This window comes from Acanthochromis polyacanthus, chromosome 11, assembly GCF_021347895.1.
Source record: "Acanthochromis polyacanthus isolate Apoly-LR-REF ecotype Palm Island chromosome 11, KAUST_Apoly_ChrSc, whole genome shotgun sequence".
Classification (NCBI taxonomy): domain Eukaryota; kingdom Metazoa; phylum Chordata; class Actinopteri; family Pomacentridae; genus Acanthochromis; species Acanthochromis polyacanthus.
The window spans coordinates 27,589,630-27,713,919 of record NC_067123.1 but is presented as its reverse complement, the minus strand read 5'-3'; the positions used below and the strand labels follow the sequence as shown (position 1 = coordinate 27,713,919).

Below are 124,290 nucleotides of genomic sequence, written 5' to 3'. Positions count from 1 at the left end.
TGTAATAATAGAGGCTTGTGAAATCGATGTCAAGGTGCACTGGAGCTGTTTTGGCCACATGTGGTGATCCAACATCTCACTAAATCACTTTATGTTGGCTTTTTCTTCAGTTTGTCACCTGTTTATATGCATATGACTGATAATAGTTCCATCTTGCAACACACAATAACACACATATTGACCTTGACTGTCAGTGACATACAGTTTGTTATTGACAGGTTTAGAGATAGATGCAAAATCATTTGATTGCATCATCCTGATGCACGTTACAATGAATCAAGCTATTGGTGAAGGTACTTTTTGCAATTTGCACTGGAACAGTGAGACAGTCCCTTCAGGGACATCCCTAGGCAAACAGGCCAATGCACTGCCTTTCTAAAATTCAATAAAGTCAATGATTTTACAGGAGAATTCAAGGGCAAAATATTGTGACGCATCGCTCAGGGATAAATGCCAAGATGGCATCCTCAAGAGTAAATGCCAAATAAAATGAGTAAGTTCACAGTTACTGGAACTTCACACACTTTGCAGCATTAAAAGCACACAGAGAGGAAGGTGTTTCCAGGTTATATAGATAGACTAGTGTCCACAGTCCCTTGGCTGCAGTGGTAATGTGACTGTGCAGGACAAACAACATGCTCTTTTGACTGTTGACTCACTAACGCTTTCACAACTCAAGGTCAGTGCAACATTCACTGACACAAAACCAATGTGTTGTGTGACTCATGTAATGAAACTTTTCTCCATTTTCAGTGTAACTGCCCCATTATAAAACACAGTATCATACAGAGTTAATCATTTAGGGGGAAGCTTATCTGAAGAGGCAGGAGAGTGTTCCATTTCATTATCACCTAGGCATTAACATAATGTAATGACTGCAATAAAAGCTGTACACCAGGGTGCCGTTGCTCAGAAAACTGTAGCAGAGTTTCTGCAACGCAAGGGTGGGTAAATAAAGGTGTCACACTCTCATTGAGCACCGGAGGAGACGTCTGTGTTTTGACAGGTCAGTTTGGCTATTGCCATTAAACTGATGTGATCTTATTGTTATCCAGGGAGCTCTCCTGGAGGATATTTACAATTAGTTAAAGGAGCCCTGCGGGGACGAGATAGAAGCTCCAACATAGCTGGTGTTTTCTTTGCAAGGGCTACAAGCAACAGTCATTCAGGGAACAGGAAAAAGCAGCAGTTAGAGTCAAAATGAACTCCAAGTTTGCGTCAGGTGAGTTGCAGAAAACGTGCAAGCATGGGTCAGACTCCAGCTGAACAAATATCACCACTTAAGCTAGATGCATTTGACACAGGAACTTCCATCAGCTGCATTTTATAAAATATCGATTTAAAGTTGCAATATTTTACGCCCTGTGGTCCAAGGTGGGTAATGGTGCAGCAGCTGAATTCAGATGTCAAATGAATTATGCCCAAACCCACAACTGCTGACTACAGAGAACATCAAGCAAAGCTGACAGCCAGGCAGCGCCACTCACCAGCCATCTGAGCTGAAGTTATTGGGTTGAGAGTGTGAAATTATACCATGAGGATTTTAAACCATGCACAAAGGTTTGGGCATTCATGAAAACACTCAGTGGTGATTTGCAGCATCCTGTGTTATAATATACGGCCAGTATGCCAAGAACAACATTAATCCTACACTGAATCTCTGCATTTCATAATTAAGCTATGAATCTGCTTGTCAGGACAGAAAATCATTGACATACTCCTGGCCAGAACTCTATCAAGCATGCTGAGGCAGGTATTTGGCATCATTCTGTACCCAAGTAGAGATGGATGATCTGTTATTATGCCCACATAATCTTTTTTACCTTGTGTTTCATTCAACTTTCTGACTTTAAACTGGACAGAAATATTTCCTATGGTTCTTTTTAAAATGACACACAAGGTTTAGCTGCACCAAAATATGTGATGAATACATATTTATGTTGTGTAATGCAGGAGTATATCATGTAGTGTGCACAGACGGTCAACATTCTGGATCCCAGCAACTGAAAAAGATTGAGTCCAGGTGAATACTGGTTTGCCTTTGCTGCCATCTAGTGTCTAACGTCAGCATATTGCTTTCAGCTAAAGTCCACAGTCCTGTTACGAATACTCCTAAAAGCATGATGCTCAACCTTGTGATGTTATCTATTGAAAATGGCCAAATAGACAGTAGAGTGCACTTAACTGTTGAAAAACAAACATGAACTGGATGTTTAACTGAGGTTCACAAACTGAACATCAATCAAAGAGCAGCTCTAAATGCCAATAACACCGATCTGTTGTTGTGACACTATGCTGTCTTTATTATCAGATAGTAAACCTTAAACCACCACAAAATCTGAAAAAATAGAGGCATATAGAAAATAAAAGTCTGAAGTGCATCACAGTGCCAATATATATAACTATCAGCTGATATCAGCAGATAATCAATATAACATTTTTCTCCTTAGTGGATCGGTGTTTTGAATTAACCTCTACTAGATAGTAAATATTGACAATGAGCATGGGAGTGAATTTAGTTAATCAAGTGAATTTTACATGGATTTCAGGTTGCTAAATCCTGCTAAATATGCTCAACTATTTTGATTAGGATTCCAGAATCTATAACAAAACCCAGATTAGAGCCTGGTGTATGTGACACCAAGTTTTTTCTGCCTCAATATCTTAATTTAAAAAATCTATATATTTATATATAAACATTTTTTTCTTTAAGTACTGTATGTTTCTTTGGCTTTTGCAGCAGCTGAGTAGATCAATAGCAGTAATTTAAAAATTGTTCATTCTTAGTCATCCAGCTGGCAGAGGCATGCCACTCCACGGTTAATCCAGTGTTTCTGTGATTTGTCAGAGGGCAACTCGATGGACAGGACATAGTTATTAGAGTGTCCAGTGGTGGACAAGGTGCCTCGACAGGTGCTGGTTTTGTAAACGGAACAAACGTAGATGTTGTCATGTTGAAACTTCGCCATTTCTCTTGGTTTGAGCTTGATGACGGGTAAAGAGTCAAAGAGAATCTTAGGGTAAGACTCTCCAATGACCATGTTCTGTCTGTCCCAGCGGGCCCCCTCCATAAAATGACCCTGAACATAAGCGCCATCATCTGGCTTTTCCTCCATGTCTGTCTCCTCTTTGGTTACAGGAACACAACAGAGAGTATGAGTCAAAGATATCTCTAAAATTATTATGACTGACGAGTGCCAAAAAATCCTGAAGATGGTTAGAAATACCTCAAATTCAAAACCAATGTAGTCGATGGGGATAGTGTTCTTCCTGGCATAATTCTGAGACACTCCTGCGAGAAATGACTGAATGAAGTAAAAGCCAGAGCCAGAAGACTGTAGGTGGGCGGTTATCTATCCAATCCTGTCAGGAGCGACATCAAAGACTATGAAGAGGTATTAGTATATTGAAATACAATAAAACAATTCTACAATTCTACAATTTCATTTAGCAGACGCTTTTGTCCAAAGCGACGTACAACACAAGCAAGAATTCAGACATAAGGAAAAACCTGTAGTAAGTGCAAAAGTGCTTCAAGTGCGATTGGTCAAAGGTGTTGCCATCAAGTTGCAGAAGAATTGCCCCCCCACCCCCTCCTTTCAGGTAAGTAATAACTCATTCTGATGTCAGTGTTGTCCATTTTTTGCCAATAAATACAGAACGTAATATTCATTTAGTTTGTTTGGAATATTCCAATAGTAACTCAAGCAAACTATACATAGAGTATATGCTACTTTCACCTTGGCAGTCACATTGCAAATACGCTCAAGGTCTATGTGACCCAAGGCAGTCATAATTCTTACTTGTAGGAACTGCAGTCTGGCTAATAGATCAGTCACGTAGCTCCCCATTGGCTTAAGAGAGGGGTAGGACTTGGCTGCCCACACAGCGGGTACCTTGCCAACCAGCATACTGTTAAAGACGTTCTCAAGTTCAGAAGACATAACAATCTGTCCCTTCAAAGCTTTGCGGATTTTCACCAAATCTGACATAAAGAAAACGAGAAATTTAATATCAAGGGTTTCTTAAGTGCACAAACAAATCAGCAACTCATTTGTTGTCTCATCTTACTTGATGCAACTGCATGGCTTTGCAGATTATTACCTGTTAAAGCAGATGATTTCCTGCCTCAAAACAGTATTCATAGACTCTTCATACATGACTGGGTATTTATCCATCACCATTTGTATGTCAAAGTCTGCTGGCAGCTTCGACAAGATGTCCTCTGTGAGCTCGTCTACTACTTCCTACAAAGCAAACATTGATGGGAGATGGAAAACAGCAGGTTTACATATGCTGCTTATTCAGTAATGTAAGCATAGGTCAAAAATGTCAAATGAAAATCTGAGCGTTTCAGAAAATAGGCCATGCAGACCTGAGGAGACTTAGCTCCGCCGCCTGACTGCCTGGGCAGAGTCAGCAGCACTCCATCCAGGAGCTGATTGGTCTCTTGATTGTCCTTGGTAATGTCAGCATTGCTATGAAGTCCGAATACACAAGGATCGGCACAAATTGGCAGGCTTCGAACGTAGCTAACATATGTCTGGAAAAAAAATTCATTCCTTATCAGACAAGACGATAACATTTATAACAACGCTCTTCAGCATTGTGCCCTCAAGGCTTGAGATGGTCTAGATTTAATCCCAGACAAATATTACACACTGTGATTAAAACAATTCATCCTCCACTGGGTACACAGTGAAATCAGCTGCTGTTGTGTCCTTTTGTATTAATCCATCCCTGTATTTACTTTGGATAATGGCCAAAGAAGACAGCTGCTTCATGTAATATCATTACTGAAAATGATTGATGTGGCAGTCTTTCAGTATAGCGTTAATTAGTAATTGACCAGAACTCTGCCCGTACCTGATAGGGGCCATGAGCGGGAACATAATACAGGTCTCCCTCACACAGGTGGTAGCATTCCTGTTCTATCAGCTCCCAACTATATAAGATGGATAGGAGTGACAACAGCAGACGTCTGTCTTTGTCGTCTGTCACCCTGCCACCATAGTTACATTCACCTGAAAAAATGAAAATCCAAGGACATGTTCGTTGAAAGGTTCTGTCAAGGTCAGGGGATGCTATTACATATTGTATACACATTGCTAACATATAGAAAGAAAGAGGGGGAAATGAGCATTGCTTTTTAGCTCATTTGACAGGTATAAATTGATGCTGTGCTCAGTGAACAGTTATGAAACTCTCACCTGTAAGGTAGGTGAGGGCCTCCAGTGGAACCTCATCATGCTCATCAAGAAACATCTGGATCTGTCTAATACTGATTCTCAGGTCTGACTCATTAAACTCATAGGGAATATTCCAACCTGAAGAAAGACGGCAGAAATGAGAGCAGCAATTTGCCACAATTGTAAAATAATCTAGACAATCGTAAAAATCTGTTTGCTTGCACAAGGATAAAATATAGTGTTTTTGTCACCTGGAGGTCCAAAGTTTCTCCTCTCCTGTACCAGAGCATGAAAGAAGGTGAGGCCGAACAGAAACTTCTGCCAGATGACCTGTTTCTTGGAGCTGTCAAAGAAGTCAGGGTCAGAGATGGGGTGACTCAGGTAGGAGCGCAGCAAGTTTGCTCTAATTCCTTTAGGAGGCTCATTGGTCATCTTCAGCCCATTCTGCAGAATACTTACTGGGAACTTGTCAGATGGATAACTGGTTAACCACAACCTGAGGAGAACAGCACAAATATGCATCGTGTTAGAGATGCAAAACACCCCTTTTAGATAAAATAACTGTGTAGAATAGGTTACCTAAAACTAGGGTGTGTGTTGTCTGAAGTGATGGTTTCCTCACAGATCTTCTCCAAAGTGGGCATCCAGCTGGTGGCCAGGTGCCAGTTCTGCAGCACCACCCATGTGCTCTCCTTGATGGCTGTGTCAATCATCTGAGCCGCTATAGGTCCCTGTCCTTGACCAAGTGAAATGGTTTGGGTCTTACTGCCCCCCATTTTTAGGTCATTAGCAAACTTCAGCAGACCTGAAGGAGCAATGCCAGACTTTATTTTGAAATTCATCTTACAAAATAAAAATCAAGAGCCATTTCTCTGGTTTCAAGACACCAAGCAGCCGCACTAGAAACTTTGCAGTCTCAAAGAAGTGATGACATAGCAGGCCTGTTGCCTCAGTGCACAGGTCAACTGCAGCATCATCATCCTCTGTCATCTCAGATAGGTTAACGAGAATTTGGTCTTGATTTTCAACAATGCACCTTGTCACCTCATAGTGGCTTGTCCATCAGATTTCAAGCAGCCTTTTAAGATTTGGTGCATCATATTTCTCAGACAGCATTGACTTTCTGTTTGTGAGCTGCAGGAAGCTGGAGTGGAAAATAAGTAAGCTTGCTTTGTAAAAAACCGCTGTGATTAAATGAAACAAAGCAGTGCAGACCTGCAGCCTGGGGCGGGGCTTCACGTAGGGGTCTGTCAGACACCGGTCATTTGTCTTCAAGTACCCCTGACTGCAGCCCGCAGATCGGGGCGTGCCTCAACGTGGGCGGAGTTAAACGTTGAGCTCCGCCCACCTTGAACTAAACGTGGGCGGAGTTAAACGTTTAACTCCGCCCTGACTGCAGCCCGCAGATCGGGGCGTGCCTCAACGTGGGCGGAGGTAAACGTTGAGCTCCGCCCACCTTGAACTAAACGTGGGCGGAGTTAAACGTTTAACTCCGCCCGAATAGCGCAGTTGAACCGTTGAAGAAGAAGAAGTTTCCAAAATGGAGGTAAGCACGTTTATCTTTTGTTTAAACGTTGCTGTTTTGCTATTTTGTGACAGACAAGGAAGGAAGTGATATTATTTTATCTCCAGTTGCATTATCTCCTTGCATTAGTTTCAGACTTACGTCAGACTTATTTATTTTGTCACGTGCTAAGTAGCAAGCCCATTAGAAAAGTGACGTTTAACAAAACATTTAAACGATGCCATTCCTTTTAGAATTAGACTGATTCCAAATATTCAGAATAATCTACTGGAATTGGAGGAGAAGCGAGAGGTGTAGAGGTTTGCCCTGGAAAGGAGAGGAATGAAGGTTAGCCGCAGCAAGACGGAGTATCTGTGTGTGAATGAGAGGGACCCAAGTGGAAGAGTGAGGTTACAGGGAGAAGAGATCAAGAAGGTGGAGGATTTTCAGTACTTAGGGTCAACAGTCCAGAGCAATGGAGAGTGTGGTAAAGAGGTGAAGAAGCGTGTACAGGCAGGCTGGAACGGCTGGAGAAAAGTGTCGGGTGTGATGTGTGATAGAAGAGTTTCAGCTAAAATGAAAGGTTTACAAAACTATTAATTCAAATGGATTGGATAGTATAGTTCAATTATCTATCTCTGTTACAGAGAATAGAGCACGTGTTTGCTGCAAACAGCCACGTCATTGCCACATGGTTTCCACCATCATCCACAAACCCCATGGATCACCTGCTGGTAATTTGTTAAAAAGTTTTGCTTTTGTAGTGGAGTTTGAGCATTTCATATTCAGTTATTGATATCTTTTTACAGGACAATGCAGCCAGTCTCCAGTGGGTTCTGCTTCCAGTATTTGTACCTGGACACTGGATACTCTGTAAATACATTTATATCTTCCTCTATTATGACCTTACACAACAAAGTTCATTGCTGATTTAAATTTTTTGGTATATTAAATGCATGGCAGCTTTGTTAGTATTTCTGTAACATTCCATAACTTTATGTGTTTGGTTATATTTGAACACATTTAACAGATACTGCGGCCACAGGCTAGGGAGATTTTCTTTCTCGATCCCCTCTGTGGCAGCGGCTGGAGAGATGAGAGTAGAGTCCATCTAGTCAGGTTTTTAGGACACCTTCCAAGATCCTTCCTGGACAGTGGTAGTTCTGTTTTAAACCACTTGTCCTTTGTTTGTTTAATAAATGCTTCTGTTTTTATTTGAATGCATTAAGATGTTCCAAACAAACAAAAACAAACAACAAAAGTGAGTGTTTGCGAGGGATAGAAGTAATTGTTACGTTATTCTTATTTATTTTTACATTATTCTATGCAGATGGAAACAGAACCATATGTTTTGTTTGTTTAAGTCCATTACAAAAACATTTGATTTGAAGTTCCAGCCTCTTCCAACTTTGTTCCAAGTGTTGCTTTAAAATGGTTTATTGTACTTTTATTTACTCTTTGACCAGGCACATCTCCTGGCCCTTGGAGGCAGCTTGGTGTGAATGATGTTCAGGTGAGACATTACTACATTGCATTTGCTAACATTTGCTATTTCCTTGCCATTCTTTTATTAAAACACTCCAAAGATGCTCCACCAACTGTGGCGTGTTTGTTTTGATGGTAAGAACTACTCAGTATGTTATATCGATGACCTCTATAAAATGTTTTTTCTGCATTTAAAACACACTCTTTGTATTGAAAAACTGTATCCTGACAGAATGTGCATGATATTATAGTAACCAGTATCTCTGTACATTGTAATGGGGGCCAGTTGTGATTTCAGTGAGGTTTTGTGCAAATTGTGACATGTTATGCTTGACTGTAGCGATGAAGGTATTATTTTTGGAAACATATTTTAATCTTCTGCATTTCCTTCTTCACAGGAAAACATGCTGCAGATTAGAAGATGGTGGTGTCTTGTTCTCCTGCAGAACTTCCCCATGCTGTAAGCGCCCTCAGTATCACACTTTTAAACCAGATTCTTTTAAATCACGTTTTACTGTATTCACTGTCATCTGACCTGCATGAATGTTTTCATTGTGAATGTTTGTTGTCATTAAATCACCAAGATCTGAAGAAGAGAGATTGCAGCAAAGAAAAAGGCAACGAGAGCAGAAAAATTACAGGTGAGAGGTCATGTGATAAATTGGTATATAGTGAAACTATTGCTCAAAGACTGATCCCCGCCACTTATTTCAGGATGTGGCTGAAGTCCCCCTGAAAATGTTTAGGCTTTCAGAATCTGCCACTGAAGCATCAGGTATTGTTCCAGCCAGCATTGTCTCACACATATCCATCAAGGTTGTTGAGGTTCCATGTCACAGAGCAGTCATTATTTCTCTGTGTACTTAAAATCAACCACTTAAATCTTGCATTTTCATTGTGCCTGTATACACCACAATCTGTTTCCTTTCTAGATGAGGCTGAGAACAGGACTGGGAACAGGAAACGGGGTATATTGCCTGAGATGGGTAGTCTCATTTCAGTGTTTTCTGCAATCTCCGAGCCTTTACTTAAATAACTGTTTTCTTTATTTTTGTTTAGGAGAATCCTTTGGTCAGGGATGCAATGGCAGCAGCCCGGTGGTGTGGGACCAGAACTTTCAAGGGAAAAATTTCCCTTCCCCAAGTTGTCACCATGGCCAAGGAGCAACGCATGAGGGCAGTGGAACTCCTGTGTGACTGTGATGGCCAGGAAGAAGAGGAGACCGCTGATCTCAGAGAACCGTTCCTTTTTCTTTTTAGTCTGCAGGAAGACTATGAGACATTCTGTCAAGAAATCATTGACAGGAGAAACATGAAGGTGTTTTGTGCTTTTGACAGAAAAGAATAAAGTTGTGTTCAACGGTGCTGAAGCTTCATTCATTACATCTGACCCCTACAAATGTACATGGTTCGTGAGTTGTACAGACTCTGATATATTATGTCTGGCATAATCATATACAGAAAGTCTCTATACAGAGATCAGAGATGATGTTTTTGTTTCAGTTATGTAGAATGAAGGCCAAGCTAAGAGCCCTCTTTGATTTGAGGAAAGACATGTAGCATTGACTGTCAGTTCAGTCTTCTATCCTTGAGTGGATTAGTGACACTTTAAGAAAGTCGTTAGTGCAAAGTTTAGGAAATCTGTGTTATCAACCAGGAATAACCATGCATGGTCAGGTATCAGTGGCAGAGACATTGCTGCTGTCTCTGATCTCCTTAATGTAGCTGATATAATTCAGTGTACAAAAAAATCCAAATGTGTCTATGTATGCTGTATATCACAAATTTCACTTCACTGTTTCAGTCCAGCTAGCCCTAGTTAGACAGGGTTTGAGTTAGGTGAAAGTTGAACCCAAGTAAAAAGTTGTGTCGGCTGTAGTATTACAACTCCTGGCAGAAATGATGGAATCACCAGTCTGGGAGGACGCTCGTTCAGTTGTTTTAATTTGTAGTAAAAAAGCAGATCACAAACATGACAAAAAACTAAAGTCATTTTATTTTGCAACTTTCTGGCTGTAAGAAACACTAAAAGATATCAAGAGGAAAAGTTGTAGTAGTCAGTAACAATTACTTTTTTAGACCAAGCACAGGGATAAAATTATGGAATCAATTCTGAGGAAAAAATGATGGAATCACCCCATAAATTCTCATTCCCAAAACTAGCTCCCATATCAGATTAAATCTGCTCGTTAGTCTGCAGTTTAAAAGGAGTGATCACACCTTGGAGAGATGTTGCACCAAGTGGATTGACATTAATCATGACTCCAACATGAGAGATGTCAGCCGAAACAAAGGGGAGGATTATCGGACTTTTCAAAGAGGGTCAATCATCACAAATTGTTGGAGATATCCCAGATTGGTTCTGCAAATGATCATCAAACTGACGTGGGACGAGAAAAATTGCAGCAGCAGCATCAAAACCAAGTTTATTTGGCCCAGCAGCAACAACCAAATCCACAGTCTGCATGAGCAACAAGCTGGTTTGGTTGGAAATCAGCAAACTGGTGTGCGGCAGCAACAACTTCCAGTCACTCTTGGTCTAAAAAAGTGATTGTTACTGACTACCACAATTTTTCCTCTTGATATCTTTTAGTGTTTCTTACAGCCAGAAAGTTGCAAATTAAAATGACTTTAGTTTTTTGTCATGTTTGTTATCTGCTTTTTTTCTAAAAAAAAAATTAAACAACTGAACGAAAGTCCTCCCAGACTGGTGATTCCATAATTTTTGCCAGGGGTTGTATATGTTGTATTTGTGGGATTTGATACTACAAGAAAAATGTTTTCCCAAAGAACTACTTTTTGGCTCTAGACCTGATCCTGATATAAATAGTAATGCTGATATAAAATTAATCATGACAGTAAATCACATAAGATGCTCGGTTTCTAGGCCAGCATTTAGAAGCTGTATTGACGTTTGTGAATGTGCTATTTAGTCTCCGCCACCAGATGGTGACAATAAATGAGTCAAGCTCAATGTGGGCGGAGCTCAACGTTTAACTCCGCCCACGTTTAGCTCAAGGTGGGCGGAGCTCAACGTTTAACTCCGCCCACGTTGAGCCACGCCCCGATCTGCGGGCTGCAGTCAGGGGCTTCTCTTTGTCTTCAGTCTGTCACATGCAGCGGACGTGAACTAATTTCTCCAGTAGGGGCAGGACCGATTTGTGGCACTGGCAGCTAGCAATGACACTTTTTGGGAAACCGCCGCGGTGCCACGGTTAATGCCACTGTGAGAAAGAAATTATTCTATTTCTGCACGAACCAACAACTTAATATCTACTTCTCAGAAAGTAAAGTATGTGATAATATTTCCTTGAAACTCTATGCTCTGTGTTGCTTGAAACTTATACAGAGATCTGTACATTGTCATATTCATTATTTTATGTTCTTATAATGGCATAACATTGCAGCTGAATAAAAACCTGGGAGATGAAGTTTGTCAGTGTTCTGCTGCTTGTCTGTAAACAGATTTGTAAACAGACACAGACATCCTTCACCTAAGCAACACCATTCTGCTTCTCCTAAGGGATCCTGTAAATACATTTTAAAAAACAGAAAATACAAAAACTTTAACATTAACCTAATTAATCCCATAAAGTTTTTCACATTCGATATATGTTGCATAATAATGAAATACAGCAATACTTAACTACGTGGCATGAGGCAGATTTTATTTGCTGCCAGTATGCATTAACTGGGACAAATATAATAGACAGTTTTAATATGTACCAAGTGTGATCTCTTTAAGAGTGTATAGTAAATACTCTGTAACTTTAAAAACTAGTTGTGAATGATGTATATGCAAAATATCTTGATGAGGTTTTTCTCTTTACTGCAGGGAACAGTGGTTCTCATGCATGCCATAGCTGCTGCTGACTGGTGCAAAAATTCCAAATTTGGGAGAGCCTTCAAGCGGCCAGTTGTCATTTCAATGGACAAAGGGGAACAATGGAAGTCCTCAAAGAACTGCAGAGCTGGGAGGGTGAATTTGATGAGTCCTCTCCAATGGAAATGATGTCATTTGTTTTTGAAAAACATGATGACTATGAGAACTTCATTAAAGAAATAGTCAACAAAAAAACCCTGAAAATATTTGCCAGGTTTGAAGAGGTTATGTACCTGAGTAAATAAATTAATCCAGGAAAACACCCCCCCCCCACACACACACACACACACACACACAGACACACACACACACACAGACACACACACACACACACACACACCATATATGTTGCATTTACTATTTTAATTTGTATTCTGTATTGTATTTATAGTGTATTAAAATGGTTGAGTTGTTCGAGACAAAGATGCACACACCTCATATTTTGTATTTTATTACTGTATTTACTAATCTACTTTTTTGTATTGTGTATTGTATTTAAATTTTGATAGTAACTAATATTTACTTTCAATTTAATCAGTTTAAATTTCATCTGCTTTTAATTGCACAACTTTATTTCTGTGCGAGGCTCTGATGAGAATTCTTCAAAACAGCATGGAGACGAGGGAGGGGGCTAAACGCTGATTGCCATTCATAACAGAGTTGCTGGAGTGCTGGTAAAAAATAAAAATAAAAAATAAAAACTTTAAGATCCCAATGCACCGTGGCATGAACCGTGGCATCCAGGGGTGAAAGTAGTTTTAAATTCTTGTCGGAACTATTAGTAACAGTTCCGGACCGTTCCGGCTTACTTTCACCCCATTCCGTCGATGCTAACCATTGTAAATCCTGTTGAAAGCTTTTCAGTCAATCACAAGAACGTGTGGAATTTCACGTGTAATTTATTGCTCGTCCCAGTGCAATAAATCAAGCGCACCTATTTGCTATTGGCTGCTAGTCAAGAATTTTAAATCTGCCTCTCATCTCTTGTCTAATGTTTCAAGCTGCTGGAAGTTTACTTTTGTCTTGTCAAAGCTTTAACTAAGGAAAAATCATCACGTTGCCGTGAACTGAAACACTGTTGATGTCATCCAGGAGCGTCACCATGGTAACAGCAACTAGGAACTATTAGTTTTCTGAACAGACAAAAAACAGATCAATCACATATACAAACAATCTTAATATAGTCTTCCCTAAAAATGATTGTGATACCACTCTGACATTATTTACCTGCTTTGTGTTCTGAATTACACCAATCCAGCAGTTTTTACTGCTCAAGGACCACTTCAAAACAGAATTTACAGTTTTAAAAAGTGACTGCAGCTCACATTGTCACTGAAATGTTATCAAAGCATAAAAATGACGACTTCATTCATTATAGTCCAAAGAATAATAGAAAAGAGATCATTTCTTTATTCTGTGAAAAAAAATCAGCTGTAAATCATATTAATTACAGCACAAAAATAAGATATTAGACATACCAAACACACACTGCAGTGTAAACATTGGAAAATTATATTACAGAATTGCCTGTAATCATTTTAAACTGCAATCACTATTTGATATTCAGGTATTTGATTACCGGGCTTTGCAAAAGTTCTATTACACTCGGTTTCATGATCTTTAGAGACGCTTGCATGTCAGAGTGAAAAATTCCATTAAATAAACTGAAAGTTCTATCTTATAGGCATCTGTCCTTAATACAAATTTTTTTCTCCGGTGAAGTTGTATCAAGATGGAAGTCAAAAGAGTTGAGATATCTGCTCTCCTTTGTGCTGAACATCAGCCTGATGACCGTCCACAGAGTCGCGGAGAAGCTAAAGAATGGTGAAGATCTTTCAGGTCTTCACCATTCTTGAAAGATCACTGAAAGATCTTCACCATTCTTGAGCCTCTCCGCGACTCTGTGGACGGTCATCCGGCTGATGTTCAGCTGCTTGGCTCTGTCAGACTTGTTGTAGCCAGCATGAAGGAGAGCAGATATCTCAACTTGGTCGGCTGTTTACTTGATTTGTTTGTTTGATTGGTGTGTTGTTTGGTTGATTGTTTGCTCAACCATTTGATATACTGTGCTGAAACTTTACGCTAAAGAACCAGTGGATGTGGATTTAAATGAAGCAACCACAGGAAAAAAACAGGAAAAAAAACAGAAATGTAGAAATTTTTGCAAATTTATTAAAAAAGAAAAACTGAAATATCATATGGTCATAAGTATTCAGACCCTTTGCAGCGACATTCATATTTAACTCACATGCTGTCCATTTCTTCTGATCCTCCTCGAGATGGTTCTGCTTCTTTATTGGAGTCCAGTTGTGTTTAATTAAACTGATTGGACTTGATTTGGAAAGGCACACACCTGTCTATATAAGACCTTACAGCTCACAGTGCATGTCAGAGCAAATGAGAATCATGAGGTCGAAGGAACTGCCCAAGGAGCTCAGAGACACAATTGTGGCAAGGCACAGATCTGGCCAAGGTTACAAAAGAATTTCTGCAGCACTCAAGGTTCCTCAGAGCACAGTGGCCTCCCTAATCCTTAAATGGAAGTTTGGGACAACCACAACTCTTCCTAGACCTGGCCGTCCAGCCAAACTGAGCAATGGTGGGAGAAGAGCCTTGGTGAGAGAGGTAAAGAAGAACCCAAAGATCACTGTGGCTGAACTCCAGAGATGTAGTCGGGAGATAGGAGAAAGTTCCACAAAGTCAACTATCACTGCAGCCCTCCACCAGTCGCGGCTTTATGGCAGAGTGGCCCGACGGAAGCCTCTCCTCAGTGCAAGACACATGAAAGCCCGCACAGAGTTTGCCAAAAAACACATGAAGGACTCCCAGACTATGAGAAATAAGATTCTCTGGTCTGATAAGACCAAGATTGAAATTTCTGGTGTTAATTCTAAGCGGTATGTGTGGAGAAAAGCAGGCACTGCTCATCACCTGCCCAATACAATCCCTACAGTGAAACATGGTGGTGGGAGCATCATGTTGTGGGGGTGTTTTTCAGCTGCAGGGACAGGACGACTGGATGCAATTGAAGGAAGGATGAATGTGGCCAAGTACAGAGATATCCTGGAGGAAAACCTCTTCCAGAGTGCTCAGGACCTCAGACTGGGCCGAAGGTTCACTTTTCAACAGGACAATGACCCTAAGCACACATGCTAAAATAACAAAGGAGTGGCTTCAGAACAACTCTGTGACCGTTCTTGACTGGCCCAGCCAGAGCCCTGACCTAAACCCAATTGAGCATCTCTGGAGAGACCTCAAAATGGCTGTCCACCAATGTTCACCATCCAACCTGACAGAACTGGAGAGGATCCCCAAATCCAGGTGTGAATAACTTGTTGCACCATTCCCAAGAAGACTCATGGCTGTACGAGCTGAAAAGGGTGCTTCTACTCAATACTGAGCACAGGGTCTGAATACTTATGACCATGTGATATTTCAGTTTTTCTTTTTTAATAAATTTGCAAAAATTTCTACATTTCTGTTTTTTTCTGTCAAGATGGGGTGCTGAGCGTACATTGATGAGAAATAAAATGAACTTTTTTGATTTTGGCAAATGGCTGCAATGACACAGAGAGTGAAAAATGTCAAGGGGTCTGAATACTTTCCGTACCCACTGTAAAACAATCAAACAAGACAGCACTTTACAGTGCATAAGCTAGAATTTGATTTTTTAAAAAACAAAGCAAGTTCATGGTGTTGAAGCTCAAACCAGAATTTTCAGCCTGCTCCCTACAGCAGTGCATCAAAGTATAAAGAGAAAGTCAAACCAAAGAACCTTCTTCAGCTGACTTCAGAGTCTCACACGTCTCTCTTCACGTCTTCTGCTGCATGCTCATCCAGATATAATAAGAACTTTTCTCGACAGAGTCTTTCTCTTTGTCTCCCATAAAGCTTTGACTGGTGAAAAACAATTTTTGTATGAACAGTCTCTCCGATCTCAGCTGGTAAAGCTTGGAATTCCTTCAGAGGAGTATTAGGCGTCTTGGTGACTTTTCTCATGTCTGTCGTCCTTGGTCACTCATTCTTTACTGGATTAAAAGCAATAACAGGAAAAACTTCTAAGTGGGGTGAGTACTCTTTGCAGGCATTGTACTTGCTGATTCTTTGTTCTTACTTTGCAGTAGAAATTACGGAAACCTCATCAGAAAATAGAAGTAGAGAGATGATTAAAACACTATCAATCTAGTGCAACATTAACAAAGACACTAAACAAGAGATTACACCTGAATTCTGTGGAGCCTGATCTCAAGGACTTTAAGTTTGTGGACAACTTCAGGAACTTGTGCTGAACCCGGCATAGGGCCCTCTTCTTTGCAGGCGTTCCGTTTGTGGCCAGTGTGCACATCTGTGCCGATCTGCTTGGAAAAAAAAAAACACAAACACAGTGTAAGTCAAGGTGTCCTGCAGCATTGAAGAACTGATGCCTTTCCTGAAATACAGAGCACCACTACTGACATCTGAAGACACTCTGACCTGTTGTAATTTAACATTCAGTTGTCTGAGCTTCCACAAAGATTAACAATCATATAAAAAGAAAATGGCTGCAGGGGTTTGAACTAGGGACACCTCGATAAAGCACTTTTGGCTCACGATCCAAGGTGAGTCATTAAATACTTAGCATCTGCTGATAACATATCCCTCCATAATACACACATCAGCTATTGTAGATGAGCCGTAGGACCTAGTTGCACTACAGGGTGGAGCTTCTTGACAGACCCTCAAGACTGTTCTGTGTTGGAAAGCACAGTGCATTGTGGAACCTTAGCTAATAAAGGAGCGCTGTGACAGACTCACATGAGGCTCACTGATATGAGGCAAGCAAACAACTGATGAGTTAAGCTGGGTTCATATTCGCTAAATAACCAACATTCCAGTAGAGTATTTAACAGTGATGTGATGTCTTTTCAACATTATGTGGTGAGAACGAGTTTGTGTTGATGCTGATCACATCAGAATTTCCAATCTTACCTACATTTCCAGATTAACCTGGACCAGATTTCTGTGTCTAGACTAGCCACAGTTGTTCAAAACTGTATCACACTAAATTTCACAACAATATCCAAAATATCCTATGCAGAATAGTGTGTACACTGTTGCTGAGACAACCTTTACATACCTTACTATGACGTTGATGGAATGCCTTCTTTCTGGTGTGGATCTGCTGGTGTTGTTTTAGGGAACCCAAAGTTCTAAAAGTCTTATTACACTTGTCACATCTGTAGGGTCTTTCCCCAGCATGGTCACGTTGGTGAGCGACTCCAGTGTTGTTGAAGCCTTTCCCATACTGGTCACGGCGGTACGGTTTAACCCTGGTGTGAGTAACTGCATGAGCTTCTAAGTGTGAGAACTTTACAAATAATTTGCCACAGTGATCACATACGTACACATCATGTCCAGTGTGGAGGCGTTGGTGACGTTTTAGGCTCTCTTGGCGCTTGAAAGTTTTTTCACAGTCGTCACAGTGGTACAGCTGTCTACCAGAATGGGGGCATTGATGGATCAACAACTGTTCATGTCCAGTAGTGGTTTTCACACACTGATCACAGTTGAAGGGTTCACCTCCGCTGTGGACGACTTGGTGTCTTCTTAAACGAACCTTAGTAGTAAATTTCTTTGCACACTGATCACAGCTGAATGGTCTAACTCCACTGTGAATGAGTTGATGGGTTCTTAGGCCAGCCATCCGAGTAAAAGACATCCCACACTGATCACAGCTGAATGCTCTAACTCCACTGTGAACGAGTTGATGGGTTCTTAGGTCAGCCATCCGGGTAAAAGCCGTCCCACACTGATCACAAGTGAATGCTCTAACTCCACTGTGAATGAGTTGATGGCTTTTTAAATTACTCTTGGAAGTAAAAGTCTTCCCACATTGATCACAGCTGAATGCTCTAACTCCACTGTGAATGAGTTGATGGGTTCTTAGGGTAGACATCTGGGTAAAAGTCTTCGCACACTGATCACAGCTGAATGCTCTAACTCCACTGTGAGTGAGTTGATGGGTTCTTAGCGTGGACATGTGAATAAAAGCCTTCCCACACTGATCACAGCTGAATGCTCTAACTCCACTGTGAATGAGTTGATGGTTTGTTAAATTACTCTTGGAAGTAAAAGTCTTTCCACACTGATCACAGCTGAATGCTCTAACTCCACTGTGAATGAGTTGATGTCTTGTTAAATTACTCTTGGAAGTAAAAGTCTTCCCACACTGATCACAGCTGAATGCTTTAACTCCACTGTGAATGAGTTGATGGGTTCTTAGGGTAGACATCTGAGCAAAAGTCTTCCCACACTGATCACAGCTGAATGCTCTAACTCCACTGTGAGTGCGTTGATGGGTTCTCAGGGTGGACATCTGAATAAAAGCCTTCCCACACTGATCACAGCTGAATGGTTTAACTCCACTGTGAATGAGTTGATGGGTTCTTAGGTTGGTCAGCTGAGTAAAAGCCAACCCACACTGATCACAGCTGAATGCTCTAACTCCACTGTGAATGAGTTGATGGGTTCTTAGGTTAGACATCTGAGTAAAAGTCTTCCCACACTGATCACAGCTGAATGGTCTAACTCCACTGTGAATGAATTGATGGCTTGTTAAACGACCCTTGGAAATAAATGTCTTCCCACACAGATCACAGCTGAATGGTCTAACTTCACTGTGAATGAGTTGATGTCTTGTTAGATCACTCTTGGAAATAAAAGTCGTCCCACATTGATCACAGCTGAATGCTCTAACTCCACTGTGAATGAGTTGATGGGTTCTTAGGTTAGACATCTGAGTAAAAGTCTTCCCACACTGATCACAGCTGAATGGTCTAACTCCACTGTGAATGAGTTGATGGTTTGTTAAATGACCCTTGGAAATAAATGTCTTCCCACACTGATCACAGCTGAATGGTCTCACTCCACCGTGAATGAGTTGATGTCTTATCAGATCGCTCTTGACAGTAAAAGTCATCCTACACTTGTTACAGCTGAACTGTTTGTCCACAGTGTGAATACACTGGTGAATTTTTAGCTTTGTTGCTGTGCTAAAAGTCTTGCCGCATTGCTCACAACGGAGTGATTCATCTGTGTTTGTTGTTGTTGGGAAACCGCTGGTTTCCTCCGCAGATTTCTGATGTCTCACTCCATTGCTGTTTTCACATTGCTGTAGCAACAGACAAAGACACAAACAGACGCAGTGATTTAAATGTAATTATGAAACAAGAAAAGCACTCAGAGCGCAGTACTTCGACAAGGCTGCTCAGTCATTCAATCATTTCCGACAGATGACATTTTTAATAAAAATTTACCTTGGGCTCAGCACAGGTGTGTATTGTGCATGTGTACATTATGTACAGATACCAAATTGCGTGACATAAATTTAAATGTAGCGGACGGCAGGAATTGATGGGACTCTGACACCCTCAGAATTAAATCAACTGTTCTTTGGATGGTTTCCAAGGGATAATTCCCAATAAGTCTGCAGCGGTTGATTTTTAGAAGGATCGCATTACTCTCTTTTGTTATTCTGGTATTTAGCAAATAGAATAGAACTTTATTTGTCATTGCAACAAGTACAACGAAATTACAAATTACTGATGGCGGGAGCTGCCATGCAAGGCACTAACCACACCCCATCAGGAGCAATTACGGGTTAGGGGTCTTGCTCAGGGACACCTCGACATGAGCACAAAGGGCCGGGGATCGAACCGCAACCCTCCGGTTGCGAGACGACCACTCTACCCACTGAGCTATGGGTATATAGATATAGAAGTAGAGATAGAGAGATAATTTTGGCAATCTTAAATGACCTAAAACAGGAGAAGCGCGTTTGATTTAATGTCAGACATTGCTGAAAAAAAAGGCTATGTGTCATTTTATACAGTGTAAGTAAACTTCTGGTTTCAACTGTCTGAATTTCTTGAGAAGGAAAAAGGCCTGCAAACTTACAATGCCTAAAAGTATTATTCTCTACCAAAGAAAACACTGATCCTTTTCTTCCTGAACACCTGGCTTGAAAAACAAGAATTTTCATGCGTTACTCATCTACGTCACCATGAAACACATTTGCGGAATGTTTTACTAGCAGTTAGTTTGACCTTAAACAAAAAAAACACCACTTCCTAGCTGTCTACCATTTTATCCTCAATTGAGCTGCCTCTGCAGAGCTACATCTCTCCAGCCAACGTTACCTGGCTTTGGTTGGATCATCAATCCAACTGGAGGAACTTTACACATTCCAAATCATAAATTAACGATGATCATACTACAGTGACATGTTTCTCACGTTTTGTGAAGAATCCATTTGTCCTCCGTTGTTGACCACAGACAAAATGGCTGACAATGTTCCTCTGCTCCTTCGTCAGACTCTCCTCCTCCTGCCAATCACCTGTGACATCAAATACATCTTCATTAGGATACCACTCTATACGCAAGTGTCACAGTGTCCTATATGTTCATCAGCCAACACAGAGGACAAATTTCAACTCAATAGTTGACTTTTAGCTCTTTTCAATTTCACCTAAAACTGATACAAATGAACTTGCACAGAAAACAGACATGGAAAAAAAGAATAAAGAGAATATAAAAATTCTACTGCAGGTGATTCAAGACAGTAATGCTGCTAGAAAACTGGTAATGCTGGAAGTTAATGTATGTACTTTCCTGCTCAGTGACCCTCAATAAAGCCACTTATTTCTAATGTGACTGCTGTACATCAGAGCTCTGAAACTTTAAACTTCATTTATATACATGTGATATTGAAGAACTGCAATGAAGGAGACATGGAAATCTCTAATCTTTCTTGGGACGACTAAGTGGAAATAATGTTACTGACTAAATATTCTCTGAGATAAATACCAACAGAATAATCCATTTTCTAATTTGTGTCCTATCAACTGCAGTACAAGCAGTGTGAACAGACTGGGAAGCAAATCAGGAACAAGGATAAAAACATACTGATGGTTTCTCTGCATCACCAACTGAATGCAGGTAGGTTCCGATGGCTTCGGAACTCGGACAGTGTATGACACGGTAACTGCGCGGCTTCAATCAGTGGGATAACTAACATACAGCTCACAGTGATCTAGCTGCGCACCATCTGTTACCATGGTGATCTACCAACCTTCAGGACGCTCCAAATTCTCCATTCCAGATCAACATACCTGCTCACACATTAGTCTGTTTCCTCGTTCTGCTGTCAGAGCAGCAGAAGACGCATTACCAGCTTCCAGAGGTGGGCAGAGTAGCCAAAAAATGGTACTCAAGTAAGAGTAACGTTACTTCAAAATAATATCACTCAAGTAGAAGTCAAAAGTAGTCATCCAAAAAATTACTCAAGTAAGAGTAAAAAAGTGTTTGGTGAAAAGACTACTCAAGTAGCAATAACGGTTTGATTGTAATGTCCGATTCAATTTTTAGAAATTATGTGATCAGAGACAAAAATGTAAAATAATGTGCAAATTCTGCTATTCCCAAATAATAAAATAAAAAATAGCAAAAATAAATAACATCTAAAAAATGACAAGTTAAGACACAAGAAACACAACATAAAGCTTTTGAAACAAACTACTTCCCAGCACCATCACGCTGACCTACCAAGCCTGACGTCCTCGCCGTGTTAGTAGACAGAAAACAAAAGCCGAAGACGGAGATATCAATGCTAATGCTATGCTAATGTTGTCGGACTCCGAAGCAAGATAACATTTCTCGAAAATGCCCCCGTTTATTTCCATTTCTTGTCCGCTACGTGTGCAGAGTTTACGCCACCATGCCTCCACAGTTTGTATGTGGTCATGTGACTGCAGGGCTACGTCTGGTGAAACGGAGTCACGTGATGATTGTTGTTTCGTCTGATTGGTGAAACACAGTCATGTGGCAGATCCACTGGGGGCATCTCTCAGGCAAAATAAAGCATATCTAATGTGGTAAATGAAAACGTATCGAGTCGAATGTAGCCCAGTGTAACGGCCTACACCTCTGACTGCTTCCTATAAACACTATAAAAACACTTTGATGATAATGTTGATGTTCAAATAGACTAAAAAAAACACACTAAACTTTTGTAGGTAAATTACGAGCACCATCTCAGTTCACTCAGAAAATTCTCATTTTAGATTAAATCTCAAAAAGGCTTTAATGTAAATGAAGCTGATCAGTCTGTGAGCTGAAAGTCTTTAGTTGTGATTGAACTGACCTTAGCTCCCACACAAAGAAAGACACCAAACCGTGAATTGGTTGAAGAGATTCACGAAGCGGTGGGTGAAAATGTAGAGAGGTCGTGAGCGTGAACCTACCAGAAGATGTGCGAGAAGCTCTTGTCCCTCCACATGCCGGAGAAGACCTCGAAGCGGACGGATTGTGTTCGTTGGAATCATAGATATACATAGAGAGGCAAGATAGCTTACAGACGCTGTGAGGGCTGACGTCGCTACGCGGTGGCCATCTTACCTAGGGGCTGCTGGCTCACTGATAACATTAATGCCTATGGAGCATGTACTATTTAATTAACCATAGCTTGCTCAATTTTCAACCGATTTTTAAACGGTTTGATTTGTTATAAAAGCCAGAGATATAGTTATGTTATTGCATATTTACGGATAATTATAACCATAGACTTTCATATTAAATTAAAAAGTAGATAGTAGAGCATTACCTGCCACAGCTGCACACACACACACACAGTGAAATTAAATCGTCAGTGTTTATGTTAAACATTTAATAGTTTGATATTTTATATTTCTAATTAATACATATATTAAATATAAAGGGGTAAGTTGACCCACATAATATTTTGAACTTAAACTGAACAAATAATGTATGTACGTTATATGAATTGTGATTCATATTGGTTCAATTTACCCCAAGGCTTTTGGTTCATCTTGCCCCATGGCCATCGTTTTGATAAAACCTAATTAATTTAATGATTCAGAATGATCTTTTGCTAAATGATTCACATAGTTCTATACACTGAATATCACTAACATGCATCATGTATAAGTTTAGACCTGGGTCCATTTGCTTTAGCATAAAAATAATTATACCACAAAAGTCAAAGAATTCCACAGCCAGTTGGAAATGATGTTTGTGTTCTTATTTTAGGGTCTCGCGACAACTCGTGTATAGTTTTAAAGATCAAGGGGATGGTTCGTTCATCTTACCTGTTCTCCCCTACATATATTATATATTTTTAAATAAACACATTCAGTAACATGACATCAAGGCTTCTTTTATTAACAGGTGCGCACAGTTACAAAACAATTCAAGATTCACTCCAAACCAACAGTAACACTGAAACATGCAACATTCACTCCAAATAAACAGTCAAAACCGTCCCTTCTTAGAGCAAGTTCCCATTGCCTCCTCTTCTCTGCATTTTGGGGAAACCTTAAAAACATAAGATACCAAGATATATGAGTTATTGACAACATTTTACACCCTTCTTACCTTTAACATGAATGGTAAGGACAGAAATACTGAGCTAAATTATAATATTGTTGGGGTAATTCATGTAGCCTACGCTTGAATGCCATTATGAAAACCTAAATAACAGTAACATGTTAAAAGAAATATTCAATGATTATTATGTAAACAAATGGTAGAAACATTTCTAAAATGTCAGGGTCAAAATAACTTGTATTACACAAGTACAAATCCACCAAGTCAGTAACAATTATCCTAAATATGTCCCTCAAGTAATTTCTTACAAGTGAAAGGTGATTCCATGGGCTCTTGTTTTGAAGGAACGTTCATTTGAGCATCCATATGCTGCACAAAAGTGTGGCATCTTGCACTGTAGGGGGGTATTTTTGCAAACACAAAGCCAGCCAGTTACTGTATCACAATGAATCTAAATCTAGGATATATTTCACTAATGAAACAGCTTGGAAATCATGTTAAAACGAAGGAGTAATTATGCCTTTCCCACCTGTATAGAATTAAGTTCAGGTTACTTTGTAATAGTCTAAGTGGCTCACATGTCTCATTCACAACCTCTTGTTTCTTTGCTAGCTAATACCCAACTGCATCCACACAAATTGTCATTTCGACAAAATATGTTGTTGTCACAAAATTATTATTGGTCTCACGGAAACCTATATAATAATTGAAACTCCCAGATTGCAGCCTTGCAAATGGCTGTAACAAACACACAATTATGTAGCAATTTTCGAAAAGAAAAACTGCAATTTTAACAGGTCTGCGCGGACTGAATCATAGCTATGTTAATAAGGTTTTTAATAAACCAAACCGTTTGTAAATCTGTCAAGAATTCAGCAAGTTAAGTGTATTTTTGTTTGTGTAGGTCGCTCACCTTCCATCCACTACTATAAAGCGCTCCGGAAAAGTCCCCCTAGGTAAGATGGCGGACCGGTGACGACGCCTTGTGCAACATTAACAAAGACACTAAACAAGAGATTACACCTGAATTCTGTGGAGCCTGATCTCAAGGACTTTAAGTTTGTGGACGACTTCAGGAACTTGTGCTGAACCCGGCATAGGGCCCTCTTCTTTGCAGGCGTTCAGTTTGTGGCCAGTGTGCACATCTGTGCCGATCTGCTTGGAAAAAAAAAAACAAAACACAAACACAGTGTAAGTCAAGGTGTCTTGCAGCATTGAAAAACTGATGCCTTTCCTGAAATACAGAGCACCACTACTGACATCTGAAGACACTTTGACCTGTTGTAATTTAACATTCAGTTGTCCGAGCTTCCAGAAAGTCTAACAATCATATAAAAAGAAAATGGCTGCAGGGGTTTAAACTAGGGACGCCTCGATAAAGCACTTTTGGCTCATGATCCAATGTGAGTCATTAAATACTTAGCATCTGCTGATAACATATCCCTCCATAATACACACATCAGCTATTGTAGATGAGTCGTAGGACCTAGTTGCACTACAGGGTGGAGCTTCTTGACAGACCCTCAAGACTGTTCTGTGTTGGAAAGCACAGTGCATTGTGGAACCTTAGCTAATAAAGGAGCGCTGTGACAGACTCATATGAGGCTCACTGATATGAGGCAAGCAAGCAACTGATGAGTTAAGCTGGGTTCATATTTGCTCAATATCCAACATTCCAGTAGAGTTTTTAACAGTGATGTGATGTCTTTTCAACATTATGTGGTGAGAACGAGTTTGTGTTGATGCTGATCACATCAGAATTTCCAATCTTACCTACATTCCCAGATTAACCTGGACCAGATTTCTGTGTCTAGACTAGCCACAGTTGTTCAAAACTGTATCACACTAAATTTCACAACAATATCCAAAATATCCTATGCAGAATAGTGTGCACACTGTTGCTGAGACAACCTTTACATACCTTACTATGACGTTGATGGAATGCCTTCTTTCTGTTGTGTATCTGCTGGTGTTGTTTTAGGAAACCCAAAGTTCTAAAAGTCTTATTACACTTGTCACATCTGTAGGGTCTTTCCCCAGCATGGTCACGTTGGTGAGCGACTCCAGTGTTGTTGAAGCCTTTCCCATACTGGTCACGGCGGTACGGTTTAACCCTGGTGTGGGTAACTGCATGAGCTTCTAAGTGTGAGAACTTAACAAATAGTTTGCTACAGTGATCACATACGTACACATCATGTCCAGTGTGGATGCGTTGGTGACGTTTTAGGCTCTCTTGGCGCTTGAAAGTTTTTTCACAGTCGTCACAGTGGTACAGCTGTCTACCAGAATGGGGGCATTGATGGATCAACAACTGTTCATGTCCAGTAGTGGTTTTGACACAGTGATCACAGTTGAAGGGTTCACCTCCGCTGTGGACGACTTGGTGTCTTCTTAAACGAACCTTAGTAGTGAATTTCTTTGCACACTGATCACAGCTGAATGGTCTAACTCCACTGTGAATGAGTTGATGGGTTCTTAGGCCAGCCATCCGAGTAAAAGACATCGCACACTGATCACAGCTGAATGCTCTAACTCCACTGTGAATGAGTTGATGGGTTCTTAGGTCAGTCATCCGAGTAAAAGCCGTCCCACACTGATCACAGGTGAATGCTCTAACTCCACTGTGAATGAGTTGATGGCTTTTTAAATTACTCTTGGAAGTAAAAGTCTTCCCACATTGATCACAGCTGAATGCCCTAACTCCACTGTGAATGAGTTGATGGGTTCTTAGGGTAGACATCTGGGTAAAAGTCTTCCCACACTGATCACAGCTGAATGCTCTAACTCCACTATGAATGAGTTGATGGGTTCTTAGGGTGGACATGTGAATAAAAGCCTTCCCACACTGATCACAGCTGAATGCTCTAACTCCACTGTGAATGAGTTGATGGTTTGTTAAATTACTCTTGGAAGTAAAAGTCTTTCCACACTGATCACAGCTGAATGCTCTAACTCCACTGTGAATGAGTTGATGGTTTGTTAAATTACTCTTGGAGGTAAAAGTCTTCCCACACTGATCACAGCTGAATGCTCTAACTCCACTGTGAATGAGTTGATGGGTTCTTAGGTTGGTCATCTGAGTAAAAGCCAACCCACACTGATCACAGCTGAATGCTCTAACTCCACTGTGAATGAGTTGATGGGTTCTTAGGTTGGACATCTGAGTAAAAGTCTTCCCACATTGATCACAACTGAATGGTCTAACTTCACTGTGAATGAGTTGATGTCTTGTTAGATCACTCTTGGAAATAAAAGTCTTCCCACACTGATCACAGCTGAATGCTCTAACTCCACTGTGAATGAGTTGATGGGTTCTTAGGTTGGACATCTGAGTAAAAGTCTTCCCACACTGATCACAGCTGAATGGTCTAACTCCACTGTGAATGAGTTGATGGTTTGTTAAATGACCCTTGGAAATAAATGTCTTCCCACACTGATCACAGCTGAATGGTCTCACTCCACCGTGAATGAGTTGATGTCTTGTTAGAGCGCTCTTGACAGTAAAAGTCATCCTACACTTGTTACAGCTGAACTGTTTGTCCACAGTGTGAATACACTGGTGAATTCCTAGCTTTGTTGCTGTGCTAAAAGTCTTGCCGCATTGCTCACAACGGAGTGATTCATCTGTGTTTGTTGTTGTTGGGGAACCGCTGGTTTCATCCGCAGATTTCTGATGTCTCACTCCATTGCTGTTTTCACATTTCTGTAGCAACAGACAAAGACACAAACAGACGCAGTGATTTAAATGCAATTATGAAACAAGAAAAGCACTCAGAGCGCAGTACTTCGACAAGGCTGCTCAGTCATTCAATCATTTCCGACAGATGACATTTTTAATAAAAATTTACCTTGGGCTCAGCACAGGTGTGTGCTGTGCATGTGTACATTATGTACAGATACCAAATTGCGTGACGTAAATTTAAATGTAGCGGACGGCAGGAATTGACGGGACTCTGACACCCTCAGAATTAAATCAACTGTTCTTTGGATGGTTTCCAAGGGATAATTCCCAATAAGTCTGCAGCGGTTGATTTTTAGAAGGATCGCATTACTCTCTTTTGTTATTCTGGCATTTAGCAAATAGAGATAATTTTGGCAATCCTAAATGACCTAAAATAGGAGACACGCCATTTGATTTAATGTCCGATATTGCTGGAAAAAAAAGGTTATGTGTCATTTTATACAGTGTAAGTAAACTTCTGGTTTCAACTGTCTGAATTTCTTGAGAAGGAAAAAGGCCTGCAAACTTACAATGCCTAAAAGTATTATTCTCTACCAAAGAAAACGCTGATCCTTTTCTTCCTGAACACCTGGCTTGAAAAACAAGAATTTTCGTGCGTTACTTATCTATGTCACCTTGAAACACATTTGCGGAATGTTTTACTAGCAGTTAGTTTGGCCTTAAACAAAAAAATAAACCGCTTCCTAGCTGTCTACCAATTTAACCTCAATTGAGCTGCCTCTGCAGAGCTACATCTCTTCAGCCAATGTTACCTGGCTTTGGTTGGATCATCAATCCAACTGGAGGAACTTTACACATTCCAAATCATAAATTAATGATGATCATACTACAGTGACATGTTTCTCACGTTTTGTGAAGAATCCATTTTTCCTCCGTTGTTGAGCACAGACAAAATGGCTGACAATGTTCCTCTGCTCCTCCGTCAGACTCTCCTCCTCCTGCCAATCACCTGTGACATCAAATACATCTTAATTAGGATACCATTCTATACGCAAGTGTCACAGTGTCCTATATGTTCATCAGCCAACAAAGAGGACAAATTTCAACTCAATAGTTGACTTTTAGCTCTATTCAATTTCACCTAAAACTGATACAAATGAGCTTGCACAGAAAACAGACATGGAAAAAAAGAATAAAGAGAATATAAAAATTCTACTGCAGGTACTTGAAACAAAAAGAGGAGACTCCAAGGCACTCTCTAAAAAATATTAAGATTTAAAAAGCCTTTATTTAAACGGCATGGCCATATAGACCTACATTACTTCTACGCGTTTCGGCATCAAGCCTTCATCAGGAAGTCATGCAAACAGGTGTCAGGCTGCAATAGGCCCTTTTAAAGGGATGCTCAACCAATTAGAACCTGCCACATGGACTTAGAGGCAAAGTCTGCAGGTAGTGTTAACCAGCAGACTCACCAGCAGATGGTGTTGTTCAGACCACTAGGCTTCAAAAAAGTTTCCATCCCCAAAAGACCTGCATAGTATCACATAAAACAAGTAAAATTAATTTAAAACACATCAGAATTCTGGTTAACAACATTTTCACAATGTGGTCTGTACGTTAGGAGACTTTAACTCAGTGTTTAGACAACAACTTCCTCTACAAGAACACAGTATAATCTTGTTCTTCATTTAGTCCAGGAAATGTGGTGGCTTGTAGTTTGTCAATCCAGAATGTCTCCTTTTGGTTAAGTTTTCTTTGTCTGTCACCTCTTCTGATGGTCAGTGAGATGTTGTCGATGCCTGTAATTTGTAATGAAGATGAGTTGCTGTTATGAAATTCCAGGTAGTGTTTGGCCATGGGGTAGTTGATGTTTCCAGTTCTTATTGCATATTTGTGTTCTGCAAGTCTGTCCTGTAGCCGTCTTTTTGTTCTGCCAATATAAAAAACTTTGCAAATAGAGCATTCCAGCATGTATATAACAAAAGTGGTCTTGCAGTTGATCAAGTAATTGATTTTGTATGTACAATTGAGAGATGGCGACCATCTCTCAATTGTACATAGTCCTTCAAAAAAATCCTGGATCCAGATGGTGATCCGGATCACCTCCAAAATCTAATCGATTGTTACTTTTGCTCTTCCGGACATCCTGTAAAATTTTGGTGAAAATCCGTCTATGACTTTTTGAGTTATGCTGTTGACAGACAGACAGACAGACAGACAGACGGACAGACGGACAGACGGACAGACGGACAGACGGACGCGCTCTCCAAGTGCTTTTCTAGTTCATTGATTTTTTCAAAGCTTTTGATACTGCTGAACATGAGTTTATGTTTACAGTGCTCAAAAATTTGGATTTGGAGAAAGATTCTGCAAGGTCAGTAAAATGTTATACAGCGATATTTATAGCTACATCTCCCTCAACCCTAGCCTAGACAATAGGGTGACCATACGTCCTCTTTTGCCAGGACATGTCCTCTTTTCAGAGGCTGTCCGGCCTGTGTTTATAAAGTCCTTCAAATGTCCGGGTTTTTGATCCCCTAAATTCCACATAACGTGAAACCGCCGCGCCGCACAGCGCCGCACAGCGCCGCACAGCGCCGCACAGCGCCGCACAGCGCCGCACAGCGCCGCGCTCTTGAATCGTACTGCGCAGCACTTAGAACCCATTCTCTTCTATCAGAAAATTTCCGCTGCACACGCTGCGGAGCGCCAGCGCCGCGTCTCTGAAGCGCCGGTGCGCGCCACGGCGCTGGAGATTCGCTTCCTCGCAGGCTGACAGGCAGGTAGGCACACTGCAAGAGAGCACTCGAACCGAAAGAAAACGCCGAAACGCAAATGTCATTTCACTGATGAAATGCGAAAAAAAGTACCCCTGTTTTCATCCGGGTCGTGTCAAATGGGAGGCAGAATGTACAGTCTGCAAAGCTGGGACTTATGTCTCTGTAGCTAATAAGAGAAGGAAAATGAAGGAAAAAATGACTGTTGACTTGAGGCATTATTTCTATATTTTTTTCATTTGCCATTAGACACATTATTTTGAAGAATGGGCTAACTGAACATTGAAGAATAGGCTACCTCTCTTTTTTCTTTTGTTTAATATTTTGAGGCATTATTTCTATTTTTACATAATTGATAATTGGGAGGTTATTTTGAAGAATGGTACTCTACCTCACTTTTCCTAACTAAGGTGTAAGTGTCAGACTTAAGAGAGATGATTATTTCTTATTTTGTTAAACATCTGAATACATGTGTTCCTACACAACTTGAGTCAATAACTATTAAAGACTAGAGCATGCCATATTTGTATGTGACTGATTATATTGTTTAGGAGAATTGCTTTAATTTAATAAATATACTATTTATAAAGCAACTGTTTGTGAGTGTTTTGGGCTATTTTTTGTATATCCAGGTAAAGTGTTATTTTCTGGGGAATTCAGAATATCTGTTTAACTGAGTTTGAAGCACAGAAAGCCCCCTGACCCATGGAAAACCCCTAAAAATGGGGGGGGGACTGAAAATTTTTCGCGCGAGCTGGAAGTGTCCTCTTTTCAGAGAAACAGAATATGGTCACCCTACTAGACAACCCACGGCAACGGATTTAATTCTCTGCCAGGGTGGGTCTAGTTACCCTCCATAAGGCTCAAGGTTGGATGCTCCTAAAACTGGCCGGACCAATCACCATGAAGTGTAGAGTCAGAAGGCGGGCGTAACTAAGTGACGACAGAGGCGCGACGATTCTGACAGAAACAACCAGAAACAACTAGCCTAGCAGCGCTAGACAACCCACGGCAACAAATTTAATTCTCTACCAGGGTCGACAACAAAAACGACAACAGTCGTTGAGCTCCATTAGCACCGACTCTGAATAATCTTTCTGTTAACATGTCTGTAATATACTTGAGCTTCACTCATTGACTGTATAAATAAGGCTTCACCGAACTACCGCATCCTCCGATTTCCAGCGCTCTAGGAGCCTATTCGTTGCGCTGATTGGTTGTATACCTACCCAATTACTGCAGAGTGATTTGATAGACAACCTTTAAGCGTGCCTCGACCCTTGTGTCTTCACAGCATGGGTCTATCACGGCTCGGCTACCTCAACCCTGGAATGACACCCCGAATTAAGATCTTACGTGGAAACAGGCAGGGTTGCCCTATTTCGCCCAAATTGTTTATTTTATGTACACATGCTTGCTTATCTAATTGTAAGTCACTCTCAAATTAAATGAATAACCATTTTTGACTATGAATATTGGATAAGTCAATTTGCAGACGACACGGTAATCTTTCTAAATGATAAATCTTAATTAAGAAAGCCCTGGATATAATATCGATTTTCTGTAGAGCATCAGGTTTATGCTTAAACTTGGAAAAATGTGAAATATTATCCCTTCACCCTTGCGCTGAGACAAATATAAGCTCTATTTCTGTTAAAACTGAATTAAAATACCTTGGTTTAACAATATCTCAAGATAGAAATAAGAGACAGCAACTAAACATAGAAGGGAAAGTAGACAATATGGGAAAAACTCTTAACCTTTGGCTTATGAGAGATCTGTCTATTTTTAGTAGAATCTTGCTGACAAAAGCCGAAGGCTTATCAAAACTAGTGTGTCCTTGTCAAGCCCTTTATGTTCCTCCTAAAAAGGTAAACTCCGTCATTTTTAAGTTCATTTGGAAAAATAAGACCCATTATCTTAAAAAGTCTGTGATGTTTAAAGAATATGGTAATGGTGGATTGAAAGCCCCTGATTTTGAATCCATGATTGGTGTATTTCGGGTGAACTGGATTAAAGCATATTTGACAAATGCCGATTCTATATGGTTCCATATACCAAAATGTCTTTTCCAAAATGTGGGTGGATTAGAATTTTTGTTAAGATGCGATTTTGAGGTATTTAAACTGCCAATCACATTATCCGACTTCCACAGACAAATATTGTTCTACTGGAAAATGATGTTCACACACAACTTCACATCCCACAGCTCCATCTTGTGGAACAACAGAACCATCACTAGTAACAGGAAAACCTTATTTAAACAAGAATGGTATGATAAAATATATATATATATTTGTTACTGACTTAATGGATATAAATGGCAGTCTATTGCAAATGAATTCTTCTGTAGAAAAATATAATTTGAAATGTTCGTATAGAGAATTTAATCGAATCTATAGAGCAATTCCATTCCCCCTAATACACATGATTAAAATATCCTTACACAAGCAAATGTATCTGTCAAAATGCCTGACCTTAAAATAGGTGAAGTGAAGTTTGATGAGAAAAGATGTAACAACAAAGCAATTGGAAGTGTGTTAAAAGAGAAGCTATTTCATGATATCAATAAATCAACCAAAATAAAGATAGCAGGTAACAAAACTGCATTGATGAAAACATATTGTAGCTATCTTAAGTGGCCAATTTTACCTAAAGTTAAAGAAATTCAGTTTAAAATAATAAATAATATTTATCCTGCTGCTGAAACTCTAAGAAAAAGGTTTAATTTCAAAGTTAATCCTTGTGTGTTCTGTATGATGGAACATGAAACAACTGAAAACTTGTTCTTTTCTTGTTCGATAACACAGCTTTTCTGGAAAGATGTTTATAGCTGGCTGAATATTGATATAAACAGTTCTTTGTTTAATAAGCTTCAGGTGATGGTTTATATGGATGGTCTGCCAAAGAACATTTCTAAAATGGTGAACATTATTTTCATTATGGGGAAGTATCATATACATCAATGTAAATGGAAAAACTGCAAACCCTCTATAATCTGCTTTAAAAATGAAATAAATAATTATCTATTATCCTTAAAGATATTGTCAGTAGTGAATCAGTCTTTATGCGATTTATATGAAACCTTGCTAAAGTCTCTTGTTTTCTAAGTTATAATCCTGTGTGATGTAACCACGCTTAATCCCTTTGATTAAGTCATTAACCTCTACTATTGTATTTATTTTGTATTAATATTATTATTTTATTTTACTTATTTTTTTAAGTTAAAATGTATTTTGTACATGTAAAGGAATGTATACCTGTTATCATATTCAGAAAGCTTGCTATGTTCAGATGCAAGCCAAGATTTTGTAAATGGAAATGTGAGTTTCTTTTCTTCTTTTTATTTTTGTTAATTAAATTGTGGAATAAAGACCTTGAAAAAAGACACATCTGACTGCTTCCTATAAACACTATATAAAACACTTTGATGATAATGTTGATGTTCAAATAGACTAAAAAAAAATCACACTAAACTTTTGTAGGTAAATTACGATCACCATCTCAGTTCACTATGAAAATGATCATTTAGATTAAATCTCAAAAAGGCTTTAATGTAAATGAAGCTGATCAGTCTGTGAGCTGAAAGTCTTTTGTTGTGATTGAACTGACCTTAGCTCCTACACAAAGACAGACACCAAACCGTGAATTGGTTGAAGAGATTCACGACGCTGTGAGTGAAAATGTAGAGAGGTTGTCAGTGTGAACCTACCAGAAGATGTGTGAGAAGCTCCTGTCCCTCCAGATGTCGGAGAAGACCTCGAAGCGGACGGACTGTTTGTTGGAAGCGGCTCGGCAGCAGCTCGCAGTCCGTCTTCTTCCGTTTCCGGTGTCATGCCGAGTTGTGCCTGTGGGCCGGGATCTGCATGCAGGTTGCGGGAGCGCGCCCGCTCCGCTAAAACGGAAACTATGAGACGCCAAACTCTTTTGTACGGCACCGTAAGCTTGGATTTCTTCGCATGACAGTTTTTTGTATATGTTGAATCATTTGATTCAGGCATATCCAGAAATAAAGTTAGAGGAGCAGGTTAGAAATTCACAATGTAATGCCGAAATGTTGAAAAATATGCCCGAAGCTCATTCATTTACAGTAAAGAGGGGGATACTTGATTCGGCAGGACACATTCTGGATTTGCCGAGATTTGCATCCGATATTTTTTGGGCCAAATAAGTTCAACGTGTATGTAATTCATATGGTTTGATTTAAAGACACCTATCTCTAACATAGACATCATCGTTTAAAGTGCTTGTAGGGGTCTATGTTGTGCTTGCATAGGAACGACAGACTATATAGCAGACAGCTTAAAATATACATAAATATATAACGTTACTACTCAGGCTTCTCAAAGTTTTTTCATGAAAAAAAATATAATTTCGATTATAATACATCTTTTTTAATTGTTATTATTTTTTGCATTTGGGGGTAACTTTAAGGTATGCGACGTGAATCCTGCTAAGGGCTTTATTCTGTTGTGTATTATTGTGTCATAATGGGTTTTTTTAAGTTCTATTGGTGTTTTTTTGTTGTTCTTACTTGCCTTTGTTTATTTTTTACAGGTGTTCTTTAACCCTATGTTTTTTTAAATTATTTTATTATTATTACATTGTATATAGTTTAAACAAATTTTCACTACCAATAAGTTATTGATATATCATACAGGTGCTGGCCATATAATTAGAATATCATGAAAAAGTGGATTTATTTCAGTAACTGTATATTATATTCATTCATTACACACAGACTGATATATTTCAAATGTTTATTTCTCTTAATTTTGATGATAATATTATTGAAAAACCCAAATTTGGAATATTGTGGAAAGGTTCAATATTGAAGACACCTGGTGCCACACCCTAATCAGCTAATTCACTCAAAACACCTGCAAAGGCCTTTAAATGGTCTCTCAGTCTAGTTCTGTAGGCTACACAATCATGGGGAAGACTGCTGACCTGACAGCTGTCCAAAAGACGACCATTGACACCTTGCATAAGGAGGGCAAGATGCAAAGGTCATTTCTAAAGAGGCTGGCTGTTCACAAAGCTCTGTGTCCAAGCACATCAATAGAGAGGCGAAGGGAAGGAAAAGATATGGTAGAAAAAGTGTATGAGCAATAGGGATAACCTCACTCTGGAGAGGATTGTGAAACGAAACCCATTCAAAATGTGAGGGAGATCCACAAAGAGTGGACTGCAGCTGGAGTCAGTGCTTCAAGAAACACCACGCACAGATGTATGCAAGACATGGGTTTCAGCTGTCGCATTCCTTGTGTCAAGCCACTCCTGAACCAGAGACAGCATCAGAAGCGTCTTGCCTGGGCTAAAGACAAAAAGGACTGGACTGCTGCTGAATGGTCCAAAGTTCTATTCTAATATAAATAATATTTTTTGCTAATTTACATTTTAAAAGCAAATATAAAGAGCTATAAAGACTCAGACAAAAATACATATTTTTAGTAGTGAAAGGACTTAAAATACAACATTGAAAGATAAATGATATTCTATATTTAAATTCATACCTGTTCTCGTCTTTATGTCGCGGACTGTATTTTGTATAGTATTAAGCTTTGCTTGTTCCATATTAAATGTTGAAGCAAAATTTGCTTGGGTCCATATGAAAAGGTTCGTTGTTATATTTGCATGAAGATATTTTTCAATAAATATCAATGTTGACCTGCGACGTTGTCCAAGTTTTAAATTTTGGCCCACACCCCTGAACTAGACCGCCAGTACATGAATTTCCTCTTCCGTCCAGCAGGTGGCAGAAATTCATCACCAACTTCCGCAAAACTTCCCCAGACGCTCCAGACTGCACACATGCGCAACACCACTTAATGTGGTCAGGCAGAATCAGGTCGGCGGTTCGCCTTTGAACGTGTGTGTCTGGCAAAGTTTTAATTATTTTAGATATGGTAAGTTTTACTTCCAGCTTTGTATGCGTAACAGTGAGTTGTAAAAATCGTAGCCATACAGTTGCTGCTTTAATTGAGGACGTCGATTTGTTAATCCGTATGCTAGGACGATCGTGCTTACGGTGTCGTTAGCAAGTAGCAGTCGATATTTGACCTTCGACCGGAGAAAAGAAAAAGGCGCACTAGTAGCTTGTAGCTGAAGTTAGCATGACTAATAGCACGATTTAGCTGTGTTAAACATTAAATGATAACAGTTAATGGTAACATTACTCAGCCTCTCACTGCTGACTTGATTTCGAGGCTGTTGTCTTCATTCGTAGCTGCTCATTTCTTTGCCATGTTAAGATTTGCTTGCAGAAATCAGTCTTTGTAAAAGTAGCTAACATGTAGCCTTGTGAACGAACCACTAACCTTGCAGAAGCATTGAGGATCAGTGATGACGTTCGCCGCCCAATAAACAAGATAAAAAAGACGATAATTTCAAGCTTCAAAATAAGGCTTTAGTAGATTTGGTACGTGTGGTGTTACACCAGCAGATAAGATACAAAAGTTCACTTGCTTTTAGCTACATTTTTGGACCAGATTCAATGATTATTTTCATTGGCTCAACATCCTTCACGTGATTGCAGCACCCTATAGCTTCATAAGTCAAGATCATTACATGCACAAGTAAGGCAGATTTTTGTCCATGGAGAATTGTTATCGTTTTTTTTTATTATGCAAGTTAAGAATTTAAATATTTGCTATTGTAAGGATATCAACAAGCCCAGAAGCACCAGCCAGACTTTACCGTCCTTGAAGTTGTCAAATGGATTCATCCTACCTGAGGGCAAACTGACTCCCAACGCCCTCTTTGTTGGTGGGATCGACATGAAGGTAAGATGGGATGTGTTTAATCTACTTTGAATCTGCCTGTTTAAAATGTAGAAGTACATGTGGCAGATGTCAAAAATATGACACTATATGAGGGTAAAATTATAAATTCAATTTAATCTGGAAACAGTCGTGTTAAAGTAACTCAGAGGCATCAGGGAACTAAATGCACACATTCTAATTTGCTTACCTGCATACTAATGCACAAACTGCACAAGAAATATCAGTCTGCATAGTTTTGGGTGTGAAGCAATGATTCTGAAATGGCCTGTTTAAAGATACACCGATCGGCCACAACATTATCACCACTGACAGGTAAATAACATCGATCAGCTTGCTATAATGCAATGTTCTGCTGGGAAACGTTGAGTCCTGACATTCGTTTGGATGTTTGACATGTACCACCTACCTAAACATTGCAGGTCAAGCAACCCCCCATGCCCCCACCCCCCCTTAGCAACAACAGTCCTTGATGCCACTTGCCACCCTCAGCAGCATAATGCATCCTGACACACCACAAAAACTGCTCAGGAGTGGCTCAAGGAACAGGACAGAGCTAAGGTGTTCACCCGAGTTCCACACTCCCCAGATCCAAATCTTATTGAGCATCCGTGGGATGTGCCGGAAAGGCCTGATGTCGGTTGGTCCCACCCTGCAACCCACAGAACCCACACGATTCACTTCCACCATCCTGGTGCCACAGGACGTCCCCAGAGGTCCTGTGTCCATGCCCCACTGTGTCACAGGAGTTTTAGCAGCATAAAGACGCCCAACACAGTATTAGGCAGGTGGTCAAAATGTTATGTCTGATCATTAATGGGCAAAAATCTCTGTATCCCTGCATCATGTTTTCCGGTCTAAATGTGATCTGTGCATTATCAAAAATAGCTTTTCCTCCTGCTTGCTGCCAACACATGTACAAATGCATTATATTATTTCTGAAAGATTAATTAAAAAGTTTCACATCTTTAAAGGTCACAGCTCTTAACTCCAGCAGATGCATGCTTTCAGTTGGATTTTAAATTACAGACGGATAGTCTTGGCAGTCAACCTATGCACCTTTTGATAGTTTTTGTATAAATTCAGCACATTAGATGCGCTTCAAAGATTTGACCTGCTGCTTGAAAACAACTGAAAATCACCATTTTAGCGTACCTGAACTGCACATTGTGCTCCACGTTGCTTTTCCGATACAGTATATAATGGAGTGACAATGAAGTTTCAACCAAAGCAACTCATTTCTCTCGGCATTCATTTTCGCCTTCAGGTTGATGAAAATGAAATGCGTGACTTCTTTGGAAGATATGGTGCTGTTAAGGAAGTGAAAATTATCACTTACCGTGGAGGGATCTGCAAAGGGTGAGTTGTTTTGTTTGGAGATGCTGAAGTGTAGGCGCCTTGTTTTGAATACTTGACAATAATCACTGTCTTTGTTGTGTTTCGGATGCGACTGTTTTAGTGTCAGATGTCTTTTTTTTTTTATTAGGTTAGAAAAGATGATAAAACAAGTAGCAGTTACATTCATCAAGCATGAGTACAGTAATTGTTGCTAAAAAGTAAAGACTGTTTTCTGCATTTTCTCAGTTAAATTGTGTGAAACTGTGGGAGTGTAAGTGCAGGGAGCGTTTTTTTAATATTTGTTGTTCTTCAAAATAATTTAGCTTGATATCTAATACGTTTACATTGTATGTTGGCATTTGATTCAGTTTGTTTAGTTCTAAGTTATGTTGTGTCTTCATAGGTATGGGTTTGTATACTTCAATGAAGATGTCAACATTCAGTCAATCATTGAGGTGGGTGGATTTCTTATTGTGAAGCTGTTATTCTCTTCTATCTTAAAGTAAGAGTAATATTTTCTCTGAAAATGTATCTTGTTACAGCAACAGATCAGTTTTAAAGGCCGTAAACTCAAGCTGGGCCCTGCCATCATGAAAGAAAGAAGCTCTCGTACGTATTCGGTTTCTCCTAAAGAGAACATTACGTATTTTTTTGACAGTGCAAATAGAACACCAAATACGTTTCATATTGCTGTGTGCTTTTCTTCCTTTACAAAGGGTCTTTCCCATCCCGTCTGGTTGGCCCAAGTCCTTGGATGAGTCCCACACAGTACATCTACTGTGCCTGCTGCTCACCCATAGGAGGAGGGATGGCACAACCCATGCCCGTCCTCAATGGAGGCAGCCAATACAGTCAGGTGTGAAATACAAACACACACACGTGCAAACAAGCTGTATGTGGAATTTTATCTCTGTTGGAAGGCAGACTGAATTAGAAAAAACAAGTCATCAAAACAAACAAACACATTGTGTGACATTGGCAGTGCTGGTGCGCACTTTTCTATTCCACTGTGAAAAATAAAACAAACCTTATTTTCTCTGAGGGGGTTGGCTGCTGCTCATTATCAGAGCCACGGATAGAGTTACAGGCTGCAGAATATTTTTTCCGATTTCCTTTTTAATTTCCAAGATGGACAAAAAATACAATAAAGGTGACTATTTTACAATTAGTGTCATTTGCTAATAAAAACCAAGTTGGTGAATTCTTCAGACAATGCCTGCTGTCAGAAACATCAGCGGTGACAGCAGGACATTAAAATGTGAGAAACAAAGTTACTAATTGCCATTCCTTTCGTCTGTTTCAAGATTCTCAGTATGCATTTGAACATCTGCTTGGCACTCTTAGTGTGGTTTAATGGACCCTCACTGGCTTCATTTTGCAGCCGTACAGCTACACCAACTTTGGAGGGGTCGTGGTCCCACAGATGCCGATGAACTACCCACAGAATGCCTACGCCTACCAGGTACGTGCGCACAAACGCTCATGCAAATACCTATTCATTAAGCTGTATCCCACGCAGGGTCTCCCAGGCTCCTGCACATATGCTCCTGCATATGAAATCAAGGCTTCAGCCTGGTTTCAGGCCACCTGTCCCTGCCCACCCTTCCAATCCACACCCTCCACCCCTCCTGTAGAAGCCAGTCTGGGTTGTTCTGTCGCCCTCTGTTTGACCGTTGACCCCTCTCCCCTCACACGCAGTACACCCCACCTCCCTGGACGCCGGACCAGAGGACGCGGCCTGTCAATCAGGTGACTCTGCCTTTAAAGGGAATAAGGGTAGATGTCAGTGAAGTTCAGTTTCATGCAGCACATATCATTTATCATCTGAGAAACATGTGAACTGAAACATTTTTTTTGTGTGTGAAGAAAGCTTTTATTTCTACCCCTAAATTGTCCTTGAACTGCAGTGCTCATGCGTACCACTAGATGGCGTTGTGTGGCCTGTGTTGAGTTCCTGAAGAACAGACTGCATGAATCAACAATGAATTCTTATGTTTCCCGGCTGCACAAAGTTGATTTTGTGTACTTACGACTCGTGACACATGCAGTGCTCTTTATAGGAGCTTGTTTATGACAGCTGCTCAAGTCTTTGAAGCATATCTGTGGGTTAGTCTCACCACGCTTGTTTTGTAATGTTGTTCCCTGTTTGCAGAGCTTTGTGGACTGTGGAGTCCAGACTATGCTGACCGTGCTGTAATCTCCAGCTACTGAGCTCCCTGCCAGGTAACGCACCACCGCAAATGGTCGCTTTCCCCCCCCCCCAAGGCCAGCCGTTACTCAGCTACACTGCCCTTCCTTCACGGACATAATTAGTCCACTCATTTTCTGTCCTCACCTTCCCCTCTTATCAGTCTTCACTATGGTTACAAAAAAACACAAGGCAAATCTCACGCGTCCAGTTGTTCGTTTTGACATGACACGCTTTTGAAATGACTGCAATCCTAATTAGGTGTGTAGCTGACGGTTCTTTTCTTGTAAAATTATATTGTCCTCCTCTCCGTCAACTACAGGCTGCAGCGACTTCAGCGAGTCAAAATGCCGACAAGATGACATTTTGATGTTCCAGACAGCTCTTTGGGCTGTTTTCTTTCCTCCACGATGCCGATTTCGCCTCTCCTCGCTCGCCTCACTTTTCAAGAGCCATTTTAACACCAGTCCTTCCACTTTAACTGCGCTAATTTGATCCCAGCCACTTTGACCACGACCGGTAGGGTTGACCTGTTTGTACGCTGCTTTTAACCCACATGGATCACAGTGACAGTCGCACGGGAAGAGCAGAGCACCCTCACCATGCAGCTCATATATGGGATCACAGCCTTCCTTCCTTCTTTCTTTTTCTTTGGTAATTATCCCAAACAAAAGATGCAAAGACTTTTATGCTCACTTTTTGTGCTTATTTATATTTTATTTAATTTTGGAATTCTTTTAAATGTTTGTTTTGTTGTTTTTTTTTTTTTTAACCTCGCTAAGGGCTCTCTGTGCATTAAAAAGTATGTTTATATGTGTATATATGTACCAATGTCTGGGCTGCAATCTGGTTGTTTCAGCGTTGGAGTATTCTTCTTTCACTCCAGTTCAGGTCTAATGTTTCTCCAATTAAGACTCGTCATTAATTTGTTGACTACAGCATTGGGACACTCGGTCGTTCTATTAATTTCTGGCACTTAAAGTTAATTCTGCGCTCCGTTTTATTTCACCGGGTGTCGATTTGGGGTCGTTTTGCCACAGTACAGCGCCTCCTAAGTATTATTCTTTTCCTTATCTTGGTCAATAGTCTGATGTTCCACTGGTTCAAACTCTATTAAAATCACGGCATCAATTTTATTTCCCTTAACTCGGTAATCAAGGGTGGAAAATGAAGGACTTGATTTAAAGTGAGGCGCTGCTCCATCTGTTTGGGGAAATGTTCACCGTTTGTGGTTCACTCCTGTTTTCAGCAGTTTGGGTTTTAATGTAGTTGCAGGGAATCTGACACAAAGCATTTTATAGACTCGTCGTGTTTTTTGCACTTTCCTTTTCAGCGAGTGCATTGAATATGTCTTAATTTTAACTTCAGGCACAGGTTTGTATGATTGGAAATGCACATTGGTGTGTGGTGCACATGGCAGATTTTCTTTTTGTGTGACCCACTTCTGTGTTTCAGACGGAGACGGACCTGGAGGTCTGCTGCAGATGTGATTGTGTTCCTAGAATAGTTTTGTTCAGAGAGCCTGGCCACTGCACTGTTAGCGTTTGGTTAGTGTTCACATTTTGAAGGGTTTTGATATATTTGTTGAAAAAATAAAAGTTGGAATATGTTATAAATCAAAGCCTGTTTTGGTGTTTGTTTTTGCATCCCTTTCAACACTAATTGTGTGTGTGTTTGTTGCAATTTCAATGTTATTTTCATACTTTACCAGTGATGAGCTGCAGGCAGAAGCTGCTGCTGCACACAGACTCCATCAGCCTGACAGCGGCTGCTGGTTTTCAGTCAGGGTTGTCTTCCCTGGCAACAAGCCCATCATGTCTTGGTCACAGAGCGTTTTGTTTTTGTCACAGTCTGGTGGTGTGACTGGGCTCCCCAGGGTGCCCCATCCAAGCCCTTGACCACCCACCAGCCCCACCCACCTACCCCCAAGTCAGACGTTTCTGAATTATGGATAAGTCTGGATAGCTTCTTATGAAATATGAATTTTCCAAAGGAGCCCCGTGAAAGACGCGAACACCTCACAATCCTCTGAACCTTGTAGTAAAGTCAAATCTGTGGGTGTGACCTAAAAGCTACCGGGCCAAAAACATCTGGAAACAAGTGTAAGTTTCTTCTCTCCATTGTGCTTTACGCTCATGCATGACTGCGTCTCCACTTGGCTGTCTGGATATCACGAGGGCATTTTTAGTTTGGGGTCCAAATTATTCTCCAAAGTGTTGATCCAAACCAGAGCACCGAGTGAAGGAACAACAGGGAGGAGAGAGGGTGAGGTAAACCGCCCTCTCCTCCCCTCTCCTCCTCACACGCTGCCGAGAGACGCAGAGGTAGACGGAGTGTTTATCATGAGCTTGCAGCCAGAGGTAGATTCTAAATGACGGATTCATGTGTTCATCTCATTGGATCGCAGCTGTCAGAGCCTCTGTACGTCTCTTTCCAGCAGCCGTGACGGGGACAGACAGTAAAGACGGGAGAGAGAAAGAGGAGGGACGCGCGTCGACTAACTCAAGGAAGCTTTCACTCCAGATTCCACTTTACGCACAACCGGGAACGACTTGATAGGTGAGTTCAACTCTTTTTTTTGGCTGTTTGTTAATTCTCCGCAACAAAAAAATGCACAGCAATGTATTAACAGCCTGTTGATATTTGAGTAATCATTGCCTTCTTGCGCCGTGTGACTTTATTTGGAGAATTTTGCAGCTTTGAAAACAACTTCACGGAGAGAAACGCGTCTTGTTACATTTCAGTTTGTGGGGGAGCCTTGCGCAATAAAACACCGGCGACAAAGAGAAATCTCCTCAGTTTAGACATCCAGACAGTGGTTTGATTTGTGTGATGTTGTGTGCCATTTGTATTGGTGGCGGAACGAAATGAATAAGCCCCTCTGCTCGCTGTCACAGGTTGAAGTGAACTCAAGATATGCGTGACGGAGTAAATGTGCGGAGCGCAGAGGGAGGGAGGGCGTGTGTGCGCGCTTGTGTATGTCACCACGAGAAAGATGTGGTGCGTAAGCGACCTGTCATGTATCATTTCCCGTTCACTAAACTACCGCCGTTACCGGGCAGCAGAAAGAGCAGCAGCCAGCCACGTGTTTGAGGGGTTGTGAGCTTGAACGCACCAAACAGGAGGGAAAAGGGGAAACCAGAAACATGTAATTTCAAGCAAGGCTGCACCCACAAAATGCACGGAGCATCAATTAGTTACATGTCTATGTATGGCTGCGCACTGTATAGCTGGAAATCTATTTGGAGGCGTTTGGAGGAGAGGGGAAAAGCGCACATTAGTGCTGAGTGACAACCAGTTTATCACAGCTTCTGCACAAACAATAGGCTGATGCTCTATAAGTTGTTCCTTTTAAAAATCGGGTCTAATATGTTAAATGATGGATTCAGGAGCCCACCTCAGGGCTTGGAGAATTGATGCTCCTGTGTCCAAGCATCCCTCTTTTGTTCACAAACTGTTCTTTTTATGGAGGGAAATAGGCTGTGTGACAGACCAATACATCAATGTCATAATTTGTTTTTATCCTCCCCATGCAGCCTCATTAAAACACTGTTTGAGGTGACTACTTTGTTGCTTGGGGGAATCACACCTCCCCCAGGCAACTTGACACGCTCCCACTCTCTTCTCTGTCTCTTCCCATTTCCTCCTCCTTCTGTCTTCCTTCCTCATTCTGATCCTGCTTTCCATCTTTTTTTCCCCCCAGCGTCCTCCTTTTCTTGGAGCTTGAACCTCAGCGGGAGGGAAGCCCACTCCCCAAGACCCAGTCTGCCACGTCCGATTTTGAAATTCATTGAAATACTGCAGTGTGTATACAACAGATGATAAAATGAGCCCCACAGTTTTCACTGGCATACCTTAAATTTTGCTGTTGAACAAACACAGAACTATAAAAAGTGACTTAATTTAGAGTCACGCACTGTTTACAGGCCAAGAAAAAAAAACTTGCATATACAGCAGGTAGTTATAATGCCATCAGCTCACGAGCAGTGCAAATTATGGCCTCCAAATACGTCCATAAAGGCATCTGGAAGCCTGCGGTGGCAGATTTATTTGGTGATTCTTGCTATAAATCAGTTTATTGCATCAGGTACACAAATTAACATAAACATCCATACTGCATGCAGCAAAAGCAAAGCTGAAACTGTACTCTAACCCCAGAATGATGCAAAAACTTCTGTTATATATTTACTATATCCCTGGAATTTCCCTTTGACTGACAAATCAATGTGCTAATGGTTAAGTAATTAAAGACAAATGCTATTAGTTGGAGAACTTTGGACAAGCAAGTGATAATACAGCAGCACTAATTACCTTCACATGCTTTGAGTTTTCCCCAACGTCACCTTACTTTTTGCAGTGCCTCTGAATGTTGATGCTAATGCTGATTTAGGAGAGACATAAAGTCCTACGCAAAGACAGTGAAAGTAAAGCGGGGATGCTTTCAAATATAATGCACCATAAAAAGCGCAGTAAATGCTTAAAAACAAAAACCCATCAAATCAGTTTTTGGTGTGATCATGCTTTTCCTTTAAAACATCACCAACTCCCCAAGGTGCACTTATGCATCTTGAAGAATCACGTTTCTTCACTTAATCCCAGACGGACAGTGTTGTCCAAATCAGCAGTTTGTGATGTCAAATCCAGGGCTCTGTTTTTCTTCCTGTTGCTGAAGAGACATTTTGTTGATGCTGCACTCATACTGTAGAATGAATGTGAGACGTCCAGATGATTCCCTGATTGTACTGAATGATGGCTAAGAATCCAAACACTGGAAATACAGAACTGCATGTAAGTGACTATGCAACATGAGCAGAGTGATCATTTCTGTGCTGAGCCCGTGATTGTTGGGATACTTCACAGTGCATTATCACACTTAAACTGTGACCCGAGAAGATTGGCTAGCAGATAGGAGTATTATGTTGGGACTAGAGCTACTCTGTTAAACCAGGCAGTATACTGGCCTTTTATTGGCTTATTACAAAAGCACCAAATGTGCAGTTATTTACATAGTTTGTGCATGAGAGAGGGCGGATGAGTTTGGTTTTGAACTGTAAAATATTCCTTCTCAGTACATATTGTATGTTCATGACAAAAAACCATCGAAATGATACTTTTAGAAATAATAACTTAAGTGATTGATTCTTAGCAATGGTGTTAGTTTTTCCTGTCATTAGAAAAGACTGGGTAAGATGCAATCTTTATGTCATCGTTGATATCAGCAAGCATCAAGCCATAATTAACATCTACAGGCAGACAATACCTAACAGGCTGTTTACAATTTGGTTTGAAAATGTTGCGTAAAAATGAATATGGTAACATGTACGTTGACGTAGTTCCCTTGCGTCGCCCAGCGTACATTTGAGCAGCATTTGGTGGACAAAATAATGTATTACTTCACCTACAGGAGAAACTTGATGATCTTTGCAATAGACGGAAAAAATATGTGCAAATATTTATTTCGATGTAGACATGATTAATCAGCCAAAATGAGTTTATTGATGTCATGTTGGATATCGGCAAAAATTCAACACTGTGCATCCTTAATTGGCTGATATATCCATCAATCCATCCATCAGTCCATTATCTATACACCACTTAATCCTCATTAGGATCGCTGGGGGGCTGGAGTCTATCCCAGCTGACTTGAGGTGAAGGTAGGGGACATCACAGGGAGACAAACAATCGCATTCACACCTACTGACAGTCTAGAATTACCATGTGTTTGGACTGTGGGAGGAAGCAGGAGTACCCAGAGAAAACCTACGCATGCACAGGGAGAACATGCAGAAAGATCCCAGGCTGGGACGTGAAGTGGGGATCTTCTGGCTGCAAGGCAACAGTGCTAACCACCAATCCATTGTGCAACCCAGCTCATATATCATTATTTAAAAAATACTAAATTTAAATGTTGATTCTGGCATTTGCTTTTAACCCATCAATGTGCAACATGGGTCAAAAGTGACCCAAATCCAATGAAAAATGGGTGTCTCCTGACCCACACTCAATCAAAGGGTTCCAAACCATTTTTTCTGCCATAATGAAGACACGTCATTGTATTGACTTAGTATGACAGATGACAGTGTAGTCATCCCTCTTAATGTTCCAGATATAAGGAAGTGAATGTAGTTGTAACAGGAATACTTTTATTTAAGTCTGTATTACTACTAAAATCACTTCTGTGAGTAGCTTTTCAGTTTCCTCACTGCAGAGAACATTCAATTCAGTGATAAAATTGGGATAATGAACTTTGAGAGTCACAGACATCATTATTTCTTTCTGTCTGCACATCTCATTATGTATTATTGCTTGCTTCGTCCTCATGGTAACAGGCGTTGCTACCTGTTAGCTAAGAGAGGATTTGTCATTGCTGATTTAAAATATAGTGCCACAGACAGTGCAGTTGGTTTTTAAACAATGGCTAGTACAATAACAAATATTCAGCCGGAGAAGGAAAATTAGAATTTTAACTTTGCTCTATTGTGGATTATCCCCCGTGGTTCTATCAATACTCGCTGTGAATTCTCCCAAGCATCTGTCCGTCTGCAGCTCTCCCCCTGCTGCAGATGAATATTGCTTCTTGGAAAGCGGGCATCCCCCCCTGAGTGGCTCGGGAGGTAGCACAGCAGTGGCATAGCGCATACGGATTATGCACTCGCGCAAATCTGCTGTCATTCCAAAACTCTCCGTTACAAGAGATTCTCTAATGAGAAGCCCTCTGCTACTCTCTGTCTGTCTCCCTTTTCTCTCCGTTCTCTCTTTTTCACTCCTTTTATCTGTCTCTCTCTCTCCTGTCTCTCCCAGTTTAATGGTTGTTTTTTGCTGTCAAGGCCTTTTTCTGCCTGTGTGTTTGTGCGACGGCAAGCGAAAGATTCTGTTTGAAGTCAACATGTAGAGAAAAAGGCCTCACATGTAGCAAAAAGGCCTCGGGTCTTCAACTCGGAGGAGCTTCTCTGGCAGTACAACCTTGGGTTTTCATTTCAGTGTTGTGTCCAATTACAGATATCTGTTCCTAAACCTGACAGGCAGAGTTCATCTGTTAAAGCAAGGCCTGTGTCTTAAAACAGAACCGTCAACATACAATAAAAAGGGTAATGAGATTTTGAATAAAACAGTAGAACAGTTGGCTAGTCGGGACCAAGGCTAGAACCAATCACACTTTATTTGAGAGCGACAAAACCAACTGCCACGAGCAAAATAGTAAGCGTATTATTCCAGGCTGTTGTGATTTTTTTTTTAGCACTACATTATGCATTAGGGGTAGAGACGACGACGACGAATGAATGTGATTTGTTTAAAAATTTAGAACATTTCCGCTGGAACTGGGTGAAAATTGGATTTAAATACCAAGCAGGAAAGTTGAAAAGTGGATCCGAGGCGAGTCTCAGTGATAGAAGACTGCTGTCTGTCTGCATTATTCCAACTTTTATCTGCCTCCTCTCTGACCCTTCCATCTGCTCCCAAACCTAAATCCCTTTTCCCTAACCAGCCAGAGATGAAGCCTGCTAAACACAGCCACAATAACCTACCTTTGTGCCCTTCGCAGACAGACAGAGCGCATTAAAGCACAGCCCTGGAGGGAAAATGTTTGGGAGCGGATCTACATCCTCTGACTTAGTCGTAACCTGGGGCCCCACTTGGTTGTCTGTCTGTCTGTCTGTCTGGAGACACTGTAATAGTTTTATGGGACCTAGCAGGCTCAGCAGGGGAGCAGCTTTTGCTTTGAAAACTCATTGAGCCACCAGACAGATGGGATGGATGGAGAGTTTGTCAGCAGAGAGTATGGAAGGGACAAAATGTAATGTAGTAATGTCAAGAATGGAAAGATCAGAGAGGGTAGGAATAGTTGGAAGAAGGGAAGGAATGGAGAGAGTCTTTGTGAGGGATTAAAGTAGAAAAACTGGAGAGAAGTTGAGGAAATAGAAGTGGATGGATGGAGGAAACATAGCAGCCAGAATTAACTGATGATAAGAGAGGGAAGGTTAGGAAGTCTTGTAATCAGATGGGCACAAAAAGTGAGAATCAAGGGCTTGCTTTAGGGCTAATCAAGCCTATTGTACCAATAGAATGCAGAAAGTGTTTCTAATCAAAGATGGTGGACAGAAGGAGTAGAGCCTGAAAAAAACAAGGTGTGAATCAGACAAGAAGAGGTTTTGCAAAGCATGAACAAGACAAGGGATAATGTTTGGAAAGGGAAAAGACAAAACAAGTCAAGATAAGAGTAGAAGTTCTGATAAGATGTATTGTTTGTTTCTCCTTCTCCCAAAGCATCAGCAGTCTCTCCAGCATGAAGACGCATGTTTTGTATTGAAGGAATATTGGCTTTAAATTGCTTCTTCTTTGTGAAATTTCAAATAAGCTGAGGGTACTGTCTCGAGACAGATGAAAAAGTAGTGAAGATGCTGCATTTCTGCAACTTTCTAACCTTTTAAAATGCACATACCATGCAGTTAAAGCTGTGACACATATAACACACACACACACACACACACACACACACACATCAGGCTTAATGTAGTCCGTTAGGATCGTTAGCCGAGTTAATGTCCGTGCACTTGCCCCAATGGGAGTTACTGTGTCATTCGCCATGCTCCCCAAACAGATACTGAGATACAGATATAGACCTGCCTCTGGGGAAACATATGCATATGCACACACACACACACACACACACATACACACACACACATAGACATGCAGATGTGCACCTCGCCGTGTGGCTCTTACAAGCCGTGGCAGACGGTAATATTAAGCGTGTCTGCGGTGATGGTTTGAGGGTACCAATGCTGTCACATCAGATTAGCTTGACGACTTCTGGCCACGCCCCTTATCTCTTGTCGTGTACCCCTTTTGCCGCCCTCTTTTTTTTCCTCCCTCTATCATTCCTCTACTGTCTCAAGCGCCACTGCTGCTTGTTTTTCTTTTTCATATGCAACCCAGATCTTTGGGTTTTAAATTGCCTGTTGAAATTCAGAAGAGGAGGATTTTGAAAAGAAATTTCACGCTCTATCCAAATTGTGTTTCCAATCACCTATTCTCCAGGGTATCTATTTGTCCTTACACAATCCGAAATAGTCTTAAAATAACAGCGATTTCTTTGTGCTTCAAGGCAAGCCTTGGATCAACATATAAATTGGTTAGGAGTAGCACATGCTTAATATCTCTCCTCTCCTCTCCTCTTCTCTCCTCTGTCTTTCTAGTCTCATGTCGCTCTGCTTGACAGGGCGGGAAATCAGTCTCATTTCTGCTTTAATTCATTCTGATCAAACATGTCGCTCTCAATCAGCCCTATTTGATTAGTAGATGCCGTATCACAGCCCACCAAGCAGGTAATGGTTGACACTCTCATATTTCAGTGTTATTGCAGTGTGTCTCTGTGTGTGTGTGTCATTTGAATGTGTGAGAGTTAGATGCACACATATTTCCCAAAGCTCAAGCTTGCACCACGTGCGCAGCAGCGTTTAGGCTGTTGTGCGAGTATCACACACTCTATTGGAAGTGCTAATGCGTTCTGTATATTTAGAAACTCTATCAATTCCATGTCTCCCCCTCAAGTCTTTGTTACCACCCTGCTCATTTTTTTTCTTTTTCATCTCACTTCTTTTTAAAAAATGCTTTTTCTTAATGCTCTTCTCTTCTCTTCTCTTCTCTTCTCTTCTCTTCTCTTCTCTTCTCTTCTCTTCTCTTCTCTTCTCTTCTCTTCTCTTCTCTTCTCTTCTCTTCTCTTCTCTTCTCTTCTCTTCTCTTCTCTTCTCTTCTCACAGAGACATGGGGTGTCGACTCCCAAAGTTGCGGAAGGCAGAAGAGAGGCGTAGTCCAGGGAACATCTACTCCACCCTCCGACGGCCTCAGGTGGAGACTAAAGTTGGAGTGGCTTACACCTACCACTTCCTGGATTTCCTTTTGGGGAAAGAAGGTATAAAGTACAGTCTCATGTCCTGACATTGATCTCTGGTTAAGGCTTCTCTGTGTCTTCTCTTTCGACTTAATTTTGTACATATCAGCATTTCTGCGCAAAGTTATCTCCCTTGTTCTTTTTGGGCTGTGCCTGTTAAACCCAGTGAGACACGCACGTCATGTGATTTGACTCCACTTCGCCCACACATGCATACTTGGAATAGTCATGTGTTACTTGTTTCTTGATATTTCACCTCTCTATTAAGGAGGCATAAAAGACAAAGATGATGCAGCCATTGAAGTATTTCGCTGGTGTCAGATGCCAACCTACAAGCACTTGCAGGACTAAATGGAAATATATAATGTTAAAATGACCCCAGATTTTATTTATTTTATTTGACCGTTATTTAAACGGGTAAACATGTTTGAGAACCAGTTCTCAGATAATTATCACACAGTTTATTGAGCAATTTAGCATCGTTTTAGTTATAAGGCCTTCACCTTGTTTTGATACAGTCGTTTTCAGCTGCATAAAAGCTCCAACAACCTGACTGTTCACACTAAATAGATTTTAAAGTTAACAATTAGCTGGTAAAGACATTTTAGTGTCCATGTAGCAGCTAAACATCCAGATATTTTCCACCAGAGAGAGTGAGTGGAGACCAAAACTGAAGTAAAAAGCGAGTGGGCATTTGACTTCAATAACATGGGAGTGTTGCATTTACAATCTCTTGTATGTGGCCAAAATAGCTGGTAAATGCAGTTTTATGCTGTTTTTTTAACTTCACAGAATGTTGCCATCAACTCAGCTTAGTCATATCTGTAGCTCTTAGACCTTTAAATCTGGACTAGGCAGTATTTTTTTGGTTTTACTCCACCGGAATTCCATAATAACCTTTCAGCGTACTGTAATTTAAGTGGTCTAAAAGACAGCTAGACTTCTGCACCTCCTCCTTAGAAAATCTAGCCAATCACAAGTATTTTCACTTAGATATGGTGAGATAGTATAAAGAACCATAAATAATAATAATAATAATGTGCTTTTCTGAGCACTCAAAGACATTTTACAGGCAAGAATAAAAACAAAAACATAAAGTGAGAGTAGTATGTTTTAGGGGAAGGGTTAAGCAGACGACTTTCACTCAGATGAGTGGGGTTTGAAACTAAAAATTAAGCTTGCCTTGACTGTTTTTGTATGTTTGAAGTGCTTGCATATATCTGTGCACATCTGGTGAGAGGGGCCAGGACAAGAGGAGGACTTTTTTTGTCAGATTCGGTCTGTTTTTTTTGGTTATTTTTTTCATGCATTTCCAGATATCTGGCAACTGCTGCTTTAAATGTGTATTCCCCCCATAAATAAGATAGATGTTTTTGAGTCATACTGATCTGTGCTAAAAATCCAACAGTGCAGCGCTTTGTTTTTGCTTCAGCAGTGGCAAAGTGATGACAATTAATGAGTGAGAAGGTAAAGGAGTGAAGTAGAAGGCAATCTGAGACGCAGCTCGAATGAAGAGAACAAATCTTGGCCATGAAATGCAGCAGGCAAGCTTCATTCAGCTCTGATTCACATTTGTCCCACTTCCAGTCTGGAGGAGGCTCCAAAGAATGTGTCTTCACATTTGGTCATTCCAAAGTAAATTGGAGGAAATCTTTCTTCTTTTTTTTTTTTTTTAAACTGAACTGCTTGTTCTGTTTTTAAGCGTGCCTGTTTGCTCAAGTTTTCTGTGGAACTCGGCTTTGCTTCGTCATCCTGAACTCTGGTTGCCGTGTTTGTGTGTGTGTTCCGCTCATAAAATAGCCACAGATGCTATTCCAACTTTAACCAGTCAAATGAAATGTTTAGGTCAGCAGTTCTGCAGGTTTTCATACTCTTAAGTATCTGGAGGGCAGAGAGTGGCTTATAAGCTGAAGTTGTGTCTGTGTGCAGCTCCTGTTGCAGTGAGTTCAAAGACTTCCTCTAATTCTCAGATTCAGCTGTATTGTGCACACTGCAGCGATGCCCTCCAACTTCCCCCTGCTGCTCCCTCACACAATGACAACACGCTAAAGCCGGTGTACGTTCTGCAGGATGTTGCCTTTGAAACCGTGCATGTGTTTTTGTTTATGAATAGGAGAAATTGTGTGTCTGATAATGTGTGGGTGTGTGTGTGTGTGTGTGCGCTCGCTGCGTCTTGAGAAGGTTTGATGAGAATCCTCTAGAGGCATTTGGCTTTCTAAAAATACTAATTCTGCCATTGTGTCGGTGTGGTCTGTGGGGAGATAGAAGGGAGGGTTGGAAAAAGAGGGGTGAGGAGGAGAAAACAGATAATGTTGAAGCAGTTATGTGAAAGAAAATAAAATCGCCTCTTTTTTTTTCCCTTATGGCTTAATGCTTCTACAAGCCTGCGCCGTGCAAAACCATCACCTGACAAGCAAAAGCAGGTGCAAGCAGCTCGCCGAAATCCTTTTTTAGAGGACTTTCAAATGCAACACTGTAACAGACAGCAGGCACACGGCCACAGCCAAGCGGCGCTGCTCTGGTTGCCAGTCGGCTTCATTTTCAGCCAGCCCTGTTATGTTTGGCAAATGGGTTAGGCTGCAGTGTTGGCAACGAGAAATCTGGCAACCTGAAATGGTGGCGGTGACCAAAGCAGACAATAGACGTGAGGATTGCTTGTCTTTCTTGTTGCTAAAGGCAGCGGCAGATAAATTGTCTGATCACACGAGCAGCGGCGCACACATATTGATGCTAGAAAGACCACACACGCAGTCTTCTCATTCGCACTCACACGGAACACTTTATAGCACTTAGTCAACAGAGTTAGCGTTATCGTTCGGCAGACAGGCAGGTCATTTATATGGTAAACTCACTGACGCCACCTGAGCTGCTTAAGATGGGTCGACTATTTTAGGATAAACACAGCTACTATGACTTGTGTGATTGTGAGTGGGTATACGCCGGCCTCTTTCCATCTCTCTCTCACTCTCTCTCTCTCACTCTCTCTCTCTCTCACTCTCTCTCTCTCTCCGTTTTGTGATAGAGAGACCAAGAGAAGTGAAGGATTCCTGGAGGATTATCTGATTGTTTGCGGAGATTGAGAGACCTCATTCCCAGCAAAGGGATTTATTTTTATTTGTGTGTGCGTCTCTCTGTGTGTGAGAGTGTGTATGTAGGAGGCAGATAGAGGAATCTGTATGTCAGTCCATGACATTGAGGAAACCCACGGTCAAATCCATGCTTTAATTCAATTTGGCTTCCATTAATAATATTATTTCCTTGCCAGCATGACTTGATGACTCCTACACAGTAATGAAAAACAAATATCTCTTCCTGGTGCCCCTGTGAAATATGTGAGACTACGTGGCTGTTTATTAAAGTTGTTTTCTCAGGAAGCGCTGCTTAATGTTCCGAATGAAGAAGAGCTCAGCGTGATTTCTGGCCTGACCTCTGACCGGCGAGAGATGACGCTCACCAGAAACAACGTGGCTGACAATACAGTGTCTGCCTTTGTTTCATGAGCTCTAACAGCGCTCGAGCTGCAAAATATGTCTGTGTGACTTACCCCAGCTGGCTCTCACTGGGTCACAGCGACCCTGTGGTGAATCCACGGAGAGCGAGGGAGAAAAATGTTCAAACGTATCACACATTTGCCCTGCGGTTCACATACGGACCATTTCTTCAATTTGTCGGGGGCCCGTCTCTTCACATGACCTGAAACTAATGTCTCATTCCACTCTACTGTCTTATTGCTCTCTAATCACCAATCTGCCGTACATCGACATATCATCCACCTTCACATAAAGGTACCATGATCTTCATTATAGCTGCTGTAGCATCAATTGGTTACCTTGGCATGTCGGCATGAATGTAGAGTATGAAATCTAACAGCCAGGTGTGACATTTTAACCCAGCCTCCTTTGTGTCAAAGCAGTGCTCAGATAATGAGGAGAAGACACGGGGAGGGTGGAAAACAGAAAAGAGGGAGAGTAGAAAGAGAGAGAGAAAACTGAAATAGAAGAAGAGAGGCAGAATGAAGTCAGGGAGGTGTAACAGAGAACAGAGGGTGAGAAGAATGAACAGCACATAAAAAGCAGTGAATGGTAAGTCAGGTCTGGAGTGGGGAGGGAGGGGAGGGAAGACGAGAGCGAGGAGAGGAGAAGCCGAGAGAAAGAGCGAGTTAGAGGTGTGAGAATGAGCGAGCGGGGACTTAGGACTCTGCGGATGTGTGAGGAAGTAAGTTAGGTGTGATGCTGTGTGACTAACGCTGGGCTCAGGAGCAGACAGTGAGGAGCTGAACTCTGCTGATGACTTTCTGCCGCCCTGCAGAGACGGAGACCCACTCGGCTCATTAAAACTTACAACATGTGTCTAATGCTCAGCTCTGTGTGTGTGTGTGTGTGTGTGTGTGTGGGGTGGGGGGGGTGGGGGGGGCTGCTGTATACCTGTGGGTGCGTTTGTTTTGCCCACAGGTATGCGTGTGTGTACGTGCTCCACACCCCAATGTTATCTCCTCTGTTGACAAAGTGTGATATACTCCTTGGACGTGTAGCGCAAATCCATCAGCTTGACACACTTTTCAAGGTTGAGCACATCGATGTTTTTTGCGACAGATTGTTGATCCGACGGTTCAAATCGCTTTTTCTGGATCATTTTGTTTCTCCACGCGGTTTCAGTCTTATTGGCAAAAAGCCTTGAGAGAATGCCAACAAAGATGGCAAGAGAGTCGCTGTGTGTCAAAAGTGAGCCAGACTGGAATTCACAGCATCACAAGTACATGGGTACTGTATGTGCCTTAAGCGCCACACTGTGTTCTCACCACAGCAAACCTCTTTTTTTTTTTTTCTCCTGCTTGTACTTGTCAGCCATTTTTTTGTGGAACCCGGCGCTCTTTTCTGAGACATTTCTCCAAAAAAAGTGAAGAGATCAGACCTCCTCTGACAAAGCTCACACACTGACCAACAACTGGCATTACTGGCAGCTACATTCCCTAAACAGCGGGAAGCTCCTGGCTCCAGGAAGTTGATTATTTTATAGTCACTGTTTTGGCACATATCCTCGCCTAAAACCTCTGCAAGTCATTAGAAGGCTATTTAAATAAACGTGAACCTCCAGCGAGCAGGAGGATAAGCCTTGAGGGTGGCTGTAAGTAGTAATCCCCGTGCATCACCTAGCAGGCTTAGTGCAAACTCTTTCTCTCTCATGCGTGCACACTCAGACAACACCAGGGGGAAAAGATGGCTCGTGCACACTCGCCGAGATACTGTGCACCACGACATGCTCGTAGAAATTCGGGGATTTGTACAAGGAATTAATAAGCCACTTTTTTTTAAGCAGCTATAGGATTTGGATGACTCTCACTCTCCACATGCAGCTTGTGAAATCCAGGGTCAAAAAGTGAGGCGTCGCTCCCAACACAGAGCGGCTGTGATTTTTTTTTTTTTTTTTTTAATAAATTCTTTATTTTACCAGGTAAGATCAGTTGAGAACAATTTCTCATTTACAAAGATGATCTGGCAAGAGGCCCTAGCAGGAAGAAAGATAACCAATAAACAAGTACATATACAAAAAATTACACACGTGTTTAAACAGAGATTAGAAACACCCTAAATTAATGCTAGAAATTCAGTGAAAATATTCCGCATGTGCAGTGGTCAACAAGGGTCTGCTGCAGCTTCTGCTTAAAAATGTAAGGTGATGGAAGCGATGACAGTTTCAGAGATTTTTGGAGGGAATTCCAGTGGATCGCTGCAGCAAAGCGAAAGGAATTCCAGCCAAAGACAGTGCAGAGCTTTGGGGATAGAGAGTGTTATGAAATCACTGAACCTCGGGTGGTAGTTAAAATGGGAAGGGTGTAGGAGGATGGAGATGTATTGAGGTGTCCTCCCTGATAGGGTCTTGTAAATGAGTAAAAGCCAGTGTTGGAGCTGCCTGGTGTAGAGGGAGGGCCAGCCCACCAGTTTGTAAAGGTTCCAATGGTGGGTGGAGAAAGGAGCACCAGTAGCGAGACAGATGGCTGAGTGATGGAGGACATCAAGCATGATACGGGCACATTTCGGGGCCATTTTATAGATGACATCGCCGTAGTCAAACATGGGGAGGATGGTCATCTTCACAAGAGTGTTTTTGGCAGAGTATGTAAAGGAGGCGTTCTTACGGTACAGGAACCACAGTCGAGATTTGACTTTAGTCTGAAGAATGTTGATGTGAGCAATGAAAGAGAGTGAAGAGTCCAGCCAGAGACCAAGGTACTTGTAGGAACTGACGAATTGCAGATCTGAGCCATCTGCACAGGTGATCTTTGGGGGGCTGGAGACACTGTTGGTCCGGTTGAACAGCATACATTTTGTTTTCTCAGAACTGAGACCCAAGCGATGTGGTCAAAGCTGCTGGTGGAGACAGAAATAGCAGAGCGAGGATCAACAGCCGAACAGCCGCTGAAGCAGTGCACCCTTGGATGTGTCTCTACATCCACTCCATCACACGCCTCTTAAACACATACACCCTTTTGCACTCTCACCCCTGCTAATGCTACCTCCCTGGCCTTCCACCGGCTGGCACTATCAAACTCCAGCCAGCTTTCCCGCCCTGAGCCTGTTCCCATGCTCCCATTCTGGGGTGGAATTGCAGCCTCCCCTTTATTTTAAATCCCACAGTGGCAGACAGTATAAATGAAGTCGCTTTCCAGCCTAAAGCGCTGCACAACACCCTAATAACTTTCCGTGTGCCTCTGACTGAATTAGCTGCGATGCCTCGCCCGCGTCTTGTTCGGTGGGTGAGTGCCAGCCGTGCAGAGCTAATGACGGCTAATGACTGTTTACGGTGACAGGATCGTTGTTATCCCCCCCTCCTCCTTCCTACCCCAGACTCCAGCTGTTATTATTATTATCACTGTACTGCTTTTGATAAGTCCCCACAGACACCCGTTTAAGTGTTTACTTGATGAAAGGCTCTCGTGGTTCCAAGATGATGGTGATGGTTGGATTTTTCTCCGGGAGTCTTTTTCCTCTCCCCATTGTTTAACCGAGGATGGGAGTCAGGAGCGGTGTGCACTCATGTGCTTGTATCCTAACATACTTTCCAGCTTTCTCATGCATGTCTATGTGTGAACACGCCAGATGATGGAGAACAAATTGAAAATGAGATGGCTTGCACATTTTTTTTTCCTTGTGCGAGGATGTGTGTGTGTTTTGTGTGTCTAGTTAATTTATTCAGGTTATTTTCTCTTCTCCAGACCCATGCAAATGAGATTGAATGGGAAAGGATGACAAGCATTCAGGCACAAACAGACAGCCTCATCTCTCTTTCTCTCTGCTCTCTCTCCTTCGCCAGCACTGCTAACAGCCTCGCTCTCTCCATCTCCCCTTTTCATTACTTCTCGTGTCTTTTTTTTTCCAATCCACCTGGCAGGAACACACAGCCATACATACATGCTCCCTTAAAAGCCCATGAACACACAGAAAGCCTCAGTACAATGCACCAACCTCAAGAGAGTCCTCCTCAAACATTTCACGCTCCCTGGTGGATTCGCCGTGACAGTTTGCCTCCATACGATAAGCTCGGCTCACCATTTACACCGAAGTGAACTGGGTTTTCTTTCCATTGTGTTTGGTAATAAGAGAACCGGCTCTGTGTTTCTGATTGCGGCTAATTCCACACGCTTAAACAAGCAGCAAGATAGCATTGTCTTATAAACCTTTTGATGTTTGTGTGTGTGCATTTAACTCAACTGTGGCTATTTGTTGAGCTGGAAATGTGTTAAATTGTGTTAAAAAGGGGGTGTCATTTGAGAACAGTACTTTATCCAACTCTGCAACTGTGTGTTTTCCCAAAAACAGACTGTGCTGGTGAGGAGAGGAGGCTAATAGTTCTAGTGTAATTAGTTTCCGATTTAGCGTGAAGATGCCATGTGTTGTATTTCAGTGGGGATTATCATAATGAAACATGCTCTGTCTTTGTTCCCTCACACCCTTTGTCCCTTTTTCTCTTTCCCCCTCTTTTTTTACCCCTCCCTCCTCCTCTTTGTTCCAGTTTTTATCCAATTCTAAACATCTCTCTGAAACCTTCCCTGCCTCTTCTTCAACCTGCTGCATCCTTGTCGTGAGCATATTTCCCATTATCCCCTCTTGTCTAACCTTGTTTTTTTTCCCTCCCTTCCCCTCTCACCCCTTGTTCTCCTCCTTCCAGAGGTGCCGGTGTCATCCGTGCTTTGTCTGTCCTCGGTCAGAGAGCTGCCGGTTCAGGTCAGGGAACTCTACGCGCAGGGCTTCGTCCTGGTTGCCGTCCACCCCTTTGTTCACCCCTGCGGCCCTCGACACGCACACATCCAGCGCCAGCTCCACCGGGCCGTGCTGGTGCGAGAGACACCGAGGTACACAAATTAAACACACCTCACCGCATCAGCGTCACCTCCAGTGAAGGAAACGGTGAAGGAGCTTCATCGTCGGCTGATTACGATAAACGAGATAATTAATTTGCAGCCAGATTGAGCCAGCAGTTAGGAGGTGTCACCTTATGTGACTTCATTGTTTTGATGTGGAGCCAATTGAGACTCATTATCTCAAGCGTCCTCACCTCGTTTTCCTCATGTAAAATTAGCTGCCGATGAGTCAGCCACTAAAAATGGCTAACTAGCTCACTATCCCAATTCTTTCACTCTTGAATATACATGATATTATAATGCATCGCTACCATATGTATGAACCTATTCGCTATGGAAAACTACGTAATGTGAGCTTAGTCATTTCTAGGTACAACTATGGGGAAAAGAATGGAGAGTTGAAAAACATCAGTGTTTCCAGACAGCTGCCCCTATTCTGTTTTCTGAAATGCAAAATTCCACCCATCCACTATCGATGCGCCACTTAATGCTCATTAGAGTCGCGGGGGGTTGGAGCCTATCCCAGCTGACTTAGGTTGAAGGTAGGGGACAGGTCGCAGGGCTACATATCGAGACAATCGCACTTGCATTCGCACCTACGGACAATTTAGAATTGCCAGTTAACCTGAGCATGTTTTTGGACTGTGGTAGAAGGCCCATGCATGCACAGGGAGAACATGCAAACTCCCTGCGGAAAGATCCTGGGAAAGCCGGGACATGAAAGCAGGGATCTTCTAGCTGCAAGGCCAAAGGGCTAACCACCAAGACACTGTGCAGCCCATGCAAAATTCTAATGTTCTAAAAATAAATGTATCACAAACAGAGTGTTCTCATGATGTTCTGCAATCTGCAACCACATTAGTTGGACCGAATATCTTGCACTGTCTTTGTGTTGCGTGTATACAGTGTCGCAAATAAGATATCGAGCTCTTCTGAACATTGAGTTAAGCAGGGATTTATTTAGGTATCAGAAAAGTAAACTGATTATCTTTTCTCTCTGCTCATCCTCGCCTCTATGGACACAGTGAACAAACAATGCTACACAGATGCTGTGGAAATCGAATTGTTTAACTTTTTACAACCAATTGGTGATAATTTGTTTATATTAATTGATTTGTAAGAGCTACAGCGCTCAGAGCTACAATCTTATTTCAATTATCTGGCAACGTATTAGGAGACATAGTCAGAATGAAACATACTTGTTAACAGTTTGAACTATTTGTTTGCATCATAAATATTCAGCATTTGTACTCAGATGTCAAATATAGCATGAAAATCTACTGAGAAGTTTGAAAGTTTGATCCAGCTCTTCTTCTTCTGGGAACACTAAAAACTACAATAGTCCGCACAATATTTAAGCTGAGCATAGTCTTTTGGCGTCTACAATAAATTTATTCTCAGAATTAATTATGGAGTTGATGACTAATCTAACTCTAACATAAACCAGGTACTTTAGTGCAGAGACCTCCTAAGATCACTCATCATCCATGATTATTCATCATCTTTCCTGTTGGTGGACTCCATTTAGAGTCGTGAATCATGTGAATTTTTCCAATCTCCCTGCTTGAGGTCTTCAGATATGTGTCAGTTTTTCCATTATTAAGTTCCAAGAATGCGACAGGAATTACTGTTAGTCATGTACAGAGGGATCTATTTTTCCATTTATGCATACTAGCTTTTTAGCCACGCTAGCACCATGACGCCACGGTTAACAACGAAGGTCTGGTGGTTTGTCAGACCACCACTTTGGATCAATGACTGCGGGATTTTGGGATTCTGAAAGTTGAATATTAACAGCCCATTTGCCTTGTAGCATCATCAACAGATCCAATATTTCCCTAATTTTGCAAAATATCTTAAAATCAAATGGTTTAATTGGCATGAAATGTTTCGTTCATGGTTCAGCAAGTTGTGAAATTCTCACAGAGAAGCTAGTTTGGCTGTAGACTCTTAGTCTTGTTTACTTGCCATCAATTGCATTTAAACCAAAATTCGCCTTGCTTCTTATTGACTTTTTTTTCAAATGAAATTACAAATGCACATTAGCTTACAGATGCAAATCATCTTGGAGCTGTAATCTGTTAGGGTACATCAGGAAGAGACATTTATGTTTGAGCTGTATCCTGTTCCTTTGAAATATATGAACTAACATAAAGTAAGTGGAAAAAACAGGTACATCATAGGGATTGTATATTGTACTCTGGCACTTTATATGTCACTTTCTAAAACACTGTTATTTTCACCCTCTGTCCAACATGTCTGACATCATCTTACTAGAACTTTACCATAATTTGAACAAAGAAAATGTCACATTTAGACAGAGCCCCTGTGGATCAATCCTGTGTCTATTTATTCGGACAGTTATATATGTAACCTTCAATTTGCTGTCACTTACGTTTCAATTTAAAGGAATTACTTGCTTAGCTGACAATTTTAGACATTCTCCTTTGTTCTTTTATTGTGAATTCAAGGAATAGTGTGCTGTATACACACACACACACACTTTAGTGCGCAGGCAGGTGCCAGGCTGCTCCTTTGATGCCCCGCCTGCCAAGTGGTCCTGCTGCTTCCTGGCACCTGTCACCGTGGAGACGGCTGATTGCATCATCAGCGCTCGCCAGAGGGGAACGGCACGCTGAAAGAGAGAAGCCATCTCTCCATCCTTTCATCTGCTTTCTTCAGTGATGACCGTCCCCCCCCTTCTTTTGTCCTCGTCACCCCCCCCTCGTCCCCTTTACTCTGCCTTTTATCTCCACATCACCGCCATCCCCTTTCATCAAAATACCCCCAAAAAAATGAAAGAAAAGAAAATATCACAGATCTACTGTTTCAAATCTAGCTGAGAATGTCACTCACGCCTGAGAGCACAAGATATTACCACGGCCTTCCCACTGACCTCAATCCAAATCTGAAGAGGCGTATCTGAATACTCCTTTTATGATGGAGTCTTGCAGTGGGAGCAGGAGGAAATTCAGTCCCTTTTTTCTGTCTAATAAGTCTTTTGTGGTTATGATGAGTGTGTGCTCTCCTTCAATGGGAAATTCACCCTGGTTCAAAATTGACATTATGTTTCTGCTGTGATCATTCTGGGTCAATGACTGCCTGTGAACACGAGCACGTCTGCCAGAATCTGTAGCCAAAGCTTCCTTTAGACTGTCACTAGGTGATATAACTGCTCGGGATATAATGGCTCATGTTATTACAGTGCCAGCACATTTGACATCTTCGGGCTCATAAGAGCAGAAATGACTTGAACTGAATGACATATGATTGACGCTTTATGTGAAATGTCTGTGTCAATTCTTTCATTTCTCACCTTTGTAGCTCAGAGAAAAGCCAGCTGAGATGGGCGAGAAATCGTCTGGAGACAGATGTGTGTGTGGCGGGTCACCAGGCCGCCGACCCAGAGGTGATCCAGAGTTATGTCAAGAGGGTGAGTTCAAGGGGGAATATAATCGTAGCAAAAGGGTGATTTGGTTTCTCATTATTGTATTAATGTCGCTTCATGTGCTTATCTTAAAATAGTGATTTCTGAAGGTTGGGATAAAAATAATCATCTGTGTTGTGTTTTGCAAACAATCTGCTCTGTGTCCTATAAATGGAATCTAGTGGCTGAGTAGTTTTTGTAAGGTTGTAATTTGTAAAGCTGCTCATAAAGGGTCTTGGTGATGAGGCGCCTATGCAGAGTACAGATCGGTACAATTATTTTAAGGAAAGACCTTCAAGTGAAAACATGCACTGACACATCTTGGCACTGAATGCTTCTCAGTAATAAAACATATTTTCCATTAAAAATATCAAGGTATTTGCAATTAAGTTAACAAAAGATGCAGAATCCACCTCTGCGTGCTCCACCGTCGCCGTACTTGTTGCACTGTGTGTTTCTGTGTGTGTGTTTTGTGTTGCCGCAGCTCCACTGTGACAGAGACGGAAACATTACGGCGCTGAAATGGCTACAGGCGACTGGTTATAATTGTCTGTCTGTGCCATATGGTAACTCTGCCCTCTGGATCTGACACGCAGAGCTTCCCGGATTCAAATGTCAGAAATTTGATTAGAGCGTTTCCATTTTAAAATATTGCATATTCACTTGATTGAAAGGATTTTTAACAATTCACGGTGAGCGAAAACCAAGCCCAGCTATAATATGTTGGACTCAAGAGGGAAGAGAAGAGACCAGAAAAATATTCTGGCTTCCCACTAGTTGCATTTCTCGTGACACTGCTCGCTGTCCTCTAAATTGGAAACCAAAGGAGGCTTGGTTAAATGAATGGAAGGTGACAGTAGTTACAGTAAGCTACAGCAAGAGTTAACCCGAAGACAGCCTGCCATTTATCAGCTGTTAAAGTCACCTTTAGCCTCTCTGCTCATGAATTCGCCAACAGTCCAACATTGGGAAATGAAAATGTGCTCTATTGAATAGATTTGCATCTGAACACCCAGAGAGCACAAAGGAAAACCTGATTGGATGGAAATGCACATCACTGAGTATAATGTGATAGGCTTCGACAGCGTGACATGAATAACCAATCAGATCACAAGCTGCCAGAGAGAGTTCGAGATAAGAACCCAGGAGCTGCATCGAGCAGACAGAGTGACGGAGATGGTGTGTGTGTGTGTGTTCAGTTCTGAAATTCTATACTTTTGCTTTCCCAGCACTGTCTCAGCTACCCACTCTCAATCTGTCTCTGGACGTACTTATCAGATAAAAAAAAAAACAACAAAAAAAAAACGTGTGAGTGTGTGCAAATTGTGTGAGTTTGTTGGTAATAGAGAGACTGTTTTAAAAGATGTGATTTACGGATGAGTGAAGTGTCAAAAGTAGTGGGTAATAGGGGAAGATGTGTCTCATTATTGTTCGGTGGTAGTTTGCAATCTGATTTTTCTCCCGTCGAGCCTGTCTAAAACTGTCAGCCCAAATATCAACTGACAATTAACCACCGGAGCTCCATGGGAGGGAGCAGCGCAGACACACACACGCCATCACACACACGGATGCGTTGAGATAATGAGGTCCTTTTGTCATTTGAATATTTGATCTTTGCAGATGATTAGGTAGGTTGTTATTCTGCAGAATATCTACCCTGCGTATGTCAGCCTTTGTTTGTGTGTAAATGAGGCTTTGTTTGTCTGACTGTAGAAGAAGAGATGGTGCAAATTTATTTGTGCTGCCGTGAAAGAAGGCCTTTATATTTATGTGTCACTCAATTTTAGTTTAATAGAGTTTACGGGTGTGAGTAGATGATAACATTGTGTGTGTGTGTGTTCCAACTGCAGATCCAGGATGTAGCGGAGCAAGGGGTGATGTTTGTGGGCTTTCTCCAGCAGCCAGGTGGAGGACCCTGCTTCTTAGGGCAATGGGATCCAGAGGAGCTGTCATCCTTACACTCGAGCCCCTCACCCATACACCGACACCCTTTCAGTGTCAACACCAGCCCAACAGATCCTGAAGATCCGTATCGAAACGGTGCAGAACCTGATCGGTGCTCCTCTGAACCTCAAGAGTTAGATCATGGTGATACTGAATATAACCACAACACTTTGGAGGCCAGAGAACCAGACTTCAGCCCGTTGAAATCCACCCGTAATTTAGAGCACAACACAGGAGAGACTAATGAACACACTTCAACCTCACAGATTGGCCTCAAAGACTCAACAAACGAACCTCAAAATCACATCAAACTTAGCGCAGAAGCGGTTCAAAACCCAGCAGATGTCCAGGAGAGCCAGCAAAGGCCTCAAGAAACTGCAAGTACAATAAGGCCAGAGGAGTGTAGTCCACCAGACGCTGAACGGAACTTCAGTGGATGCACAGAGAATAATTTTAACCTTTCCAACCAGAGAGAAACTCAAAGTTCAAGCTCAGAGAGCTGGCTCAGCTCCCCAGAACTGGATCATAACTGCGATAGAAAGTCCAGCTCCACTCGTGCAGATGGGCAAAGCAGAGTAACAACGCACAACAACAACAACCATATCAGGCTGAACGGTTCAGAGAAAGACAAAGGGGCGACTTCACCACCAGCGCAGGCTAGTAAGTAAGCAGGGTCCTGCTTATCTCCAACAGTAGTCTGGCAAATGATCAGCAGGGCTCTCTTGTCACTTGCCAACTTTCCTGTTTGTTTGCGTGTCTGTAGGGATGCAGCTCTTTGCTTTGTACAACCATACAGAGGATCTGAACACCTCTCTGAGGTTCTACTCACTCAGGGTGCCACTGCGAGTACAAAAGGAGGCAGGACTAATCACAGAAGTCGACGCTCACTGGCTTGACCACATGACTCAGCATTTCACCAGCGGAGCACGCCTCATTGATGGCTTTTTCCACCTTGGAAGCGACAACGGTAAGCTCTGTATCCATAGCAATGTAATGTTGTATTGCATTGTGTTGTAATGTATTATAGGTGATTATCATTTTGGAGGCACTTACCCCCTACTGTCATACTAAGAAAACAGTTAGAGCATGCAAAATAAACAAAGGGTGATTGATGTACCAAGATGGATACAACGTTAATCCAGGCAGCACACGGCTGCACAGTGGATGCCACAGTAAACTGAATGCTTGCACAGAATAGCTTTTAATGGACCTATTCTGTGGGTATCCCTGGTTCGAATCCCGGGGTGGGCCTCGGATCCTTCTGCATGGAGTTTGCATGTTCTCCCTGTGCATTCGTGGGTTTTCTCCGGGTACTCCGGCTTCCTCCCACAGTCCAAAAATATGCTGAGGTTAATTGATTACTCTAAATTGGCTGTAGGTGTGAATGTGAGTGTGATTGTTTGTCTGTATATGTAGCCCTGTGACAGACTGGCGACCTGTCCAGGGTGTCCCCTGCCTTCGCCCAAGTCAGCTGGGATAAGCTCCAGCACCCCCCATGACCCTAATGAGGATAAAGCGGTGTATAGAGAATGGATGGATGGATATTCTATGGGTTGTGTGACCACAGATTGTATATAAATAATAGATATAGATTTTACTTTTGAAAAGTAAAACTGAATGAAGTCATTTAACCAGCATTGTTTGTAATGGCCAGCAGGGGGCGACTCCAGTGGTAGCAAACAGAAGTAAGATTGCATGGAAGTCTATGAGAAAATGACTCTACTGCTCCCTTGATTTATTTCCTCAGTTAACATTTTCCTAATGTGCTTATGGTTTCAATCATTAGTTTCAAGTCTCCAGTATCACACAAGGTTAATTTTGTAAATTGTGGTCCCATTTAGAGTAAAGCAGAAAACAAAACAGTACGTTTTAGTGTATTTTTGTGTTACCTCGATTGACATTGCAACTGTATGGGTGTAAATAGCGTCTTCAAGTTCCCAGTCAGATCCAATACATTGACTTTGAATTTTTTCAAAGTATATGCTAAAAGTGGTCCGTGGTTTATAAGCCAGTGAGATTCAATTACAGCAACCCCAATGCCACAACACAAACTCCTAATCCACTAAACACATATGGTTTAGCACACAATCTGTAGGTCATTTTAACACATTATTACTAAAATGAATTATTTATTTTTGTTTATTTTCCTCTTTAATTCCCATATTAAGTTATGTGTCATGTGTTAGCATTTATCAGTGCCAAACATTCATTTGCCACTTTTCTGTCCACCTGGCAAATGGGAGCCCCGTATTCATGCTCTTTTCAGCTCTGCTTTGGTCTCCACCAATGCCTGAGGGAAATATGTGACTGTGTAGCTGCTAAATGCTCTACATGTTTACCAGATAGTTTCTAACTTTGTCTGTCTCCTGTCTGGTGCTGGATCTATAATGTTCTCTGGATTAGTCAGAGCTTTTCCTGCAAAACAGGAAACCAGGTTTATGAGAAGAGTGAGACTGAACCCAACAGTAAAGTTGCAGGCCATAAAAATCCTAAATTAGCTGAAAGAAGCAACAATGCTCCATAAAGTTAGGGGAAACTTGGACAGTTGGAGCATAGTTTTCTTTCCCTTTTACATTACACGGTCATTTAATCTGTTGTTAATATTAAAATATAGATTATTACAGCTTTAAAGTAAAGTTTCTTATGTCCTGGCTTTAACCTGAGAATTTTCACTGGTTGAGTGGTGCCAGTGTGTGACAAGATGAAAAAGCTGCTCAGGCTGTAGATCCCTGCTCCGCTGCTGGGTGATGGATGACATGCATGGTGTTATGTGCCGAAAGTCCGCGGCTTACACCATAAGTCACTGAAATAAGCAGGCTTAAGTCAAAGGGAACGGGGAAGCAATAGTGAGAGATTGAAGAATGGAGATTAGTTTTTAGTTCCTGTGTGAATCACGGACATCCTTCTGTGTTTATCTGACTCTGTATCTGATTTCTCTCCAGACAATGGGGTCTCATCTGTGGATAGTGTGTTCATCTTCCAGAGCTCTGCGGAGGAGACCACAAACACCTCCTACGATGCTATTGTGGTGGAGCAGTGGACCGTTGTGGATGTGAGTCGGAGTTTTTAATACTCTGCATGAGATGTGCACTTTGAGAAATCCCTTTGACTGTAAGCTGTTTTCTGTCAAACATTGCATAAGACTGGAGATGAATGGAAAGTAGTCGTGCGCTTGTGGATGAGCTTAAATTTGCCTACCTGAATGTGTAATGTAATGTGTTCCCGTGTATGACTGCACACTTTTTGCGCGAGTGATTTGTGCTCTCTTTCATCTGTACAGGGTGTTGTGGTGAAGGCAGACTACATCCCGTTGCTCCAGTCTTTAGCTCCATATGGATGGCGGCTGATGTGTGTGTTACCTACACCAATTGTCAAGACAAACAGGTACTGAATTACAACCACACGCTCACATCTACTCAACCATTTCTCAGTTTCTCCCTACATTTCAACACTTTGAATATCATCCAAACCCAGCTAGGACTAATTACTTCTTTGTTGATTTTAGACTAATTATTCTTTTGTCTAACATGCTTCCTGTCTTGTGCTTTTAAGGATTAAGACTCGCAGTGTAGCTTAGACTACAGGACAGATGGTTTGAGATCTGACAAATCTTGATCATATGCTCATCCCAACATGAAACCGCTTTTGAAATCTGTCAAAGCGGCAAACAAACGCCATTGCTGTACTGCTGCTGTCTCGTAACATGTCACTTTACAAACCGCAGCGAGCAGAAACTGGATTCAAACACATGTAGCGGTATGCAGGCGGGTAACAATCGTAAAAGTGTGGCTCTTGTCTTTGTGCAGTGATGGGAGTTTGTCGACCAAGCAAATCCTTTTCCTTCAAAGGCCCATTTTGCAGCGCAAGAGAAAAGACTTCAAGGTTTGTCTCCCTTTTTCTGCCATCTTTACAACTAATCTGTCACTCGTCTCTGTTGTGCCTTTAGGGCACGGGACTTTATGTCGCAGAAGGTTCCATTAAAAAGTTATGTTGCTAAATATGGGATGTACAGCGAATCTAAACCTGCACACGCTACATCTAATAATAGGCAAATAGTTGGCCTCAAACTGTACAGGAAAAAGGCGTCAATGAAAGAAGCTTTGTTGTGGTTTGTCAGGTGTCTGGAGAGATCGAAAGAAAGAGACATGACACAAAGCGCAAAACTGTCTCAAACACATCTATTTGATTTCAGATGCTGAACCTCAGGGGTCGCAGCAAGGAAAAGAAAAACTCTACTGGAGAAATGCTGGAGGAGAGAGAGAACAGGTCCCCGGTGGTAGAAACAGAGATGGACAGGTTGGGACGAAACACAAAGGAAGAGGAAGAGGCAGAAGGGAGGAAGAGCAGGGACAGCGGAAGAGCGAGTCTTCAGAAAGGTGGAGAGGATCCTGAACTTCAAAAGGGCTTCTTGTTCCTATCAGACAGCAGGATTTCTGTTGAAGACCAGGAGGAGGAAACTGACATTGACAGGATCCCACTGTCCAAGCAGGAGAAGTCAGTGAGATGGACAGATTTCTGTCAGGGAGATGATGGAGGGGTCAAGGAGGAGGTGAGGACGGAGGAGCGGATCAAACAGCAGCTATTTTCTGGTGTCTGTTGACACTTTTGGCATGAAGCAGGCAAAGGGAGCTGAAACCTGGTTAGCTGGTCGAAAATAATAGCTTTCAACTTTTTTGTTGACTTGCATTTTTAGCTCCTCTGTGGACAACTGATATGTAGTCAGGCATATACTGTATCTATATTGCGTTCTGTTGCTAACGCTGCTATGTGTCTTTATATGAAATGAAATGAGACTGTACAAGGCTATACAGTAGAGCTAGTCTCCAGTCCAGGCCTTCAGTATTATTTTCTGTCACACTGTAGTATTTTACTACTTTCTTGTAATAGGACTGGGAGTTATGATTTCACTGGGCTCACTGTATTTTTATATGTAAAGAATATAATTTAAGATAAAAACAACAGGTAGAAAAAAGCAAGTATATAGTGCACTGCTTCACAGCCTGAACTGATACAAAGGTGATGACTGATTTACTGAAATTTGCCTACGTGAGAGCCGAAGAGCAACAAGAAAGCAGGGCAATGACATCAAAGGTATTCGAGGTCATTTGGACGGTGTCTTGACTCCAGTTTCCCACTAGTTTGTCGAGCAGAGGGGGTTTATTTTTAAATTCTAGAAATCTTTGCTTAATATTGATGACGGTTATACCTAATTTTAGAGACTCAATCAACTTTTAAGACATTATACATAATTATCAGTTTGTTTAAATTCTTCAATCAATCAGTACGAGTCTTAAAAGTACAAGGTTTAGGCTGGAAACTGCACTGGGGTATTATTATTATGAAATCAGTTATAGTGCAAATTTTCAATGCAAATAATGCATTTTCACCTGCACTGTAACTGGGCAGTTTTAATGGTTTCAATTGTATCTCAAAGCTTGGCCACATCAAATCAATTGTCTTTTTTCAAGGTGCTGCTGAAAAAAATTCATTTTTTGTAATTTGGTTGAACTGACCCAAGAAAAATATGTAATTTAGAAATCAGCTATTTATTATTTCCTGGACCACCTGTGATGTGTATAAGTAGTGTAACATGTAGGTCTTAATATAAAAAAGGAGGTCAATAAAGTGTTTTAAAAAAAAAAAGATTGTCTCTATTTTCTTTATTACCTTCAAACCTCGTGTTACAGTCATAAACGGTTTTCCTCATATGAGGAAGAAATGCAGAAACAACTCAAGAACGAGTCTCAACATCACTACCCCCACTGAGATGACGACGAGAAGCTCGCGACCATCTCCGAGGGATGTTCAGTGAACCAAGCCAATGACAGACCACCTGGAGGTTCCATTACAGGGCACTGTGGGAGGAACAGTTTATGTGGATGTGGATGTGTGTGATTGCAGCAGAGAGTGTAGAGGAGATGTGTATGTGTGTAACAGTGTGAATGTGCACCATTTGTACGCACGAAGGGGGCAGTGAAGTTGCAGATGTCTTTCCGTTTATCATTGCTAGCCAATATGTGGGAGCCTGTTAAGTGTTGACTCTAAAAATACGCTCAGTGGTGTGAAGTTGAACAGTGAAAAACAATCGCTCCAATGTAACTCAGTCAAGCCTATCAGCCAACAACTTCAAAGTCTTCAGCTCTGCAAATAAATACTTGTATATTTAAGTGCAACATTTCTAAAAACAACTTTTACCAACTCACCCGAGGTATTTTGTTAGCAGAAAATTACTTATTAAATATGTAAGTACAGTGTAAAATAACAGTACAGATCGCCATGTTTGCAATGATTGTGTCCTAAGGAATAGTTTGACATTTTAGGGAAATAAACTAATTTGCTCTCTTGCTGCAGATAAGCAGATTAATACCATTCTCACATCTGTCCACTAAATACGAAGCTCAAACAAGCAGCTGCATAACTTTGTCTAACTTTACTGTGGACACGGAAAGCATGAATAGGCCTCTCAGGAAGGATACAGGTGACATAAACTGGTAAATTCTCCAGAAATGTCGTGCAGTCCGTCACACCTCAGGAGGTCTGCTTCACCCATACATAAAATAGAGTAAAAAACAAGTTTGAAGTGTTACTGAAGGGTGTGTGCTGGACTGTTTTTCCAAATTTTACTAAAAAGAGAGAGTAATTATCATGGGCATAGTGTTAGTAGTATAAACTGCTCTGGAGATGTGACAGCATCATCATCGTCATCCTCATTTTGCTCTTCCTCTCCTGGGTTGAGTGGCTCTCGGTCTGAGTCTCTCTTTAATAGCTGGAATGGATATATTTTGCAGATAGCCACAATTCAAGTCTTCCAAGTCAAAAAGAACATTTCACAATGTCGGGCTTCCTGTCCACATTTGTCATTTCTGATATCTACAGCATCGCTTTTCCTCCGACAAATGACATCACCATTCATGCATATGGGACAGCAGATATGTCAAACTGCAACTCTTCCCAGTCATAACATAATTACAGATATCTTAAATAAAAGCTTAGAGTGGGCGAAACGATGTAGCAGATATCTGTAGTTAGATATGAAGCTAAAGAAAGTCGGAGGTGGGGCCAGCTTTCTTTTTAAACATACTATGACACTGTAACTGTAACAGCAGATTTCTACCATCTATTTTCATCACACGTTTTTAGTGAACAAACCTCTCATTTCCCACAAACTCCCTACTGATGAGCTCTTTGTACGTCATGATCATATCCACCACAGCAGCTGCCGTTACTTCTGTTCACGCTGTTCAAATGCTTTGCTGGAACAATCGATATCCAGTGGAAAGTCAAACTTAGTTACAGATAAGTCTCTCATTTTGACCAGTCAGTATAATGTATAGATATCTTAAATGAAAATCCAGCTACAGTGTAATTACAACTGAAAACTGAATTTTAAACCGGCTTGCCGTGCCACATGACCCTTCATAAAACCAGACCATGCTATTTTTACACTTCCAGATGTAAAGCAGAATAAATAATTTCCAAAACGCAAAATCCTATTTCCCAAACTGTCAAACTATTGCGTTAGGACATCATTGCATAGATTAATATTTTGATGCACGCTACACTAAGCATTAGCTGGAACTGCAAATGGATTTTGAAGTTATGCAACATTTGCGTCACAAAGTATCTAATATACACAAGAAGAGGGCACGGAAGTTGCAAATGTCTTCCTGTTTATATTCTAAGAAATAAAATGAATCTCTATTGTCTTTGTGAGTGAGCTGCTAGCTGAGGAGTGGGTGTTCCCAGCAGTCTATCACAGATCAGGCACAGGCTGCAGCAGCAGGGATCGGATGAATTTTCTCATCTATTCACTTGTATTAATATTCAAATCAGGGGGAAATTTCAGTCACTTTCCATTCCACACCCTGTAGAGCCTCCACCTGGTGGCTGCAAAAAAAAAAAAAAAAAGAGAGAGTACATGTAAGGAGGAAAGCCCGGTTGCTTTCTAGGAATCCTTGGATGTCCTACCACCACTTCTCAAAGAGGATCCTGTCTTTTGGGAGACCGAAGTCCATGAGGGTTTTTGAAATTGCTTCAATCATGGGCGGGGGTCCGCACAAGTAACACATAGTCCTTTGTGGGTCCACATGAGCCCGCAACTCCTCCTCTGCGATTCTCCCGCCTGAGGAGACACAATGGAAGTAAATCAATTAATCAAGACTCAGTGCTGCAGCACCCATAACTCCTCAGTCTCCTACGTGGAGTTTTGATAGGGCCTGTTCTACATGATGACACAGATAAATCAAAGACAGGCTGTGGCAGAATGTGACAGTCGCTCAATCAAACAAAGAAAAGTGTATGGGTATTATTTACGCTTGATAAATGGCTGGAGGTGTGGGTCGACATCTGTGCTCTGTTGCGTGACGTGGAAATCGCAGGAGAACTTGTCAGGGAACTCCCGACATGCCTCGATGATAGAGCTCTGGGGAACACAAAAGGTGGGTTGTAATAGTCTTTCCTTATGTAATTAAAACACATCTGCTAATAAATTCCAAACATACATTTGGATACTGTTGCACACGTAGCAGAAACATCACACCAGGACATACCTTGAAGAGCAGTTCTTGGGTGTTCTTGGCGCTGTAACAGAGGTGTGCAGAGCCGATGGCGTAATCACGACCACCCGAGGTTTGGTTGAGACGCAGCAGATCTGTCGTGTGGAGCAGAATAGAGTACAGGGGGTTGATCCCTACACCACCCGCCACCAGCAGCAAATCCACGGAGGGGTCAGAGGGTGATGGGTCAAAGAAGAATTCTCCACCGACACGCATGGCCACACTGGAGCCTACTGTACACTGGGAGGGAGGAGGGGAGGTTAGAGCTGGGATCAGAACAAGCATAGAAACAGAAGGAGCTGGCAACAGATACTTCTGTTTGCGAAGCAGCTGAGATATCCTTTTCTAAGACATGAAAAATTAATTCTATAAAAAACGCAATATCACTTCAAGCCTCAGGAGACAATAAAAAAAGACACTTTCAGATCAGAATTCATACACACAACAAAACCAATGCTATGGTACGGGTGAAAGCAATTTCACAAGTTCCAAATGTGTTTTGAAGTCGAAAGTAGCTCTGAAGACGCCTTCATCTGCTTTTGTACACACGAGCGCACGTCCACATAAGAACGCATGCACTCTTAATCTCCTACGCCGGTCCCTACACTATTCCTTGAGCACAATATCAAACAAAGGATCATCAAATGATCCCAAAGCTGAGGGCTCCGAGTCTCAGAACACTCACATGCCTCAAACACCACTTCCTCTTACTTATTTGCACAGGGCCTAGTAGCTCAAAGCTATTTATTAAGGCGCATCATCAAACACCGAAGCTGCAAACAAATATGCAGAGAAAGGCAAGCTGGAGGGAAACATTGATCATATTCAAACAACCACTCATGCTAGTGGATTTAAAAAGGAAAAAAAAGGGACTTGAAGAGCTGGTTTCTGGCAGATAAGTTCCCGTGTTATTTGTTTAATATTTGGCACAAAATGTGTCAGTATTTTTATGACTCAATTTTTGAACTCTTATTTACCGTGCACAGACCTGAAGAAAACAAATGTGTTTCTCACAATATCCTGCTCTGCACAGTTGCATCAATAACTTCAGTTCCTCATGAGTTTTTTTAGCTTAACTCCAGAGCTAAACATTGTCACATTATAAATCTGTAACCCTTGAAAGCTGTTACATCTAATCAAAACACACCATGGATCATATGGTAACAATAAAAGGAAATGATGAAAAGCATAGAGATCATTTAAGCATTTAGTACTGAGACGGAGCATATTGTCACTTTATACAGAAATGTTATTGTTCACGGCTGCTTCAGGGCTGCACACAGTCACACAAATCAACCTAATTCTATCTATCATCTGACTCGCCAGATGATGTCAGTGTGATGATCTCCAAATCCTGTAACACCTTCGCCACTTATCAACACGGTGATCATTTAGCCCCGCTCTTCTGCATCATTCTTTTCTCACTTTTATCAGCCTCTCACCCATACACACACCAGCACTTGCTCTTTACCAAGCCAGTATGCAGCTCTGGAGAGGATAAAGTGTACATTTCTAGAATGTTAACACTCTTAAGCTGCCAACTCCCAAAGTAACTTTCAACAATTTTCCAGTCAAATTGCATATAGTAAGTCTGAACAGTCAGTCTTTGCAGAGATTTCTTCCAAACACATTACACATGTGACAAAATAACTGCTGAAAACACGTGAAAAGACTAAGAACTATAAAGCACGGGATTGTGGAGTGAGACTATTAAAACTGTTTTTCATCATTGTTGTCCTCAGGATATTTTGGGTGGGTCACAAATCATGGCTGGATGACTCTTAACGGTATAAAGATGTAAAAACCTTGGGTGCATTTGTAACAGGGGTTTATTCATGAGCTTCTATGCCTACTACAAGCTATAGTTTCCCAACTAGCTGCAAATGAACAATTTCTGGATGGCAGAATTTGCACAACAGCTTGAATTCCTTGTATAAATTTCCTAAGAAAGATGAGGGCAATAAGCGCTACACTGATGAAGAGTTGAGGATCACTATCAGCAAGTTTTATAAACTTTAATTTAGAGAAACTAGGACTCACGTTCCATTTACACTAGTGGTAAAAGGGACTGAACAGACCATCTTCTTCTTCCTCAGCTTTTACTGGAGCCTGCATGCAGTGCATACCAGCCACTGAGTAAAAGTCTCTGTGTGTACTTAGCTGATTACAGTAGGTAACTTAAAATATTCCATATCAGGATATGTGTTTTCGATTTCACACCCACCCTAGTCCATTTGCACAGTCAGTACGGTTCATTTGGGCTGGTGTGGAAGCTACTTGGCGATTTTTTTTTTCATCATTTAAATTTGGCTGAGTGGTGAAAACAGTTTTCTGTATCGTGACAAACTCAGAAAACATTTTTTCCACTACTTTGCACAGATTTTAATCAATCTAAAAGTGGAATTACCATTAAAAAATGCAATTAGCAAACTACACAGGCTGTAATTTGGGATATACTGTATGTTACTCAGTTCAGCGCATCTAACTCAGATATAAGCAGCCGTGTGAATTGTTTTTCGAATTCATTCCATCCACTTTGTAAGACAGTCACACTTTTGACGGTAACCCATGTGGTAATACTCCATCAAATGGTTCAAATATATTACACAGTGAGAACTGGAGAAAGAAATGATCTCAAATAAAAGTGCAATTGCAATATCTGTCAAAAAGAAAAAGAAAAACAAATCATTCAGCCCTGTTGAGTATCCTGTCATTGGAGTGATTATCCCACTCACCGTAGTGTGGACCCAGTGTGCTGGTGGGTGTTTGGCGTATTTGACGGCCAATTCAATCACGCCTTCCCGCTGCAGCAAACCCGGGCTGGAGCACATGGAGAAACCTCCCACCGTTTCCACACCAGGGATGAAGAAATCCACCCTGCACACATTCACAAAACACAACTGTCACATGAGGTTTAGCAGTTGAATATTTCATTAGATGTTTGAACTTGATCCATGTAAGGGCTAATACGTAGGGAACCCAATGACTAAAAATGTCTTTCACCATTACTTGACAATACCGACTCCAAACATGAATGAGTTGTGTCGAAACAGACTTTTACTGTATTTTATGCGTTACAATTGAAGACATATTGTTTGTAAGTACTCATTTTGTCAGAGCCACAGGCACAGATTTCACATGTGCATTGTGTTATTCACGCTAGAAATGTAGCAGCTTACCATTCTTAAATCTAGACAATAGTTTATTCAACAGTAGAAACGCGCTGAACTGAGGGTCAAAGTGTGAATGAAGGTATGGCGTTGCTCTTTGACCTCAGCGAGGAGGGAAGCCTGTTCCAGAAACTAAGGAGAACAAAACTAAACCAGATGGGAAGTTGCCTGCTAGTTAGTTTATTCAAAGTGTAGCATCCAATTTTTACACCCGACATGATCGTATCTGTCAATCAACAGGCAGAGGAGAGTAGCCGCAGAAGAAAATAGCAATGCTTAACAGTTGTCCAATGTTCCACCAACACAATGACCCACTGTTACACAAGAGAAAGACACTGACACCACAACCCTCACAGGCATCATAAATATGGATCTGCAGTGAAAACGCACACATATGTTCCAATCCACCCCCTCCTCATCTCCTTCCTCTCCCACCTGGAGACCAACAACTAAGCAGTTATTTTTCTTAAAAACACTAAAACTGAAAGACTTCCATCCATTTACATTCATTACCAGTCGCTGCAAGGCAACTGGCTGCCAGTTTTATTTCTCACCACCGCCCACCTACAGTATGGGCTCATGTACAGGCTGCATGTGCAACACTAATTAACTCTGGCAACACTGACTGGCAGACCAAAAGCCCTCATCCAAAAAGTACTTTGTTGCCATTATGACTAAAGGAGCCACTTAAAGTTTGCTTCCCAGTGTTATGCATTGGTTAAAATTAGTTAACCTTAGCATCTCAAGTACACTGAGAAGTCTATTTAGGTTATTCTTGTTTACCAGAAGGCTTAAAATGATCACTGGGCTTTTCTTTAGTCGACATGACAGCACTAAATCAACTAATGTGGATTTGTAGGTCAAATTTTGTGTAAAAGTTTTATAAGGAACCAAAGCCTCAAGCGAAGGACAGGTGAATCTGACACAATCCTGCCACCATGTGGTGACTACAGGTTCTGCCGGCATTCTGAGAGAACTGGCAAATGCTAGTTAAATTTTTAAGCAGAATTCAGACGGTAAGGCCAAACAAAGCAAGGAAGAAATTATGGTGGAATCACAATCAAAGGCAAATCAAAAAGACAAACCACACATCATCAATAAAATATACATATATATAGCAATAAAAACCTTAAGAAGCAGTAAAAAAGATGGCATCACACAAAAGACACTAAGTTTTAAAAGGTGATTTAAAGAAGTCACTGAATCTACAATCTTTATCTCCTCATGTTGCTCACTTTAAAGCGGAGGGACCCTGATGGCAAAAACATGGCAACATTTAGATTTAAGCCCTGACTTCTGGGCATCCAGAAGAGCTCCAGCTGAGGGTCTGAGGCTGCAAGCTACTCATATGGAGTGAACATTTCAGCTATGTAGCCTGGGGCCTGACCCAAACCAAAACTGATGAGTAAACTCTTAGAATCAAGTCTAAAACGAACAAGGGCAAAATGAAACTACTGTCATTACAGCTCAAAATCAGGAATTACCGTACAACAACCCTACGAGCTGCTGAAATTATGATACCAATGCACATAGTTTTGATTTGTTTATAGAACCCCCAAACTTTTTACTTTAATGTTTACTGCAGTTTGAAAATATAGAGGATGAGAGTGTGACCAGCATTTTTACTGTACTTGTTTCCAAGTTAGTCAGGAAGACAACATGCCTTTGACTGTCCCAGGCTACAGTCATCAGTTTTATACATTATGTAGCAAGATTGTTGCCTTTTCTGGTCAATGGTGGTCATAAATTCAAGGGAACTAAATGATCAGGACTTTAAATGGTGTGTTACACAGTATCATTTTAAACTGACACAAATGTTTAAACAGTGGGTCAAAGGTTAACGTGCGTCTACTCACCACTGCCCTGCTTTAAAGATGAAATCTGGATGGACGGCTATTCTCAATCGTTTTACTGTGTCCGACTCGTTTGTGATTCCACATACTTCAGCTGGATACAGAGTCTGTATGAGAAAGCCAGTAAAGGAGAGTTTAGGAGAAGGTTAATAATCTCAGGACAGCAGACAGCTTAATTTGGTGATAAAGAGGCACAGTTAATAAATACAGTTAAGGTGAACTCATTCAGCTGCAAAATATGAACCTACATTTTGTCTGTAGTTGTTCGCTGTCCTCTCTAAATGGTCCATTTGTCTTTTGGAGGACATATTCCTTCTGAAAAAAAGAGACAGTTTTTGTCACTTGCCTTATTTGTCAAATATGCTCTCAGGCAGTGAGTGAAAAGCAGGCTTATGTGACATGAAAATGCTAAACAAGGCGAGTGGAGTTTGCCCTCATTGTCAACAACGAACAATAAACTTAAAGGGAACGTTCACGCAAAGTACAAAACACTTTCTAAGTGACCCTTGTTTTGTGTGTTTAAATTTCAGTGTACAGGCTCTAAACTTCTGCAGCTGCCCGAACACAAATGGAGATGAAAGCAATTACATTTGTACTGAAAAAGAATAGGAAAAATGGTGTGGTCAGATAAGAAACTTTATTGATTCCTCACTGGGAAAATTCTCTAGTTGCGGCAGCTAGATCAAAAATAAAATACAGCAAACAACAGGACGAAAAACAAAAAAGAAGAATAAAGAGAAAAAGTAAAGCCAAAACTGGAGTATGTACACCTTTTACATTTACAGATATGGCATGATGGATAATTGTACCCAATCTGGAGGACACAAAGAGTGTGTACACAAATGTGTAATGATAAAACCAGTGTTACATAATGTTATTGCCCTTGAAGAGCTATAAAAAGAACAGGGTTACATTATTATCCATTGAGATAAAACACACTTCAAACCTGGACGTTGATCCAGTTGGACTACCAACAGGTGTTTCCCTAGATAATGTCAAATATTATTGCCCAGTGGTCAGTCTCTGCTTTGCCTCAAGAGTCAAACGCACCTTATGGAAGAGCTGTGGCCCAGTAGCCGGCAGCAGAGCAGACCGGTGGCCGGACTGGAGAGGCTGAAGCTCCGGGCAGCGGCGGACAAGAAACAGGGGACGCTCATCGCTACCTGGGTTCCTACGAGAGAGAGAACATCTGGAGTTAGCGGTCACAGACCAAATGTATCACCCAGCTATTGTCACATACCGACAGTGCATACATCCACCTTTCTCTCTCTCTTTGGTACAGCTGCAATTTCAGCAACAGGGTCCCTCAATACTGCAGTTTACCTAAAACGTCACCCATCTGGAATAATCTAGTCTAGTATTCATGTCAGGAAAAAAACTCCCCCTGGAGCTCGATATCACTGCTAACACAGGCTGCTACCCGCCGTAGTGTCCCTTAATAGCAGATGACGAATAAAGTAAAGTCAGACTGATTCTAAATACGTTACATATCGACCAAAAAGGCGTCTTTGTGTATAATTACTACTATTTTAAACTGAGTCTGGAGTGACCTCCTCCGTCACGCGGCTCACAGGGAGGTTAGCATTCCAGCTAAAGCTGCTAGCTTGTAAAAGCCGGTCCGTTTTTTTTGTTAGACACAGACACAATACTGGTTATTTTTCTTACCGATAAAAGACGACACACTAATTGTCTTCAAATGCTCTTCATATTTTACTCCACTACATTCGGGATAACCTTGGTCATGATATGATTACATGACACTACTGATGTCTTCTTCTTCGTTGAATATTTACTGCAGCTGCTGTCTTCTTCGGCGTCTGGTATTCAGCTCGTTACAACCTATGGTTACAACAGCGCCATCTTCCTGACGACTGACGTCTTGCACCCAAACTGAAACAGACTTCATTCGCTCCCTTCTTTCAAATACACTCCTTAAATACTCCAAACCCAATTTAAATACATCAGATTTATAGATTAACGACTAAATAATATATACTTACGTTATACTTGTTATATATAACGTTCTGAGATCATTTTGTCAAAGGAAAATACACAAATTCATCAATCATCAGATATTTTATTGTAAATGCTGTCATTTTCAAAATTAAAATTTAACAGTAAACACATATAACAATGTATATAACAATTCATCACCAAAGTTTATAGCTTCATGGGTAACCCTTTATATAGATGATGCAAGTTACATACTTAAGGAACACTAAACTAAAGCATGATTCATGACTCATGATGACTTAATGCATGAGTTAAAGCAGGATGTATTGGTAATAGTTCATATTGCTCATCATTAACAAGCAATGGAGTCACTATACTAATTATAATGGTAATCTTTATTTATAGAGTGCCTTTATAGAGCAATCCAAGTTACAAAGTGTTTCACAACGCAGCAAAATAAAACACGATACATATTATATATATATGTAGGAGCAATATGTTCAATTTACATGGGGGCAACAACACATATACAGCTGGACATGTTCAACCCAGCAGGTGGCAGAAATGGTCAAAATAATTATAGATGCTGTCATGTTTTTCAAAAAGATTTCTATGAACCTTACTTTGCAAATCTAGGAGAAATTTTATTTACTTGAACATGCTGTAAAAATGTTCTACTTGTGGAGAACATGGTCACATTTGTAGTGCTTGAGCTGATGAAGGCGACTGTGTTTATTGTTTCACTTAGATGGATTGTTAAGTTGATAAGCTTTAAATAGTTCTATCAGTTCAATATTTTTCTTACAGTAATTGATCAAAACTCTCATTGCAGTTCTAAGAATCTTTTTGCTCACTGTTTCTGTGTTACTGCCTGAGACTTTCTGTTTTGCTTCACTCAACACTTTCATAAAGGTCGTTTTCAGACAGAGCAGAACGTGCACGGCAAGCAGACACTACACACCAGACAGATCAAGCTACCAACTAACTCAGCTGATTTACATTGTTATGGCCTGGACATACCTGTAGCTTCTTTCCATTTTGTGGCTTTCTGAGAGTGTATGCTCTGTGCGTGCAAAAGATTTACAGTGTGAAGCGCTTAATGAGTGAATCCGTGTGTCTCTGTTGAAGAGTTCAGATTCTCCAACACTTCAGCTGCAGCAACAAATATTGCCACGCGTTCCAAATCCTCTCTACAGCATCCGTTGTGCAACTTTGATAGCAGCACTGAAACAGCAGAGTTATCTTTTTCATGTTTGAATCTATTTTCTGGTTTGTTCTGTCGACTTAGTTTTACTTTTAAATATTAGTTTTTTGTTGTTGTTTTTTTTCCCCATCTGAGGTGCTCAGTACTTCTTGAGGAGATTAAAGTTAAATTTGTTATTGTGGCTTGAAATTATGTTGTCTCGGTTTATTGCAACCATGTCAGCTTTCTGTAGAGGTACATTATTTCACTTCATCTTTGACTGATTTTGATTTGGCCTTGTACTGAAAGCGTATCTGCCACTATATGTTTCCAACAACATCAGCTGAAAAAGTTCATGCCTATTTGCATTGATCTTGAAATTAAACGTGTCTGTTTAAGCGAAGCGCCTTCATCTGACTCTCTCTGATGCTTTGTACTGCAACACTTACCAGCTGAAATGCCCCCATTCTTTGGATACGATAGAATAAACGTGTACAAAAGTCATCTACACAGTACTTCTGCTGCTTCTCGGCCACTGGCAGCAGGCACCAGCAACAAATACAGTCCATTCATTTCAGCAATGATTGTCTGTAAGCCTGAGATGACTCCCTGCAATGTACATAACAGGAGATGAAGAAATAATCTTTGGCTCCATCTTGTGTTCGAAAAACAGTGAACAAGTTTACACCTTCTTCTTCCGTGGGTGAAAATTTATGAAAACTTTTTATTTCAAAATTTGCAGCCAGGATCTCCTAATGTACTCAGGGTTTACAGTGATGCACAGTTTTATTTTTTTATTACTCCTTCGGTATTTGTAGATTAGTTAAACTTTACACTTGCTATCTGTGAGTAAGTTGCCACATAAAAACTTAACGCAACTGTGTAGAAAACCTGTGGTCAGGAGGCATTCTGCAGAAATTTAGGAGTGCCAGTTATGAAAAACGTAACAGTGATTTGTGCGCTGAAGCTCTGCTGGGCTGAACAAGACGCCCTGACATGCATGACTGTCTCTCTGCTGTCACCACACTTGGTGAAACAATTAAAGGTTTTCTTTTCAGCGTCTTTCTTTTCGTTACATTTTGTCCTGTTAGTTGTGCCACGGAACAAAATACACAGTATCAATTACATTTAGGGAAATGCTTAATTGCATGAATTACAAGAGAATTATTGGGCAAGTTTTAAAGTTTTGTGAGGTAAATTTGGTTTCTAAGGCTCACTAAAATGATCTGGACTGAGTACCTGACCTTAATTTCATCCTAGGATTTGGATTTTTAAGGTTGGGCATGTGGTAAAAGGCCAGGAGGTTTGTAAACAATGGAAGGTCCTCGTAACCAAAATCTCTGTGCGTACATAGCTGCATGTCTGTGAATACGTGTGTTCTTTTGTTTGTATGTCTATTATAAGAACAGCACTTAAGAGAAACACAGGAAATACAAAAGAAATGGCCAGTAACTGTTGGATTCCTTTCTGCATTCCTGAAGGGTTTTGTCTTTAGCATCTGCTGCACTAATCACAGGTGAAGCTCAGGCGAGTTTCTTGCTGTTTTCACTCACAGTTTGAAAGCACTGACTAACAAAACAGTCAAAAAATGCAATACTTCAAAACTCATTCTCCTCACAAGGACAGAATTCAGTCTTCCTCACCCAAATGCTGTGGAGGAGATAAGAGTTTTACTTGTTTTGTAATTTGAATTTGACCGGCACAACCTTCAGTAGTGACCCAAAATATATCTGTGAGGTAACCAGTGTTTAAAAGGTCCTTAAAAGTGCATGAGAAGGCCACCAAACAACCGGTGTGTTTGTGTTGTAACTGTCCTTAGATACAGTAGCTGCTCACTTCCTCTGCTGGGTTTGTTCTTTTCCTAGCTGACTCTACCAGTCCAACTGGCTGCCTTCCTGCTATCTTTCCCATGGTTAGCACACCTAGGTTCAACCTGTTGTTCAATACTACACAATGACTAACAGAGATTTTCAGGTTTATCCCTTTACAATGGCTTCCTCGACTCGTACGCATACGCGTGATGCAAGCACATCATCGTCACCACATGCAAAAACATGAGCATAGTTTGTAGTGTGTGCATCTGACTCAACATAAATATTTATGCCTGCCTGAATGAGTTGGTGTGTTAAAGGTTTCCCATTTTGTCTCGACTGATAATCTTTCAGATAGTAGCTCATCTAGATACCTATAAGCTACATATCAGGGTTTTTTTCAAATGCTTTTTTAGATTTGAAATTTATTATTAATTCCATGCTAGGATTAATAGTGGCTGCACAACGGCTCGGTGGTTAGCACTGTTGTCTTGCAGCTAGAAGATCCCTGGTTTGCATCCTGGCCATTCCAGGATCATTCTTTATGGAGTTTGTGTGTTCTCCCTGTGCATGTGGAAGTTTTTACTGGATTCTCCGACTGCCTAACACAGTTCAAAAACATGCTGAGGTTAATTGGTGATTCTAAATTGTCCGTAGGTGTGAATGTGAGTGTGTTTGTTTGTCTCTATGTGTAGCTCTGTAGACACATGTCCAGTGTGTCCCCTGCCTTCACCGTAAGTCAGCTTGGATAGGCTCCAGCCCCCATGACCCTAATGAGGATTAAGCGGTGTATCGATAATGGATGGATAGTATTAATTATAGAATAACTGAACTCCAATTACCAATTCTACAGTTATAGTTTAACTTCACATATCTGCAATAAATAAAAAAAACCCATTAAAAACATGTTTTCATATTTGACATAAATGTACGTTATTTACCAGCATTTCAGAAAATTGAAACCGCATTTTAAAACAACTGAAAGTAAACTCTCTGTTCCTGTGTAAGACTGGTGCTCCCGCACACCTGTGTGTGTGTGTGTGTATGTGTGTGTGTGTGTGTGTGTGGTTGTCAAGGAGAAAAAATGGTGATTCATGTAGTTTATAATGGCACAAAGTCAAACATTTCCCAGACAGAAACAGATACGGACACACAGGGAAGACCTAATGCAATACCTGCCATTGTTTCAATATCTCTCCACAGCATCATGTAGTTTTCTGTACACATTCTCCACATGCTTTTCCGTTTCAATGGAGAACTACTCTCTCTTTTCTTTTTACTGTTCCCTGCAGAAATCAGTGCAGTGACAGAGATGTTCTCGGGGTGAAGAGGCTACTGTTTGTAGTGCAGATCTTTATCTAAAACGAACAGGCGTGGATGTTTTTTAAATCAGGTGGTGGCTGCAGTTAATGATCAACTTTCAGTGAGACTACCTGTGGTGTTATGGAGAGGAAAGCAGATTAGGAGATATGGGACAGAGAGCTGGAAAGACCAACAAAAACTGAAAGGTGATATAACGCAATAATATCCAGTGACTGTGATGGTAGTTAACCCAGAAGAAGTGATACCCATGTGAGTGATTAGGAAAGTAAGATTGAAACAGTGGTCGAAAGAGGTTGACATGGCAAAAATGGAAAAGGTAAAATGCTTCTAGCTTGTCAAATATGAGATAATTTATTCACATTTTTGACAGACTAAACAAATTAAACAGTGAATTTCGACCCTAAAATGTTAATCTGTAAGTATGTGTTTACATAGGTGAGAATGTGTGAGCATTTCAGTGTCGGTTGCATCAATGCTTACCTGTCCATGTGCACAGGAATAATAAACACAATGACAGGCAGCAGAGAGAAGAAATGCCTCCACAGAGTTTCGACTGGCATATGAGATGGGAGGAGAGGGAGTCCCCCAGGTATGCAGGCCACCTGCTGAAGGGGGAAGAGAGAGAGAGAGGGCATTCCTGGTGCCACAGCAACAACTTTCACCTGTTACTTTGGAGGAGGGAGACAAAGGTATTCGCTGATTCCTCCCTCCTCTCTCTGTTTCTGTGTTTCAGCTCAGACTGGGTCTTCCCTGTTGGCAGCAGCCCACACAGAAACCACTTTGATGGGATTCCACAATCAGAGAAACTCATTTTATGTGCATAACGTCATGTCTAAGAGATGCTGTTTTTTTGATTAGCAAGGATCCCATGGCACTTTGAAATTTAGTTTAAAAGATTATTTCATTTTTGATGAATTTTGAGCCTTTGGTATTGTGAACACTATGACCTCAAGCATACATTAAAGCAGCATCTGAAAACTGACTACAGACAGTTAAATGTTTTGCTCTGTGTCTTAGGACATGCCTTGCACTTGTGCACTGTATGTGATAAGCATCTGATTGTGTTTAAAGGAATGTTCATGGGGGTCTTTTAAACAAATTATGAAATCATTAAAGCTCAAATGACACATTAGTTGAACAGGATATTATTGGTCTATCACAAATACATTGATATTAGTGTGTATGTCATCCCATATGTACTACTATGAAAACTTTCTTTTACAAAACTCAATACAGAAAAAGATGCTTGGGGTAATTTAGAAACTGTGTTATCACATGGTTTGTCCGGCAAACCATCACTCTGTGCGTGCAGCACATGTAGCAGAGCAGACGGTGGTCAAGCTTTGTCTTTGAGGTTAGCCACTAACTTGTGAACTTGTTAAATATATTGCTGTAAGTTTAATCAATAATAACGGTATGTTTTAATATTATATTGCACATTCACATGTAGTATTTAAAAAAAAACAACCTTTGGGCTGTTATTTGTCGTCTTTCAGCTTGACACACACGTTATCTGTCCAGCTCTTTATTTGATCAGGAAAGGCCCTCAAGCTGATTGTTTGATCTTTTTTCTTAAATCTAGCATCTTAACTTACCTGGATCAGAGCTGCAGGTCATCTGGTGGGCCAAAATACAATTGGAGAAGTAAGTACACAGATCCTTAACCTCTGTAAAAGTAATCACACAAGAGTGTAAAAATACTCCATTACAAGTAAAAATTATGTATTATAATTTCAAACTGCATATCAGCACATTACACTTACAACTTCAATAACTAATCATGCAACATGATGCTACATATGGAGTCATATTATTAAATACTGTATTACTGAACTGCATTAAGCAGAATTCTACTTTTATATCTGGTCCAAATTGAAGTAATTTCTAAGTGCATTACAATATAGCCTACATGACTATTAACTTAAAAGATTAAGTAGAGTAAAATAAGCATGAAGTAAAAGTAGAAACGTGCATGCATTAAGCATGACTTGCCTGCTGACCTATTTAAGGTACAAGTGTCTCAGCTGCACTTGAGTAAATCCAGTCAAATAATCCCTGATTGAGTAATTAGTAGTAAATTCTAGTCGATATAACAACTTTTTTGAAAATGCAGAATTCAGGGCCCTTTATGACTTTCAACTTCAAGACTGTAAAAGGAACCAAAATGTGTATTGTCAACATGCAACCCAATGGGGTATTATTGTCGTGAATGAATAGATTGTTAATTTTTAACAGTCAACTAATCAGGCAATGTTAAACCATAAATTAAAAGTAAAAACCTGTTCAGAAATGTTCTAATTACCTCTAATAATCATTATTTTAGCACATTTATTCACAGAACATGAATAAGTAAATATGTTTTGGCCACATGTCTTTCTGAAAGACAGGGAGTCAGACAGAAAATCATAAAAAACATATGAACCCTGGAAGAAACTGAATCCAGAGTTGAAAGTACAGTAGGACAAGCAGAAGCATCCGGAAGGATCACATGAGACAAGTGTCACAGCAGATGAAACTGGCGCCAGGCCAAACTGCTTCCCTCACTTAATGTGAACCTACAACAGCAACAATTACACATTTACTGCAGTCATGTCATGTCAGTAGACAACTGAATGCTTCCTGGTCATTTCAGCACAAGGTCCCACTTAGAACCAACTGATCTATTTTGGTCACTCGCTTGTTAGTTTTATTAATACTGGAAAAACGTCTCACTTCCCTGTTCCACTCCTTCAACGTCAAATCTTAAAGTACTGGGCGTCCAAAACATAGAACATAATTTGGCTCTGTGGCTGGGTTGGGTTCAGCTGATACAATGGACTCTTTTATTTTTTTTAAAATCTGTCACCGAAGACGTTCACGCTCCCATGGGGTATGTTGCCACGCAACCATAAGCCCCACCCACCACTGCAGTCGGTTCACCTGAGCGGTGCTCACGTGACGGAGTCGGAGAGTTCATCCAATCAGGAGTGAGGACAGGTGCTTCCAGTGGAGAGTTTCGGAGGCGGAAACCTGCTGGTAAAGTGAAGAAAGCCGCTCCTTATAAATGTATCTCTTCATTTGTGCTTTCCTCAAGAATTACAAAGGGAAGAGTGGAGGTTTTTGACAGGAGAAGCAGAGAAAAATAAATTCAAACGTTTTGGTGGAGGGAGATGTGAGTAGACAGGACGCCAAGCCCGTGCGTAAAATGGATACTTGCGCGACCCTCTGAGGTATCGTTATCATAGTTGGTCACAGTGTTCACCAGTGAGGAGGAAGACACTGAGTGTTGAGTGCTGTGGATCTACAGTATCTCAGCACAGTCCAGAGCCTGACATCTACACTTGGATCAGGGTCGTTTGAAGTGTCTGCAGCTCCTTTTTGCAGCTCAGGTAAGGGCTCCTCACAGCTTTTTTTCTTTTTTCTTTTTTTTTTTGCGTATTGTTCACCTGTGAATCACAATCTGGGTTTGCCTGCTGTTCTCACGACTCATTAAACCAGTTTTACAGAACAGCTAAACATGGTTACACTGGTTATTCATAGGATTAGTGTCACCAGTGGGACCTAAGAGGTGACATTAAATCTGAATCACTAAACACAAATATATATTACAATCTAAACGGTGCGAATAATAATGAAGGCATGAATGGGATTTCTTTTGCTAATGGTTGGTGAGGATGAAGATGTAGAGCGAGAGGACAATGGTGTTTAAGAGTAATAGTTTTTGAAGGCATATGCATTTAGAGAGTAAATGGCATCACAGAGGAAATGACACAACATGTTGGTAAAGAAAGGTAACAGTTAGTAATGGCATCCCATCTTTGCTACAGGTCCCTCCCTCCAGTTGAAGATGACAGAGAGGACCCCATGGTGGAAGTCATTCCTGCCGAAGAGAAAGAGCGGAGGCCACAAGGACACAGGTTCCACCCATCACTTTGGCCCAGATTTTAACCCTTTTGAACAACGGTCAGAAAAGAAAAAAGACCCCGCTGCCGCCGCCTCCAAGACCTCCGGCAACCAGGGCCCGGCTCAGGAAGAGTCCAACAAGCACTCCGACCTCGCCAGCGATGACACCTTTGACGACTCCCAGATGGACTCAGTCTTCAATGAGCAGACGTGTCGAAGGAACATGAAGGTGTCGCGCTCGGGTCGATTCAAAGAGAAGAAGAAGGTGCGCAGCAGTCTCCCTATAGAGGAGAAAGAGCCAGAGACTGTAGCGTCTGGGAAAGAGGACATCCGGTGGCAATGAAGAGGAGAAAGTGATCCAAGACTGCTTTACAGAGATGCTTGAAAAGAAGGAGACAGATTTGAGTAAATGAAGATGCTTCATTCTCAAGAGGCGTGTCGAGAAGTCTTTAGCATGTTGGTGATGATGAAGACAACAAGTCTTCACATTTTAGCCCGAAACCGCAGGAATATGGTGATGTGGTGCAGGACATGTTTAAAATTTTGTATATTTGTCTATGAACTTATGCAAGCGGGCCACAGAAACAATGAAAAGTGACTTGAAAATGAATTGTATTTGTTTTGTGATGGGTATTCAACCATTTTGCCAACAATATTCCACAATCAAAACTCAAAAGAAGTGATACAGTAATGATGCAGTGAGCACTTATGAGCCCAGCACAGTTAACAAACCAAAGTATCCCCGTTTTAGTCATTTGACAGCTCATTACATGACAAACTATCCTTAAAAAATGTCCTCAAATGCCATTTTTTGCTAGTACTCAAGATATGTGATTTGCTTCAGGAAAATCTTGTCTATGAGATGTTTACATTGTTTCTGTAACTATTTTAATATATGTTTTTATAATGAAGGATGAGTATAATGCTCCTTTTACATGTGCTTTTACAAAAATGTTGATTCTAAAGGGTTAGAAGGATGTTTATGAAGGTGTAAATGATTTTATTATATGTGTGAACAAAAATGATGTTTATGAGCAGCTCTGAGTCAGATGTACAACACTTGCCAGCAAAATGCAGAAAATATGTCGATGAAGGATGAGATCTAGTCTATTTTTTTTTATACATCGAAGGTCCTTAGCAGCTGCTACAACTGAAATTGTACTATTCAACAAAGTGAGATATGGAGAGATTGTGAGGGAAGGAATTGCTTTTTAGGACTGCTATGTTTTGGATCACCTGTGAACACTTACATGAAGGCAAAATATGAGGAATAAATCTGATTTCTGCTGCAGCTGGCTGTATGAATGTGTGTCTTAGTTAATCACCACTGACAGAAAGGTTTTAAACCAGACAAGTGCAGGGAAAGTTGTGACTTTGTTATGAATTTGTCTTGAAACAGACACTTGTTGCACATTAAACAAAGAAAAAATAGATAATTTACTTTTTAAAATAGCACAAGAAAGTCACACAAAAACTGTAGAAATGTGAATTTCAAAACAACGTTTAAGGTCAAAGTGCAAATGATTCATCATATGCCTCCACAGAGTTTCGATCGTCACAGTCTTAAAATAAAGGCCATTACAATGAATTAGTGTCAATTAGTGTGTGTATATATAGAATCTGTTGCTGTCAAGCCCAGGCCTTTCTTATTGTGAGATAAACGGAGGAGCACACCCTGTTGCATTTGTCACTGCATTCCTTTGTCACTCTTAAAATTTGAGGTGTGTGTGTGTGTTTACCTGCACTTTACATGAGTGTGTGAAAGGGTTATTACTGATGCAACCTAATAAATTACATCAAAATCTTCAGATATGATGCACTATCTCACTGTGGCTCTGTCATTTGAGCACAAAAGGTAAACAGAGGTGCACTCAAATGAATAAAGACAACTTGTACTGGCATCATTTCAACACAAGGGGGCATAATTGAGCTGCCATCATATAGTCGAGTTAATTATAAGACGCAGCTTATTAGATTTGATATGATGAAAGTCTCCTGGCTATCTCTCAGTTCCCACGAATGCACATTGCCTATTTAACTCCACAGGTGTAATTAAGCGTGAGGGAAAGTTTCTGTGCACCTTCAAAGCGAGCTGAAATGATGACACCCATCTGACTGTCCTACCTCTCTCTCTCTCTATTGGCCCCGGGCTGGCTGTGGGGCGGTGAGGTGTGGTTTGGCACTGTGCGCCTCCAGCAGTGCGAGAGGGAGGGGGGGCAAAGTGCAAGAGGCGTTGTGCTGTTAACTTCCAAACCTGCCTGTCTTCTGCCTCCACCGACATGGCTAGAGAAATGAAGTAAAATGAAAAGTTTCTGGAACTTTTTCACCTCTTTACAGGCACTCCACAAGCCGTCCACAAGACAAACGTCTGCGGAGTGTGACCTGGTTTGACTAAAAATAACTTGGACACTTTCTCACTGTCCCGCTATGAAGAGCGCACTCTGAGGGCTCCATCTCACTGAAGCTTTCTCTGCACACAGGTGGATTTCTGACGTTTTCTGAAGGTAAAGGGTTCTAAACTGTTGTGCAGTTGTATGTGCCAAGTGGGTGTTTGTTTTCCTAAAGAACTGCGTGGGGAAATACGTAAAGGTCAGACTGTTTACAGGAGATGAGCTGTTTGTGTTACATGAAATAACAGAATAATGCAGTTAGGCTGCTTAGTTCATGGATTTTACTTGTAAATTCGTCTCACAAGTGCACACTTGGAAGCAAAGAAAAAACAGTGGGCAAATTTGCAAGTCAAAATATGCACACTTTTTAATGTCTGCTGTCCTCCACCTCAATGAGATATGTGTAGATAATCATGATAACAAAATCAAACAGAATTTCCTTTTTAACGTTTTCCCACTGTTACAAATTAGGATAAGAATGACAAAATGTGGAAATAAGCCCACAGTACTGTCAGTATCCCAAATATTGGTTTGCATGCCTTTTCAAAAAAGGTGTGTGTCTTTTCTTTAGGCTGCAGCAGCTGCCAATTCCAGCTGCTTGTTGGTGTCACATCATGTCTCCTCCACCTTAGAAAGAGCACATCTCAAAGCAAAACAACAACTGGCGTGATGTGCACTTCCACACTCAGCTCACCAGTGTCCAGCGTCGCCCCTTTAAAGATCTGAACGGGCAGTGTCACCGAGGCTGTTTGCTTGACACAGATATGAATATAGAAATAGCAACAGTCTGCCAGCTACAAACAGGAGAGGCATGAAGCGCGCCAGAGAGACATGTAATTCAACAAGAACAGGTTCTGTTCTGTGTTTTATTAAATTGCTAAAGAGGAGCGTGTGCAAATTCCACAGAGAACTGAATGTGCACAAACCTCAGGCTGTTGTCAGGCCTTCATTCATGGAAGACAGCATGTCAAGAATCCACGATGCAAAGATGGTGGGTGGAACTCTCAGCGACTGTCACTGTGGCTGTGGGGTTGTTTACCGAGAAAGCTGCTATCAACATGTGGAGATTGAGATGTGGTGACATAATCACTGGGCTGTTCCTGGAAGGTTGCTCTGGTGGATCTTTAATGGGGCTTTGATTGCCAAACCAGTTGCTCTTAAAGACATCCTGTGCACAGTTATCAGTTCAGTACAATCAGGAAAAAACGAACAATGTGTTAGCACGCTGCACTGTTTTCCTGTGGGCCTTCCTTAATGTGTTGTCCATTCAGTCACTGCAGCGAAGGCCTTCTGTCAGTGAGTGACCAAAGGGTAGAGGTCCATTACTATTCACACAACAACCACCATTGTTCCAGTCCCAAGTCCTGCTACAGAGCATTGTGGGAAGAAGAAGAGTAGCCGGGGTGGGGTTGAAGGGGGGCTTGTGTCAGATTTCTCCGGAGAGGATGGAGTGCTTTCTGTTTCCTGTTTTGTGCCGTGTGATGGTGAAAGCTCTTCCTGTTCAGGGAAGAGGGCAGGAGGTCCTCGAGTGTGGACCTTTTACACAGTAGCGGCTTCTGATGAGGATGGCAGAAAACTTAGAAGCTGGTGAGATGCGGCATGAATCGGGTGGCAACTTTGCTCTCAGTAACATAGTGTACATTGTCCTCTGCAGGTATCCGAGGCTCAGGCATGCCGGTCCCCCCTCCTCCGCCTCCGCCTCCCCCAGCCGCCCCTCCACCACCTCCCCCCAGTGCTGCTCTGCCACAGGTGGGTGTTTTTCCCTCTGTCTGTCAACTCTCTCTCTCTCTCTCTCTCTCTCTCTCTCTCTCTCTCTCTCTCTCTCTCTCTCTCTCTCTCTCTCTCTCTCTCTCTCTCTCTCTCTCTCTCATGCAGTTGTAAACAGTCACTCGTGTCCTTCTTGCTGACCATCAACCAAACACCTGGAGGTTATTTGCATTATTGATTGAGCTACTCCACACACAGACTCTCAGTAGCAGCAGAGTGTTATGTTTCCACAGCCGGCTCACGGTGTCCTCATGTTAAATGAGTTTGCAGCCACCAAACAAGGCCAGACTGCACAGACACAGCTCAGTAGATTCTGGATACAGTTGTAATCTGAAGTTGTGCTGCTTCACAATGTAGAGAATATAGACATGATCCTTTCCCCTTTTACTTCTTGTCTTTATCCACCCTTTGCTTAATGGTTGCAGGTTTCATTTATTTGTATCCGACCTGAGATGAAGTCATAAATCTCTTTTTCATACTGAATAAACCCTACAATCTTGGAAAATGACTCAGGCTGCACACTGACAGTTTGGTTCATTAGTGATTAATCTGTCACTTTTTGTATTAACTTTAAAGCCCATAATGTCAGAAAACTGTGAAAAATGGTTTTCAAAGCTCACAGAGACGTCTGAAGTTTGCAAAAAATATAAAACAGAAGGAAACAGCAATGCCTCTAATTTCAGAAGTTGAAATGTTTTTTTGTACTTTGTGTGTATATTGTGGTGTGGGGTACTGGTTGAGATGTATTACATATGGTATACAGTAAAAACACTTTATAAAGTTGTTTTTTTCCCCTTCTCCATGTGGCAGTGTCCGTTGGAGCCTCCTAAGCCGCAGGCTGGTGGAGGAGGAGGTGGAAGGAATGCCCTGTTGGCCGACATCCAGAAAGGAGCCAAGCTCAAGAAAGTCACACAGGTCAACGACCGCAGTGCCCCTGTTGTCGATAGTAAGTCCAGCAGCCTTACCATCCTCATTCTCAGTCTGTAGTCACTAAATATAAAAGCACTTCTGCATTTCTTAGCTGTTGTGGAATGGGGACTAAATAGTGTGTGTTTGTATTTTGAAATGTTCTAGTGCAGTGCATTACGACAAAAACAAATCCTGAAAGTTGAACAAGATGGGACGAGGGAGTGGAGAGGGCTTAGATAGGAGGATGTTATGTCGCTATGGGCTGTGTTTGAACACACACACACACACACACACACACACACACACACACACACACACACACACACACACACACACACACACACATACAGCTGAGTGCACACTCCAGGAAGGAATGCCCTATAGCAGATAATGATGCAGTCACACCAGGAAACTACTATATACAGTACAGTGGCAAACAAAATAGACAATACACACGTTACAGCCTTACTATAGCTTCACAAAAAGATGCTTCAAAGCTTATGGGGTGTTTTTTTTATATTTGTAACAAATGTTTACCGATGTTATCATATAATAGAGTCTGTTTAATAGATTTTCTTATGCTTTGTGGGCAATTTGTGTTTCAGGTGGGTGCAAGACACACTTCTCTTTGGCGAAAGCACAGTAAAATCTTTATATTAAGTTTAAAATTAATGCATAATATATATTATATATATAGTTTTGGTTGTGAAAATGTTTAGTCTATTCACACTTGTTTGCTATACTGTGAAATTACTGTTGCTTTAGTTTCCCTGCACAGTCAGAAACGCACAACTCTCCATGGAAATTGAGCAAAAAGACGACCAGAGTAATTCTGCGACAAACTACAGCTGTAGATGTTAATGCCAATATATCATTTAACAGTTTTAGCAAAGTGTCAGCGAGTCACTGAAATGTCTCAGTGTCAGTTACATTAAAGAGCCAGGCCTCTAGTGTAGTTTGTCCTCAGGGAGATTAGATAATTGGGGTGGTGCAAAAGTTACTCAAGTTCCTGCCTGAGCTACACTAGTGTTTAAAGAAAGTGCACCACTGAGGAATTTCATTTCACTAACCTTTTCTGTGATGGTAAGTCACAATAATGACGTAGCATCCCAAAGAGAAATATACATGAATTATTTAATGAAATTTATCGCTAAGATAAAGTTAACTAATATTTGACAGTTGCTTTTAAAATATTCCAAAAGAAGAATCTGCAACTTTTATGCAATAGTTAATTAACATGTGAGGCCGAAAGGTTATCAGATACCACCTGGATAATTTAGTTTATCATTTTAAATGGAAAACAAAAGGAAAAGTTCACAAGGCAGAGCTAAAACTAACAGCTGGTGCAATTTTACATCATTATCCACATGTGTCAATCTTATCTGGTGCAATCTGTCATAAATATTGTCATACAGTTAGGTTTTTAGGACCAAAAGTACAATTCATTTCAAGGGATGTTGTACTTTCTGTGAACACAGGTGATGTTTATTTCAATATCATGAAACTAATGAGTAGACTAATGAAGTAAAGCTGCTTTGGCTTCAAACAAAAAAACAAGAAGAATGTTTTTTAAATGTTGAATTTGTTTTTTAAATAATTGAATGTGCCTTTCTGCATTTTTATGTTCTTGCATTCTGCATAATAAGTTAATCCATAGGCTTTAAACACTGCAGGATTAGAACAAATGTTAGGTGCTGTTTCTGGTCCAGATTTGGAATGAAGACAACCACAAGCACAAGCACTCCAAGGGATAACCTTCTTAAACAGTATTCATTTTTGACAGTTTGGTCAATATTTGTGCAATACTTCTGTCACTGAAATAGGAAATGGTCTTTAAAGATGCATTTTACATTGAATTTTTTTGCACAAAGTTACTTTTTTTTAATGTTGAATACGAACTCTTAAAGTTTTCCCCTTATGGTTATTGTATGGTTATAGCAGCTGGTACTAATGAAGTAGACAGTTTTCTGAATGACTGAATAAATTAACACATGATGAGCTTAGAGCAAACATTATATCAAAAAACTCCATGATGCAAGATGTATGCTTTTTACATTTACATGTGCCACTGATGTTGACGATTAAATCATTTGTAATTTAATAGCACACGTGTTGTTCCCCAGAACCAAAGACTAACACAGGGGATGTACCTGGAAATGTTGGCGCCTCTCATGGCTCATCAGGCGGGGCGGCACCCGTGGGACCCTCTTTGAGTGGACTTTTTGCTGGAGGGTTCCCTACTCTGAGGCCCATAGGACAGAGAGACTTAGTGGGCAAGACTCCAGGTTGGTGCAAAATGTCCTGTCCCTAGTAAATCTATGCATTTAGGGTGGTAATATGTAATCGTTTTGACCAACAGAGTGACTCTTCCTGTGTGTCTGTGTGTGTTTCAGTGTCTCGATCGAGCTCTTCGGCCTCAATGAAGCCTCTCTGGAATCCTCCCACATCCGCCGACTCCAGCAGCCCTCCAGAACCTCACAGGACAGCAGAGCTCCAGAGCTCCACCCACCGTCTGCTCGGTCCCTCATCCTCCGCTCCTCCGTCACCTTCTCACGGCAGCAGGCACCCGCCTCCTTTCCCTGCCTCGCCTCCACCGCCGCCTCCGCCCCCGCCTACCTGCGCTCCTCCCCCGCCTCCCCCACCTCAAGCCTTTCAGGCCAACAAGCCCCCTCCTCTCCCCTCGTGTCCTCCCCCTCTGCCTCCCTCCCAGGTTACCAAGCCCACATGGCTCCCCATCCAGCACTCTCACCACACATCTGTCTCCCAGCCCTCTACTCCTCCACCCCCTCCTCCATCAGCTTTCCAGACTCCTTCACCCGTCCCAGGCGATCGCTCCTCAGGATGCTTCTACCCTCCGCCTCCTCCTCCTCCTACGGCCTTCTCAGAACCCTCTAGGTTCCCCAATCTGCGTGACAGCCCCCTTGGACCTCCACCTCCTCCTCCACCGCTCCCAGCTTCCTTCACTCCCAGCTGCCCGTCCACCCTCCCTCCACCACCGCCCAAACTGGCCCCAGTGTCCTCCCCAGCCGTGCGCTCTCTGCCGCCCTCGTACCCCTGCAACGCTCCAACTCGACGGCCACCAGCTGTGCCTAGAAGTGCAGGTAGGTGGACAACAAGACACAAAGATTCTACCTTTGTTACAACCAACCTTTAAGCACAGAGAGGCAGGAATTGCACAGAGGATGAAAATTAATATTGTGTTATGTTTTCTGAAGTTTGGAAAGAACTTTCTAATGCTGTGAAAGATGTTTGAATTTGAGAAATCAGCTCTGTCAATTGTGGAACACATTACCAACCAACATAAAATCTTAATTAACAGAGGTCAACTGCTGGCAAACAACAGTAAAATATTTTTTAATCATATATAGTTGATTTTTGTTTTGTTCCTTCATTAAGAATTACAATTTGTGTATTACATTCTAAGAATTTCTTGAGAATGTCCGTAGTGTTCCATGTTTTATGAGAATGAAAGCTGTGCATTTTAACTGTACTGTGTACTCAGAATAATGGAAAGTGAACAACAGTGATAAACTCTCTGTGCAGCACATTAGTTTCATACTCTGTGTTGGAGCTAACTGCATCCTCGCTCTTCTCTCATGGGTTTGGTTTACACTCGTAACGCACAGCCAGCATCACTAGCAATGGAGCCAACTTGTGAGATTAATGGCAAGGATGTAAAAATTAAATATACAAGAGAATGATAGCTGATTTTTTTTTCTTAAACGACTGAGTCAAAAGCTTACAACAGTGGTTCCTAACTTCAAACGCTTGTTGCTTCCAAACAGGGTCACATGTTAAATCCAGACAGTGAGATTATTATTGACTATTTGCCTTTTTCTTGTAAAACACTGTTCAGTTGAGCTGTTTTTCAGTGTCTGAAACATCCAAGTATAGGTTGGAGACTGTGGCAGCTGTTACAGGTAGTCATTACAGCTATGTGTCGCATAACCCCATAGTATTTTTTGTGTGATTTATACAAATTACTGCTTTTTCATAGAAGAAAAATGTAAATATGGCCTAACAGTCTCAACTGGTGTTGCAGAATTGCATATCAGGTTTTTTTTTTTTTTTTACCTTTTATGTGAGGTCTATTGCTGATGTCCTCTCCTCTTGGTAACAGGTGTGGGTCGACTCGCTCCTCCTCCAGCTCCTCCGACACGTTCCCCCTCCACAGAATTATCCACCCGCATTCCTCCCCCTCCACCACCACCTCCCCTGCCTCCATCCGGTCTCAGGAATGGACACCTGCACAGCCTGGGTAAGACAAATTGTGCATTTAATTAGTATAATATGATATGCAATTATAAAAGAATGCCTCTATGGGGGATAAAAGACATCTTCTGCTTGTGACCAGTATGGATAATTGAATTGTACATAGCGGCTGGTTTACACCACCTGTAATACATATCCTCTTTTATCCACAGTATGGGATGTTTGTAAAGATGGCCTCATGTCGAAGCTTTACTTGTTTTACACCGATGGTTGTCATAAGTTGATCCATGATTTTGCTTCTAACTGTGTCTTAATTCTACTTTAGCAGATGACTTTGAATCCAAGTTCCAGTTCCACCCCATAGAAGACTTACCTCCGCCCGATGAATTCAAGCCTTTCCCTCGGATCTACCCCAGCAAAGAAAACAGAGGTAGCTACACAGGACACACATTGTTCCCTAACTTGCCTGAGCACTTTTGGTCTTATCATCTGAGCTGTCTTTTTCCCGTCTTCTTCACACTCTCTCTCACAGTGAACCCCAAACCACCAGCAATCAGGACACACCTCAGATGAGTCATCCCGTCCTTCATCCCCGGCACGCTGCAGAAAGAAATCATTTATTATTCCTCCTCTGTCTTATCTTGACAACATATCTGCCATGGACTTGTTCAGATAGAGGCGTATTTTTGTGTGTCGTTTGTTTTTAGTGTGTCTGTGCTTATACAAGTGTCAAACAGGGTCCCATCTTACACTGTCTATGTGACCTCTGACCTTTTCCAGTGTGGAATGTTTTGAATGTGAGGAGGAGGAGGTTTCGCCCCGCTAATACTCATAAGCTACACACAGACTCTACACATGTACACTCCAAGGACAGCGTCTTCCAGTAGCTATATTTAACTCCTGACAGTGTAACACTTCATTACCTACATACAGTATAGAAACCTTATTTGAGATGACGTGTTGATTCGTCCCTACATACAATAGCACTTTTACAGCCACAAACTGGGGTCCAGGGGAGATGCTGAGTAGCTGCAAAGATTGTATAAATGTGTCAGAACATGCTGCATTTTAAAAGTAAAGCCTAAACGTTCAAGCGAGACAATCCTTACCAGAAATTTGTGTGCAACAAGTAAGTCTAATTTCAATGAAAAACTCAATGTGAAAACATGATTGCATGTGAATTCTTGCTCATTTTTAACTTGCACTGCAGTATAAACTGACGTTGTGTCCGTAAAGCATTGTACACTTAGCATAGTGGTGCTCTCCTGTGTTAATGTGACTTTTTCTTTTTTAAGAGAATACGACGGGGCGATTACTGACATCGAGTGAATCGCTGGAATGCATTGGTTTTAAATGACACTGAATTGTTGGCTTTATTAATCGATAAGTGAGGTATACTGTTTCCTCTCCTTAACGTATTAACCAACACTAACACCTGGGAAGACAGTGCCACCTGCTGGTTGAATGTGTGACCACCAAATAAACCAAAGTATCTTTGTTTAACGAGTGCACTCAGTCGCTTTATTCACGACACTGGTTTGAAAAGAGAAAATAACACACATACCTGACTTTGACATTGTAGTCATTTGCTTCTTAAGTTTAGTCTTGGTGTGTTTACGTGAGGAAGGACAACCCCAAAGCGACAAAAACAGGACAGTCTAGATTCTACTTCAATCATTTTCTGGTTAAAGACTCATGAGTGTAACATCTCAAAACAGCCTTAAGCACTCTGGTTAAATAACAGGTACACTTCATCTCTGTTGTGATTTCATGTGATTCTTCTCTTTGCCATTTCTTGTAGCCAAAATTACCCACTGTAGCTGCAAATTTGTAAAAAAAAAAAATTTAAGTGTTTGACAAATCAGAAGCACTCAATGTACAGATCAGTGCTAAACAATAGAGCCTTTCATCATTGGTGTCTTTCTCACAGATATTTAGACTCTAATTACACTGATAACAACTGGATTGTACAGAGCTGAACCACACCCTTGGGTTCAGTATTATGTCTTTCTGGGAACATTTATATTCAACAAAGCTGTTTAGTTTGTTATCTTGCTTGAACAAATCATCATATCTGCAAAGAAAAAAGTAAATTATACCTTAAACAAAGACTCAATTTACTGATAAATGGAAAATTCACAGCACAGCAGAGATCCAAAAATTCACATTTTGCTAACGATAAACACATTCTAGGTACCGGGCTTTGCAAAAGTTCTGTTACACGGTTTCATGATCTTTAGAGGCATTTACATGTCGAGTGAAAAATTCCATTAAACAAACTGAAAGTTCTACCTTATAGGCAGGTGAGATTAATACAGATTTGTTCTCGGGTGAAGTTGTATCAAGATGGAAGTCAAAAGAGTTGAGATATCTGCTCTCCTTCGTGCTGGCCACAACAAGTCTGACAGAGCCAAACATGAACATCAGCCGGATGACTGTCCACAGAGTCACGGACAGGCTAAAGAATGATGAAGACCTGAAAGATCTTCACCATTCTTGAGCCTCTCTGCTAGCCTACAAGATAGAACTTTCAGTTTGTTTAATGGAATTTTTCACTCCGACATGTAAACGTGTCTAAAGATCATGAGACCGTGTAACAGAACTTTTGCAAAGCCCGGTAAGATCGCAAGATTGATTTAATGACATCATGGCCACTTGTCACAAAAGGTAAGTGGACTTATTTGTTGACTATTTATTTCAACACCTACCTTTAAAAGTAAACTACCTGAATCTAATCAGGTAACAAATACCGTGTTTTGCTGCAGGGTAATTTTCACAGACAAATTTAGCAACACGTATCTTTTTATTTAACCTTCCCACAGGAAGCATTCACTTTCCTTCTACCTCAGATATTTTGAGACACTGGTTACAGTGGTTACATGTTAAAATTAAGAAATACAGCCTTTAAAATTCATATGCCATAATGTTTATGAGCAGCAGGGAAGATTCAAAGGTTACAAGGTGCAAATTTATTGGTTTACCTTTTTACAAATAAACCCCCCCCCACAAAAATAAAGCATTCACTAAAAGTACCAGCTACACAAACTCACAGCTTCACACAGGAAGGGCTCAAGTGCCATACATCACACAAACATGATGCTTCTATAAAATTTAAATGCTTTCAGATAACCTGAGAAAGTCTTTGCAAAATTAAAAAAAACAAAAAACAACTCAGCACCAAAGTGTTTCCACCATATACCACAACGGAGTGCTTTGTGGGATTTTACAGTTCATCGTGTTTGTAAGTGAACTCTCTGGAGGATATAAAGCCGTCCTTGTTCGTATCCTCCTTGGCAAAGATATCCGCCACCATGTTCTCATGGAGAGTGTCGTTGGGGGGGTAACCGTGACGCTCAAACTCCTTGCGCAGATATTCTTTCACCTGGCAGACACGGAAAGAACAGCAACACTGAGTGACACGGAGAGTGAGATAAAGACACAGGCTGAACAATATTATAGTAAGATGATAAAATAAACCTAAACAAGAAACTCTGCACTGACATCCATTTCCTGCTAAATACAATAACAATGTCTAAAATGGGATTTTCCCGCCATTATTTAACACACAAAGGCACATTGCAAGTGGATAACAGCAAAAACAAGAAGAATTTTCCACAAAACAAAGAATATTGCATGACCTAAGAGGTGTCCCACAAAACTGTACCCACAACAAATAATGCTTCTAATTTTACATATCTACTTGAATCTTTGGCTAAACAAACATGAAAAAAAATATTTTGCTGTGGAGAACCATGAGAGAAGATCACATCAATTTACATATTACAGTAGTGTTAATTGTAGTATAAAAACTTTTATTGTGAGGTTATTATTTTATGCTGCCATTTATTTTAACTTTACACATGTTCTAAGTTAGATTTTTATGCCATTCTTACATGACTGACAATGTGACTGGCGCACTCCATCTCCAATATGTTGGTCTATTGTTTAAAACTGCGTACATTTATGCAAAAATATTTTTTCTTGTGAAATACTGAATAGGTTTACCTCTCAAGGCTTAACACATGAAAAGAGAACTGCTCAGAACTAATACACACTTAAACCAGGGCTGTGGGTAGACACTGCTTGGTTATGAAAGCCCACTAAGATTGAACCTAATGTTTGCTGAAATGCAGGGCAATCCTTGTCTTTACCTCTTGCTTGGAGAGCCTCCAGTCGTCGTTGAGGTCCATCTCCTGGAAGGAATCATGCGACCTCGGTCCATTTCTGATCTCCAGCACCTCAACGATGAAGGTCAGTGTGCTTTCAGGTGGGATCTTACCTGACCGCACACAACACAAGACAACATGGCAAAGTGTCAGACTAAGGTTTCTGCGAGCACTATAAAGAAAACAGGTTGAATTGCATGTTCTTAGTATTAATAACAAGCAAACTTAGGTTGTATTTTAGTCCCATCAAGTCATTCAGGTTAGTTAGACACCATAGAGACAGATGTTACTGGTTAGAGAGTTTTGTGCTTACCAGAGCAAAGCACATTATAGTTCACGTGCTCCATGTCGATTAAAAGTGGACTAATGCTACTGAATGAAACCTTCATTCAGTGTGGGAGTCCTAGAAAGCCATTCAAACACAGACTACATATAAAACACATTCATGCATAATTTTCATAATAATGATATTACATTTTGAGAACCTGAAACACTTAAAAACACAATGCCACATGACTCAGCAGCAGGCATGCAGTGAAGCTTTGTAGCTACAGATGGATGACACCACAGTACCTTTTCCTTCCTTCCCATAGGCCAGTGCAGGAGGGATGACCAGTTTTCTCTTCTCTCCAGAGCACATGTCCTGTAGACCTTTATCCCAGCCTTTGATCGCCTCTTTGATGCCCAGTGTGAACCATATTGGCTGCTTGTCACCTTCATTTCGACTGGTGGACAAACAGAGATGCAGAGGGAGTGAAATGTTACAGATCTGAAGAAGTTGTAACTACAAGAAGGTCACATAGATGTTGCTTAGAGGCAATAATAGGAAAATAACAGTGGAAATTGGTGTTAACACAAATTAGCTACTGTTCAAAGTTTGGCTGTAACTGAAGTTATGCAGTAGCCTAGCCGCGCTAGACCCAGCTCTTAAGACACAAGGGTCTAGGAACGCTCGACAGGGAGGGAGGCAGGCTAAAAGGTTGTCTTTCAAATCACTCTGCAGCAATTGGGTAGGTATACAACCAATCAGTGCAACAAATAGGCTGACGTAGTTCCTAGAGCGCCGGATTGTGGCTAAGTCCCATTAGCTTCCCAACCAGCGGAGCCAACTGGTATATTAAGGATTTGCCATATCCTGTCGGCATAAGTCCAAATACGTCTTTCTTCTCAATGAAACACTTCAGCGCCGTCCTTTGTTTATCTTTCAAGTTGAATTTTGGCTTCAAATCTTTAAGGGGTGTGGCCAAAGCCCAGTCGAAAGATAACTGTTTATTGTGTGCCGGTTGTTTCTGTCAGAATCGTCGCGCCTCTGTCGTCACTTAGTTATGCCTGCCTTCTGACTGTACACTTCATGGTGATTCATCCGGCCAGTTTTAGGAGCATCCAACCTCGAGGCTTACGGAGGGTAACTAGACCCACCCTGGCAGAGAATTAAATTCGTTGCCGCGGGTTGTCTAGTGCGGCTAGGCTAGTTATGCAATGGAAATAATCTGTAATTATCATTTTGAATCTTGTGCAGACCCAAAAACTGTGAATTAATTTACTATATGCTGATGTATGTATCAGTGTGCCAAGGTTTTGAGACTTGTGTCAGTTATCTACTACCTGTTGTGTGTAAACAGACAAAAAGCTATAAAATAAACTGTGTCCCCACTACTCTGGTTAATTTAAAAACATCAACAAGGCCAACATTTCTTTTGACTTTGCTTGTGTAGTTCCACTTCTTTTTAATCTGGCAGTATGCTTGGCTACCTTGTTAATGTGGTTGTCTCAATAGGTATTATGTTGAATATTTTGTGATACTTTTCACTACTTCCATGCAATTACACACTCTGCTGCATGTTATTAACCTTGTGTGTCTTTTCACCTGAAGTTTGTATTTTGTTCAGGGTCACATAAAAAGCGTAGAAATGATCATCTGCTTACATATGGCAGTCTTGCTGTCATCAGAAAATGTGGATGACCCCAAAAAGATTTTTTTTTCCCAAATTGATTTTAGAAGAAATAAATAATTATAAGTCACTGTGCCATGTCAATGCAAGTAATTACCACCTCTGTAGAAACTGTCTGGCTCCTCCCCTCGCTTGAAGTAAAAGAAGAAATGTGCAATTTATTTATTTGGGTGAATTTGACTCACGTGCTGCTGACAGGTTGACCAATGAGGTGTGCGCGTGCACCGACACGAAACGGTGTTGTGGCTTTTATATCGCGAGAACTTTTCAAATGTAAAAGCTTCGAAGTTGTACAGAGGAAAGCAACGGAAGCTTGTTCTCCTCAGTAAGTACGAGAACATTATCTTTCATCACTGACTACACATGAACCTCGAGGAGAACCAGAGGAGGTCAACTCATGTTTAGCTTTACAAGCTTTACACAGTTTTACAAACAGTCAGTCGTTTAGCTTACTTCAAAGTCGGTGTTTTACAAACAGTCAGTCGTGAAACGTACCTGGAGTGAAACAGGGTCCCGTTCTCGAAGTATCCCTCATGGTGCACCAGCAGAATGTCTCCATACTTGGACTTTCTGTGACAGAGGAAAGGTCTGTACAGAACCTCTATCTGCACCTCAGATTCAGGCACCTTCCCCCCGCTGACAGACAGCAGCAGGGAAGAGCAGAACCAGCTAAGCACCGCCAGCAGCATGCTAACACAGTCACCTCCAGGAGAAACGACAAACAGACAGCTGCTAAGTTTCTGACAACTGTGCAGCAGCAGCAGGAGTTGGTCCTCTACGTGGCAGTGATTTCTCATCAGGCAAGTTGTTGCAGGAAATTTTCTTCTGATTGGCTGATTCTCCTCCTTAGCCCCGCCCACAGGCTCTCCTCCCTCACTGCTCCCCTTTAGCATCAACTGAGTGAGAACTTTGAAGCTGGTTCCTGATCTTTATTAGTGTTTCTATGAAATTTACAGTCATGCGGGCAGATTCTCAACTATTCACATTTCACTGGAGTCATGCTGCTGCAGTATTCAGATTCTTTTTTTTTTTTTGCTATTGCTCTAAGAATGACATTCATTTTCCTTCTGTCGGGTTATTTGACATTCACATCTAAAGGGCCACACTTTGGCGTGTACATTTACAGCACTGGTTAAATCAGTCTGTTGTGCACTGAAACACATTTACATGCAATATCACTGCATTGCACTTCATGAATATTTGTTTTGTAGTACATTGCACAGGAATAATCACATTTACACACCCCTGATTTGCATACAACAGTACATATAGTATCTATAATACCACTGGTTCTTTGAAAAAGGCTTTTTTCTCTCTCTTATTAAAAAGAACATAGCTTATTTCTGCATTAACAGTGGGCAAGTCATACACATTGTAAATATTTCATATGATACAATCATTAAATCCCACCATCACCAGTGTCCATAACAGTGCTGCAGCCGATGGTGTGACCGTTTACCAAGAAGCTGTTCTCTGAGGTCAGTTCAACATTAAACCTCAAGAGGGACAGCCGATTCAAAGCTGGCTCCCATGACTTTTCATGGCTCAGAGCAGGCACAAGAGCTTCCCTCTCAGTCTGTCAGTTTTTAATAAGGGGTGAGACTTCAGTAGAAATCTGAAGTAGAATCCCCATGATCAGAAAGAGGAATTGCAAAGATCCACTGTGGCCATTTCATCAAACGTTTGAATTCAGGTGAAGTACTTGCAGCCGGTAGAATCAATGAGGCAAGCGTCGGTGCATCTGAGCTGCCCAAAGGATCTGCAGAAAACACAGAAAGTGGTGTATAACAAGTACAGTTAACTACATCATACAAAAAACTACATTGAACAGCAAGTTGTGGTTTTTACAAAGGAGAGCAAACTGTAATGATCTGTTGGCTGGGTTAGTAAGCTCCGGGTGTTCCCGCTGTTTTTTGGCAGCCAACAAAACCAGGAAACTACAGGAAGTTTTGCTTCTTGAATGCAGGTTTGTCAGCTTTGGCACGTGTCTATGCTACGCAAGGATAATAATCAGCTGCTTGCTCAACTTAAGATTTAAGGCACAGATATGAGTGTGGTGTTGATATTTCAGCAAGAAAACGCACATGAATTTTTCCTAACATTTAATCCATTATCTGTACATTGCTTTATGCTGCAGGGAGCTGCAGATGGGCTGGAACTTATCCCACCCTGGACAAGTCCTAAGTCCTCAAATGCCATATTATTTGTCTAAGCATAAATATAAAGCACGCAGAGTGGTGTGATTTAAAGTACTGTACTCCAACTGCTGCCAGGATAGTGCACCGTCATCTCTGGATGGTTTCAGAGACGTCACAGTAAAAGTAAGATAGTTCATTCAAGTGACCTTTGCAATCTGCAAATGGGTGCAGCTGATTAAAAGGAAACATATGGTGATATCTTGTGAGTCCGTAAGTGAAGGGGTAATCAAATGAATGGACACAACGTATGTCCATGTGCTCTGTCAGTGAACATACCCAGGAAGGTAGGATTTGCAGGTCTGGTAACCAAAGTCCTTTCCATCGCACTCCTCCATGCCTTCATGTCTGTAACCATCTCCACAGTAGGCCCACTTACAGTCTGGAGTAACGAAGGGAAGGAGACGAGGGGAGTTTCGCAGCAGGGGAAGGAAACAGGGGTAGGAGGGAAGGGAGAGAGAGAAGACGTTACTAATTTCTTTGGCACTGCAGTCTGTTGCAGTGATGCCAATACAGCATTTTCCTGCTAATTTAATTGGACAGAAGCAGAGAGTAGTGAGAGGATGGCAGGAAAAGAGGGTGAGATTGATGAAAGATCAAGGAAAGGTTTCACAGTGCTTACTGCTTTTATCCACTGCCATGTGGCCTCAGACTGTGTGGTCTACTGTAGTTAGGCTCTGCAGGGCATCTCATGAGCAGCTGGGTGTGATAGCATGATGTGTGCAGCAAAGAGCCAATCTACTTTGTAGTTAGAGATTAGTTCCAGTAATAGTTTTGTCCAAATTCTCAGTTCACTGAACCATAATACTTATCAGCCATTCGTATTTTTCTGTCTTCAGCGCTGCATTATTGGCCATTTCTGAATGTGTGCAAGAAAGCAGAAGAAACACGCAACTCACTGAGACAAGCATCAGTTACAATCTGGTTTCCATCATCACACTCCTCTCCATGCTGGGCCTGAACCTTTCCATCCCCACAAACACCAACTCTGTCCGGGACTTTCTCTGTGGACTGGAACGGCTGGAAGGGCTACAAGGGTTGTAAGTACAATTTAATATTTCAATCACTGAGAAATCTTGAACACCGTGTTCGGCTCTAGTGGTTTGCTTCAAAGTACTGAGGCTACAGTTGGGCTTTATTCGGTGAAAATTTAACCTGGAACATACAGTATAGTAGTCACTAAAACTGTTTTCAACTGAATGCAGACAAAAAGGATCTTAACTATTTTTTTCTGGAGCTTTCACCTGCATTTCTTGGAGAGTAACTAAATACATCTACTTAGGTACAACTTTGAGATACTTGTATATTACTTGAGTATTTCCATTTCATTCTGCCTTTTACTTCAACTTCTAAATTTTCAGAGAGAAATATTGTGCTTGCTGCTTTACTACATTTATCTTACAGCTTTAGTTACTTTAAGGATGAAGATTTTGTATAATGGATGATATAAAAGCTTTTAAAATACAACTAATTTTGAAAAATTAACATTTAAAAACAAAAATAAATGTGTGGTTGGGGTCATATTTCTGATGTCTATTAGTTGTTTACAGCTTCACCAAATAGTAAATGTATTACATATGTGAGACATTAATTAATTTCGAGAAACGTTCAGATTCACTTAACGAATCTTCAATAGAAACCTATCGGATAATCTTGTAATGCCAAAGATAATCATTATGAGTCACAATATATGTCCACAAAAAGCCTGTGGTCCATCTATTTTATAACATCTGAACTGAGAAACATCCAACTGATCGTGTTGTGGCACTTTTATTGAGAATTTACACATTCGTAATAGAAATATAACTTGTGGGAAAAATGCTTTATTAACCTTATTTTGGGGCAAAGTCACCAAACATTTAAACATATTTTTTGTCAGCGTTGACTGGGGATTTTATACACACAGTTTTTATGTCACAGTGAGCTTTAAAATTGCAGATATTGTTTTTCCATTCATTTAAGTAAAAGTCTAATAACTGTCTGGGAGCATTACAAAGATGGCTGCCAAGTGGTGAGATTTGTCTTTAAGGATTTTGTCATGACCCCTCAGATTTATTGGATGTCTTTGTATATTAAACTTAATGTATAGTAATTCCAACCAGCTTCACCTACAGCAGCTACAAGGGTGACGTGCTGCTGATACAATGTTGTATCAGGATTATTAATTTAACAATGTCATATGTGATATATCGGTCAGAGGGACCAAACAGGTACTTTTATTTTAATATTGTAACCATATTTTGCTGCCAATACTTGTGGTCTGGATTTTTCATGCAGGCTTTTACTTGTAATGGAGTATTTTTACACTTCTGTAATGGTACTTTTAGTTAAGTAAATGATCTGAATACTTCTTCCACCACATAAGGTCCTTACCTGTATGGGCTTCCATCCATCTTTATCTTTAAAGTACAACATCCTCTGATCCTTCCTGAATGCTATTGAATTGTCTAGATGTAGACGGTTCATCTCCTCCTCACTGTTCACCACAAATATCTGTGAACACAAAGAGAAGTGAAAGTAGCCATGTAATGAATACTTCAGTACTGACACAATGTGTTTTTGATATTGAAAGATTGTATTGTGAAGGAATAGGATCTTACTGCAGAGACTTTATTGCCTCCACGCCGATCTGTGTAGCTTCCAAAAGGGGCATTATTTGCTGTGGGAATGGTGTCACAGTCACATTGACCTGGTGGACCTGGAACACCCTTCTCACCCTTTTCCCCCACTAGATACAGACCTGCAAGAAACACAGAGGGAGTGTCATTAAAGACACACATGGCCAGTACAATCCAGTAGAGTAAACTGAGGATGATTGTATATGAGTGTGTGTGTTATGTTTGAATGCTGCTGTACCTGAGGCAGGAGGACCAGGTGGCCCAGGGTGGCCATTAGGACCTGGTGGTCCTGGGGGGCCCATGACTCCAGGGGATCCACTATGGCCCTTCATGCCCTGTGCAAACCAGCCAACATATCAATTGTTAGAGTAGAAAAGACATAAATAGAAAGAGTGAAGGCAGCCTGTATGTCACTGCCACTTGTGTATTGTTGTGATAACCTGGAATATAATGTACTGTGTGTACCTATTTAAATGTATAGAATGAGAAGCTTTAGGATGAAAAACACCCCCTGTGGTGGTCTAAGCTTAGAGCTTAAAGTAAAGGTGTCTCTAGAGTGTCAGTGCTCCTCACCAGACTAGAAAAGTGTGAATTTTCTGAGGCATCTTATATTCCGGTCCAAGCTTAATTGATGTCAAATATGAACAAACTGTAATGCATACTTGTGCATTATTCTTGTTTGTATTTTGCGCCCCCCACCTGTTTGCCTCTCTTTCCTGGGCGTCCAGTTGGTCCTCTCTTCCCTGAGACCCCTGCCTCTCCCTTTGGTCCCAGTTCACCCTTGAAGAGGCACAAAGTCATCAGCACTCAGATTACATCCAGTCTTTAAGTGTCCTCATTCTTTAGTTATTCTTACCTTTTGCCCAAGCATCCCTGGCAAACCAATGGAACCCTAAACAGAGACACAATAGGAACTTGATGTGAAATAAGTCTTTAGTTTCATGCACAGCAAGGACTAATAAACTGTATAATGCTAATTTAATCTGCCTTTGAGTTAGACATGGGAGGCAGTGTCTTATGAACTATTTGAACCAATATTTGAAGGAGCGGTTGGAGGGGACTTTACAGGCTAATTAAATTATTCCATCCATTAGGAGACAGCATGAGTTGAGATGCTCATTACCCTAGCCAAGCATAAATGGGCTGAATGTAGCTGCACAACATAACGCTGTCCAAAATGATGTCAGGACTTGCAATAAGGGAAACATTTCTGTCGAACCTTGTCGCCTTTTGGTCCTGCTGAGCCAGCATCACCACGAGTTCCCTTTAAGAAAAGGGAAGGGGAGAAAAAATCAAATGCAGGATATAATGGTTTTGTAGTCACAGCAGACAACATGGAACATGTGACTTTAAACTTACCTTATCCCCTTTGTAACCAGGTAAACCCTGAACAAACAGACAAGGAATGTAAGAGCCAATCAGACAGGAGGAAATTAAGCAAGATTTCAGCGTGTAGTCTGTATTAGGGTGCACAAGATGTTGTAAAGATGTGAGTAACCTTTGTTCCTGGTGGTCCCCTCAGTCCTGGTAAACCCATGAGTCCTGGATCACCTTTCTCACCCTTATGAAGAAATATAACTCAATTACTGTCTATGTCGTATACCATTTATGACTTGGCATATGTATTTTGTATGCTATGCCACACTAGGATCCCCTGTAGTCAAAAATATGTCTGTGCCCAAAGAGAAGGCCTACCTTGGGTCCCTCTGGACCAGGCCATCCTGGAAGTCCTTGTTTCCCTGGAAGGCCTGGAGCTCCAGTACGTCCCTACACAAAAACAAGTGTCAATGTCAACGCTCAGTGAAACTATCTGATATAGCTTCTGGTACCTCTTCAGTTCTTCAGTAATAAATTTGGTGCAAAAGTGACATGAAGGTGAAACAGGTGGTCTCCTCTATAAATTTCATGAGGGATTTTGCATAGCTGTGAAGGCTCATGCACATCTACAATTTCTTGCAGTGAAAAAAATCACTGGTTGTCTCTAGAGACTGATGAACCCTTTGTGCCATCACCTTTAGGTTTCCTGAACTGCGGTTTTGAAGCTGAGTCTGGTCGCTTTGTCTGTTGCCATCTTAGTGTCTGACTCTGCTTAGCTAACCATCTGGTCCAAAAATTAGCAAATGGATGGATGGATGAGTGGAGCTGAGACAGGACTTGGATTTTCCGATGATGGTACCCACCAGTCATTCAAAGCTTTAACACCCATAATTAGGCATAACTTTGCACTTTAATACAATTTGAATAGGTAATCAATAGGGAAATGAGCTATAGAAGCCAAGAAGAGATTTTTTTTCTTTTACCAGACTGTAAACATGTTTATTTCTGCTGTAAAATTGGGCATTTAAATATAGAGGTCTATGGCGATTGACTCACTTCTAAACCAGCCTGACTGAAGGACCTGCAGTTTTTGGCTTCATTATTCAGCCCCTAAGAGCTGAAATGTTGTGTTTCCAGTTAGGTTTAGTGCAAATATAAGGACGGTGTGTGGGAGTTATAACTTCCTTTAGGGTTAAAAGTGTCTGATCTCCAACAGTATTCAGCACTAACCGCGTTCACTTATGCAGTCTTATTGTTGTGGTTCATCAGAGACAAATGAGCACAGCTTCAACAGTGCCACTTAGTGTTGCTAATTAGTAGACAGGAATATGGTCTTAATTAATCTCACTCGATTGCCAGTTCCCTCCGAGCAGAAGAGCCAAATCTGTTATGCAACAGCCTCGCATCTTGGTGACACCTAGACAAGTATCGCAGAGCTGCTGCCATGCAAGCAGCGTGCTTTCATTTAGCTGCCTGTCATTAAAACCGCAGCCTGTAGAGACACTGTGGACCTGCTGTGTGTGCGGAGTGATTTATCATGGACAGCAAAAGCACTTAGGGAGATTAAAGTGCAGAAGTGGAGTGCTGGAGAGGCTGGATCAGCAGGACTAGAGTCCAGCGCGAGGGCTAATGGAGCCAGGCCAAGGAAAGCAGAAGAAAGAAGGAGAAGAAAGGAAGAGGGGGAATGACAGAGGGGTGATGAGCATGAGAATGACGGGAGGGATCCAGGAAAGGTGATCAAGCTTTGCTACATGGTTACAACGGCTACGGAGACTAATGTAGCTTGACCCATTTAGCAGCTGCAGAGGATATTCTGGGCACATCAATAGACAAATAACATCACAGAGAATGAGGATGCATTGAGGGGACGAAAGAGGCAGAGAGCGGGAGAAATCCAGATCCCATTATTCCAAGGGCATGCAAGATGAACCAGAGAGAAATGAGCGGGACATGCAGGAGAGGAAGAGCAGCTCACCTTTGACCCTGGACGTCCAATTTCTCCCTGGAGGACAAATGAATTGAGAGGAGATGCAGCGCTCATTAGAGCCGAGCAGCACAAGGACAAGCACAAATGCATCTATAGAAAACTGCATTAGAGACATAATTCACAAAAAAAACACACACACCTTCTCCCCCTTGGTCCCCTTATGCCAGGTAATCCACCCTGACCCTGAAAAATGACACCAAATTTGTATGCAGCTCACATATCTCATACTGAACACGGTACATTTGGAGAAAGATCAATACTAAAAAGGTCACGTCCACGCTTGCTTAACAATATTTCCATCTATTGTCTTAAAATTGGCTACAGCAGCCTGATTACATTGTCTGATAGATGATTTAATCAGACATCATGTGGTATTTTATTTCAAAGCAAAAGGCCTTACTTCTGGGCCACGTGGTCCTGGAGGTCCTGGAGGTCCAGGTTCGCACCCCGGTGTCACAGGTTTTTCTTTTTCTTGCACCTTTCCTCCAAAACACTCGGTTCTAATACGCTCATGCCTTCCTTTATTGGAAAATCCAAAAGATAGGCTTTCAATCAGATGCCAAACAAAAGCATTTAGATGACGGGTTTATTATGCAAGCCGGTGTATGCGTGAAGACTTACAGGGCTGCCCCGCTTCCAAAGCTGAGGCGGAGGAGGGAAAAGCGGTGGTGGAGGAGGCGACATGAGACAACAGGGGTCGAACCTCACCGGCTCATCCAGCAACCTGAGGGCTGAGAGGAGACCAGAGAGGCTGCTGTGATGAACCGCAGCAGGGAAATGTACATGCAGCATGTTATGTAACTGGCAATCCTGCAATCATCCTGCAGCATCAGGCTGCCACACCACTGGATGTCTTACCTGGGTGGGCGGAGAGGATGCCGTCCATGTAGGAGTGACGGGACAAGGCCCATGCAGGACATAGAAGAATGTGGAAGGACACTGCAATTTGCACCAGATCCATGCTGCTGCTTGACTTTCCCTAAAACACACAACACAAGCGGTCACACACACTCTATTTCTGTTTCCAGAGCTTAATGCAGACACTGGCAGCTGTCACTTTTTCCTTATTCCCGTTTGAGGGTGTCACTATTTCATCACTTCCAAAGCCCCCCCTCCTCCCCTCTCTCCTTATGGCATAATAAACTTGTTGCAGCTACACACTGCAGCAGATGCAGCCACCTCTGTAATTCCAGCCGTGCACCAACCCCCTCTGAGCCAGAATTAGACCTAAGGGAGGCCACTCACTGTCAGAAGTCATGTCAACAGTAGTAAGACTCACATGTTCATTCACACAAACATTTATAGTCCACTCACATGACCACTGATTGTGATCAGTGTGATTTGCAGAAAAGATGCTCACTTATCAACCTCCTAATTAATCATTACAGTCTTTCTTCTTACAGCTGTTTAAAAAGTACACCCTGTTCTAATGATGCCACAGCTTTAAACTGAAGGAATGTCAACTTACACCCGTGTCTTTTCACGCACAGGACCCCCCCCCCCCTTCCCTTACCTTACCTTCCGCTTGCAATTGTGCCGCACTTGTAGACACGCTGTCTGGCGCTCCTCTCACCCTAAATGAAATGCGCGGTGTGCAGCTCCACTGATTGTGGCTCTTCTGGCATTTGGCGTATTGTAGCCAATCTGGAAGCCTAATAAATCTGATCCACTTATCGACCCGCTTTTTTCTCCTCCTCCGCCGGTCAATAACAACACAATTGTAGAGAGACGGACCGTTTTTCTGCCGCCGCTAAAAGCCCAGCAGAGGCCACAGAGTGGAGCCAACCCAGCGGTGCAGCTTCAGTCCCAGCGGGTCTGGATCAGAGGCGCATTAACCGGAGTCTCATCTGGATCCCCTTCAGGACAGCTGGCTGGATAACGGTGGAGGCTCTGACACTGTGGCGTGCTCTGCTGTGGCACGTTTTGTGTCCACGCAGTGCTGCTGGTGTCTTTAGCAGGGGAATGGCGCCCTCTGCTGGATATTTAGATCCATGACAGAAATAGAAATCGATATTACGTATTATGAACATCTTACAGTCATTGCCAAAGTTAACAGACACTTGTGAAGACCATTAGTATCATGGCAGTATGGAGTTTCCAATGACTTCTATAACTCTGAATCTTCTATGATGGAATCATTCAAACACCTTGTCACAAAACAGTAATGCATTTTGGTTCTTTCATAGATTTATTATAGGTCTTTTGCAAATATGACAAAATCTACTTGGTCAAAAATAGACATACAGCGATGCTAATATTTTGATAAACGTCCCTTGGCCATTTTCACCTCAACTATGCACTTTTGGTACCCATCCACAAGCTTCTGGTTGTATCTTTGACCATTCCTCTTGACAGGATCGGTACCGTTAAACTACATTTGTTGGTTTTCTGACAGAGACTTGTTTCTTCATCACAGTGCACAGGTTCTTGTTAAAGTCAGGACTTTGGAGAGGCCAGTCTCAAACCTTGATTCTTGTCTCATTTAGCAATTTCTTTACAACTGTTAATATATCTTTGAGATCATTTTCTTAAAACGCCAACTGCATACAAGACCCAACCTTCTAGCTGAAGAATACGGAGATAATCCTCCTTATTTATTGTTCGATTTGTTTTGTGTAAAGCACCAGTTCCACTGGCACCAAAACAGTTCCACAGTATAATACTGCTGCCTCCACCACCGTGCTTGACGGTAGGGTTGGTGTTCTTGGGGTTCAAGACTTCTCGCCTCCAGACATACAGTGGTGGAAAAGAGTCTTAGAACACCCTTAAATTTTACACAATCTCAAATATCTTGAAATATTTGTGGACAAATCTTTTTTTGTGTGTTTCAAAAGGTGTGGCTGCATTTGATAGACTCATTTAGCCTTTGTGTGCCAGGGAGTCAAAGTCAGAGAATTTTATTGTCATTGCACACTTTCGTATACAACGAAATTACATTTGAGCCGCCCTGCCAATGGCAGCTCAGGCTGCTGCGCTGTGCAGCGCGCCACCCGTCATGAGGAAACGGGAAAAAAAGAAAAGAAGAGAACATTTGGTGAGGATGGCAGAGGGTGAAATGAAAAAAAAAAAAAAAGGTTCATTAAACAAAATGAAGCCTCCAAAGTTGGGAAAATTCAATTTGAGAAGGAACCTGAAAAAACAAACCCGCAACAAAGCATAACACTAGACAAGGTTAACTGGGGTAAGGGTGAAGGGTAGATATTGTAAAGACGGTTACAATCTGATTTAAACATTTCATTTCTGTGCACGCTATCGTCTGATTCACAGAGCAATATGTGTCATTTCGAATTACACCGTAACGAGTAATTCCAGTGTTCATTCCCACCACTTAATGCATGACTGCAAGATGAAAATTCTAATTACTGATTTAGATAAACCATTTATTTTAATGGGTTGAGTTGACATAATGAATATATCATTTTGAAGTGGACAGAAACTAAGGAAATCCATATTGGAAACAATGATACACAAAGATATTTAACAAAAGGGGTAATTAATTTATTATCATGACCATTTAGCCAAGGATGTGTGGAAAAAATATGGCAAAAAGGTATAAAAAAGCAACTCGGTACAAAGAATATAATAAAAAAAATTTAGGTGCTTAGCATAGTCCCTTATCCAGCAGGTCGTTATTAGAGCAAATTGACCTTACTGTCCTTATATCAAACAGAAAAGGATTTAGAAAATGCATGAAGACAAGACATACTCACATTTTAAAGTGCAACCTTGTAACAGTTAAAGTCTGTAACACCCAGTGGCTTAAAAAGATGAGTAAAAACAGAGTTAACACCAAGTCTACCCATTTTTAAAGCATGTAAACAGAAAAGACTTAACAGGCAGTAAATGCGATATAATAGAAAAATAAACGCAAACAGTGACCTATACTGCGATGAGAGTTAAAGTGGCAAAAATGCAAAATGTGTAGTTTCTGTGCAAGCAGCAGAAAACAATTTAGGCAAACAATAAAATCCCAAAGAGCCTCTAAAAGGAAGCCTTGACTGAGAAGTGTTGGGAAAATCTAAAAGCTGCAGGAAGGCTGACTCAGTTGATGATAAAAACAGCCTTCTGCATACAAAACAGTGTGGCAGCTCTGTTGTAATCTAACAAAATGTAGTGATTTAAATACAGAAACCTACTTAAAATGAAAACATAGAGCACAGTTTGTTTTTCCATGAATGTACAGTATAATACTTATATCCAGGTTTGCATGTGTGCGCTCTATGTCATCACTGCATTAAGAGGTGGCATCCTTTAAATAGGCGATAATATCTGTTCTTTCCTTTTCTTTTTGATGCCAGCGAAGATCATCTTGGTACCTGGAATGTACTTCCTTGGATTTTGAAGGTAGACGTTCAGAGTTTCTTCATCCCATATGATACCTGACAAAAAAATCATAAAACACATGTAAGATTTGCAGTGTGTTTTCAAGACTGTTAGGTTACGTGTTGGTTATATTTCAAATCTGCTTTCTCATGTCTTACGATTGTGCTTAGGTGTTATTGCGTGATGTCAGAGCAGGAAAACTTACTGCCGGCCTGCTTGTTCAGACCTGCAGCTCTGACTGTCAGGCATAGAAAATCTATAAACTAAGATGTTTCTCAACACTACAGCAAAAACACTGACACAAATGTTCCTGGGTGACAGGAAAGCTTCCACATTGGAGTCACACACTTTTCCATGTTAAAATTCTCCTCTGGCATTATTACAGAATAAAGACCCACAGTTCAGTCTGTGGTTCAGTACACGGCTTCAGGCTTTGTGTGTCCTCAGAGAATGTACTTTCTGAACAACTTCCCCACATTACAGAACTGGTTTCCACTATCCATTAGGCAAGCATTTAAATACTTTGTCTGGTCTGCCAGGTTGTCTGGTGCACAATTTTGTACAAAAAATATTCAAAATCAGACACTGTGCTACTTGGGGTGATGCAGTATTTTTCCTCTCCAGTAGGCTGGACATGTAGCTGTGGTTACCGTGGTCCTCTGAGGCAGTGGTTCTCAACTCTGTTCCTCAGGACCCCATGTCCTGCATGTTTTAGATGCTTCCCTGCTCCAACACACCTGATTCAAATGATCAGCTCGTCATCAGGCTTCTGCAGAGGCTTGCTGACGAGCTGATCATTTGAGTCAGGTGTGTTGGAGCAGGGAAGCATCTAAAACATGCAGGACATGGGGTCCTGAGGAACAGGGTTGAGAACCACTGTTCTGAGGTAAAAGTGAACCAACTTTGGAAATAAAAAGTCACATTAACCACAATTTGCTGCTAAACTGTAAGAGAAAGCCTAATTCTTCTGCATACATGTCAAATACATTGTTTTTTTTGTTGCAAAAAATATATATTATATTCAAACTTTTAGCTCCACAAGAAGAAGAACCAAACACTGCACCAGGTGGAACTAAATATTTCCTGTAGTGTGGTTGATTTTAGCCACTTACACATCATAAATGTAAAACCTTCAGAAAAAAGAATTAAATTATAAATATGAAATGCATACCAAAGCTGTTTGTCTTGCTCCGTTGCTACAGTGAAATACAATAGAAGAACTCTCTTTTTACTGATGCATGACTCATAAACTTCAGTATTAATGAGGATCAGAAGGAATCATGTATGACTTTCATTCCTCCATATTGATTCATCAGAACGGAGCACAACTACATCCGGGCTGTAGTTTCCAATTTTCCTTCATTTGCTTTTATACTATAGTTTGCATCTTGAACAGGTAGTCATTGGCATGCATGGACAGCAGTTTAGGACTCAACCAGTCAGTCAGCCATTAAACAGTTTCTCCCATGCTTGTTGGAATTCAGTTGATCTGTTCATCGGTGATCCATACCTTTATCGATGTTGGCCTGCGTGTAGGAGTAGCCAGGTGACTGCCCCGTCTTCCGTCCAAACAGCCCCCACAGGTTTGGTCCCACCTTGTGGCGTCCCCCCTCTTCCACTGTGTGACACTGGGAACATTTCTGGACAAACACCTTCTTCCCCTTCGCAGTGTCTCCCATGACCAGCAGCTGAGGGGAGATCACAGGAGAGCAAACCGTGTACAGTCAGCCACACACAGGACAGGAAAAAAATGAAAGGAGTGGGGAAAACACATAACAGTCTACCAGTTACACAAAATGTAGCCCAGGGCGCATGTGCAGTTGAGTTAAAGTCAAACTAGAACTGGAGTGTTGTTAGAGAAGTTATGAAACGTGTTAATATGTTAACAAAACGAGAGAAAATGAGCTTAACTTGGCAAGCTTCAGAAAGTGTAAAAAGTCAGTCTGAGATGTAGAGCGGGAACACTAGCTTCCTGTTTGTTTACAAGCTGTAGTGGAAAAAGATCGATGGCTCTCTTAAAGTAATAATCCAAAAGAACAACAGAAAGAGGCTCATTCTCCCGTCAGACCGGAATGTGTAGTTAAAACAAAGCCTACCTCCAAGTACTAGTTGTTTCCCCTTTTAGAAGCTTCTTAGATTTCTGTTGTCTTTCAATTGGAAATGTCTCGATGATCCTCGACGTGCTAGATTTGAACCTCAAACCAGAACATCTCACATTTCGGAAGGGCGCGGCTGACTTTGGTTTAATAATCTGTGACGCATCACGTTGGTTACACCCATCTCCAAAGGCAGGTGAGGTATGTTTGTCATGTGTGGGAGCAAACTGCCAGGAGCAGTATGGGGGCTGTGGAATGAGTTGGTTTAGGTGATACTGTCGAATTAAGTGAGATGTCAGTTTTACATTTAGGACTTTATTTGGACAGTGTGACCAGACAATAGTGTTAACTTTCTCCTAAGACCTCAATCTGACAGCACGCCCCCCTGTACGCCAAGGGTGTGTTCCCATATTAAAAATATTGTTCACATCGTTAATCGCTGAATTGCGTAATGCAGTGATATAATAAGGAAAACGGTATCATATCTTAATCCGTTCTGCCGATATTTGTGATCAGAATAACCTGGGTAGAAGTCAAACGTCTGTCTTCTAAAACTCACGTCTTCCACAACAGATGTTTCCAGTTTTTATAGTGGAGTTTGCAGCTCCACTGTGTCCAGGGGTTAAATAAGGAGAGAGCCCATCAGAGCTGAGCTCCGCCTCCTTCAAATCCCAAACAGCCCCATCTACTCCAGTACCTTAGCACTGTACGTTTTCAGAAAACTCTTTAAATCTTCTTTCAGAGAGTGTCTTGTAATGTAAAATAACAACAATAACAAACTACCATATGTACAATATCGGCGCTTTATCTAACAAACAGCAAGCGGCTCCATACTGTCTCCAAACCGAGAGGGTCTGTGCGCAATTACGCACGCTGAAGAGCAGCGATAGCATCACTGTTTATTTACATCTGCTGACATGTCATTATGAACTTAGCCAAATGGTTTCATTTACAGCAAACAACTGAACTGCTGCGCACAGATTCACTTTAAAAAAAAAATCTTGAAATCACTGAGGAAAAAAAACAGTTATGCCCAGGATGAATTCCGTCATAGCTGTCACTACACTTTTACTTCTTACAGAAAAAGTCTGAATATCGTTTCCTCTGGAGATTTTTTTTTTATAGAGTGGCAAGTAAATTATTGTGGGGAGGTGTGTCAGGTATCAAATGCTTAATTGAGATTATATTTTCAGCAGCTGCATTACTGCATAGAACTGATATAATTGCTTTAAAATTTTAAACAAATACATAAATTAATGTATGAATGAATGGACAAAACATAGAGGTAATGACTTTTCCATGACAGGATTCTCAAGGTTTCCTAATACATGAATTGAATGCATTATAATACAGTTTTATTTAAATAAATCATTTTTAAAAATGTCTGATTGCAGTGTATTTAGGTCTAGGCCCAAAATAGGGTGATGTGTTGTTGCACATCCTGCTGTTTATGGCACTTCAGGTATGAGACTGTAGGTTAAAAAAATACAGAGACAGCAGTGGTGTTGATTTGCAAAGTATCTGATGTGAGCTGCACATTTAAACACAGGATACAGAAAGTTAATACAACTATCTATTTTCTAGAAATGTTAATAGTAAGATGGCTGGAATCTTGGAATATAGGAATCTGGTGCAATGTAGTAATAATAAGACACATTCAAAGCAGCCACGAGACACTCCTTATTAGTGAGTGAAATTTTAATCAAATAAAATAGCCACTCTAGGTTAGGATGTCCTTTTTTGAACATAGTAATTTTCTCTTTGTTCTCTGTTTACTGGGTTAAGGAGAAAACGGCTCATCAGGTCAGAATGGGTGGGCTAATGCAACTTCCTGGGTGTGTCTGGCAGGATGACAGGTTTTGAGGTGCACAGTTAGGAGTGGTGATTTCAGGTAAGGTGAGGTAGTCAGTCTTGTGATTGTAACAGCAAACATATTCTTTGTATTGTCAGAGGCAAACAGACAGTGACACTTGGGGAAAAAAAACACTTTGAGAAACATCTGTGTGGTTTTCAATAGGTTGAAATGTGTTTGTCACAATTCAATACCCATTAAGGATCCATCACACATCCAACATGTTTTTCAGCATTATTCCTCGGTTCCTTCATCACTCAATTTTTCTGTTAGAAACGATTTTAACTTTTACAGCAAAAAGCTTCTATGTAGTTTGTTTTCTACCTGGGGTCTTTGTGAGAGACCGCAGTCAGACCTCTGTCTTATATGGACAGGTGTAAGTTCCAGTTACCAAGATACATTTTATTTACTTGTCACTAGATGGAAGGTAGTATTAAGATATAGGACTCTCTTTGTTAATTTGAACAAATAGGAGATGTCTCAGTGGAAACTTTTTTGTTTGTCCCCCTCTAGTGGTCAATCACGGCCATGAATGGATGGTAGTCTTGCTGTATTGACAGTGTTTCAGTGGGTTAATGTAGAGCTCATACTAATCCTGCAATTTGTAATAAGTAGGTTTAAAGATTTAAAAACTATATATATATATATATATATATATATATATATATATATATATATATATATATATATATATATATATACATACATACATGTTGATGTCAAAAAAGGACAGACGATGTTGATTTTGATTGTATTTCACACAAATGGTTTCACGACTGCCTCTCTCATCGTCAGTAGTGTGCGTTTTAGGGAAATTATTTCTCTACGTTTTTCACTTATGTCAAAATCAGTCCCAAAAGGTTCAAGTTTGGGTCCTTTCCTGTATACAATTTAAATCAACAGCATTACATCCATTAAAACAAAGTGTAATGCCCATCTGTATGCAGCTGTTACAGTTCTATATTGCTTTGCTTTTGCTGCACAGCCATTTTAATTCTACAACAAGTATTGGACAAATAGCAAGATGCACTGTAATTTAAAGTTAAAGACAAAAAAGACCAAATATATGGTCTCTGGAAATATTGTGGACAACAGTTAGAAAATCGCCACTCTGAGTGGACAGAGCATGGAGAAAGACTCGGAGTATAAATGTCTAGATATCTGATTCAATCAAAACCTGCATTTATTTTCATATTGACATACATGTCAGCATGATATAACAAAAAACTCTGATTTTCCTCCACTCTAAAAGCCTCTGATTAAGTTAACTACTCGATTCTAAGATTCATGACTTGTTACAGCTATTCAACTCATCACTGCTGACTTTATTAAAGTGTTCTGGCCAACAGTAAGACATGACAGACATTGGTTTATTTTTATTTATGAGGCACTGAATGGTAAGATGCCACCATATATAGCTTCTTTGTTAAGCTACTTTTAGTTTTTGTGTTGCACATAAAATATTTTACAGAACTGTACTTGTGGATCAAATTAAAACCATGATTTCAAACTTCACCGCTCTCAAATATAGCCGTTTTCAATTGCATTTTGTTAGTATTCTTTTCAGTTATTCTCCTATTTGTTCTGTTTTGATTGTCCTCACAATGCTTTCGTTGCAAATTAGGGAATCCCCTCAATATTGTTGGATTCAGTATTTTTGCATATGAGATTTAGAAGATGGTTTTATCATGAAAGATACCATGACAGGACAATAATGTTTGTGATTTAATATTCATTAGCAAAGCTTCCTGATGCTTTTCTGAATCAGGGCTGGACAGGAACATGGTCTGTTAGATCTGTGTGAGCTAGTTGGCGCACAACAATGACAGACAGAACAACATGAAAACAAGAAGTGTGGTTCCTTAAATGACCACCATGTTCAGGGCTGCTATGGTTACATGAACCAAAGTGAGCCCCACTGGACCTTAAGGTCCTGTAAGTGCACCCATAATATGGTGAAGTGGCAAATGAGTGGTTGTGTGACATGTATACAGTGTTCAAATCAAAAATCTTTGTTCTTAAAATAATAAGTTGTACTTTTACAATGTCTGACTGCAAAATTAGACCATTTTACTCAATTTGAATCCTCTTAAAACATCATGATTCTACAGATATTTGCTGTTTTTTTATGTAATTTTTGAAATTACTATGAGCATGTTTTTACATATTTGTCCTGGCAACCATGCTACAAGATGCTCCCATTTTTTCCCCTGATTTTTAAATTATTTTTTTTAAACATTTAAAGTCACCAACTATTTCAACAGTTTAGTTATCGATGAAGATGGGTAGTGAAGAAATCATTTTCTATGATTCAATGTAAAACCAACACAAACCACTCTTGAAGCCTTTATTGTTTGACTGTGTTCTCCATCACAATAACACCACTTTATTGAAAGATAATAAACAATTTCTAGAATCTCTCTAGCCTTTTTTTTTTTAGTTATTTAACTTTAAGCATTTGTCCTCACAGTAAACACACCTAATGATATCTACCTATAGTAGACGTCACTACTATAGCAAACCCCTTCATCCTTTAAAGGCTTTGTCCTCTCTTTCTTCTTCTTCTGAGCTGCTTGTAAAGTCAAAATCTCCAGCCCTGTATGGAGTAAATACAGTTTGTATTAATCACAACAAATCTCACAGACTAGTATGAATGGATATACAGGTTAAATAGAATATAAAATAGCATAGACTGATAGACCAATACATTCAGGACAAATACACCAATCCCCTCTAAAAGCAGAAATAAGTGAACATGAGAACGGAGCTACATCATCATATCATTAAAGGAATGAGTTGCCTACCAGTACAAACCAGAGTTCAATAACCGTTCACTGGCCAGAGACCTGAGAAATCTCCAGTAAGGACTGTTTCTTCCAAATCTTTGAGGCATCACGGGGTCAATCGCCTCTCGGACATATGGGCAGTCTGCACACATTTTGATCAACTGGGCAGACTTTCCAAACCTCTGAGGCTTATTGGGGCTCAAGGACGATTCCGTTTCATCCCTCAGATCGTTGTTCCTCTCAAAACGCATGGGGATGTTGGCGTGCATGTGGATAGGTTTGGCGGTGGGCGGGTAGAGCCTGATGATGGTCGGGATGCTCTTCTTATAGTTGTTGGGGCTCACATGTATGTTGTAGCTCTCCAGATCTAAACTCCTGCGGATTTCACTTTTCATCTGGAACGAGATGATTGGATAAATAGGTCAAACCATTTGTGTGTGTGTAATAATCAAGCATATCATTTTAGGCTCCAAAAGAGTACATTGGGTATATGTTTTTCAGATTTTAGATTAGATTTTATAGGAAAACAGTAAATTAATAATAGGGATGTCTGGTATTGGCTTTTTTTTGCCAATAACCGAAATGCCGATTATTGTCCAATAGCTGATTCTGATATCAATCGATACTGATATATGTGGGCTATTTAATTAGTTTTAGAGTTTTAGGTAGCATCACATATCTCCTGTCATGGAATTAACACATCATGCCTAATTTTCCTGTGATGTCCCACTGGATGCATTCTCAAATGCAACAAGACTTGTAAATGTAAACGCTGCCAATGCAAAATTGGAAAACTGCTTCAACTTCAGTTATGTAAAAATGCCATTTTTAAAAAATTGTCTCAAACAACAGTTCACACACTCCCTCTCTCTCTTCCTCTGTGAGTCCGGTACATACCGATGAAATCCAGGCATTATTTTCTCAATTTTCATGATAGGCAAAATAAACAGAACAATATTGACCGATGTTACATTTTTATGCCAATATTGGGCCAATAACATCTGTAGGCCGATATTATCAGACATCCCTAATTTATAATGAATAAAATCAAATAATTGCAGCCTTAGTTTTTGCTAATGATCCCATTGAACAATAATTTTACACCTTTCAGGGCTGAAACACCTTCAAAAAACCTACAGTACTTATTATATTTTATCTGACTGAACTTGCCAGTTGTCAGTCACGATGAAATGTATAGATTTAAAAAAAATCTTCACAAAGTACAGGTAGAAGTTTGTAAAGTTGTAAAAGTGATGCACAGTGCATCATGACTGTACAACAGATGAGTTAAAATGTTGTCATATTAACCACAAGGATTTCAGGGCTTCAACTAACAAATATTTCTGCATTCAATCATCTGGTTTGCTTATAAAAATTCAAAAAATAGTCCAAGTCCCAGATGAGATCTTTGAATTGGTTGTTTCATCTGCCCAAATCTTCCCAAAATGAGATATTCAGTTGATTCATATATATAGCAAGTAAAAGCATCAAATACTTACTTTTGTACAGCATGGATTAGAGATTGTTTGACATTTTTACTTTGGAAAAAATAAGATTAAGCAATTCTACAAACAACATTTTTCTACTGATCCACTAATCAGTTTTTCAGAAAACTGGTTAAGCAGCTCAGTACGATAAATATCTGCTTCATTAAATGTCTCTTACCTGTTGGTGCGGCTGTTTCCTCGCAGACTGTTTGCCATCACCGCTGATCAGCAAAGTTTTATCACCATGGATTGATTTCCCATACACCCGAAGGTTAAATGCTCCAAGACCCCCAAGCGTCAGAAGCGCTACCAGTATTGTTGGCAACACGTTATCATTCATTTTTGCCAACTTCTTTCAGGATACATACCTTATTTCATAGTAATCACACCATCTCCTGTTATTAAAGACCTCCGGATGCATACGTCACCAGTGACATGTGATAAAGACGCAGACACATTCACACACAGACACACATCTTCAGCCTCTTTTGAAGTCAACACATTCTTAACTTGTCTATTAATCATCCAGCTCTGAAGAATATATTTGAAAAGGTATGTAAGTCCTAATTGGACTGCTGAATAAAGCAGCCGCCAGGTTGCTTTTTTTTTTTTTTTTTTTTGTCAAACCTGAAAGGAGATCATAGGAACACTGAAAACAGATGTTAAATG

General features: G+C 41.0%; 9 protein-coding genes across 30 annotated transcripts; 3 read left to right on the top strand and 6 right to left on the bottom strand.

Annotated features, from left to right (window-relative positions):
- Positions 1–13,447: 13,447 nt before the first annotated feature.
- On the bottom strand, positions 13,448–33,758 carry LOC127536021 (gastrula zinc finger protein XlCGF26.1-like). 17 transcript variants are annotated; one of them, XM_051955191.1, is made up of 7 exons: positions 33,617–33,758; positions 28,600–28,657; positions 28,032–28,133; positions 25,364–27,145; positions 24,356–24,600; positions 23,751–23,836; positions 23,257–23,430 (listed from the first exon to the last, which is right to left on the bottom strand). In XM_051955191.1, the coding sequence occupies exons 3-5, from the start codon at positions 28,047–28,049 to the stop codon at positions 24,460–24,462; spliced, it is 1,941 nt and encodes a 646-aa protein (XP_051811151.1). In that variant the 5' UTR covers positions 28,050–28,133; positions 28,600–28,657; positions 33,617–33,758; the 3' UTR covers positions 23,257–23,430; positions 23,751–23,836; positions 24,356–24,459. The 17 variants fall into 17 exon arrangements, with proteins under 17 accessions (XP_051811154.1, XP_051811155.1, XP_051811157.1 ...); XM_051955194.1 differs by lacking the exons at positions 23,257–23,430; positions 23,751–23,836; positions 24,356–24,600 and adding exons at positions 13,448–16,418; positions 17,177–17,656 and having other exon boundaries at positions 25,844–27,145; XM_051955190.1 differs by having other exon boundaries at positions 23,751–24,600.
- dazl (deleted in azoospermia-like) lies at positions 33,739–40,221 on the top strand. The gene is made up of 9 exons (XM_051955583.1): positions 33,739–33,843; positions 36,567–36,689; positions 37,954–38,045; positions 38,428–38,479; positions 38,567–38,633; positions 38,741–38,880; positions 39,406–39,486; positions 39,723–39,773; positions 40,177–40,221. Exons 1-9 carry the CDS (start codon positions 33,739–33,741, stop codon positions 40,219–40,221), a joined length of 756 nt encoding a protein of 251 aa, XP_051811543.1.
- Positions 40,222–42,211: 1,990 nt separating this feature from the next.
- rftn1a (raftlin, lipid raft linker 1a) lies at positions 42,212–69,465 on the top strand. Of its 5 annotated transcripts, none has more exons than XM_051955303.1 (11): positions 42,212–42,314; positions 42,653–42,771; positions 49,974–50,125; positions 58,271–58,454; positions 61,788–61,896; positions 63,741–64,494; positions 64,598–64,801; positions 66,777–66,886; positions 67,115–67,218; positions 67,641–67,716; positions 68,027–69,465. In XM_051955303.1, the coding sequence occupies exons 3-11, from the start codon at positions 49,978–49,980 to the stop codon at positions 68,432–68,434; spliced, it is 2,097 nt and encodes a 698-aa protein (XP_051811263.1). In that variant the 5' UTR covers positions 42,212–42,314; positions 42,653–42,771; positions 49,974–49,977; the 3' UTR covers positions 68,435–69,465. The 5 variants fall into 5 exon arrangements, with proteins under 5 accessions (XP_051811263.1, XP_051811262.1, XP_051811261.1 ...); XM_051955302.1 differs by having other exon boundaries at positions 42,650–42,771; XM_051955301.1 differs by lacking the exon at positions 42,212–42,314 and adding an exon at positions 42,384–42,536 and having other exon boundaries at positions 42,650–42,771.
- A 14-nt stretch (positions 69,466–69,479) lies between these two features.
- On the bottom strand, positions 69,480–79,218 carry oxnad1 (oxidoreductase NAD-binding domain containing 1). The gene is made up of 8 exons (XM_022220327.2): positions 79,078–79,218; positions 78,463–78,583; positions 77,661–77,727; positions 77,416–77,519; positions 75,125–75,266; positions 72,384–72,629; positions 72,148–72,256; positions 69,480–71,956 (listed from the first exon to the last, which is right to left on the bottom strand). Exons 2-8 carry the CDS (start codon positions 78,567–78,569, stop codon positions 71,799–71,801), a joined length of 933 nt encoding a protein of 310 aa, XP_022076019.2. The 5' UTR covers positions 78,570–78,583; positions 79,078–79,218; the 3' UTR covers positions 69,480–71,798.
- Positions 79,219–89,784: 10,566 nt separating this feature from the next.
- wipf3 (WAS/WASL interacting protein family member 3) lies at positions 89,785–98,349 on the top strand. Of its 2 annotated transcripts, none has more exons than XM_051956075.1 (8): positions 89,785–90,068; positions 91,609–91,703; positions 92,532–92,667; positions 94,754–94,915; positions 95,024–95,731; positions 96,751–96,888; positions 97,171–97,272; positions 97,375–98,349. In XM_051956075.1, exons 2-8 carry the CDS (start codon positions 91,626–91,628, stop codon positions 97,413–97,415), a joined length of 1,365 nt encoding a protein of 454 aa, XP_051812035.1. In that variant the 5' UTR covers positions 89,785–90,068; positions 91,609–91,625; the 3' UTR covers positions 97,416–98,349. The 2 variants fall into 2 exon arrangements, with proteins under 2 accessions (XP_051812035.1, XP_051812034.1); XM_051956074.1 differs by having other exon boundaries at positions 97,168–97,272.
- Positions 98,350–99,788: 1,439 nt separating this feature from the next.
- On the bottom strand, positions 99,789–103,750 carry LOC110970108 (peptidyl-prolyl cis-trans isomerase FKBP14-like). The gene is made up of 4 exons (XM_051956076.1): positions 103,456–103,750; positions 101,582–101,733; positions 100,994–101,121; positions 99,789–100,224 (listed from the first exon to the last, which is right to left on the bottom strand). The coding sequence occupies exons 1-4, from the start codon at positions 103,647–103,649 to the stop codon at positions 100,066–100,068; spliced, it is 633 nt and encodes a 210-aa protein (XP_051812036.1). The 5' UTR covers positions 103,650–103,750; the 3' UTR covers positions 99,789–100,065.
- A 124-nt stretch (positions 103,751–103,874) lies between these two features.
- On the bottom strand, positions 103,875–113,034 carry LOC110955788 (acetylcholinesterase collagenic tail peptide-like). The gene is given in 19 exon segments (XM_051955165.1): positions 103,875–104,719; positions 105,435–105,537; positions 106,055–106,184; positions 107,529–107,648; positions 107,756–107,895; positions 108,012–108,108; positions 108,473–108,553; positions 108,630–108,665; positions 108,993–109,037; positions 109,133–109,159; positions 109,272–109,334; positions 109,469–109,540; positions 111,066–111,092; positions 111,213–111,254; positions 111,478–111,569; positions 111,572–111,596; positions 111,699–111,808; positions 111,936–112,056; positions 112,591–113,034. Coding segments are annotated over 18 exon segments (1,383 nt in total). The 5' UTR covers positions 112,039–112,056; positions 112,591–113,034; the 3' UTR covers positions 103,875–104,649.
- Positions 113,035–113,958: 924 nt separating this feature from the next.
- LOC110955776 (cytochrome c-a) lies at positions 113,959–117,790 on the bottom strand. The gene is made up of 3 exons (XM_022200900.2): positions 117,497–117,790; positions 116,911–117,088; positions 113,959–115,456 (listed from the first exon to the last, which is right to left on the bottom strand). Exons 2-3 carry the CDS (start codon positions 117,077–117,079, stop codon positions 115,329–115,331), a joined length of 297 nt encoding a protein of 98 aa, XP_022056592.2. The 5' UTR covers positions 117,080–117,088; positions 117,497–117,790; the 3' UTR covers positions 113,959–115,328.
- Positions 117,791–121,681: 3,891 nt separating this feature from the next.
- On the bottom strand, positions 121,682–124,007 carry npvf (neuropeptide VF precursor). The gene is made up of 3 exons (XM_022200901.2): positions 123,800–124,007; positions 122,153–122,529; positions 121,682–121,944 (listed from the first exon to the last, which is right to left on the bottom strand). The coding sequence occupies exons 1-3, from the start codon at positions 123,959–123,961 to the stop codon at positions 121,875–121,877; spliced, it is 609 nt and encodes a 202-aa protein (XP_022056593.1). The 5' UTR covers positions 123,962–124,007; the 3' UTR covers positions 121,682–121,874.
- Between the last annotated feature and the right edge of the window lie 283 nt (positions 124,008–124,290).

Coding starts and splice junctions, on each gene's coding strand:
- dazl (XM_051955583.1), top strand. CDS start 33,739: ATGCCGAGTTGTGCCTGTGGGCCGGGATCTGCATGCAGGTTGCGGGAG. Junction 38,881..39,405: donor GAGGCAGCCAATACAGTCAG/GTGTGAAATACA, acceptor TTCATTTTGCAG/CCGTACAGCTACACCAACTT. Junction 39,774..40,176: donor GGACGCGGCCTGTCAATCAG/GTGACTCTGCCT, acceptor CCCTGTTTGCAG/AGCTTTGTGGACTGTGGAGT.
- oxnad1 (XM_022220327.2), bottom strand. CDS start 78,569: ATGAGCGTCCCCTGTTTCTTGTCCGCCGCTGCCCGGAGCTTCAGCCTC. Junction 77,728..78,462: donor GGCCACAGCTCTTCCATAAG/GTGCGTTTGACT, acceptor TCTTTTTTTCAG/AAGGAATATGTCCTCCAAAA. Junction 77,520..77,660: donor CGAACAACTACAGACAAAAT/GTAGGTTCATAT, acceptor TTTCTCATACAG/ACTCTGTATCCAGCTGAAGT.
- wipf3 (XM_051956074.1), top strand. CDS start 91,626: ATGCCGGTCCCCCCTCCTCCGCCTCCGCCTCCCCCAGCCGCCCCTCCA. Junction 95,732..96,750: donor AGCTGTGCCTAGAAGTGCAG/GTAGGTGGACAA, acceptor TCTTGGTAACAG/GTGTGGGTCGACTCGCTCCT. Junction 96,889..97,167: donor TGGACACCTGCACAGCCTGG/GTAAGACAAATT, acceptor ATTCTACTTTAG/CAGATGACTTTGAATCCAAG.
- LOC127536021 (XM_051955180.1), bottom strand. CDS start 22,421: ATGATTCCAACGAACACAATCCGTCCGCTTCGAGGTCTTCTCCGGCAT. Junction 19,211..22,340: donor AGCTTCTCGCACATCTTCTG/GTAGGTTCACGC, acceptor CTGTTGCTACAG/CAATGTGAAAACAGCAATGG. Junction 16,419..17,176: donor TCCATCAACGTCATAGTAAG/GTATGTAAAGGT, acceptor TTTTTTTCCAAG/CAGATCGGCACAGATGTGCA.
- npvf (XM_022200901.2), bottom strand. CDS start 123,961: ATGAATGATAACGTGTTGCCAACAATACTGGTAGCGCTTCTGACGCTT. Junction 122,530..123,799: donor GGAAACAGCCGCACCAACAG/GTAAGAGACATT, acceptor ATCTCGTTCCAG/ATGAAAAGTGAAATCCGCAG. Junction 121,945..122,152: donor TTGAACTCTGGTTTGTACTG/GTAGGCAACTCA, acceptor TACTCCATACAG/GGCTGGAGATTTTGACTTTA.
- rftn1a (XM_051955303.1), top strand. CDS start 49,978: ATGGGGTGTCGACTCCCAAAGTTGCGGAAGGCAGAAGAGAGGCGTAGT. Junction 58,455..61,787: donor CTGGTGCGAGAGACACCGAG/GTACACAAATTA, acceptor TCACCTTTGTAG/CTCAGAGAAAAGCCAGCTGA. Junction 66,887..67,114: donor AGCAGTGGACCGTTGTGGAT/GTGAGTCGGAGT, acceptor TCATCTGTACAG/GGTGTTGTGGTGAAGGCAGA.
- LOC110970108 (XM_051956076.1), bottom strand. CDS start 103,649: ATGCTGCTGGCGGTGCTTAGCTGGTTCTGCTCTTCCCTGCTGCTGTCT. Junction 101,734..103,455: donor GGGACCCTGTTTCACTCCAG/GTACGTTTCACG, acceptor TTTGTCCACCAG/TCGAAATGAAGGTGACAAGC. Junction 100,225..100,993: donor GGAGGCTCTCCAAGCAAGAG/GTAAAGACAAGG, acceptor CGTGTCTGCCAG/GTGAAAGAATATCTGCGCAA.
- LOC110955776 (XM_022200900.2), bottom strand. CDS start 117,079: ATGGGAGACACTGCGAAGGGGAAGAAGGTGTTTGTCCAGAAATGTTCC. Junction 115,457..116,910: donor GCAGGCCAACATCGATAAAG/GTATGGATCACC, acceptor TTTTTTTGTCAG/GTATCATATGGGATGAAGAA.